The sequence below is a fragment of the Glandiceps talaboti genome, chromosome 22, assembly GCF_964340395.1.
Source record: "Glandiceps talaboti chromosome 22, keGlaTala1.1, whole genome shotgun sequence".
NCBI classification, from domain to species: Eukaryota; Metazoa; Hemichordata; class Enteropneusta; family Spengelidae; genus Glandiceps; species Glandiceps talaboti.
The window spans coordinates 16414019-16558197 of NC_135570.1; the positions used below are offsets into that span (position 1 = coordinate 16414019).

Genomic DNA, 144179 nt, shown 5'->3' on the forward strand with positions numbered 1-144179 from the left:
CATACATACATACATACATACATACAGACATACAGACAGACAGACAGACAGACAGACAGACAGACAGACAGACATACATACATACATACATACATACATACATACATACATACATACATACAGAAGTACACCAAGGCATACACCAGACGTACAAAACAAACGCCAACTGACAATTGTCAGTCACCTGAATGAAGTCTGCCAATAATTCACGTGTTGTAGACATGGGCCATACAACGTTTGACATCCTCAATGTAATACTAACAGTGCCAGCCACACTTGATTTAGTAATCATGACTTCAACTCGTTATTTACTTTTTAGTTGTCAAAAAGGGATTTAAACAATCGTACCTAACGAAGTGTATCTATCATTTTTTTACAGACGGCAAGACTTCTTGGTGTATCGGAAAATTACGATAAGGAGATACTTAATTATACATCTGTGTAATGACTTTAACGTCGTGCTAGTAGCGATAAAGAAAGTATAACCTGTAGCAAATTGAATGTTAATGTAGTAGCCTTTCCTACAAAGCAAAGGGATGGAGCAGGATTTATGACAGGGGGCCATAAGAGAAAATGGGGGGGGGACTCTCTCTCTCTCTCTCTCTCTCTCTCTCTCTCTCTCTCTCTCTCTCTCTCTCTCTCTCTCTCTCTCTCTCTTTCTCTCTCTCATAGCATGCAAAACAGAAATTATGAAATGACGTAATAGCATACAATTCAGAAATTATCGTTGTTATCAATCAATCAATCAATCAATCAATCAATCAATCAATCAATCAATCAATCAATCAATCAATCAATCAAATTTCTATAGCGTCGATTTCGAGAGCAATGTTCTGTTCAGTTCAGTAGCGCTGAATGGCTAAAGCACACCATACATGTAGGATTTGGTGAACAAATATGTCTTCAGTTTATTTTTCAAATAATCCAGGCTAGTGGCTTGGCGAATGTCAAGTGGCAAAGAGTTCCATAGTTTGGGGGTGACATAATGAGAATGAACGACCTCCATAGGTGACTTGTCTGTAAGTTGTTTGTAGAATGTAGAGTCCGACTCGGTATGGCTAGAGAAGATAACATACACTAGAGTTAAGCCATGAAGAGCTTTATGTGTCCACAGTAAAAATTTGTAATCAATCCTGAAACTAACTGGTAACCAATGCCGGCTGATGAGAAATTAAGCGGGGAAATGTTGTTCCGAGTTGACATGAGGTATACCGGTAATGGTATACAAATACAGTAATTACCAGACAGACAGACAGACAGACAGACACACGCACGCACGCACGCACGCACACACACACACACACACACACACATATATATTCATGTTTTGAAAACCCCAAATGCCCCCAAATTATCGTAAACCATTATATCTCAAAGTACGTACGTCGTTTTCTCTATTAGAGATACTGAATGTAGCTGAAACGTCGGAGAGGCTAGTATGTGTCAATTATCTTGACCCAGTAAAATATGTACAGTGTATGCAAATAAGATTAGTGACATGATGCAACTTATATACACGTATTTTAAGATAATAACAGTCTTTACACAAAATGATCATTACACCAATTCTAGAGAAGTGTTCAATCAAATGACTGCTCTATTCAAAGACAGATAACGATCTTACTAAGCCATCAAAAACCTATTGAATAAAATGCTCTCTTACATCTAATCAATTAGTCACACTTTACAAATACACTTGGCCTCTAATGACCCTTTATAACTTCCTTTTCAGTATATGATAAACTCCTGATGGACAATTGATAACTTAGCGTTAAGGTCAGATGCAAATTTCACGATATACTTTCTGTTGATTACTCAATACAAATACTGCACTTTGCAGGACGCCAGTTTCTGCGGCGCGGCAGGGGGTCGGTGGATTTTTTCATCGGGCCGACGAAAAGTCACTGACCCCCTATCTGTAAAACCGAAAACAGACTGACCCCCCGTAACTTAATTCTAAAACATAGTGACCCCTCCCCCTCCCCGATATATCATATTTACATGACAGGTATTTGGTAAATACATTGAAACCGAATTAATAGCATCTTGACTGTAAAAGGTAGGGGGAAAGTTTGAGATGAGAATATATAGACCTCTCATGGGGTCCCAAGGGGTCTCCCTCTAGAAGCCCTGGAGAATGTTTACTCTTAAAGCCAATTTTTAAGCTATTCACACCCTTTCAGACAATAATTTCCAAGCTTTACCAGACAGCACCAACTTGTAAAAAGCAACAATATTAACAAGTTTAATAGCATCTTGAAAGTTAGAGGTAGGGTTAAGAGCTTTAGACTATGATATATCCACCTGTAGGCTATTCAGAGCCTTGCAAGCAATAACTTCAAGAGAGCACCATCGAGTATCAGAAATTAAATTATTTCTTTACACATAGGATTGAAATATGATCTTAAAAAAGGTAAATAACGTCATTATAGTAAAGGCCAGCACATGTGATGGTTGTATCACTGGTAGGGTAGAGTTGGAGAGTTTCTTTACTTTAAGAGTCTTTAAGGCAAGTTTTAGACTATCCTGGCAATAATTTCACATCTCTAACAGTACATCTAAAATTAGCAATTAATGTTTAAGAAAAGTTTAATACCATTATGATACATGATTTTGATACATAAAATACATGAAGTACTAGTCTTTCCTTGCAGTTACCATATATAGTGCAGTCATTTGAATAGTATCGATCTCGTGTAATACTTAAGGGAACGTTTTGTTAAGGAAACGTACATAAACACTATTTGTGTGTTGTTCTATTCAAAATAGTATTTTATAGACGAAGAAGCAGAATTATTTGGGTTGTACATACATGTATATATACAATCATACAAAATGAAATATCATTATCCGAAGTGAGGGAGCTTTATTTTCGTGTGTGTGCCCCACAACTTATTCATGGGAGTAATAACACATGTTAGTTGTTATCTTTTATATTAAATGTAGGTGTAGCAAAAACTACCTCTAGTATTAGCTCTTACACTGAACTCCCTTGCTTTGCATGATATTGTGAGATTTAAAAATCTTGTTTGCCATTTTATAGTTGTCTAAAATTGTTGTTTCTTTTGACTTCAAACATAATCTAGTTTTATATATGAATAGTTTTGTCTTTATCATTATTATTTAGCCAAGAACCTTCAACAAGCATGCTCTAGAAGATGTGATCATTTGTGTTTCATCTCAGTATTGTTATTATTTGTTATCTTTGTGATGATCAATTTGTTTAGGTTGTCTAGTTGTAATTTAATTTCTTAGTAACTTGTAAGTCCAATAGGTTTGCTGATGTATAAGGTTTCTATTCTTTCTTGTTTGTAAATTGCATTTGGTATATCACATGTCACCATAATAAACGAACTCTGCGACTATTAAAGTTCAATTATTTCGTTCTGGGATTTTACTAATTTTACTGCATTAAAATTTGAACATTGTTGTGTTTGTAAAGCCTTATCATTTTATTGCATATATTTTATAACCTTGTTATCTTCATAAACGAATTCTCTTTCGAGTAATGCAACCTTTACCATTATAACATACAAACCATACATATAACCTTTTAACTATCTACACACTCTATCAGTTATGGAACATTTACTTGTATTATACGTCTCCCCAGTTTGTATTTCTAGCCACATTTTACCAACGGAGTTTTCCAAGCATTGCTTTTACTCCATGAACCGCCATTGAAGCTAGTTACTAAAAGAGCTTACCTTTACCATTTGTATGGTTTCCACGTACTCACTGGTACACATTTTGTTATAAATAAGCATAAAAGATTTACATATCAAATATTGCCAGTAATTTGGAGTTTGCAGCTACAAACCTTAAACTCTTGTCTCATGCATCGCCTGAGGGGATTAACAAGTAATAACTGTCCAACTCCAAGTGAAGTCTAACAATTATATTTCTGTGTGATTTGATTATTTCAGTATAATCCTCCATTTGTATAGTAAATTACAGCAGATTAACACGTATTTGTTTAGCATTAAATTATCCAGAGATTGCAAATAATTTAGCTTTTCGCTCGGGCAATAATACGAAAGAAATCAACAATAACCGTATATATTATATGTTCTCAGTGATTTGGATACAAAATAAAATTATCTTGAAATTATCTTGTTTTGAATGATTTTAAAAATTCATATTTGTGTTTTGATATGTGTAAGAACAATTTTGTGAACACAGTCTAGACTAGGTGACTATTAGTGATCTACATGTGTTTATGCTTTGTACAATTTGTTTCATTTGTCATAGTAAGATTGCAATGTTTCTTGTCTCGTTAACATTCATTGAAATATAGGAATTGACAGTACTATAGGCATACAAATATCACAGCATGCATACCTTTGCAGGTTTTACAAGCAAGGTATAAATGTGGTGATTTCTAACATGGTGTAATGCAACGTCTGGTAATATCACACTGATGATTGAATTGTGTTATAGTTATTCAGTAGGAAATTCCCTCGAGGAACTACTTTAAGATAGAATGAATGGCTTTGCCACGAGTGGGCTCAATAACATGAAATCAACTACTCAATATGCAAATGAGTTCCATAACGAAAGACGTCATCACAGCATACAAATGACGTACACTCAAAATTGAAACAAAGTTTTGAACATCGAAAAAACATTGATTGGAATTACCTTTCGTGAGATGAATATGTACCATTGTATGGCATGCAGAGTTGTAGGCACAAAGTGGCATTATCAACATTGATTTAATTGTCTTTGCTGAGATGGACATCCAAGACTGCATGGCACAGTATACAAAGTCGTACGCACAAAGTGGCATTATCAACATATAAAACAATTATATAGGTTCACCAGATGTAAATAATATCTCCAGTATGAGTATAAAAAACACCAATTCGTTTGACTATTGTTCCTTAGAGCTTTGTTTGTGGATGCAATTGTAAGTGCATCCAAGTATGAATGAATGAATGAATGAAGACGACGCTTCTCATTTAATAGAGTTACAATATAACCATATGTCATATTCATGGAATACAGTCACAATACATAAACATGCAATACCCAGGCTATTAAGTAGTTGATGAACAATCCAAATGACACATCACATACACAAATGGTTATACCATTAAGTATACACATTAGTACACAATATGTAATCTATACCAATCACATCTAAATGATGGATTACTAGTCATGATATGATCAAAATTTTCCACACGTTCCATGACATTCTTTAGGAACAAAGGAAGATATATCCTCAAATTTGGAATCTTATTAATTATGCAAATCATATTCATCATATGTAAAGGACATCGTTATCAAAAATCTACCATGTTAATTTAAATTATCGTATAAATTGACGGGATATCATCTAACAGGGACAGCAAATATGCTACAGGGAAGGCATATCATTCGTATCTATAAGACATATGCATTATAATATCATTAATATTAACGATATTCATCAAGTTTGTTGAACTTATAAGCTACCAATGACGATGCGTCTCATTAATTATGCATAATGGTGAAATATATGCACATCTGTAGGACAAATGTGTCATGATGTAATCACTACATATGTCATGGCGTAATCACTCACATGATGTGAAGTTTCTCCTCTACATATATTTTGATGTGTATAATTATACAGTACTCTCCCCCCCCCTCCTATGATCAATATATTCCGTTTACCCCCGGTAATTTGTACCAATTTTTATTTGTATATCTGTACTGTAGATCTTGTTGTTTTATTGAAATAAAATAAAACTAAACTAATCTAAACCCTCAAACTTCCCGCATTCTATAGATTTATTTGTACTGTACACTTCATTAAAATATCAGTTGACTTCAGCGTCCACACATGATAATAAGATATAACATTACAAACATGTGGGCATTGCAAAGAAAGGTTTCACATTGGGCTATAACCTGTACTTGGAGATACTTAGCCATCAGCAGTTCCTTTCAATATTGATTTTGGGCAGAGACGGCATCCTCCATGAGAGCTAGTGGGGAGGGTGTGGGAGGGTGAGTCCCCTCCCACGATTAGCACTTTTTGGAAAATGAGGACTTGCTAACATACTTGAAAACTGTCTCCAATAACCCAATTGTACGCTCAATACATAGTTATACAAGCGTATATAGAGACATTTTGGAAGATATGCACGTTCACCTGGCTATTGACTGTCCCATAATCAATTGTATGGTAGGTAAATGAAGTGAACAATTTTGCAAAATACAAGGTAAACGACTGTTCGTGAGGTTTGAATGTTCAACAAGTCAATTGTACGAGAGAGAGAGAGAGAGAGAGAGAGAGAGAGAGAGAGAGAGAGAGAGAGAGAGAGAGAGAGAGAGAGAGAGGGGGATAGAGACAGACAGACGGACGGACGGACGGACAGACAGACAGCCAGACAGACAGACAGACAGACAGACAGACAGAGACAAAGACATACATACATACATACATACATACATACATACATACATACATACATACATACATATTCGCATATCACGTAAATTCTGACAGCTTAAGAAAATCATCGTGTTTACCATTTCATTTCATGTTATTCAATTCACTAATGTAAGAACATACATTGATTTAAATACATTGACTTATAACATAAAATTTCCGACCTACCTACGAAGTGGGTGTCACATTCCATTGCTTTGTAGAGATTACAGTTATGTTATGGCAGTGTGCCTGTTACAGAAATCTTTGTGAACACTCCCAGGGTTTGTTTACCGTTCGCCATTATCATATAACTGGTAATTGCAACTGTTTCATTTGTACCCAGTGAACAAGACATTTCAAGTGCAATTTAAACTTAAACGAAGAGTGGCACACACAGACTGCTATCTTATCATTGAAGACATGAACATTAGAACATATCGAGAATGGAAATCATTACTATTACCTTGAGCACGTGGGAATAGCACTGACCCTCAAGGCATGAGATAAAGTAATGGAGTTCCTTATACATGTACACAGATTACCTCTAAGAATCTGGGAAACAAGTATAAGATCGATTTCCATACCCCAGGGACAAATGTATCCTCTAAGCAATGCATACATCAATTTATCATCTATAAATTGCCGTGGTGTACAAACAAACCAGACACGATATTGTAATCAGTCTAATTTCAATATGATACATTGACCTTACAACTCAAAGTATAATGCTGTTTTCTGTTGTTCGTCAGGCAATCTATTGGATTAAAAACAACTTATTTATATATAGATAGTCAATGCCTACTCAGTCATGACTTTTTCAGAAGCAATTGATGAACAACTTTCAACGGGAATATTGGCTAGCCAATATGAAGGAAATGTGGGTGTTGCCCAAGTAGATTTTTTTGTTAACTTGACTTCGTTAACATTTCATTGACATTGTACAGATTAAAGTGAGAACAAGTAGTTTTTAATTGATTCTAATATCTTGTTTTTAGATCTGTATTCATTAGCTTCTATAAATAACTATTTCATTTTGATATGAATGAGTTGCGTTTTACAGGGTCAATAAAGGAGCGTAATCACAAAATAGTTCCACACCAAGAATAATTCTATTCTTGTATTAGACGATCACTTATACAACGTTATCATCAAAAGAGATTCCGACACAAGGAATATCACATATCACAGTGACTCCTTATTCAATTATAACAAAGTATTGGTTACTTGCCAAAGATAGTCAGAATATAGTGTACGATTAATCACTGACTATGAGATGGATATAATGCAATCAAAATATGCCAACTTTTGTCATAATCAGCCCTGTGATGTAGTAGCTATGATGTATACTGACTGATGGACACTCACACAGACACATACATACACAGACAGAAAGACAGACAGACAGACAGACAGACAGACAGACAGACAGACATACACAGGCAGACAGACAGACAATATTGTCATCGACTACACACCATAAGTTGACATAATGTGGTATCTATTCCGATACTGTCATACAACACACACCATGAGATGATATTGTCATGAAATATCTATAATTTCCACTTCAACGGGTAAACGTATTCCGACAATGTGTCTATTTCAGTTTTAGTGACTGGCGTCTATTGTTATGGATAGACATAATATATAATATATGATATACGATATATGATATGATATGATATGACATATGGTATTGATATGATATGATATGATATGATATGATATGATATGATATGATATGATATATGATATGATATGATATATGATATGATATGATATGATATGATATGATATATGATATATGATATGACATACGATATTGATATGATATGATATGATATGATATGATATGATATGATATGATATGATATCATATCATATCATATCATATGATATGATATGATATGATATTTATTCGGTATTTTCATAGACCACTCACAATGATGTGATGTGATGTGATGTAATGTGATGTGATGTGATATGATGTGATGTGATATATGATATGATATGATATGATATGATATGATATGATATGATATATCTATTCCAGTATTTTCCACATCTCTTAATTAATTATAAATAATTTTTGAAATCTTATTCTACTTGTTAAAATTCAGCTATATACTAAAGAAATTGTGTTTTCTTTTATGTTTCTGTAAATTGAATGGCAATATTCTTCCCATAGATCCTTTACAGTGAATAAATCTAAATTAATGTCAAAAGAATTGTAAATTGCTATTTATAACCTCTGGCCGTTACTGTGGGCATTGCTTTATTTACCAAATTAAACGTATGTATTACACGTAACATAATTAAATTGTAAAGCCTGGAGGGCAATTTAAATGAGGATTTGTTTGCCAACACAGAGAGGTGATATTTCAGAAATTATGCTTGATCTCAGACGGTGAAATAGAACAGTATTTGGTAAACATCTAGCTCTCAATGTATGATAAAATGGAATATGATAATACACTCACGTAAAATGGTTGTGTTGTCACGAAAACAACGCAATAAACCACTGTTATAATCTAACGCAGTGCGTAAAGAATGAATATACGCATAGCTGGACGTTGGGGATATTTTAAACTCCTTTTTAAAATCGATTATAGTACATTGTGGTATTCTCTACAGAACATACTAACTAGCACAAAGACGTATTCGGTGGTGTGATTCTATAATTAATATCTAAATTCCTCTAATAATGTCCGGGAAGTCTAATTAGTATAGGTAACTTTAGTATAGCCATGAGTACGCACATTCTAAGTATCCACGACGAATTATCTTGATTACATTTGGAAGTAAAATCCTTAGTTTTGAAATGGCTCTATTATGATAACACCAATCTGTCAGCCGTAATTATATAAGGACTTAGTATAGATTTCCTTGATGTTATCTTATAATGTACCTGGCTAATAAACAACAAGGCCGATATATACATACCTCAGAGCCCAATACCAGATTGCAGCAATGCATACAGAATAGTGTTATTCGTTGTTACTGAACAAACCCGTTATGGATGCATTCGAGTAGTTTTAACTACATTATTTAGATTTCTCTTTTTAAGGTTAAAATGTAATAATGACATTATTCTGTATTAAGTGACAGATATAGGAGTACTTACATTATTCTGTATTAAGTGACAGATATAGGAGTACTTACATTATTCTGTATTAAGTGAATGATATAGGAGTACTTACATTATTCTGTATTAAGTGACAGATATAGCAGTACTTACATTATTCTGTATTAAGTGAATGATATAGGAGTACTTACATTATTCTGTATTAAGTGACAGATATAGGAGTACTTACGACAGATATAGGAGTACTTACATTATTCTGTATTAAGTGACAGATATAGGAGTACTTACATTATTCTGTATTAAGTGACAGATATAGGAGTACTTACATTATTCTGTATTAAGTGAATGATATAGGAGTACTTACATTATTCTGTATTAAGTGAATGATATAGGAGTACTTACATTATTCTGTATTAAGTGACAGATATAGGAGTACTTACATTATTCTGTATTAAGTGACAGATATAGGAGTACTTACATTATTCTGTATTAAGTGAATGATATAGGAGTACTTACATTATTATGTATTAAGTGACAGATATAGGAGTACTTACATTATTCTGTATTAAGTGACAGATATAGGAGTACTTACATTATTCTGTATTAAGTGACAGATATAGGAGTACTTACATTATTCTGTATTAAGTGACAGATATAGGAGTACTTACATTATTCTGTATTAAGTGACAGATATAGGAGTACTTACATTATTCTGTATTAAGTGAATGATATAGGAGTACTTACATTATTCTGTATTAAGTGACAGATATAGGAGTACTTACATTATTCTGTATTAAGTGACAGATATAGGAGTACTTACATTATTCTGTATTAAGTGAATGATATAGGAGTACTTACATTATTCTGTATTAAGTGAATGATATAGGAGTACTTACATTATTCTGTATTAAGTGACAGATATAGGAGTACTTACATTATTCTGTATTAGGTGACAGATATAGGAGTACTTATATTATTCTGTATTAAGTGACAGATATAGGAGTACTTATATTATTCTGTATTAAGTGACAGATATAGGAGTACTTACATTATTCTGTATTAAGTGAGTGATATAGGAGTACTTACATTATTCTGTATTAAGTGAATGATATAGGAGTACTTACATTATTCTGTATTAAGTGAATGATATAGGAGTACTTACATTATTCTGTATTAAGTGAATGATATAGGAGTACTTACATTATTCTGTATTAAGTGACAGATATAGGAGTACTTACATTATTCTGTATTAAGTGACAGATATAGGAGTACTTACATTATTCTGTATTAAGTGACAGATATAGGAGTACTTACATTATTCTGTATTAAGTGAATGATATAGGAGTACTTACATTATTCTGTATTAAGTGAATGATATAGGAGTACTTACATTATTCTGTATTAAGTGACAGATATAGGAGTACTTACATTATTCTGTATTAAGTGAATGATATAGGAGTACTTACATTATTCTGTATTAAGTGACAGATATAGGAGTACTTACATTATTCTGTATTAAGTGACAGATATAGGGGTACTTACATTATTTTGTATTAAGTGACAGATATAGGAGTACTTACATTATTCTGTATTAAGTGACAGATATAGGAGTACTTACATTATTCTGTATTAAGTGACAGATATAGGAGTACTTACATTATTCTGTATTAAGTGACAGATATAGGAGTACTTACATTATTCTGTATTAAGTGACAGATATAGGAGTACTTACATTATTCTGTATTAAGTGACAGATATAGGAGTACTTACATTATTCTGTATTAAGTGAATGATATAGGAGTACTTACATTATTCTGTATTAAGTGACAGATATAGGAGTACTTACATTATTCTGTATTAAGTGACAGATATAGGAGTACTTACATTATTCTGTATTAAGTGAATGATATAGGAGTACTTACATTATTCTGTATTAAGTGAATGATATAGGAGTACTTACATTATTCTGTATTAAGTGACAGATATAGGAGTACTTACATTATTCTGTATTAGGTGACAGATATAGGAGTACTTATATTATTCTGTATTAAGTGACAGATATAGGAGTACTTATATTATTCTGTATTAAGTGACAGATATAGGAGTACTTACATTATTCTGTATTAAGTGAATGATATAGGAGTACTTACATTATTCTGTATTAAGTGACAGATATAGGAGTACTTACATTATTCTATTAAGTGAATGATATAGGAGTACTTACATTATTCTGTATTAAGTGACAGATATAGGAGTACTTACATTATTCTGTATTAAGTGAATGATATAGGAGTACTTACATTATTCTGTATTAAGTGAATGATATAGGAGTACTTACATTATTCTGTATTAAGTGACAGATATAGGAGTACTTACATTATTCTGTATTAGGTGACAGATATAGGAGTACTTATATTATTCTGTATTAAGTGACAGATATAGGAGTACTTATATTATTCTGTATTAAGTGACAGATATAGGAGTACTTACATTATTCTGTATTAAGTGAATGATATAGGAGTACTTACATTATTCTGTATTAAGTGACAGATATAGGAGTACTTACATTATTCTATTAAGTGAATGATATAGGAGTACTTACATTATTCTGTATTAAGTGACAGATATAGGAGTACTTACATTATTCTGTATTAAGTGACAGATATAGGAGTACTTACATTATTCTGTATTAAGTGACAGATATAGGAGTACTTACATTATTCTGTATTAAGTGACAGATATAGGAGTACTTACATTATTCTGTATTAAGTGACAGATATAGGAGTACTTACATTATTCTGTATTAAGTGAATGATATAGGAGTACTTACATTATTCTGTATTAAGTGACAGATATAGGAGTACTTACATTATTCTGTATTAAGTGACAGATATAGGAGTACTTACATTATTCTGTATTAAGTGAATGATATAGGAGTACTTACATTATTCTGTATTAAGTGAATGATATAGGAGTACTTACATTATTCTGTATTAAGTGACAGATATAGGAGTACTTACATTATTCTGTATTAGGTGACAGATATAGGAGTACTTATATTATTCTGTATTAAGTGACAGATATAGGAGTACTTATATTATTCTGTATTAAGTGACAGATATAGGAGTACTTACATTATTCTGTATTAAGTGAATGATATAGGAGTACTTACATTATTCTGTATTAAGTGAATGATATAGGAGTACTTACATTATTCTGTATTAAGTGAATGATATAGGAGTACTTACATTATTGTGTATTAAGTGAATGATATAGGAGTACTTACATTATTCTGTATTAAGTGACAGATATAGGAGTACTTACATTATTCTGTATTAAGTGACATATATAGGAGTACTTACATTATTCTGTATTAAGTGACAGATATAGGAGTACTTACATTATTCTGTATTAAGTGAATGATATAGGAGTACTTACATTATTCTGTATTAAGTGAATGATATAGGAGTACTTACATTATTCTGTATTAAGTGACAGATATAGGAGTACTTACATTATTCTGTATTAAGTGAATGATATAGGAGTACTTACATTATTCTGTATTAAGTGACAGATATAGGAGTACTTACATTATTCTGTATTAAGTGACAGATATAGGAGTACTTACATTATTCTGTATTAAGTGACAGATATAGGAGTACTTACATTATTCTGTATTAAGTGACAGATATAGGAGTACTTACATTATTCTGTATTAAGTGAATGATATAGGAGTACTTACAATATTCTGTATTAAGTGACAGATATAGGAGTACTTACATTATTCTGTATTAAGTGACAGATATAGGAGTACTTACATTATTCTGCAAGATATGGAAAGATTATTTACCTTATTTGGTATGAGTTGAAAGTTGAAGAAAAATGTAAAATAATTTGGTAATAGTGATATAGAATGCATTATTAAATAAAAAAGTACTTAAATAATTTCGTATGAGCTTAAAATGTATTAATTTTATTTACACTGGGAAAGATGTGTTATTGCGTTTGATGTGCACGGGGAGGTGGTGTATGAGTGAAAATCAATGCATATCAAAAACAAGAAATGAAAATGTTCTTTTGAAATAATTATCAGTACTCAAAGCAACGTGATTGTTGGTTTTGCCATAACAACTTGTACATAGAAGTATCTAAATGATATTCCACCAATAGCTTTCTTCATTCAGCCAAGGAACCTACAAATGACCTAAGGGTCATCGTCAATATGAGTCACTAGACGAGTATTGACAAACCCCAATGGTCATCGTCAATATGAGTCACTAGACGAGTAGTGACAAGCCCTAAGGGTCATCGTCAATATGAGTCACTAGACGAGTATTGACAAACCCCAATGGTCATCGTCAATTTGAGTCACTAGACGAGTAGTGACAAGCCCTAAGGGTCATCGTCAATTTGAGTCACTAGACGAGTAGTGACAAACCCTAAGGATCATCGTCAATATGAGTCACTAGACGAGTATTGACAAACCCCAATGGTCATCGTCAATATGAGTCACTAGACGAGTAGTGACAAACCCCAATGGTCATCGTCAATATGAGTCACTAGACGAGTAGTGACAAACCCTAAGGATCATCGTCAATATGAGTCACTAGACGAGTAGTGACAAGCCCTAAGGGTCATCGTCAATATGAGTCACTAGACGAGTAGTGACAAGCCCTAAGGGTCATCGTCAATTTGAGTCACTAGTCGAGTAGTGACAAGCCCTAAGGGTCATCGTCAATATGAGTCACTAGACGAGTAGTGACAAGCCCTAAGGGTCATCGTCAATATGAGTCACTAGACGAGTATTGACAAACCCCAATGGTCATCGTCAATATGAGTCACTAGACAGGTAGTGACAAACCCCAAGGGTCATCGTCAATTTGAGTCACTAGTCGAGTAGTGACAAACCCTAAGGATCATCGTCAATATGAGTCACTAGACGAGTAGTGACAAACCCCAATGGTCATCGTCAATTTGAGTCACTAGACGAGTAGTGACAAATCCTAAGGATCATCGTCAATTTGAGTCACTAGACGAGTAGTGACAAATCCTAAGGATCATCGTCAATATGAGTCACTAGACAGGTAGTGACAAATCCTAAGGGTCATCGTCAATTTAAGTCACTAGACGAATAGTGACAAACCCTAAGGGCCATTGTCAATATGAGTCACTAGACGAGTAGTGACAAGGTCACAAGTAGCTGACATTGCAAAAAGTGCGCGTTACTGCTAATCTGCAGTAGGCACAAGTTTCGTCAACAAATTAAAAATACAATAACAGCACGATTTTAAATAATTGATATGTTGTATTTTAACCCAAAGCAAATGTTATGTCTTAATGCCCTATACATATTTATATAACCTTTTCATGGCATATATTAAATAATTATAAACCATCGTAATTTCTCGTGTTTGTATGCACCCACTACTACCCTAGGCTGTCTTATTAGCTGGTCACGATTACTCTCTTATACCTGCAGCCAACTATTAAATACTTATAAGCTAAGAGGAGCAACATCCTAGTGAAATATTACTAAATCGACAACAAATCATATGTGCATATATGTTATCATTGACTCATATGGTCCATCGACATTTTCAGAAATATATACGACCGGAGTATTTTTTAATGCACTGTGGTGACTGCTGAGCAGTTGCTCAGTCAGACAGTATGTATGTATGTATGTATGTATGTATGTATGTATGTATGTATGTACAGTATGTATGTATGTATGTATGTATGTATGTATGTATGTATGTATGCATGCATGCATGCATGCATGCATGCATGTATGCATGTATGTATGTATGTATGTATGTATGTATGTATGTATGTATGTACACATTGTCCTGCGTTACATTACATCCAGTTTGATGGATGTTCCGATATACGTCTGTGATATATACTGTACATATTGTCCTGGTGTACATAACATTGGTGAGGATTGGAACATTTGGATTATGTATATGTAACATATCCTGTTTTCCGTCACATTAATTGTATATTGGGATGTATGTGTGTGATAAATATGTGTAGATTTGGAGTACATAATTATAACGTCTTTAGTAAGTGACATGAATGAAATAAAATCGCATTGAAGTTTGTTTAATTTGTAAATAAGTGTAATCAGTGAAAAAAAATCTAATGAATTTTCTTTGCGAATGCCCATCCTACTCATGAAATGTGAAGTCCTTTCGGTGTTTCACTGTTTGCTTGCATATATGTAACGCTTTGTATACTGATATAGCTCGAACCCTTTTCCCTCTTATCCCGTGGCTACAATTAGTTACCATGTGTGCCCTGTACAGTATGGGTTGCATGCTCACCTATGGTAGTTACCATGTGTGCCCTACAGTATGGGTTGCATGCTCACCTATGGTTTCGTATTAGCATTCTGTATTGATTTGTTCCCTTTGTAGAATTCAGACATCTTTCTGCAAGGTTTAATTTTGGGTAATAAACGTTTTAATAAAAATTGAATTGTTTAAAACATTTAATTGTACGTGGTAATTTGTGACCTAATAACTAATGGCGATGTGATTTTCTAAAAGTCATTCACCATACAATTTGAGCTTATCTGTGTAAATATAACACTTGGGTCACGTTTTAATTAATTAACCAATAGGATGTATCGCCCCTAACAATCCTATTGCATAGAGACTGAGACAGACTCGTTTAAAGAGAAAAACAACCCGAGAAAATGTGAGAAATGGTTCATTCTGAATTTTGTTCTATGCAAGTATACTGAAAGTCTAAAAGATTGCAAGAAAATGCTACAAACTCATATAGTACACTGTCTTACAAGAAACAACATACAAACCCATATAGTACAGCGTCTTACAAGATACAAAATACAAACTCAACGAGTACACTGTCTTACAAGATACAACATACAAACTCAAATAGTACACTGTCTTACAAGATACAACATACAAACTCAACGAGTACACTGTCTTATAAGATACAGCATACAAACTCAAAGAGTACACTGTCTTACAAGATACAACATACAAACTCAAATAGTACACTGTCTTACAACATACAAGATACAAACTCAACGAGTACACTGTCTTACAAGATACAGCATACAAACTCAAAGAGTACACTGTCTTACAAGATACAACATACAAACTCAAATAGTACACTGTCTTACAAGATACAACATACAAACTCAAATAATACACTGTCTTACAAGATACAACATACAAACTCAAATAGTACACTGTCTTACAAGATACAACATACAAACTCAAAGAGTACACTGTCTTACAAGATACAACATACAAACTCAAATAGTACACTGTCTTACAAGATACAACATACAAACTCAAAGAGTACACTGTCTTATAAGATACAACATACAAACTCAAATAGTACACTGTCTTACAAGATACAAGATACAAACTCAAAGAGTACACTGTCTTACAAGATACAACATACAAACTCAAAGAGTACACTGTCTTATAAGATACAACATACAAACTCAAATAGTACACTGTCTTACAAGATACAAGATACAAACTCAAATAGTACAGCGTCTTACAAGATACAACATATAAACTCAAAGAGTACACTGTCTTATAAGATACAAGATACAAACTCAAATAATACACTGTCTTACAAGATACAACATACAAACTCAAATAGTACACTGTCTTACAAGATACAAGATACAAACTCAAATAGTACAGCGTCTTACAAGATACAAAATACAAACTCAAAGAGTACACTGTCTTACAAGATACAACATACAAACTCAACGAGTACACTGTCTTACAAGATACAACATACAAACTCAAAGAGTACACTGTCTTATAAGATACAACATACAAACTCAAATAGTACACTGTCTTACAAGATACAACATACAAACTCAAATAGTACAGCGTCTTACAAGATACAACATATAAACTCAAAGAGTACACTGTCTTATAAGATACAAGATACAAACTCAAATAGTACACTGTCTTACAAGATACAAGATACAAACTCAAATAGTACAGCGTCTTACAAGATACAACATACAAACTCAAAGAGTACACTGTCTTATAAGATACAACATACAAACTCAAATAGTACACTGTCTTACAAGATACAACATATAAACTCAAAGAGTACACTGTCTTATAAGATACAAGATACAAACTCAAATAATACACTGTCTTACAAGATACAAGATACAAACTCAAATAGTACACTGTCTTACAAGATACAACATACAAACTCAAATAGTACAGCGTCTTATATATATAATTACAAGATTCAAAAGCAAATAGCACAGACTTTAGTGTTATGAATATCTTGAATACTAAGTAGGCTAATTTGCATAATAATTGAAACTTTTTATGACAGAAAGCTTGAAATATGTGTGCTACATGAAGGAAGCTCTACGCAATAATCATTTAGCCCAATGAGGTTTTTTTATCAAATGATTATAATCAGCAATTTTCTCAATTCAGCAAAAGAAATCTGACATATTTGAGTACTTTCAGTTCACATCTGATTTTATTTCTGTAATTACATTTTAAAGTTATTTTCCACTCCTATCTCAACAGCACACAATGGTCTAAATCAATCCTTTGCTGCAAGATACATCACTTTGATATCAGAGATACAATCAGTTGAGTTGTGTTGAAGCCACAGTGAGTGTCGATACTAGAAAGTCAAATACTAGACAGTCATGGCTGAATTCAGCCATTCAACAGAGTCATTGTGATGCACTGATAGCAAAGTCTAACATAACCCGTGCATGTTCACTAAACTATTAGTGAACATGCATATCTGTACTCCTTAGAGTGGTCAATGTTCTTGATAAAAATGTATTTAGGCAAGTTTTCGAAACAAATTTATAAAATGTAACAAGAGACGTTCAACAAATGAACATATAAGTTAGGTTGCATATGCATGTGCATATTTGTATCAGTTAAGTTTATTTCAGTATTGGTCTCATCCTATCGTACAAATTCATACATCGTATATCGTACAAAAACGGGTGGAAAGGTCAGTGATTTGTGTTATATGCATGGATATACCAGAGATCACGATTTCATCTATATATCTCTACTATTACGATATACTGGTATTATATACATCTCTACTATTACGATATACTGGTATTATATACATCTCTACTATTACGATATACTGGTATTATATAAATCTCTACTATTACGATATACTGGTATTATATAAATCTCTACTATCACAATATACTGGTATTATATACATCTCTACTATTACGATATACTGGTATTATATACATCTCTACTATTACGATATACTGGTATTATATACATCTCTACTATTACGATATACTGGTATTATATAAATCTCTACTATCACAATATACTGGTATTATGCACCTCTACAATCACGATATACTGGTATTATATATATATATATATATATATATATATATATATATATATATATATATATATATATATATATATATATATATATAATGTCAGTATACTAGTATTATATACGATTTCATAGTACAAATATGTATCTGTCCAACTACAGTGATATGGTACGATAAACTTTTCAACACAGATGGACTTGAGTATGGCATAACTTGAATTTGAATAACACTTTTCAAGGGCTAAAATACAAAAAAAGTATGAAGCAAAGAATAAGAATACAAAAATAAACCTGTTTAAAAAAAATAAAAGAAGAACGCACAAAACCTAAAACGATACTTAGAGTAAAAATGGCCGACCTATGAAAAATAGGAAAGCAGGTGAAGTGAAGTCATATAAAGGTCTCCCTAAGTTAATAAACAAAGCAAGGTGAAGTGCACTAGCAAGGTGACTACCCAAATTTTTTGTTGATGCCTGGTGGGCTGAATGTATCAAATGCAATTATGTGCTTTATTTCAAGGCTTTTTCTGATGTGGTACGGTATCATGGGAAGAGATCTTGGAAATATCAATAAATCTAATATCTGTACTTTTGTTTGACCTAGTGTTATACTGATGCTCATACATACGTCTTCGTAAGTCTCGACCAGTTTCACCGATATATATATAGAGGAGAAAATTACATTGCTTGCATAGTATACCATATATGACATTCCGTGATTTGCAGTTGATGTCTCCTGTCATTTCTTTGTTTGTCTCAGATATGGTGTTGGTGATGGTGTCAGTGTCAATGATGTCTTGAAACTGATTGCAGTTGTTGCATGGGGGACTTCTGCCTTTTGGTCGATTACCACTTTGATATTGAGTGGATTTCACAGAGGACCAAACCAGTATCTTCTGAAGGTTTTGGGAGTGTCGATATGCAATAATGGGTTTCGATTCAAATGTGTCATGCGTGCGAAGATTAGTCTGAAGAATCAGTTTATTTATTATTTATTATATAACGAACGTTGGGTAGTGATGGATTGAATGTTATGACAAACGGTATTCTGTTTTCTTGTTTATTTTGAGCTGTAGACCTTTATTCGTGACTTCTGTGTAAGCATTTCTTGTCTGGGGATGGATGACTTTCTTGATTATTATATACATTTCTACAATCACGATATACTTGTATTATATACATCTATATTATGTCAATATACCAGTATTATAGACGTATTTACTATTACTATCATTCCGGTATTATATATGCATCTCTACTTTCACTACTCGGTGGTGACGTCATAAGCTATATCTAATTAATATGTATGTCCAATTGATCAAATCCTATTATCAACTGACATGTGAAATATTAAAGTCATCTCATTCTATTTGCACCTTTGCTTTGTGATTCTTTCCATAATTTGGCCATGATAACACATAAGTAACAACATCCTAGATATGTACAAGGTCTACAGATCGTCACTATGTTTATCGACATTTTCCCTGCATCACACGTTATTTCTACCTGATATGACTGACATTAGAAACTAAAGAGAAGTGCATATCAAAGGGTGACGAAAATTAGTAAAAATAAATAAAAATGCATAACAAGTAGGGATGGTAGAGAATTGCCCTGGGCACTATTCAATGGACCATGGGGGTCATGGACATATTAAAATAAATTAGTGGTGTCATTAACTGCAGCAAACATAACATTATGTATTAGATTACATTATAGATATATGTATCAGATTACAGGATAATGTGTATCAGATTACACGATCGATATGTTTATCAGAAACATTAGTTGTGAGTATCATATTAAATTATATATGTGTCTCAGATTACATTATAGATATTTAGATTAGAAATAGGTGTGTTTTCAGACTATATTATAGATGCGTGTATTAGATTACATGATAGATATGTGTATCAGATTACATGATAGATATGTGTATCAGATTACATGATAGATATGTGTATCATATTACATTATAGATATGTGTATCATATTACATTATAGATATGTGTATCATATTACATTATAGATACGTGTATCAGATTACATGATATATATGTGTATCAGATTACATAATAGATATGTGTATCAGATTACAAGATAGATACGTGTATCAGATTACATAATAGATATGTGTATCAGATTACATGATAGATATGTGTATCAGATTACATGATAGATATGTGTATCAGATTACATTATAGATATGTGTATCAGATTACATAATAGATATGTGTATCAGATTACATGATAGATATGTGTATCAGATTACATGATAGGTATGTGTATCAGATTACATTATAGATACGTGTATCAGATTACACGATAGATATGTGTATCAGATTACATGATAGGTATGTGTATCAGATTACATTATAGATACGTGTATCAGATTACACGATAGATATGTGTATCAGATTACATGATAGGTATGTGTATCAGATTACATTATAGATACGTGTATCAGATTACATGATAGATATGTGTATCAGATTACAGGTATGTGTGTCAGACGGTAATCACTATTTCAATATGTTACTGCACTATTTACGGATATGATCGACCACTGATTAGTTTGTACAATGTCTAGTTATTAATATTTTAACACGTTATAAATTGTGATTGTCTGATCTAAAACGACATTACAGTTATAAACTAACATAGCGACATACTCAAAATTAAACCTAGCTTTCACTCAAGATTAAACTTTGCAGTAAATTACCTTCAGATAATATTGACCATTGATTAACAGATACAATGTCTTTTTAAAAGTCACTAACCAATTTTTAGTTATCATTGGTTATTTGACGAAAAAATATATCCCAGTTGTTGCTATTGCAACAAACTTAAATATTATAGTTTATAGTTTAAATAATAGATATTTTATATTTGCAACTGACAAACTATGGCCATAACGGTTAGCTTAATATTGAATAATATATATATTACAACTGACGAGTTATGCCCATAACGGTTACCTTAATATTAAATAATATATATTTTACAACTCACGAACCATGTCCATAATGGTTAGCTTAATATTAAACTTTCACTTAAAAAACTAGGGTATAGTGATTTATTTATCGGGACAATTTACGATCGCGATTTGATGAAAACATGATAAATATTTTAACATTGTGTTACTTCTGTTAAGTTGTCCTAACTGTTACTCGCTCAAGGATATAGCAATAAAAGTAAATCTTCTGCAGAGAAATTTGACTGATGTTAGTGACTGTAAGGAATTGTGTATCTCTAACCGTACTGTAGAGGAAATGACAATTGACACTGACTATATTGGAAATCAATTTACTAAAGGTAAATAACCAGGTGTCTGTAAAGGTGTTTGTAACTTCATTCTGTAGGCATGAATACACAATATTGTAATTGGGTGTACACTTTGGATGTACAATCTATGAATACCTGAGATGTGGTTGTATGATTAATGTATACATGTGACGAACCCTTTTATTTCCATCTCTAACTTTCAAAGAGTAGGCTTACTTCAATTTCCGGAACTTTGTCATGAGCAGCATTATTAACATCGGAAAAGCATAAAAGAGTGTGTCTGGTTTACCAGTTATCCAGGGATAAGCCACGTAATTTCCTCTGTTCATAAGGATCACACAGCTTTTTCTATAACTCTAGTAACTATAGTAACTGTAGTGTGGTGTAATAGATGAATATACGGTTTTGTTTATAAGTGGTGTAACATGTTAATAGGCATGTTTGATTGGTTCACCACGATAACGACTAATAGGCGAATCTGATTGACACGTGACGTAATAACGACCAATAGGCATATTTGACTGACACGTGACGTAATAACGACCAATAAACGTATCTGATTGACAAGTGATGTAATAACAACCAATAGGCGTATCTGATTGACAATGACGACCAATAGGCGAATTTGATTGACACGTGACGCAACAACAACCAATAGGCGTATTTGATTGACACGTGACGTAATAACAACCAATAGATGTGTTTGATCTTTATCCTTCTGTGTTAATCAATACATTTATACACAATCACCATAGCTTATGCCCGTAATCAAGGCCAAATTTAATCATATAATTGTATTCTACTCGATGTCACATTTATCTATATGTCAAATCAGTATCATGAATTGTGATTTGGTTATTTGACTCAGAGTACAAAATTTATATTATCTTAGTGGTCATTTACGTTCGTTTTAATATTTGACATTTTTTAAGGCTTTTATAACAAGTCTCAGTCTATAATTTTAATGATCATTCACTATCCTTTTAACATTTGACATTTTAAGGGTGTTAACGGTATACTTGTTTTTGTAGCATTCACCTTATTTACGTTTTTGTATTTTATGTGCAGCGCTTTTGAATATTCTAAATAGAAAAGGCGCTTTAGAAAATAAATAAACTTAAACTTAAACTTATCTAGTCGAACGATATCATATTCTCCAAGTCTAAACCATATTTTGCTGGTTGATTTGTACATTCACCAACTCGATGCCATATGTTTCTGCATTATAGCCCATTTCGCTGCTGTAAGTCTTGTTCGTATACTCGAATGCACTTTGAATACTAGTACTCGAAAGGCACTGGAGATGATTATGAGCAAAATAAGTTACCTATATAATGTCCATGAGTTGTCGACGGAACGGGCTAAATACGTTGGCATGGCCGTCACCCACTTCATCACTTATTCGGTGAACGACTGCTCCTGATGTTTAATTTGGTCCAAATCAAGATCGAAATATTTCGGACCCCCTTCCAGCCCATCAGAATTTTCAAGGCCCCCTTTGAACCTTCAATTTTTTTCTTGCCCCCCCCCCTCCCCCGGTTCTCCCGAGGCGCCCCCTCCTGCCGTAACTTCTGACCCCAACCTAAGATAACAATAGGTCATGCATAATTATGAACGTCACGGAAATGAAACAAAGGATACTAAACTTTAACTTGAATGACATCTCCAGACATACGATATTAGTGTACCTATTGTCTTGACACCCATGTGAGCTACTGCAATAAAGGATATTCATTATCTAACTGGGTGTTTGGTGACATGTATAAGCAGTGTCATGTCTGAACCAACACACAGTGATTGCAAATTCACGAGATCTCTATAAAGGCTACGCAGAGGTACGCTACAACAGACATCACGATATGGTTTGAACAGTGCTAGGTGTTGTTGTTGACAGAATGGCTCGTCTTCTAGGCTTCCATTGTGTCAATTAATGGACGATAAGGGATTATTTTTTGTGGTCTGAGGTTCTGGTAAATTCTTAGAGTTTGAACCACGTTGACCTAGTTGCATTGATTGGTAGGTATTTTGTATTTTAATATGATCTATACAACCTTGATTTTTTGTATGGAAATTCATTGTCTACCAAAGCACGTTTCATGTGAAGATGTTGACAGAGATCAAACACTTCACTCTGTTACTTAACGGTTAAAATCGTAATCGTAAATTGCCTATCGCTTACAATAGGTTTTGGGTTGTTACAGCGTGTATTAGTTTACCAAAGATCATGACATACCATGATGGCATGTACCGCTTATCTACTTTAAATGCTTTTAAGAAATTGTGATTTAGGTCTGCAGCCTTGCTTAGAAATTAGACAATTGACAATGTATAACCACCGTGTATCAGTTATAGATTGAGTGGAAATTACAAAAACGATATTACATTACTAGTATTACGTACATTCTTCCTTAATGTACACTCTTCATCGTATCTCTGTCAATCAAAAGTTTGCATTTCACTGTAACATTCCGTTAATTGTAGTTGTCTTCTATGTAAGTTGACTGATGTGTGAGTTTAAAGTGCTCTACTTTCTTCCCTAAATCGTACAAAACGTATGTTAAAAACCATGACGATGTGTTTTCTTTTTAACAAAAACCTTCACAAATGAATATGAGTTTCTGTGATATTGAAATTGTTTTCTCGACTGTGCGTCTTGGACAGGTGCTGTAAAAGATACCGTGGTTTAAGACTAATACATGAATTTGAATACCAGTATTTATTCCTCTAGAAATGAGGAGATTGAAGGACGTTCCTTGTTTAAAGATACTGTCTGTGCATTTCATAGTATATTTAGTAACAATTTGGTGGACTGGCTTCACACTACGATTTTAACATATTGATTAGACACAAGATATACATATTGATTAGACACAAGATATACATATTGATTAGACACAATATATACATATTGATTAGACACAAAATATACATATTGATTAGCCACAAGATATACATATTGATTAGACACAATATATACATATTGATTAGACACAATATATACATATTGATTAGACACAAGATATACATATTGATTAGACACAATATATACATATTGATTAGACACAAAATATACATATTGATTAGACACAAGATATACATATTGATTAGACACAATATATACATATTGATTAGACACAAAATATACATATTGATTAGCCACAAGATATACATATTGATTAGACACAATATATACATATTGATTAGACACAATATATACATATTGATTAGACACAAGATATACATATTGATTAGACACAATATATACATATTGATTAGACACAATATATACATATTGATTAGACACAAGATATACATATTGATTAGACACAATATATACATATTGATTAGACACAATATATACATATTGATTAGACACAAGATATACATATTGATTAGACACAAAATATACATATTGATTAGACACAAGATATACATATTGATTAGACACAAAATATACATATTGATTAGACACAAGATATACATATTAATTAGACACAATATATACATATTGATTAGACACAAGATATGCATATTGATTAGACACAAGATATACATATTGAATAGACACAAGATATACATATTGAATAGACACAATATATACATATTGATTAGACACAATATATACATATTGATTAGACACAAGATATACATATTGATTAGACACAATATATACATATTGATTAGACACAAGATATACATATTAATTAGACACAAGATATACATATTGAATAGACACAATATATACATATTGATTAGACACAATATATACATATTGATTAGACACAAGATATACATATTGATTAGACACAATATACACATATTGATTAGACACAAGATATACATATTGATTAGACACAATATATACATATTGATTAGACACAAGATATACATATTGATTAGACACAAGATATACATATTGAATAGACACAAGATATACATATTGAATAGACACAAGATATACATATTGATTAGACACAATATATACATATTGATTAGACACAAGATGTACATATTGATTAGACACAAGATATACATATTGATTAGACACAAGATATACATATTGATTAGACACAAGATATACATATTGATTAGACACAATATATACATATTGATTAGACACAATATATACATATTGATTAGACACAAGATATACATATTGATTAGACACAAGATATACATATTGATTAGACACAATATATACATATTGATTAGACACAATATATACATATTGATTAGACACAATATACACATATTGATTAGACACAAGATATACATATTGATTAGACACAAGATATACATATTGATTAGACACAAGATATACATATTGATTAGACACAATATATACATATTGATTAGACACAAGATATACATATTGATTAGACACAAGATATACATATTGATTAGACACAAAATATACATATTGATTAGACACAAGATATACATATTGAATAGACACAAGATATACATATTGATTAGACACAATATATACATATTGATTAGACACAAGATGTACATATTGATTAGACACAAGATCTACATATTGATTAGACACAAGATATACATATTGATTAGACACAAGATATACATATTGATTAGACACAATATATACATATTGATTAGACACAAGATATACATATTGATTAGACACAAGATATACATATTGATTAGACACAAGATATACATATTGATTAGACACAAGATATACATATTGATTAGACACAAAATATACATATTGATTAGACACAAGATATACATATTGATTAGACACAATATATACATATTGAATAGACACAAGATATACATATTGATTAGACACAATATATACATATTGATTAGACACAATATATACATATTGATTAGACACAATATATACATATTGATTAGACACAAGATATACATATTAATTAGACACAAGATATACATATTGATTAGACACAATATATACATATTGATTAGACACAAGATATACATATTGATTAGACACAATATACACATATTGATTAGACACAAGATATACATATTGATTAGACACAATATATACATATTGATTAGACACAAGATATACATATTGATTAGACACAAGATATACATATTGAATAGACACAAGATATACATATTGAATAGACACAAGATATACATATTGATTAGACACAATATATACATATTGATTAGACACAAGATGTACATATTGATTAGACACAAGATATACATATTGATTAGACACAAGATATACATATTGATTAGACACAAGATATACATATTGATTAGACACAATATATACATATTGATTAGACACAAGATATACATATTGATTAGACACAATATATACATATTGATTAGACACAATATATACATATTGATTAGACACAATATACACATATTGATTAGACACAAGATATACATATTGATTAGACACAAGATACACATATTGATTAGACACAAGATACACATATTGATTAGACACAATATACACATATTGATTAGACACAAGATATACATATTGATTAGACACAAAATATACATATTGATTAGACACAAGATATGCATATTGATTGGACACAAGATATGCATATTGATTGGACACAAAATATGCATACTGATTAGACACAAAATATGCATTTGTCATCTCTGTTCTTGATATTTAGTGTGAAAAATACATTGAATCACCTCTGATTCGTTTTATGTTCACTGGATATATAAAAGGAAGACGGCTACACACCTCGAGAGTAATATTACGATTGCTTAAGTCACCAATGGGTTACTGAGAGACTTGTTGACATTTGCTTTTAATTTAACTACAAATTGTGTCATTCGTAACAAATTGTGTCATTCGTACTTCATTAACATAAGTCAATTCTCCATCTTGTACTCAGATGTAGTCTATTTGGTAGATTTGCATTTATAACATAACATAGTCGATTGGGGAGCTTCCTTACGGTTCTTAAATTGCATGGCAAAAATTGTCTGTGGCGACAACTAGATTCTACCACTTCAAATGAACTGCAAGTTACAACATATTGGTTGGCCTGATCATCTCCTATAAGGTCACCTCACCACTTTTTCAATTCAATTTTCAGTCAAATCCAGTAAAGCGAATTTTGTCTGTAATTTTGACACGCCACAAACCGGGCATAACATATTTATGATAACATATTTATAAATTATTATGACTGATAACATATTTATAAATTATCAATACATAAATGGTGAAAAACATAGCATGTATAAGTGTAAAACAGTAAAAACGTCTTTACATGGAAAATGTCTCATTTCCAGATATTCATGCTTGTATGAAAATTTGATTAACATATAGTAGGAGGAAGACATTGACATAATGTGTACTAATAAGATTGGTTTACATTTTGCAGAAGTGACTGTACGTAATTTTATCATTTATATTCACAAAGGTTTGTTATTCGTACTGTATCTTTGTAATTTCATGAATAGAGATTTGTTTTGTATGTCTTGAGTTACAAACATTTAGCATGTACATACGGGTAAGTATACATTATGCATAAATTTAATATTCATCACTTGAGATAAATGTTGACAATTGCGGAACATGTAATTGATACTACGAATGTGTTTGTCTGCCTTAATATATCTGATAGGTTACAATATAGACTATATCGCCATTAATATTGTCTACTGCGAGTAAAATTGGTGTATTGAAGACAACATTCAAGTACTCTATGGTTTTCAACAATTGTTTGAGATTTTATGTCAGAATCTCTAAATGATTCATACATGTCATTAAAGTGCTCACCGTGGGAGGGTACACCTCCTCCCAACTAGCAATAACTTACCTACACTGCTGTTCACGCTGAAATAACTTACCTACACTACTGTTCACGCTGAAATAACTTACCTACACTGCTGTTCACGCTGAAATAACTTACCTACACTACTGTTCACGTTGAAATAACTTACCTACACTACTGTTCACGTTGAAATAACTTACCTACACTACTGTTCACGTTGAAATAACTTACCTACACTGCTGTTCACGCTGAAATAACTTACCTACACTACTGTTCACGTTGAAATAACTTACCTACACTACTGTTCACGTTGAAATAACTTACCTACACTACTGTTCACGTTGAAATAACTTACCTTCACTACTGTTCACGTTGAAATAACTTACCTATACTACTGTTCACGTTGAAATAACTTATCTACACTGCTGGTCACGTTGAAATAACTTACCTACACTGCTGTTCACGTTGAAATAACTTACCTACACTACTGTTCACGTTGAAATAACTTACCTTCACTACTGGTCACGTTAAAATAACTTACCTACACTGCTGGTCACGTTGAAATAACTTACCTACACTACTGTTCACGCTGAAATAACTTACCTACACTGCTGGTCACGTTGAAATAACTTACCTACACTACTGTTCACGCTGAAATAACTTACCTACACTGCTGGTCACGTTGAAATAACTTACCTACACTACTGGTCACGTTGAAATAACTTACCTACACTGCTGGTCACGTTGAAATAACTTACCTACACTACTGGTCACGTTGAAATAACTTACCTACACTGCTGTTCACGTTGAAATAACTTACCTACACTACTGGTCACGTTGAAATAACTTACCTACACTGCTGTTCATGCTGAAATAACTTACCTACACTACTGTTCACGCTGAAATAACTTACCTACACTGCTGTTCACGCTGAAATAACTTACCTACACTACTGTTCACGTTGAAATAACTTACCTACACTACTGTTCACGTTGAAATAACTTACCTACACTACTGTTCACGTTGAAATAACTTACCTACACTGCTGTTCACGCTGAAATAACTTACCTACACTACTGTTCACGTTGAAATAACTTACCTACACTACTGTTCACGTTGAAATAACTTACCTACACTACTGTTCACGTTGAAATAACTTACCTTCACTACTGTTCACGTTGAAATAACTTACCTATACTACTGTTCACGTTGAAATAACTTACCTACACTGCTGGTCACGTTGAAATAACTTACCTACACTGCTGTTCACGTTGAAATAACTTACCTACACTACTGTTCACGTTGAAATAACTTACCTTCACTACTGGTCACGTTGAAATAACTTACCTACACTGCTGGTCACGTTGAAATAACTTACCTACACTACTGTTCACGCTGAAATAACTTACCTACACTGCTGGTCACGTTGAAATAACTTACCTACACTACTGTTCACGCTGAAATAACTTACCTACACTGCTGGTCACGTTGAAATAACTTACCTACACTACTGGTCACGTTGAAATAACTTACCTACACTGCTGGTCACGTTGAAATAACTTACCTACACTACTGGTCACGTTGAAATAACTTACCTACACTGCTGTTCACGTTGAAATAACTTACCTACACTACTGGTCACGTTGAAATAACTTACCTACACTGCTGTTCACGCTGAAATAACTTACCTACACTACTGTTCACGTTGAAATAACTTACCTACACTGCTGTTCACGTTGAAATAACTTACCTACACTACTGTTCACGTTGAAATAACTTACCTACACTGCTGTTCACGTTGAAATAACTTACCTACACTGCTGTTCACGCTGAAATAACTTACCTACACTGCTGTTCACGTTGAAATAACTTACCTACACTGCTGTTCACGTTGAAATAACTTACCTACACTACTGGTCACGTTGAAATAACTTACCTACACTGCTGTTCACGCTGAAATAACTTACCTACACTACTGGTCACGTTGAAATAACTTACCTACACTACTGGTCACGCTGAAATAACTTACCTACACTGCTGTTCACGTTGAAATAACTTACCTACACTGCTGTTCACGTTGAAATAACTTACCTACACTGCTGTTCACGTTGAAATAACTTACCTACACTACTGTTCACGTTGAAATAACTTACCTACACTGCTGTTCACGTTGAAATAACTTACCTACACTACTGTTCACGTTGAAATAACTTACCTACACTGCTGTTCACGTTGAAATAACTTACCTACACTACTGTTCATGTTGAAATAACTTACCTACACTACTGGTCACGTTGAAATAACTTACCTACACTGCTGTTCACGTTGAAATAACTTACCTACACTGCTGTTCACGTTGAAATAACTTACCTACACTACTGTTCATGTTGAAATAACTTACCTACACTGCTGGTCACGTTGAAATAACTTACCTACACTACTGTTCACGTTGAAATAACTTACCTACACTGCTGGTCACGTTGAAATAACTTACCTACACTACTGTTCACGTTGAAATAACTTACCTACACTGCTGTTCACGTTGAAATAACTTACCTACACTACTAAGTATATTGAATAATATATAAATAGACTTGTGTATATAACTGTACACATAAAACGATAAAATAAACGTAATACATTGGGATTTTACAGGACATACCTAAAAATCAGCGCCCCCTGTCGACCAAAGTATGTAGAACATATACACAACGTAATCATTCACGATACATCACATGAAATAAACAAGATGTGTGTTTTGTTTCCAACATATTGTGCGAGCTAGAGTTTATGACAGTGTTCCAAAATGAGTTGTCAATACTTCTTATCCATTTGCCATCATAATTGTATTCATACAGGTTAGAGGTTGATTAGAGAGATCATCATTAAATAAGTGTGTACAGAGCAAACTCTTAGCAAACTGTAACTGACAAATAACTGTAACTGACAAGGGTGAAAATAACCACCCTCGTTCCCATAGTTTGATATACAACAATGTTGCTAATTGCATTGATAGCACGTCCGTATGTTTTCAGGAGGCGAAACCTTCAACTGCTCTGAGTAACAAGTTATGAAATAGACAACTGTAGTAAGTGAGCTATGAATGTTTCTCTTGCTGAATATGTCGGGGTCAATCGAGGTTGACCTCTAAGTGCAATTTGTGACGTCATGATGATTTCTATTGATGCTATACTACTAAGAGTAAAACATATTAGTAAAATGCATCATCAGTTATATACATGACGAAGAATAGATGACAGACCAACTCATGGTTTCAATGTCTTACTAAAATAGACACTAGTATTTTACCGTGTTATGTCATGCCCCATAACTGAGAAACTATCCTGATGCATCTTAGTCTGTCTGTACACAAGCAATGATCTGTGAAACAGTTGTTTTGATCTTATATTTGAACTCAATATTCGAAATAACCAATTAGAAGTGTGTGATCGCAAATCTCCTTAGCAGTAGCTATGTACATCTATTAGCGGTCTACACGTTCAGGGTACTCTTCTCAGTGAAATTGTTTTGCAGTGAAAAATTTTCCGACCTAACAAACGTCAAAAAATCTGTTGAAAAAAGATATTCAAATGTATTGCTTTGGTTGCAGATTAAGTGTGGGGTCTAAATCGGCAAATTCGGTGTTAATAGTGTATGTACATGGAGGAAGTGGGAGCCTATTTCGACTTTTGAAAATTGGCATAAAAATTCCAATGTTGAATATTTAATGAGCTCTACCAAACATTGGTATCGAAGCACGTCGAAACTAAAAGGCGCCAGATCAAAATCAAATTTTCACTGAAAAATTGAAATCTGTCGCTACATTAAATACGAATAACATCGACCACTAATTGAAATGCAAAATATCTTTTAATACGTAACTGAATAAGTGTTATTAATATATCTTTGCTTGTTGTAGCCTAAGCCAAGGCAGATTCAATAAAAGGTAGCATTTGAATGACAGAAAATATATACCTTTCTAGGCAAGACGTGTTGCTTCGATAGTCTGCCTGTTTCACAGTACTCCGTACAGATGTATGTATGTATGTATGTATGTATGTATGTATGTATGTATGTATGTATGTATGTATGTAAGCGTGTGTTGTGTGGATATGTGTGTTCTGTGTCTGTGTCTGTGTCTGTGTCTGTGTCAACACTATCGATATCTACTCCTATATACAGCTCATGATACATAACGTAAAGCATCTGTACATAGATTTAAATAAATGTTACTAACTGTCCTAATCTTATAAAATGTAAGGACCGAAAAAATGCCCTAGTACTCAATGTGTATGTCTGAATGTATATCAAACAATTCGAAAGTAATGTCTTAACTATGTCGTTCGTTAGAACAGCCAAGCCTCGTCAATTTGTATCATAATCTTTAAATGTTTTGAATTCGTTATTCATTTCAAATTTTGGGAAACAACTGTGGTCAACCTTTTACGTACTAGTAGCCTCCCAAGGACTGCAGTCAGCAGCGCTTAGATTGTATCGACCTGAAATGTGGTTACAAAACAGTGAACACAGACAGCATGTGATAGACAGGTGTACAGATCACCCTGGCCAATTAGACGAGAGGGTACTAAGACTAATTTGCATATATATATTAACCATGTTGTCCCCATAGCAATTAATATAATACCCTCTAAAATACTAGTTGTTGATATTGTGATATCTGTAACTGTTCAATGAATGGTGCTGTAAACAGTAAACGTTCATTGAAAGAGTTTTGTCGAGAGTGTTCTGTGTATTAGTTGTAAAGATTTTTTTGAGATAGATTGTAGAGAGTGTTCTGTGTCTTAACTGTAACAGCTCAATGAGATAGGTTGTATAGAGTGTTCCGTGTCTTAACTGTAACAGCTCAATGAGATAGGTTGTAGAGAGTGTTCCGTGTCTTAACTGTAACAGCTCAATGAGATAGGTTGTAGAGAGTGTTCCGTGTCTTAACTGTAACAGCTCAATGAGATAGGTTGTAGAGAGTGTTCCGTGTCTTAACTGTAACAGCTCAGTGAGATAGGTTGTAGAGAATGTTCCTTGGCTTAGCTGTAACAGGTCAATGAGATAGGTTGTAGAGAGTGATCTTTGTATTAGTTGTAACTGTTCATTGATATAGGTTGTAGAATATTCTGTACAGCGAGAGATATTGCAGAGCGTGCCGTCATTAGGTAATATTATGACTATGCATGGCACATGATGGCCAAGAGATGGCCAACATTAATTGCCAACTGTAATAAGTACACTACCCATATCAAAGAGCGTCACAATCTTGAGCGTTGGCAATAAATGCAGCTCACGTGACTATGGATATGATGTAAATGAGCACAGCAAAGTCGTAACAAGTCGAGTTTTAATAGATAATGTATAAAATGGCTGAACTGGTTAGATTGACACACTCCTTACATTGTCCGGACCGAGCTCTGGTCATGATATCCACAACATTATCGATATTATCTTACCCAACTGTTTCCTGTTTTACACCTGTGAGACCCACTCTTCTCCATACACCACACCTCACTGACAATTAATTCATTACATGGTAGTCAGCAGCAATTTGACTTCCTTAGTTAGATGAGGGGGTTGAATGTATACGTAGTGGAATTTGATTTACGCAGGGCTGGGGTTGCTATTGGTTGGAGTGGGACAATATCTGGGGTTGGGTTGCTATTGGTTGGAGTGGGACAATATCTGGGGTAGGGTTGCTATTGGTTGGAATGGGACAATATCTGGGGTAGGGTTGCTATTGATTGGAGTGGGACAATATCTGGGGTAGGGTTGCTATTGGTTGGAATGAGACAATATCTGGGGTAGGGTTGCTATTGGTTGGAGTGGGACAATATCTGGGGGTAGGGTTGCTATTGGTTGGAGTGGGACAATATCTGGGGTAGGGTTGCTATTGGTTGGAGTGGGACAATATCTAGGGTAGGGTTGCTATTGGTTGGAGTGGGACAATATCTGGGGTAGGGTTGCTATTGGTTGGAATGGGACAATATGTGGGGGGAGAGATGCTATTGCCAAGACAAAATAACAATACACCACAATGATATCGTACTTTGCACATTTAAGGAAATTGTTTTTGTTAGTGTACTTTTGTTCCCAATACTGATGTCAATATTTGGATATCAATATTTCACGTCCCGTCTAATGTAACTGTTGTTGTTTTCGTCCAATAGAACAAAGTATTTGTAAAGATGGATTTTAAAACCATTTTCAATGTTTTACTGGTGACGTTGACGATAGAGTTACTGGCAGTTCCATTACATAGTAGTCCTACGGTTATCACAAAAACAAAACCAACAAAGGCTTGGTCTGTGCAGCTTCTTGGATATGATGCAGCGACGACAACGTCAAGTCGAACACTGATTACGATAATGGATGCTGACAGCCATCGACATAATGTCGTAACAATAATGTCAAAAATGTGTGGATATTGTAAACTTCCTGATTGTTCACTATCACTACCAGCGTGCCAACAATTCTGTGACAAACACTGTCGATGAATGTGACGTCATAGCACATTGATATCGATGAATGTGATGTCATAGTCTTGATATCGATGAATGTGATGTAATAGCACATTGATATCGATGAATGTGACGTCATAGCACATTGATATCGATGAATGTGATATCATAGTACATTGATATCGATGAATGTGACGTCAAAGCACATTGGTATCGATGAATGTGATGTCATAGTCTTGGTATCGATGAATGTGATGTAATAGCACATTGATATCGATGAATGTGATATCATAGTACATTGATATCGATGAATGTGACGTCAAAGCACATTGATATCGATGAATGTGACGTCAAAGCACATTGATATCGATGAATGTGACGTCATAGTACATTGATATCAATGACTGTGATGTCATAACAATGATTACAATGAATGTGACGTTTTAGCCCATTGATATCGATGAACGTGATGTCATAGCATATTGATATCGATGAATGTGACGTCATAGTACATTGATATCGATGAATGTGATATCATAGTACATTGATATCAATGAATGTGACGTCATAGCATATTGATATCGATGAATGTGACATCATAGCACATTGATATCGATGAATGTGATATCATAGCACATTGATATCGATGAATGTGATATCATAGCACATTGATATCAATGAATGTGATGTCATAGCACATTGATATCGATGAATGTGATATAGCACATTGATATCGATGAATGTGACATCATATTACATTGATATCGATGAATGTGATATCATAGTACATTGATATCGATGAATGTGACGTCATAGTACATTGATATCGATGAATGTGATATCATAGTACATTGATATTGATGAATGTGACGTCATAGTACATTGATATCGATGAATGTGATATCATAGTACATTGATATCAATGAATGTGACGTCATAGCACATTGATATCGATGAATGTGATATCATAGTACATTGATATCGATGAATGTGACATCATAGCACATTGATATCGATGAATGTGACGTCATAGTACATTGATATCGATGAATGTGATGTCATAGCACATTGATATCGACGAATGTGATGTCATAACATTGATTACAATGAATGTGACGTCATAGCCCATTGATATCGATGAATGTGACGTCATAGCACATTGGTATCGATGAATGTGAAGTCATAGCCCATTGATATCATTGTCAAGATCTCATACAAAGGAGTAAACCGCACATCATTACGTCATAAGTTACAAAATGATTACCACAGACGTAAAATGCAACAACTTTGCATTACTGACAAATACGTATACCGGTACATCCATGATGCATGCTTTATGGAGACATTATGTTTGCTTATACGCGTGGATCTATTTGGATTATAACGTATTTAATGTCAATGCCAAATGAAGGTAATCTCCCATCTTTATTGCAATCAAGTTGGAAGATAGCATGCAGTGACTTGCAATGTGACAATCAAGTACATAACAAGAGCTTTTCAACTAGATGTCCCAGCCGTACTGAGTGATATTAGAAATCGTTAAACGGGAAATTGGTTGTGTTGTACTGATGAAGATCAAACGTGGCAATTTGTGATACCAATCTATTTCATGTCATCATGTGACGAAGCGTGAAAATCAACTACGAACACGGTGAAATAGGACGGTGTAATGAACAAATTATATTCAATATATAGATGTCTTCATATATCTGACCTAACACTATATAGATGTCTTCATATATCTGACCTAACACTATATAGATGTCTTCATATATCTGACCTAACACTATATAGATGTCTTCATATATCTGACCTAACACTATATAGATGTCTTCATATATCTGACCTAACACTATATAGATGTCTTCATATATCTGACCTAAACACTATATAGATGTCTTCATATATCTGACCGAACACTATATAGATGTCTTCATATATCTGACCTAACACTATATAGATGTCTTCATATATCTGACCTAACACTATATAGATGTCTTCATATATCTGACCTAACACTATATATAGATGTCTTCATATATCTGACCTAACACACTATATAGATGTCTTCATATATCTGACCTAACACTATATAGATGTCTTCATATATCTGACCTAACACTATATATAGATGTCTTCATATATCTGACCTAAACACTATATAGATGTCTTCATATATCTGACCTAACACTATATAGATGTCTTCATATATCTGACCTAACACTATATATAGATGTCTTCATATATCTGACCTAAACACTATATAGATGTCTTCATATATCTGACCTAACACTATATAGATGTCTTCATATATCTGACCTAACACTATATAGATGTCTTCATATATCTGACCTAACACTATATAGATGTCTTCATATATCTGACCTAACACTATATAGATGTCTTCATATATCTGACCTAACACTATATAGATGTCTTCATATATCTGACCTAACACTATATAGATGTCTTCATATATCTGACCTAACACTATATAGATGTCTTCATATATCTGACCTAACACTATATATAGATGTCTTCATATATCTGACCTAACACTATATATAGATGTCTTCATATATCTGACCTAACACTATATAGATGTCTTCATATATCTGACCTAACACTATATAGATGTCTTCATATATCTGACCTAACACTATATAGATGTCTTCATATATCTGACCTAACACTATATAGATGTCTTCATATATCTGACCTAACACTATATATAGATGTCTTCATATATCTGACCTAACACTATATATAGATGTCTTCATATATCTGACCTAACACTATATAGATGTCTTCATATATCTGACCGAACACTATATAGATGTCTTCATATATCTGACCTAACACTATATAGATGTCTTCATATATCTGACCTAACACTATATAGATGTCTTCATATATCTGACCTAACACTATATATAGATGTCTTCATATATCTGACCTAACACACTATATAGATGTCTTCATATATCTGACCTAACACTATATAGATGTCTTCATATATCTGACCTAACACTATATATAGATGTCTTCATATATCTGACCTAAACACTATATAGATGTCTTCATATATCTGACCTAACACTATATAGATGTCTTCATATATCTGACCTAACACTATATATAGATGTCTTCATATATCTGACCTAAACACTATATAGATGTCTTCATATATCTGACCTAACACTATATAGATGTCTTCATATATCTGACCTAACACTATATAGATGTCTTCATATATCTGACCTAACACTATATAGATGTCTTCATATATCTGACCTAACACTATATAGATGTCTTCATATATCTGACCTAACACTATATATAGATGTCTTCATATATCTGACCTAACACTATATAGATGTCTTCATATATCTGACCTAACACTATATAGATGTCTTCATATATCTGACCTAACACTATATAGATGTCTTCATATATCTGACCTAACACTATATAGATGTCTTCATATATCTGACCTAACACTATATAGATGTCTTCATATATCTGATCTAACACTATATATAGATGTCTTCATATATCTGATCTAAACACTATATAGATGTCTTCATATATCTGACCTAACACTATATAGATGTCTTCATATATCTGACCTAACACTATATAGATGTCTTCATATATCTGACCTAACACTATATAGATGTCTTCATATATCTGACCTAACACTATATAGATGTCTTCATATATCTGACCGAACACTATATAGATGTCTTCATATATCTGACCTAACACTATATATAGATGTCTTCATATATCTGACCTAACACTATATAGATGTCTTCATATATCTGACCTAACACTATATATAGATGTCTTCATATATCTGACCTAACACTATATAGATGTCTTCATATATCTGACCTAACACTATATATAGATGTCTTCATATATCTGACCTAACACTATATAGATGTCTTCATATATCTGACCTAACACTATATATAGATGTCTTCATATATCTGACCTAACACTATATATAGATGTCTTCATATATCTGACCTAACACAGTATATAGATGTCTTCATATATCTGACCTAACACTATATAGATGTCTTCATATATCTGACCTAACACTATATATAGATGTCTTCATATATCTGACCTAACACTATATAGATGTCTTCATATATCTGACCTAACACTATATATATGTCTTCATATATCTGACCTAACACTATATATAGATGTCTTCATATATCTGACCTAACACTATATATAGATGTCTTCATATATCTGACCTAACACAGTATATAGATGTCTTCATATATCTGACCTAAACACACTATATATATGTCTTCATATATCTGACCTAAACACATTTTATAAGATATGTAGACTTATATTCTGCTCACACACAAAACTGACCTATCGAGGGCTTCTTTTTAATCCCGATGTCTAACATTTTGAAAGTATACACAATATTTGAGTATTAATAATTTAAGAGAGCTTCCATAAATCAAGTAGTTTGGTAGGTTAGCCTTCTAGCAAAAAAGTACAGTAAGCAAATAAGCAAATTGTTTTTAGAGAATAGACAAACTGACATTTCATGATAGTTCCATTCACCTTTGAGGCCACCCTCCTTGACATTATCATACAGCTCCAATATGGTACATTGAATTGAATTTTCCCATTCTATACCAAGAAAAGCCTTTTCAATTACCTGGATATTGCTCGCAGTAATGATGCAAATAGCTTTATGTGTTAGCCTTATAGGATGACGGTATTAGATTCACAACTTGTCGATAACAAGCAAGGTTTTTGCATTTTAATTGTCTCATTTTGTATCGATCACGAAGTATTTGATGTACCAAAGCAAGCGAAGCTGTAACCTCTCAACGCATTATCTGTTGATTAGGTTGGTTTACTATAAAGACCACTGTATATAGAGAGCTAGTGTCATATGACGAGATGTTCTCAACTGTTGTAAGACTCGTTTTACATTTACATAAAACTATACGTATTTGATAATGTAATGCCAGGTACACAATCCAAAACCAGTTTTATGGTGTAGATCTATTTCAATGCTTCCCCATTAAGTATGCTAAATCCATATTAGGTTCTGCCACATCGGTGGGTGTTATGAAAGTAGAAATTCCTTACCAATGCGATTTAAATGTCAAAGGTTGTGTAAGCGTTTAAAGCTTGTTGCAAGGAAAGGAAATTCTTCTCCAATAACAACGTATCCAATACTGATTAAAGTCTATATACGTCTATACAACTCATACAATTTATTGTATCTCAAACTTGTAAGGTACTCATATCAATTCCTAGATTGTAAAATACGTCTTGTTGTCCAGCTCTATCCGACTTCAAAACCAAAAAGGTTGTGTAAGCGTTTAAAGCTTGTTGCAAGGAAAGGAAATTCTTCTCCAATAACAACGTATCCAATACTGATTAAAGTCTATATACGTCTATACAACTCATACAATTTATTGTATCTCAAACTTGTAAGGTACTCATATCAATTCCTAGATTGTAAAATACGTCTTGTTGTCCAGCTCTATCCGACTTCAAAACCATGTGATAGCGTGACACGATTAGTCATATCTTACAGACTAGTCGATTCATTAATAGCGCCATTTTGAAACGATGATTTTGAGAATAAGCAGACAGGTGATGTTGGCAAGCAAAATAGCTAACAATTATAGCATTCTCAAATTTGATTTGGACCCTGCATGTTTTAAATTATAATGCTAAGACGGAGAACTAAAACAACTGCTTTGTGGGGCAGTAAATGCGGTAATGAAGTTGATGAATGATATTTATGTGGCAAGCTGCTAAATATGTCTCACAATTCAGTTTGAATTCCTTCTCGTTTTCCAATCTAAGTTTGTTATGATTCCCATGGACTTTAAAACCTAGCCATTCTGTGACTATTTTGTTGAAGTATTTCACCATTTCTGTACTTGCCAACATTTAAAACAACTTGGCGGGAAAGAGATTAAAACACAAGTTCGGTAAGGAACTGGTCATTTATTACAAGGGCAGGGCCACCATTTTTCTTGTGCGTGCGTGCGTGCGTGCGTGCGTGTGCGTGTGTGTGTGTGTGTGTGTGTGTGTGTCTGTGTGTCTGTGTGTCTGTGTGTGTGTGTGTGTGTGTGTGTGTGTGTGTGTGTGTGTGTGTGTGTGTGTGTGTGTGTGTGTGTGTGTGTATCTTTATACCTTTGTATTGTTACTATATGCATCTTTCCCAGTCATGATTACCCCGGCTAGATAAACTTAGAAATAGTTAGGGAGCATTGTGTTTTGCCGTACTCTATTATTATCAAATATGATATAGTTTTATAGTTCACTTCATCGACACTTCGTCGGGGCACAGGGGCTAAGATGATCGATCGAAGGGATACACCTTGGGAGGTTTTCAGGTAAATATACCACATTTCATTGTTTGATTCGTTGCCTGACAGTGAAGTAATCTAATATGCGGTGATGTGAATTATCACAGACTGACTGACTGCCAGGTATCGTGCTTAAGAACCAACAGAAAGTAGAAAGCTATCCATTTGATTTGGCACGGTTTGATTATATTTTAGTGAGGGGAATGATAGTAATTTTAAATTCTGTTTTGATGGGAAATGGTTGTACATCACGTACACTGAATGTAAATGTTTTCCTTTTATTTTCCACACGTATAGATACCTATAAATACGTTTTAGTCGCCGGAGGTGGGGGTGGGGGTGGGGGTAGAGGTGTGCGTTTCATACTAACCGTTTCTGTGTTGCGATCAGTTGCTGCTAAACAACTGAGTCTGTCAAACTAAGGTTAAGGCTTTTGAAATTCGATCAATTTAAGTAAAAATGAATTAAAACTAGTCGTATTCCTTGGACGGCTGGTCGAGTATCACGTGACTGTGTGTTTGTACTTTCTATGTGATCGCCTAAGAATGGCTACTATGACGACTGCTGCATGCTGGTCAAGCGTGACTGGATATTACCCAAAAAGGAATATTATCAGTGGCAACTGCCAACGTTTGAAAACCTATTATTGCTTCCATCTCATATTGAGTTTTCTATGCACTGCGAGACATTAACTCCTGTCAATACCGAATGCGATTCAATTTCTACGATACGGTGGATGAAGAGTGAGTATGTTTGATGTATTGCAATGTTTCTTGAAGGAACTACACACAATCAAAACTTTCAGCAATACTCTTCCGTTTCAGCACATAGTGTAAAGGCTAAGTGACTAGTGACCAGGGTTTGTACATAAGTTATTAAAAACGGCCAATTGCTAAATTCATATTAATCTTCAAAGTAATCTTAATTTGGGTTTGCAGTTCTTGTCTGGTTGATGCGACCCAGTCGTCTCCATGCATGGTAACACTAATCAAAGTTCACCGATATTGAGAGTTACTAATTGTAATCCACATGGTTACGAGGCTGCAACTTCCAATTGGATAATTAAATCACGTGGTTTGGAGGCTACAGCTTCTAATTGGATAATCAAATCACGTGGTTTGGAGGCTACAGCTTCTAATTGGATAATCGAATCACCAATTTGACGTTTACGAAAACATACCCGTGTTTTGTTAACTATATAATCTGAATATAGTCAGAGTTAATGCTATTTGTACTTATTGTGTTTATTCAATTTAATTCGTAATGTAAAAAAAAAAGCAGACCACTGTGTCTTTTTAGAATGGTCCAATTTATTTACGTGCCTCTGTTCCCTAAAGCTGTTTACCACTGTATGTATGTACTTCTATTAAATATACATGGCAATACTATTGTGGAAGAGTAACACATTTTCCACTTTGAATAGAACCCATTAAGAAATTCCATTAGGGATTAGTTGGGTTATAAGGCAGTCTTTCAACAGTTAATGGAGTTATTACGATGCTTATATTATCAAGATTCTAACTGATGGCAATACCGATATCAATACAACTATAGATAACTCAAATTACAATCACAATTCAAAATGTAATATTTACTTCATTTCATTAAGATTAAAATATTTCAAGGAGTAACAAAGGTACAAAATAAGCCCGACACAGAACAAATCATTTTAACATCAGAATCGTTCGCCATTAACAATTGAACATACTAAATAGGTACGAGGGTAAATAATATGATTTGGTTTCTGAAATTCACGTATTTGGTATTTACTTGTTCAGAGAAGAAATTATGGGATAGCTTTATATGTAAAGGATGATTGTCAGAAAAAAAAGATCTTCAATTGATGCAGGCAATAGACATAACTATAGATATACAATTGATACATGTAATAGACACAACTATAGATCTACAATTGATATAGGCAATAGACACAACTATAGATCTACAATTGATACAGGCAATAGACACAATTATAGATCTACAATTGATGCAGGCAATAGACACTAACTATAGATCTACAATTAATACAGGCAATATACACAACTACAGATGAAAAGTTGACACAGGCAATATACACATCTATAGATCTACAATTGATACAGACAATAGACACATCTACAAATCTACAATTGATACAGGCGATACAGGCGATTACGAATTACGCTTTGTCTTTGAAAGAATTAGCATATTTCAGTACCATACACACATATATATTTTGCACAACATAACAAGTCACCACTTAAAACGCCATCGGACATGATCTTTATTTCGTCCATAATTTTATTTTCGGTGTATCGATTCTAAATAACACCATTTACCCCGGCTGAAGCTGAACAGGAAGCTTTACAGTAATAATGGATAACCAATCTACAAATGTACAGTCAGAGTAGATTGGAAATCAAAAACAATGTTGAGCAAAGCCCCTTGGGTTTAACAAATAGCATAATGGTTTCTTCTAATGCCTCGTAAAAGCAGCCAAAGAGAGCAAATGAAATAAAGTCAGTTTTGAATGGGCTATTCAATATTCCCTGATATATTTTCAAAGGATGGGGTTTACTCGTCGTGCCGATATAATGCTACTACTCCGTAATTTGACAATTCCATGGGGAGTCGTCATATTTTGTAAAAGCCACAAGTGGCGTGTTGCTTTCCATGAGCTACGCGTTAGGGAATTCTATGAAATCAAACCTTTCACGATGTGTGTGCCTGATATAATTCTACACTCCGAATGAATTCTATGAAATCAAACCTTTCACAGACGTGTGTTTGATAAAATTATACACTCCGAATGATTTGTATAAAATGGGACCTTTCACAGTTTGTGTTTGATGAAAGTATACATTCAGAATTGCATGCATTTTCGAAAAACTGATTGCAAAATTTGATTCGAAATTTTAAAACTGATTAAAACACAAGTCGATTCCTGACTAACGTACACTACACTGCTATACAATAGATTACGTGTTGCGAATCACAAAAAATCCACATCGAAGGATTTTCCAAAGAGGTGGACATCACCATCAGACTTTGACATGCATGATTATTCATTGAATACTTCTTTTTGCAGTCTCTCCAGAGTCTTTCATTTTCTCTCATCGTCTCATTTTCGTAAATGTTTTCATTCAGACGGGAGGGGGGGGGGGTGTATATGTTGAACACCTAATCTGCATGCTATATTACAATAAACTGTATCATAAGGCGTAATAAAAATTATGTGGATCCGATTACATTCATTTTAAAATAGTTGGGTAGGTAGATTTGTAATTTTATGTGTGAGTGTCTAGTTCAGGTTTTCCATTGTTTTCCAAATGGTCTGTTGTTTATTTCTTCCTATCAGATGTACAGCCATTACAGATTGGAAGAACAGTTTTATATTGTCTCTTTGAGTAGATGTCAGTTTCCGATTTTATTATTATTTTCGAATACGTAAAAAAATCGAGGGTCGGCGTGAAAAACTAGGTGGGGTCGGGTAAACGGAACCAAACAACTTTTTTCAAATAACTATGCTGTTGTTCATCTTCTGTATCTGTTCAAGAACACTGGTTGTAATTTTTCCCTTTTATGGTGATCCTCCCTTCATATGAGTCAGAACGATATCTTTTTGAGATCCGTGGTATAACTTTCAACTAAATTTGTCCATTACTTGGCACAAGACTTTGTCATCAAAATTGTTGCTATAGCCATTATTACTTGGCACAAGACTATGCCATTGGAATTGATGCTGTAGCCATTATTACTTGGCACAAAGATTACGTTATCGGAATTGTTGCTGTTGTCGACGTCATCATCAGAACAATCGTAACCACTAACCAGAATTTACATAATTGTTTACAGTATCATCATAGACTATGATGTCTTATTCACTAACATGGTCAAGCATGTCATCTTTCAAGAAACATTGTGCAATATTGTGAATTAATTATATTAATTCACATCTATTGATGCATGCTAATAAGTACACCTCAACGACAAATAACTTTGCAAGGTAGTATCTCTGTCAATAACACACAAATAGAGCGAGTTTCCTCAACCAGTTATCTTGGTGTAAGTATTGATTCTTCACTTTCTTGGAATTGTCATATTAACAACATACTAAAAGTTGTAACCCCAAAGATCGGAATCATTAAAAAAATTAGACATTTTGTTCCCAATTCAATACTAATTACCATTTACAACACATTCATTTTACCGCACTTAACATATTGCATAGAAATCTGGGGCAACACTTACTTAACTATTCTAGATCCACTTTTCCGTCTTCAAAAGAAACTCGTTCGTCTTATAACTTTCTCTGACTTCCATGCTCACTCCGCACCACTATTCCGAAAACTTGACATTCTTAACATCTTTCAACTATGTGAATTCTACTCCTGTATATTTGCCTTTGACCTGATGAATAACCACTACCCCCACGATATAGAGACATACTTCCAGTATCCCGTAACAACATATTCAACACGTCAAGCATATCAGGGTAATTTCCGTATACCACTAACCCGTTTAAGAATTACTCAACACAACTTCCAATACGCCATAACTAAGCACTGGAACTCATTACCACCATCCCTCAAATGTATAAATTCAAGAAAATCATTGAAAGAGGAACTAAGAAATCACATCGTATCTAAGACCTAAGGGCTTGTTTGTTTTGTATGTAACTTAGTGTATATATTTCTTACAGAAATCTTGTTTTCAGATGTTTTTGTTTTATTTTATTTTCTGTTTTGTAGTTTATATGTTGTGTGTCTGGGCCACTGGATTAAGACTAGTTCCACTGAACTATTTACATGGCCCTCACCAGGGAGGTTGACCATGCAATACTAAATTATATTTTTGTCATGTACACTTTCCCAGTCTAAGTTCTGTCATTCTTTTTTGGTGAAAATAAAATGAGTTATCTTTTGTCATTCTTTACATATTTAGCTTCAATGGTTCAGTGACATGGTAAGAAATATATGGAAATTTAGAAAGAGTATCTGTTGGAGATTAAAAAGTGGAATCCATAATAACATCTTCATGTAATATAGAACATATGTAAAATAAATTAGATTTTTTTAAAATCCCAAAGTAACATACTCTGCTGGTGTGTATTGTGTACCAATTTTATGTATGAGCTAAATATATTTTGAAATTATATTATTTTCTATTTATGTATTTTTTTTTAGCGAAATGGTCTGTAAAATCATTGTTATACTATTTAAAATGTTACCTAGATTTACTGCCCAATGAAACAGATCTTGTCATCAACAATGACTGATATAACTCTTACATTACAACTAGCTATAATACCGTATTGCAAAATATTTTGTCATATGTCTTTTTATTGGGAGTACTTGATCCCAAGTTAAACGATACAAGGAACTGTCTAAGCGTTCTTTTGCATTACATACTACTACATTTGCATATGTTTCAAGTACACGTATGTATGTCATCGCCAAAGATTATTGCAGTGGACGTGTATACTCCTTGCGCTCTAACGTTGGCAGATAGTCAGGTATTCATTTGGACGACTTTGTGTCGTGTCGGGTCATTGGTCCAGTCCCAAGGTCAACCCAAACACTGTGTCGAGTTAGAATAATACTAGTTAGTTTAATGTAATGCGGTTTAGGGCATGTCTCCTTAATAACCAAAAACCAGATTAGTTTTTGAAGTATTTACTGTACACTCACCTACAGAGAAAATAATAAATTACAGCATATCTGAAACAATATAATATAAATTGTTTCACACACACACGCACGCACGCACGCACGCACACACACACACACACACGCACGCACACACACGCACACACACACACACACACACACACGCACGCACGCACGCACACACACACACGCACGCACTGACTGACTGACTGACTGACTGACTGACTGACTGATCGACTGACCAACCAACCAACTGGCCTACTAACTGTCCAATTGACTGCCGTTCTCACTGACTGACTGACTGACTGACTGACTGACTGACTTACTTACTTACTGTACTCACTCACTGGCTGGCTGGTTGGTTAGGTGACGAACTGACTGACTGACTGACTGACTGACGTACTGACTAAGTAAATGTCTGTCTGTCTGTCTGTCTGTCTGTCTGTCTGTCTGTCTGTCTGTCTGTCTGTCTGTCTGTCTGTCTGTCTGTCTGTATGTATGTATGTATGTATGTATGTATGTATGTATGTAAGCATGCATGCATGCATGCATGCCTGTCTGTCTGTCTGTCTGTCTGACTGACTGACTGACTGATTAACTAACCGACTGACTGACTGACTGACTGACTGACTGACTGACTGATGACTGACTAACTAACTGACTGTGACTGCGGACTTCTGTCTGACTGACTGACTGACTGACTGACTGACTGGCTGACTGGCTGACTGGCTGGCTGAGTGACTGAGTGCCTGAGTGACTTACTGACTTTCTGACTGACTGACTAACCGACTAACTGACTAACTAACTGACTGACTGACTAACTAACTAACTAACTGACTGACTGACTGACTGACTGACTGACTGACTGGTGAGTAACGTACTGACTAATTTCCTTGGTAATTTCACTTCCGTGGCTGTAAATTTGACAGTGAAATTGTCAATCTTGTATTAGTTACTACGAGACAAGGGTAAGTCACTGAACCGCTATGTAACTTTATGGCTGTCAGTTGCATCCCAGTTACGAGAAAAAAGGCGTGTGTCCGAAATTTTGAAATATTCTCCGTATTTTTATTTTAGATTTTCAGCAACACCTTCAATTACAATAATGACCATCGCTACGTTAAATTGTCGAATTTTCTGATATGTTTTATTTGTGAACATAGTTTCGAATTGTCAACTTATTTCAACATCGATTTGCAGCAGGTCTGTTCAAAAAGTGAAAATGTGACGGCAGAACTATCAGTACTACATCGGTAATATTGAGTAACTACTTAAAAGAGCCTTCGGTATTTATGTGCTGCGTGCTTGCAAAGATATTAATCCCATTTAGCGGCATTTTGTGTCTATACTTACTTCAAATTTGAACGTTTTGAAGACTTTGAAATATACCGCAAAGAGCACCAAGTCATTCATTGTAAATGGCTTTTAAGTTATTACTTTGATTGGAATGGACTCAGTCGGAGACTATAGAAAACAGTTATATGTGTCAAATTATCATTCAGTATTACTTTACCATATTCCTTTGTATAAAGAAGCTATTTCAACAATATCAAAGTGTGAACTACCACTTGCATTTGGTAAACATCAATACTTTTCAATTTTTATTGAATACCAGCAAACCATAGCAAACCATACAAAAATAAAACCATACAGAAATAAAAACATACAGAAATAAAACCATGCAGAAATAAGGTGATTACAATTCAGCAGACTGCTGGGGCACTGTTTACATCAATAAGAAATTTTCCGAGAGGAAGTTTATCGTTTGAGGTCAAAATCAGCAAATTTTTACTTTTGTAATTTAAGGAATAAAAATTTGAACTGAGAAAAAAGTTTCTATCTTTCATTCGTATAGTGAGAACAAAGAATCAAATGATGAAATTCATCTTCTACCATATTTTGACAAAAATTACAGACGCTTTCATCTACAGGAATCTTAGGAGTACACCATCTAATCCATTACCTTTCTCGTCCACTTGTTGTTTTTATTTTTAATTGCGCAACAATACAATATTTCATGTTTTACCTTTCATAAGGAATGTGATACTTTAGGGATGAAAAGTCTGGGTTTTTAAAATGTAATTTGTGTGTATGTATGTATGTATGTATGTATGTATGTATGTATGTATGTATGTATGTATGTATGTATGCGTGTGTGTGTGTGTGTGTGTGTGTGTGTGTGTGTGTGTGTGTGTGTGTGTGTGTAAACAACTTAAAGTAAAAAAACTGCTGGACCGATTGCCATGATATTTGGTGAGTATGTTACTTTGGGTATCTAGTTGGGAAATTGTTCAAATGAATATGATCGCATCACAGATGTGCCTTTTGAGTAAAAAAAGTTAAACTTCAAAACTACCAGGCAGATTGGCCTGAAATTTGGTGGGAACATTCTTATGGGTGAGTAAATTAAGATTTGTTCATGATATGGGCATCAGTAATATGCACATTAGGGCTAAAATGTGTCTTTTTGGTCAAAAACTTTAATTCCAAAACCACTTAGCAGATTTGGCTGAAATTTAATGGGAATGCATCTTGGGAGTGTATGGATGAAGAAATATTAAGCATATAATGATCTCATCAGTAATATGCAAATTTGGTGTAAAAATGTGAAATTTTGGTCTCAAAAAGTACTTGGTCAATGAGACAGAAACTTGGTGAGATGTTTCTAGAAGTGTTATTCTGCACATTTTCTTCATAACCACGCCCATAGCAACAGACAAACGGTGGTGTATTTCACAGAGATAACAGGATAAATAGACAAGTGAATAAACATTCAAAAAATCTATGTAAATTTGCCTAGCAACAAGACCACACCCATAGCAACATCCAAATGATCCCTTATATTACTAAGATAACAGCAGAAATGAATCAACATTTAAAAAAATGTATGTTAATGTGCCTAGCAACAAGACTACGCCCATAGCAACAACCAAATGATCACATATATTGCAAAGATAACAGGGATTAATATACAAATGAATAAACATTCAAAAGAATGTATGCAAATATACCTAGCAACAAGACCACGCCCATAGCAACAGCCAAATGATCACGTATATTGTAATGATAACATCAGGGATTCATAGACAAGTGAACAAAATGTATGCAATATGTCTAGCAACATGACCACACCCATATCAACAGCGAAATGATCGTGTATGATGCATAGATAACATGGTTGGATAGGCAACTGGATAGTCATTCATAAAATGAAAATTGTTAAAAACTGTACAGTTGTGCTACAACGCCATTGGCGCCATTTTTGGTAAAAGTGGGTCTAAAATGGGGCCTGGGGTTTCCAACACTGGCCACACACCCCTACCCCTGGTCACTGGTACCACCCCCGGGACCAGTCCAATGACCATCTTCAACCTCCTCTCCGCAAAACTGTCTCAAATGTGTCTAGAGCTTGGGGAAAGTTCCATTCGGATTTGAAATTGAAAGTACAGAGGGAAGAAGTACTCTAATAAGGTTGATGATAAACTGAGTGTTCATTTGATAACTAGGCAACTCATATTCACTGATAGTTTAATATAAAGATGTCGTCTGTCTCAGCTCCATGTTCAACCACTGCTAATACAAACATTGACAGTTCCATTAAAAAACGATGGTATTACAATATTTAAATAACCCTTTAACCCACATGTTTATCAAAATCTTTTCTGGGACGCAGTCTACTTTGATATCGTCCTGACCTCAAAAGTCGTTTAAAGGTCGATGTATTCTTGCGCGGCTTTTCAATGTTTACAATTTTAAAATGTAATTAATTAATATTTTATACATTTATGGAAGGTTGTTTGGCTTTGAACACGTGGTCAGTCTACATGCTTTGGCATGTGTAAAAGTAAAATTATATTCAAAATAAGAACAAAAATAGTCAAAAAAAAGTCCCCGTTGCAGTTAATATACCTTTAAAGAGTAAGACAGACAATCATCTGGCAGATTTATTAAATGAAATCCATCCGTTCAGTCTCTTAAATCATGGCGATACCTGCTTATAGCTGTTAATCCACGACTCCACCAATGTCATTGTCATATCCATCATCTATCTCTACTTCACCACCCCGACCGACCATCTCTCCCATAGCCTCGCTGTAACAAAGTTAATATGAAATACTTAATTCCATCAACATGACAAGTTAATGCATATGTTTCTGAATCACTGATATCCCGTTGCCCATGGTAACTACACTGTCCATGTAGGCAGAATTAACACTTTCATATATATCCTAAGGCTGCTTTCACAAAAAATTGTTGGGGGGGGGGGGGTCGGGAGATTTTAGGGGGGACTTGAAAATATATGGATAGTGTGTTATGGGTTGTAGGGGGGGGGGGGTACCTGAAAATAAATTGACATCATGACTTTTCAAACATGGGAAAATAAGCTTTTAAAATGTTGGTCTTACTTTTTCATCATCATCATCAACAACAACAACAACAACAACAACAACAACAACAACAACGACGACGACGACGACGACGACGACGACGACGACGACGACGACGACGACAACAACAACAACCAAAACAGCAGCTACAAACAACAGTTGCTCACAAGTTAATAAAATGAAAAAAAAAAACAGTCAAATTTTAATTTTCTTTTATTATAAACTGTTAATGTAGTGATAAATTGAAATGGGCGAAGGCGAATTGATTGGTACAGATTGTTTTTTGTCTGAAAATACCAGTGTCTTTCATGTACATGTACACTACTATCTACTGAAATTTGGTTCATTTAATGTGTGAAATTACCTTTACACTGTACTGCAAATATTCTTTGTTACACGACTGTGTTTTGGTTTGTGGTTATCACAATGATATGTAACTTTTTCATGTAAATTCTTACTAGTATATATTATGTGTGTGTGTGTGTGTGTGTGTGTGTGTGTGTGTGTGTGTGTGTGTGTGTGTGTGTGTGTGTGTGTGTTTGTTTGTTTCGTAAACATAACTAACTAAGCATGAGTGCCCTGTGCCTATCATTGGTAGAACAAAGTTCGACCAGATTTCACGTCCCATCGTAGTCCTGTTTGCATACGGATTAAGTCGTCCGAGGGTCATGTCAGTAATCTAGACCCGTACCCGTGCACTGTTTGCAAGCAGGATTATTCCCATCGCGGAGCTGATACAGATTTGCTCGGTTCCGCCAGATACTCAGTTAGAAACAAATGTGACACAATTGACAAATACAAATGTATCATGAAGTTCAAGGAAGAATATGTTTTACAGCAACGGAAACGAAGCGCGCCGTCTACGTTGCAAGTGAAAATATTGGTACATGTAAACAAAAGAAACGCACACGATAATGGTTGGGGTCTAGGTCGGGGGTCATTTCTGGGTCACCGTTACTGATCACCTGATTTCATTAATATTGTTAGGCAATGTTAGATCACAATACTCTACATGGGCATGCTACACGTTCGCTTTAGATTTTATATTCAGTTATGAATTCATCCCCGTCAAAGAGATCACTCATTATTTCAGCTCCAGGGAAGGTTATCTTACACGGAGAGCACGCTGTAGTGTACGGAAAGGTAAGATAATGTAATTTGTATGTCAAAGATCGGAGGAGTGTCGCTTATGATACGAGAGTGCATTACGTAAGAGAGATCGTCAAAATGAACACACTAAATGTATGTAAAGTAGCATGTATTAGCTGTATCTATAACTATAATCGTATGGCCGGAATAAATGTCATCTTTAGACCATATACATGTAGTATTAAGGTGGTCGTGAAACCAATATCTGAATCTATAATGTATTGATTTTATCATGATACTATTACTAGCCACTTGATTTTATTCACTGCATGTTCCACTTTTACTATTTTATTCAAAGGTATTCTCTGTTAAGGTAATTAATATTATTATTATTATTGTTGTTATTTCTTTAATTCAAGCCACCAAGATGTCCCATAAAAATATAAAAAACATACAAACACAAAGAAAAAGACAGATAAAATAATGTTAAACTAGCAACGATCTTGTACTATATTTATTTATGTATTTATTTATTTATTTATTTATTTATTAAGCCGTGTACACAAGAAGTGACATTGGCAAGAAAATATACCAAATATACATGACAATCCTATACTTTCTCCAAAAGTTTGAACGAAAGTATGGAGCAGAGTCTATGCAGATTGGAATTAAAGTATTGTGGCTCTCAACAATACGTCTGTTAAATGTATACAGCAACTTTCGGTGGAGCGATGACAAATTCAAAATATCACTGGATACACAGATATTACTAATGCTGACTGCATCTCTTAGGTCAAATACTAATCTCATTGTGTTATTATATGCCACTTTTAAAGTATACATCATCCTAGTACTATAGTTACACCAAACATTTAAACAATATACATATTATAAAAAACTTCTAAAAGTGTACATTTCACCTTCTTGGAGCAATGGCTAAATTTACGAACAATAAAATTTGCCCTAGCATAAAACGACTTGAGCTGCCTCCGCATATCTAATTCGTCATCCCCTGTCGAAGATATAATGTACCCAAGGTACTTTTTAGAAGTAACAAACTTCAATTGCTTTCCGTACAAATAAACATTGGGGATCCAAACCGGTTTCCAAAATCTAGGGTAAATATACATACATTCAGTTTTAGTTGTGTGAAAAAGAATGTCATGCTGCTTGCAATACTGTTCACAAATCTTAGTCAATTTCCTTAAAGAAATTATGAATTTTAAATGTCACTTTTCATGTATCTTATATTTAGGATGTCAGATATTTAATAGGGTCATATTATACCATACCATCATAGACTATTACTATTGTATTTCAGTCTATTGTTTCCCCAAAACAAAACAAAACAGAACAAAACAAAACAAAACAAAACAAAACACATTTATATTATAATTTAACTAATTACCATGACAATGCTACCATTTCTTCTAAAGAGTACTGTGCCAATAGGTCATATTGAGCAATGTATATATTGCATTATGAGCTACTATGATAATACAATTTATTTTAGACTGCTCTAGTTGCTACTACCACTACCACCACCACCACCACCACCACCACCACCACCACCACCACCACCACCACTACTACTACTACCGTACTAGTAGTACTAGCAACTGGTACAAATTGAAACAAGTTCAGGACATTTTCCTTAATAAAACTGTAAAAATGAATAACACAATTAAAATAGTTGAAGATTATCAGACTAAAACAAAGACATTCCCAAATGGACTGGTGCTATTCTAAATAAATGTAGTAAGTCTAATAGTATACTAGACTGTAAACTAGAAAGTAGACGGCCTAAGGGAAGATTCAATGTAGTAAGTCTAATAGTATACTAGACTGTAAACTAGAAAGTAGACGGCCTAAGGAAAGATTCAATGTAGTAAGTCTAATAGTATACTAGACTGTTAACTAGAAAGTAGATGGCCTAAGGGAAGATTGAATGTAGTAAGTCTAATAGTATACTAGACTGTAAACTAGAAAGTAGATGGCCTAAGGGAAGATTCAATGTAGTAAATCTAATAGTATACTGGACTGTAAACTAGAAAGTAGACGGCCTAAGGAAAGATTCAATGTAGTAAGTCTAATAGTATACTAGACTGTAAACTAGAAAGTAGATGGCCTAAGGGAAGATTCAATGTAGTAAGTCTAATAGTATACTAGACTGTAAACTAGAAAGTAGACGGCCTAAGGGAAGATTCAATGTAGTAAATCTAATAGTATACTAGACTGTAAACTAGAAAGTAGACGGCCTAAGGGAAGATTCAATGTAGTAAGTCTAATAGTATACTAGATTGTAAACTAGAAAGTAGATGGCGTAAGGGAAGATTCAATGTAGTAAATCTAATAGTATACTAGACTGTAAACTAGAAAGTAGACGGCCTAAGGGAAGATTGAATGTAGTAAGTCTAATAGTATACTAGACTGTAAACTAGAAAGTAGACGGCCTAAGGGAAGATTCAATGTAGTAAGTCTAATAGTATACTAGACTGTAAACTAGAAAGTAGACGGCCTAAGGGAAGATTCAATGTAGTAAGTCTAATAGTATACTAGACTGTAAACTAGAAAGTAGATGGCGTAAGGGAAGATTGAATGTAGTAAGTCTAATAGTATACTAGACTGTAAACTAGAAAGTAGACGGCCTAAGGGAAGATTGAATGTAGTAAGTCTAATAGTATACTAGACTGTAAACTAGAAAGTAGACGGCCTAAGGGAAGATTGAATGTAGTAAGTCTAATAGTATACTAGACTGTAAACTAGAAAGTAGACAGCCTAAGGAAAGATTCAATGTAGTAAGTCAAATAGTATACTAGACTGTAAACTAGAAAGTAGACGGCCTAAGGAAAGATTGAATGGAGTAAGTCTAATAGTATACTAGACTGTAAACTAGAAAGTAGACAGCCTAAGGAAAGATTCAATGTAGTAAGTCAAATAGTATACTAGACTGTAAACTAGAAAGTAGACGGCCTAAGGGAAGATTGAATGTAGTAAGTCTAATAGTATACTAGACTGTAAACTAGAAAGTAGACGGCCTAAGGAAAGATTCAATGTAGTAAGTCTAATAGTATACTAGACTGTAAACTAGAAAGTAGACGGCCTAAGGAAAGATTGAATGTAGTAAGTCTAATAGTATACTAGACTGTAAACTAGAAAGTAGACGGCCTAAGGAAAGATTCAATGTAGTAAGTCTAATAGTATACTAGACTGTAAACTAGAAAGTAGACGGCCTAAGGGAAGATTGAATGTAGTAAGTCTAATAGTATACTAGACTGTAAACTAGAAAGTAGACGGCCTAAGGGAAGATTCAATGTAGTAAGTCTAATAGTATACTAGACTGTAAACTAGAAAGTAGACGGCCTAAGGAAAGATTGAATGTAGTAAGTCTAATAGTATACTAGACTGTAAACTAGAAAGTAGACGGCCTAAGGGAAGATTCAATGTAGTAAGTCTAATACTATACTAGACTGTAAACTAGAAAGTAGACGGCCTAAGGGAAGATTCAATGTAGTAAGTCTAATAATATACTAGACTGTAAACTAGAAAGTAGACGGCCTAAGGGAAGATTGAATGTAGTAAGTCTAATAGTATACTAGACTGTAAACTAGAAAGTAGACGGCCTAAGGAAAGATTCAATGTAGTAAGTCTAATAGTATACTAGACTGTAAACTAGAAAGTAGACGGCCTAAGGGAAGATTCAATGTAGTAAGTCTAATAGTATACTAGACTGTAAACTAGAAAGTAGACGGCGTAAGGGAAGATTCAATGTAGTAAGTCTAATAGTATACTAGACTGTAAACTAGAAAGTAGATGGCCTAAGGGAAGATTGAATGTAGTAAGTCTAATAGTATACTAGACTGTAAACTATAAAGTAGATGGCCTAAGGGAAGATTCAGTGTAGTAAGTCTAATAGTATACTAGACTGTAAACTAGAAAGTAGACGGCCTAAGGGAAGATTGAATGTAGTAAATCTAATAGTATAGTGGACTGTAAACTAGAAAGTAGACGGCCTAAGGAAAGATTCAATGTAGTAAGTCTAAAAGTATACTAGACTGTTATCTAGAAAGTAGACGGCCTAAGGGAAGATTGAATGTAGTAAGTCTAATAGTATACTAGACTGTAAACTAGAAAGTAGACGGCCTAAGGGAAGATTCAATGTAGTAAGTCTAATAGTATACTAGACTGTAAACTAGAAAGTAGACGGCCTAAGGGAAGATTCAATGTAGTAAGTCTAATAGTATACTAGACTGTAAACTAGAAAGTAGACGGCCTAAGGGAAGATTGAATGTAGTAAATCTAATAGTATACTAGACTGTAAACTAGAAAGTAGACGGCCTAAGGAAAGATTCAATGTAGTAAGTCTAATAGTATACTAGACTGTAAACTAGAAAGTAGACGGCCTAAGGGAAGATTGAATGTAGTAAGTCTAATAGTATACTAGACTGTAAACTAGAAAGTAGACGGCCTAAGGGAAGATTGAATGTAGTAAATCTAATAGTATACTAGACTGTAAACTAGAAAGTAGACGTCCTAAGGAAAGATTCAATGTAGTAAGTCTAATAGTATACTAGACTGTAAACTAGAAAGTAGACGGCCTAAGGGAAGATTCAATGTAGTAAGTCTAATAGTATACTAGACTGTAAACTAGAAAGTAGACGGGCTAAGGAAAGATTCAATGTAGTAAGTCTAATAGTATACTAGACTGTAAACTAGAAAGTAGACAGCCTAAGGGAAGATTGAATGTAGTAAGTCTAATAGTATACTAGACTGTAAACTAGAAAGTAGATGGCCTAAGGGAAGATTCAATGTAGTAAGTGTAATAGTATACTAGACTGTAAACTAGAAAGTAGATGGCCTAAGGGAAGATTCAATGTAGTAAGTCTAATAGTATACTAGACTGTAAACTAGAAAGTAGACGGCCTAAGGGAAGATTCAATGTAGTAAGTCTAATAGTATACTAGACTGTAAACTAGAAAGTAGACGGCCTAAGGAAAGATTCAATGTAGTAAGTCTAAAAGTATACTAGACTGTTATCTAGAAAGTAGACGGCCTAAGGGAAGATTCAATGTAGTAAGTCTAATAGTATACTAGACTGTAAACTAGAAAGTAGACGGCCTAAGGGAAGATTCAATGTAGTAAGTCTAATAGTATACTAGACTGTAAACTAGAAAGTAGACGGCCTAAGGGAAGATTCAATGTAGTAAGTCTAATAGTATACTAGACTATAAACTAGAAAGTAGACGGCCTAAGGGAAGATTGAATGTAGTAAGTCTAATAGTATACTAGACTGTAAACTAGAAAGTAGACGGCCTAAGGAAAGATTCAATGTAGTAAGTCTAATAGTATACTAGACTGTAAACTAGAAAGTAGACGGCCTAAGGGAAGATTGAATGTAGTAAGTCTAATAGTATACTAGACTGTAAACTAGAAAGTAGACGGCCTAAGGGAAGATTGAATGTAGTAAGTCTAATAGTATACTAGACTGTAAACTAGAAAGTAGACGGCCTAAGGGAAGATTCAATGTAGTAAGTCTAATAGTATACTAGACTGTAAACTAGAAAGTAGACGGCCTAAGGGAAGATTGAATGTAGTAAGTCTAATAGTATACTAGACTGTAAACTAGAAAGTAGACGGCGTAAGGGAAGATTGAATGTAGTAAGTCTAATAGTATACTAGACTGTAAACTAGAAAGTAGACGGCCTAAGGGAAGATTGAATGTAGTAAGTCTAATAGTATACTAGACTGTAAACTAGAAAGTAGACGGCCTAAGGGAAGATTCAATGTAGTAAGTCTAATAGTATACTAGACTGTAAACTAGAAAGTAGACGGCCTAAGGGAAGATTGAATGTAGTAAGTCTAATAGTATACTAGACTGTAAACTAGAAAGTAGATGGCCTAAGGGAAGATTCAATGTAGTAAGTCTAATAGTATACTAGACTGTAAACTAGAAAGTAGATGGCCTAAGGGAAGTTTCAATGTAGTAAATCTAATAGTATACTAGACTGTAAACTAGAAAGTAGACGGCCTAAGGGAAGATTCAATGTAGTAAGTCTAATAGTATACTAGACTGTAAACTAGAAAGTAGACGGCCTAAGGAAAGATTGAATGTAGTAAGTCTAATAGTATACTAGACTGTAAACTAGAAAGTAGACGGCCTAAGGGAAGATTCAATGTAGTAAGTCTAATAGTATACTAGACTGTAAACTAGAAAGTAGACGGCCTAAGGAAAGATTGAATGTAGTAAGTCTAATAGTATACTAGACTGTAAACTAGAAAGTAGACGGCCTAAGGAAAGATTCAATGTAGTAAGTCTAATAGTATACTAGACTATAAACTAGAAAGTAGACGGCCTAAGGGAAGATTGAATGTAGTAAGTCTAATAGTATACTAGACTGTAAACTAGAAAGTAGACGGCGTAAGGGAAGATTGAATGTAGTAAGTCTAATAGTATACTAGACTGTAAACTAGAAAGTAGACGGCCTAAGGGAAGATTCAATGTAGTAAATCTAATAGTATACTAGACTGTAAACTAGAAAGTAGACGGCCTAAGGAAAGATTCAATGTAGTAAGTCTAATAGTATACTAGACTGTAAACTAGAAAGTAGACGGCCTAAGGAAAGATTGAATGTAGTAAGTCTAATAGTATACTAGACTGTAAACTAGAAAGTAGACGGCCTTAGGGAAGATTGAATGTAGTAAGTCTAATAGTATACTAGACTGTAAACTAGAAAGTAGACGGCCTAAGGGAAGATTGAATGTAGTAAGTCTAATAGTATACTAGACTGTAAACTAGAAAGTAGACAGCCTAAGGGAAGATTCAGTGTAGTAAGTCTAATAGTATACTAGACTGTAAACTAGAAAGTAGACGGCCTAAGGGAAGATTCAATGTAGTAAATCTAATAGTATACTAGACTGTAAACTAGAAAGTAGACGGCCTAAGGGAAGATTCAGTGTAGTAAGTCTAATAGTATACTAGACTGTAAACTTGAAAGTAGACGGCCTAAGGGAAGATTCATTGTAGTAAGTCTAATAGTATACTAGACTGTAAACTAGAAAGTAGACGGCCTAAGGGAAGATTCAGTGTAGTAAGTCTAATAGTATACTAGACTGTAAACTAGAAAGTAGACGGCCTAAGGGAAGATTCAATGTAGTAAATCTAATAGTATACTAGACTGTAAACTAGAAAGTAGACGGCCTAAGGGAAGATTGAATGTAGTAAGTCTAATAGTATACTAGACTGTAAACTAGAAAGTAGACGGCCTAAGGGAAGATTCAATGTAGTAAGTCTAATAGTATACTAGACTGTAAACTAGAAAGTAGATGGCCTAAGGGAAGATTCAATGTAGTAAATCTAATAGTATACTAGACTGTAAACTAGAAAGTAGACGGCCTAAGGGAAGATTCAATGTAGTAAGTCAAATAGTATACTAGACTGTAAACTAGAAAGTAGACGGCCTAAGGGAAGATTGAATGTAGTAAGTCTAATAGTATACTAGACTGTAAACTAGAAAGTAGACGGCGTAAGGGAAGATTGAATGTAGTAAGTCTAATAGTATACTAGACTGTAAACTAGAAAGTAGACGGCCTAAGGGAAGATTGAATGTAGTAAGTCTAATAGTATACTAGACTGTAAACTAGAAAGTAGACGGGCTAAGGAAAGATTCAATGTAGTAAGTCTAATAGTATACTAGACTGTAAACTAGAAAGTAGACGGCCTAAGGGAAGATTGAATGTAGTAAGTCTAATAGTATACTAGACTGTAAACTAGAAAGTAGATGGCCTAAGGGAAGATTCAATGTAGTAAGTCTAATAGTATACTAGACTGTAAACTAGAAAGTAGATGGCCTAAGGGAAGATTCAATGTAGTAAGTCTAATAGTATACTAGACTGTAAACTAGAAAGTAGACGGCCTAAGGGAAGATTGAATGTAGTAAATCTAATAGTATAGTGGACTGTAAACTAGAAAGTAGACGGCCTAAGGAAAGATTCAATGTAGTAAGTCTAAAAGTATACTAGACTGTTATCTAGAAAGTAGACGGCCTAAGGGAAGATTGAATGTAGTAAGTCTAATAGTATACTAGACTGTAAACTAGAAAGTAGATGGCCTAAGGGAAGATTCAATGTAGTAAGTCTAATAGTATACTAGACTGTAAACTAGAAAGTAGACGGCCTAAGGGAAGATTCAATGTAGTAAGTCTAATAGTATACTAGACTGTAAACTAGAAAGTAGACGGCCTAAGGAAAGATTCAATGTAGTAAGTCTAATAGTATACTGGACTGTTAACTAGAAAGTAGACGGCCTAAGGGAAGATTCATTGTAGTAAGTCTAATAGTATGCTAGACTGTAAACTAGAAAGTAGACGGCCTAAGGGAAGATTGAATGTAGTAAGTCTAATAGTATACTAGACTGTAAACTAGAAAGTAGACGGCCTAAGGAAAGATTCAATGTAGTAAGTCTAATAGTATACTAGACTGTAAACTAGAAAGTAGATGGCCTAAGGGAAGATTGAATGTAGTAAGTCTAATAGTATACTAGACTGTAAACTAGAAAGTAGACGGCCTAAGGGAAGATTGAATGTAGTAAGTCTAATAGTATACTAGACTGTAAACTAGAAAGTAGACGGCCTAAGGAAAGATTCCATGTAGTAAGTCTAATAGTATACTAGACTATAAACTAGAAAGTAGACGGCCTAAGGAAAGATTCAATGTAGTAAGTCTAATAGTATACTAGACTGTAAACTAGAAAGTAGACGGCCTAAGGAAAGATTCAATGTAGTAAGTCTAATAGTATACTAGACTGTAAACTAGAAAGTAGACGGCCTAAGGAAAGATTGAATGTAGTAAGTCTAATAGTATACTAGACTGTAAACTAGAAAGTAGACGGCCTAAGGGAAGATTCAATGTAGTAAGTCTAATAGTATACTAGACTGTAAACTAGAAAGTAGACGGCCTAAGGGAAGATTGAATGTAGTAAGTCTAATAGTATACTAGACTATAAACTAGAAAGTAGACGGCCTAAGGAAAGATTCAGTGTAGTAAGTCTAATAGTATACTAGACTGTAAACTAGAAAGTAGACGGCCTAAGGAAAGATTGAATGTAGTAAGTCTAATAGTATACTAGACTGTAAACTAGAAAGTAGACGGCCTAAGGGAAGATTCAATGTAGTAAGTCTAATAGTATACTAGACTGTAAACTAGAAAGTAGACGGCCTAAGGAAAGATTGAATGTAGTAAGTCTAATAGTATACTAGACTATAAACTAGAAAGTAGACGGCCTAAGGAAAGATTCAGTGTAGTAAGTCTAATAGTATACTAGACTGTAAACTAGAAAGTAGACGGCGTAAGGGAAGATTGAATGTAGTAAGTCTAATAGTATACTAGACTATAAACTAGAAAGTAGACGGCCTAAGGAAAGATTCAATGTAGTAAGTCTAATAGTATACTAGACTGTAAACTAGAAAGTAGACGGCCTAAGGAAAGATTGAATGTAGTAAGTCTAATAGTATACTAGACTGTAAACTAGAAAGTAGACGGCCTAAGGGAAGATTCAATGTAGTAAGTCTAATAGTATACTAGACTGTAAACTAGAAAGTAGACGGCCTAAGGGAAGATTGAATGTAGTAAGTCTAATAGTATACTAGACTGTAAACTAGAAAGTAGACGGCCTAAGGGAAGATTGAATGTAGTAAGTCTAATAGTATACTAGACTGTAAACTAGAAAGTAGACGGCCTAAGGGAAGATTCCATGTAGTAAGTCTAATAGTATACTAGACTGTAAACTAGAAAGTAGACGGCCTAAGGGAAGGTTCAATGTAGTAAGTCTAATAGTATACTAGACTGTAAACTAGAAAGTAGACGGCCTAAGGAAAGATTGAATGTAGTAAGTCTAATAGTATACTAGACTGTAAACTAGAAAGTAGACGGCCTAAGGGAAGATTGAATGTAGTAAGTCTAATAGTATACTAGACTGTAAACTAGAAAGTAGACGGCCTAAGGGAAGATTGAATGTAGTAAGTCTAATAGTATACTAGACTGTAAACTAGAAAGTAGACGGCCTAAGGAAAGATTGAATGTAGTAAGTCTAATAGTATACTAGACTGTAAACTAGAAAGTAGACGGCCTAAGGGAAGATTGAATGTAGTAAGTCTAATAGTATACTAGACTGTAAACTAGAAAGTAGACGGCCTAAGGAAAGATTCAATGTAGTAAGTCAAATAGTATACTAGACTGTAAACTAGAAAGTAGACGGCCTAAGGGAAGATTGAATGTAGTAAGTCTAATAGTATACTAGACTGTAAACTAGAAAGTAGACGGCCTAAGGGAAGTTTCAATGTAGTAAATCTAATAGTATACTAGACTGTAAACTAGAAAGTAGACGGCCTAAGGGAAGATTGAATGTAGTAAGTCTAATAGTATACTAGACTGTAAACTAGAAAGTAGACGGCCTAAGGAAAGATTCAATGTAGTAAGTCAAATAGTATACTAGACTGTAAACTAGAAAGTAGACGGCCTAAGGGAAGATTCAATGTAGTAAGTCTAATAGTATACTGGACTGTAAACTAGAAAGTAGACGGCCTAAGGGAAGATTGAATGTAGTAAGTCTAATAGTATACTAGACTGTAAACTAGAAAGTAGACGGCGTAAGGGAAGATTGAATGTAGTAAGTCTAATAGTATACTAGACTGTAAACTAGAAAGTAGACGGCCTAAGGGAAGATTCAATGTAGTAAATCTAATAGTATACTAGACTGTAAACTAGAAAGTAGACGGCCTAAGGAAAGATTCAATGTAGTAAGTCTAATAGTATACTAGACTGTAAACTAGAAAGTAGACGGCCTAAGGAAAGATTGAATGTAGTAAGTCTAATAGTATACTAGACTGTAAACTAGAAAGTAGACGGCCTTAGGGAAGATTGAATGTAGTAAGTCTAATAGTATACTAGACTGTAAACTAGAAAGTAGACGGCCTAAGGGAAGATTGAATGTAGTAAGTCTAATAGTATACTAGACTGTAAACTAGAAAGTAGACAGCCTAAGGGAAGATTCAGTGTAGTAAGTCTAATAGTATACTAGACTGTAAACTAGAAAGTAGACGGCCTAAGGGAAGATTCAATGTAGTAAATCTAATAGTATACTAGACTGTAAACTAGAAAGTAGACGGCCTAAGGGAAGATTCAGTGTAGTAAGTCTAATAGTATACTAGACTGTAAACTTGAAAGTAGACGGCCTAAGGGAAGATTCATTGTAGTAAGTCTAATAGTATACTAGACTGTAAACTAGAAAGTAGACGGCCTAAGGGAAGATTCAGTGTAGTAAGTCTAATAGTATACTAGACTGTAAACTAGAAAGTAGACGGCCTAAGGGAAGATTCAATGTAGTAAATCTAATAGTATACTAGACTGTAAACTAGAAAGTAGACGGCCTAAGGGAAGATTGAATGTAGTAAGTCTAATAGTATACTAGACTGTAAACTAGAAAGTAGACGGCCTAAGGGAAGATTCAATGTAGTAAGTCTAATAGTATACTAGACTGTAAACTAGAAAGTAGATGGCCTAAGGGAAGATTCAATGTAGTAAATCTAATAGTATACTAGACTGTAAACTAGAAAGTAGACGGCCTAAGGGAAGATTCAATGTAGTAAGTCAAATAGTATACTAGACTGTAAACTAGAAAGTAGACGGCCTAAGGGAAGATTGAATGTAGTAAGTCTAATAGTATACTAGACTGTAAACTAGAAAGTAGACGGCGTAAGGGAAGATTGAATGTAGTAAGTCTAATAGTATACTAGACTGTAAACTAGAAAGTAGACGGCCTAAGGGAAGATTGAATGTAGTAAGTCTAATAGTATACTAGACTGTAAACTAGAAAGTAGACGGGCTAAGGAAAGATTCAATGTAGTAAGTCTAATAGTATACTAGACTGTAAACTAGAAAGTAGACGGCCTAAGGGAAGATTGAATGTAGTAAGTCTAATAGTATACTAGACTGTAAACTAGAAAGTAGATGGCCTAAGGGAAGATTCAATGTAGTAAGTCTAATAGTATACTAGACTGTAAACTAGAAAGTAGATGGCCTAAGGGAAGATTCAATGTAGTAAGTCTAATAGTATACTAGACTGTAAACTAGAAAGTAGACGGCCTAAGGGAAGATTGAATGTAGTAAATCTAATAGTATAGTGGACTGTAAACTAGAAAGTAGACGGCCTAAGGAAAGATTCAATGTAGTAAGTCTAAAAGTATACTAGACTGTTATCTAGAAAGTAGACGGCCTAAGGGAAGATTGAATGTAGTAAGTCTAATAGTATACTAGACTGTAAACTAGAAAGTAGATGGCCTAAGGGAAGATTCAATGTAGTAAGTCTAATAGTATACTAGACTGTAAACTAGAAAGTAGACGGCCTAAGGGAAGATTCAATGTAGTAAGTCTAATAGTATACTAGACTGTAAACTAGAAAGTAGACGGCCTAAGGAAAGATTCAATGTAGTAAGTCTAATAGTATACTGGACTGTTAACTAGAAAGTAGACGGCCTAAGGGAAGATTCATTGTAGTAAGTCTAATAGTATGCTAGACTGTAAACTAGAAAGTAGACGGCCTAAGGGAAGATTGAATGTAGTAAGTCTAATAGTATACTAGACTGTAAACTAGAAAGTAGACGGCCTAAGGAAAGATTCAATGTAGTAAGTCTAATAGTATACTAGACTGTAAACTAGAAAGTAGACGGCCTAAGGGAAGATTGAATGTAGTAAGTCTAATAGTATACTAGACTGTAAACTAGAAAGTAGACGGCCTAAGGGAAGATTGAATGTAGTAAGTCTAATAGTATACTAGACTGTAAACTAGAAAGTAGACGGCCTAAGGAAAGATTCCATGTAGTAAGTCTAATAGTATACTAGACTATAAACTAGAAAGTAGACGGCCTAAGGAAAGATTCAATGTAGTAAGTCTAATAGTATACTAGACTGTAAACTAGAAAGTAGACGGCCTAAGGAAAGATTCAATGTAGTAAGTCTAATAGTATACTAGACTGTAAACTAGAAAGTAGACGGCCTAAGGAAAGATTGAATGTAGTAAGTCTAATAGTATACTAGACTGTAAACTAGAAAGTAGACGGCCTAAGGGAAGATTCAATGTAGTAAGTCTAATAGTATACTAGACTGTAAACTAGAAAGTAGACGGCCTAAGGGAAGATTGAATGTAGTAAGTCTAATAGTATACTAGACTATAAACTAGAAAGTAGACGGCCTAAGGAAAGATTCAGTGTAGTAAGTCTAATAGTATACTAGACTGTAAACTAGAAAGTAGACGGCCTAAGGAAAGATTGAATGTAGTAAGTCTAATAGTATACTAGACTGTAAACTAGAAAGTAGACGGCCTAAGGGAAGATTCAATGTAGTAAGTCTAATAGTATACTAGACTGTAAACTAGAAAGTAGACGGCCTAAGGAAAGATTGAATGTAGTAAGTCTAATAGTATACTAGACTATAAACTAGAAAGTAGACGGCCTAAGGAAAGATTCAGTGTAGTAAGTCTAATAGTATACTAGACTGTAAACTAGAAAGTAGACGGCGTAAGGGAAGATTGAATGTAGTAAGTCTAATAGTATACTAGACTATAAACTAGAAAGTAGACGGCCTAAGGAAAGATTCAATGTAGTAAGTCTAATAGTATACTAGACTGTAAACTAGAAAGTAGACGGCCTAAGGAAAGATTGAATGTAGTAAGTCTAATAGTATACTAGACTGTAAACTAGAAAGTAGACGGCCTAAGGGAAGATTCAATGTAGTAAGTCTAATAGTATACTAGACTGTAAACTAGAAAGTAGACGGCCTAAGGGAAGATTGAATGTAGTAAGTCTAATAGTATACTAGACTGTAAACTAGAAAGTAGACGGCCTAAGGGAAGATTGAATGTAGTAAGTCTAATAGTATACTAGACTGTAAACTAGAAAGTAGACGGCCTAAGGGAAGATTCCATGTAGTAAGTCTAATAGTATACTAGACTGTAAACTAGAAAGTAGACGGCCTAAGGGAAGGTTCAATGTAGTAAGTCTAATAGTATACTAGACTGTAAACTAGAAAGTAGACGGCCTAAGGAAAGATTGAATGTAGTAAGTCTAATAGTATACTAGACTGTAAACTAGAAAGTAGACGGCCTAAGGAAAGATTGAATGTAGTAAGTCTAATAGTATACTAGACTGTAAACTAGAAAGTAGACGGCCTAAGGAAAGATTCAATGTAGTAAGTCAAATAGTATACTAGACTGTAAACTAGAAAGTAGACGGCCTAAGGAAAGATTGAATGTAGTAAGTCTAATAGTATACTAGACTATAAACTAGAAAGTAGACGGCCTAAGGAAAGATTCAGTGTAGTAAGTCTAATAGTATACTAGACTGTAAACTAGAAAGTAGACGGCGTAAGGGAAGATTGAATGTAGTAAGTCTAATAGTATACTAGACTATAAACTAGAAAGTAGACGGCCTAAGGGAAGATTCAATGTAGTAAGTCTAATAGTATACTAGACTGTAAACTAGAAAGTAGACGGCCTAAGGGAAGATTGAATGTAGTAAGTCTAATAGTATACTAGACTGTAAACTAGAAAGTAGACGGCCTAAGGGAAGATTCAATGTAGTAAGTCTAATAGTATACTAGACTGTAAACTAGAAAGTAGACGGCCTAAGGGAAGATTCAATGTAGTAAGTCTAATAGTATACTAGACTGTAAACTAGAAAGTAGACGGCCTAAGGGAAGATTGAATGTAGTAAGTCTAATAGTATACTAGACTGTAAACTAGAAAGTAGACGGCCTAAGGGAAGATTGAATGTAGTAAGTCTAATAGTATACTAGACTGTAAACTAGAAAGTAGACGGCCTAAGGGAAGATTGAATGTAGTAAGTCTAATAGTATACTAGACTGTAAACTAGAAAGTAGACGGCCTAAGGGAAGATTGAATGTAGTAAGTCTAATAGTATACTAGACTGTAAACTAGAAAGTAGACGGCCTAAGGAAAGATTGAATGTAGTAAGTCTAATAGTATACTAGACTGTAAACTAGAAAGTAGACGGCCTAAGGGAAGATTGAATGTAGTAAGTCTAATAGTATACTAGACTGTAAACTAGAAAGTAGACGGCCTAAGGGAAGATTGAATGTAGTAAGTCTAATAGTATACTAGACTGTAAACTAGAAAGTAGACGGCCTAAGGGAAGATTGAATGTAGTAAGTCTAATAGTATACTAGACTGTAAACTAGAAAGTAGACGGCCTAAGGAAAGATTCAATGTAGTAAGTCTAATAGTATACTAGACTGTAAACTAGAAAGTAGACGGCCTAAGGAAAGATTGAATGTAGTAAGTCTAATAGTATACTAGACTGTAAACTAGAAAGTAGACGGCCTAAGGGAAGATTCAATGTAGTAAGTCAAATAGTATACTAGACTGTAAACTAGAAAGTAGATGGCCTAAGGAAAGATTCAATGTAGTAAATCTAATAGTATACTAGACTGTAAACTAGAAAGTCGATGGCCTAAGGGAAGATTCAATGTAGTATGTCTAATAGTATACTAGACTGTAAATTAGAAAGTAGACGGCCTAAGGAAAGATTCAATGTAGTAAGTCAAATAGTATACTAGACTGTAAACTAGAAAGTAGATGGCCTAAGGAAAGATTCAATGTAGTAAATCTAATAGTATACTAGACTGTAAACTAGAAAGTAGACGGCCTAAGGGAAGATTCAATGTAGTAAGTCTAATAGTATACTAGACTGTAAACTAGAAAGTAGACGGCCTAAGGAAAGATTCAATGTAGTAAGTCAAATAGTATACTAGACTGTAAACTAGAAAGTAGATGGCCTAAGGAAAGATTCAATGTAGTAAATCTAATAGTATACTAGACTGTAAACTAGAAAGTCGATGGCCTAAGGGAAGATTCAATGTAGTATGTCTAATAGTATACTAGACTGTAAATTAGAAAGTAGACGGCCTAAGGGAAGATTGAATGTAGTAAGTCTAATAGTATACTAGACTGTAAACTAGAAAGTAGACGGCCGAAGGGAAGATTCAATGTAGTAAGTCTAATAGTATACTAGACTGTAAACTAGAAAGTAGACAGCCTAAGGGAAGATTGAATGTAGTAAGTCTAATAGTATACTAGACTGTAAACTAGAAAGTAGACGGCCTAAGGGAAGATTGAATGTAGTATGTCTAATAGTATACTAGACTGTAAACTAGAAAGTAGACGGCCTAAGGGAAGATTGAATGTAGTAAGTCTAATAGTATACTAGACTGTAAACTAGAAAGTAGACGGCCTAAGGAAAGATTCAATGTAGTAAGTCAAATAGTATACTAGACTGTAAACTAGAAAGTAGACGGCCTAAGGGAAGATTGAATGTAGTAAGTCTAATAGTATACTAGACTGTAAACTAGAAAGTAGACGGCCTAAGGGAAGTTTCAATGTAGTAAATCTAATAGTATACTAGACTGTAAACTAGAAAGTAGACGGCCTAAGGGAAGATTGAATGTAGTAAGTCTAATAGTATACTAGACTGTAAACTAGAAAGTAGACGGCCTAAGGAAAGATTCAATGTAGTAAGTCAAATAGTATACTAGACTGTAAACTAGAAAGTAGACGGCCTAAGGGAAGATTCAATGTAGTAAGTCTAATAGTATACTAGACTGTAAACTAGAAAGTAGACGGCCTAAGGGAAGATTCAATGTAGTAAGTCTAATAGTATACTGGACTGTAAACTAGAAAGTAGACGGCCTAAGGGACGATTCAATGTAGTAAGTCTAATAGTATACTAGACTGTAAACTAGAAAGTAGACGGCCTAAGGAAAGATTCAATGTAGTAAGTCTAATAGTATACTGGACTGTAAACTAGAAAGTAGACGGCCTAAGGGAAGATTCAATGTAGTAAGTCTAATAGTATACTAGACTGTAAACTAGAAAGTAGACGGCCTAAGGGAAGTTTCTTGCCAATACTGCAACAGTTTCTATGATATGACCAACTTATGATACGGCTAGACCCACTTTCCCAATCAGAAGTCCAGATTTGCAGTGAGTTATCTGAGCACAAAATCACTCTTGGTCAACCATAAAAGTAACTTAAAGAGGTCTCATTTACATACAGCAATTTATATAGAACTTTGCAAGACTTTCAGCAAGTGTTATATTTATTCCATGTTTATTCCTGCCCAAGTACAGGTCTCGTTCATATTGTTTAGGGTCTGATGTCAGCAGATATACAGAGATATACTATGTGTGTGATTTTTATTAATATATATTCAATTTGTTGTTGACAGGTGGCATTGGCAGTTAGTCTGAATTTAAGAACATTTGTTGAATTAAATGCAACTGATGAGTGTATGATACACTTAGATTTACCAGACATACAACTATGTAAATCATGGAATCCAGATGACATCAACAAGACCTTTGGTAGTACAAGAGAAGGTACGGTCAAACACACCATGAATGTATCAGTAAAAAGAAATGCATTGGGAAAGAGTTATACAGTCCAAATCAATAAATACAATCCGACATTTTGAATCAAAATTCTTTATCAAGGATATGAATGTATCAATGATATACATTTTATTTTATTTTTAGCAGGCAAAATGTGATTTATACAATAATGAAAAAATATTAACAATGTAACTAGACAAGACAGAAAAACCATACATATTACAAAAAAGTGGCAACTAGCAAACAATGAAAATACAACTATAACAACAAAAGATAGCCTGTGAATGGAATGAACAAACAGGTGCCGAGCACCTCTACTTGTGTCCAACCAACATCAAAAAATTTAACTAAAAAAAATTAAAAGAGCAAATTTGCAAACACAGAAAATGATAACATAGACATTGACATCAACAAGTTTTGCAGTCACGACATTTACAAACAGACGACCATGTACAAAAAACAGATGGTCCTTATGTCTAATATCGTGACTGAGCAGATCCCAGAGGGGTACAATTCTATTAAAATATTAATTTTTAAATGACTCTGTCTGGCTAAATTGCCCTTTGAGTTTAAGTTTATCAGTCGAAAACTTAAACTGAATTAAAGTGGACAGAGTCATCTAGTTTGATGTCATTGTACCCAAATTTACATCTATGAATGTATCCATGCAGACATGTACAGATACATGTAATGGAAGTTATTGAGAACTTTTTATCTCTTAAGAAAAACTGAATAAAGACTTAATATATAGGGACTTGACAAAGTTTAATACAGAGGTAGGTACGGGAGGAGGGGCTCTACTCCCCTTATTTGAGTATACATATATGTGCCACCCTTTGGGGTGCATTTTCTAGCCCATTTGGTCTAACATGGGGTCTGGTTTTTTGTAGCTGAAAAGTCTAAAATGGGGCCCACTTTGCATTACTTTCGATTTCACTTGGTCGAAAATGTGGTCCATTGTCCTTTACCAAATCATAATTGCCATTAATTGTCCCAAAATGTTGCCTCCTAAGAAAAATGTATTTAGGTCTAAACTTTCATCTTTAAAACAACCTGTAATGGTCTAAGAATGGGGTATTGATTTTTGGTCAAAGTGGGTCTAAAATAGGGTCTGGGGTTTCCAGCACTGGCCACACACCACTTTTAGAGCTGGCCACTCGTACTGCCCCTGGGTGGATGGAAGATTGATGGATGACAAATATAGACCTTGTACAAACAATTCTGACCCACCCCCACCCCTCTACCATGCATGAAAAACCATGACTCCCTCCCCCTCTCGACAAGTACAATTCTGTACACTTTTTCCTTTAAACTGTAGGGTGGGGTGGGGGGAGGTAGGATTCTGCTAACAATATACAGCAAGGTTTTTGAGATACAAGTTAATAGATATGACAATACTATGTATCAATGGCACTGTTACGTCTTTGTGTGTATGTTATTACTGAAAACTATCATGATATGGCAGCTAGTCTATCATAGCTGGAATATTCACATTGCGTGATATCACCATTTCAAAACTACCATTGTGTCTCATCATCAGTCATGTATAAAGGTGGGGCTTAATTAAACTAGGGTTGGTCTGGTTACCAGAAACACACCTCTGTCTTTTCTGTTTGGCCTAAATGACAGTGATGACATTCATCGTTGATACATCACACAGAAATTGTACAAATTAGAAGAGCCTCAGAATGTGCATTTATTTAGTATTAACAGTAGATGGGTGGGTGCATCGATGGATGGATGGAGGGTTGGGTGGGTGGATGCATCGATGGATGGATGGATGGATGGATGGATGGATGGATGGAGGGTTGGGTGGGTGGATGCATCGATGGATGGATGGAGGGTTGGATGGATGGATGGAGGGTTGGATGGGTAGGTGGGTGCATCGATGGATGGATGGATGGATGGATGGATGGATGGATGGATGGATGGATGGATGGATGAATGGATGGGTGGATGGGTGGGTGCATCGATGGATGGATGGATGGAGGGTTGGATGGATGGATGGATGGAGGGTTGGATGGGTAGGTGGGTGCATCGATGGATGGATGGATGGATGGATGGATGGATGGATGGGTGGGTGCATCGATGGATGGATGGATGGATGGATGGATGGATGGATAGAGGGTTGGATGGGTGCATCGATGGATGGATGGATGGATGGATGGATGGATGGATGGGTAGGTGGGTGCATCGATGGATGGATGGGTGGAGGGTTGGATGGGTGCATCGATGGATGGATGGAGGGTTGGATGGGTGCATCGATGGATGGATGGAGGGTTGGATGGGTGCATCGATGGATGGATGGAGGGTTGGGTGGGTGGGTGCATCGATGGATGGATGGATGGATGGGTAGGTGGGTGCATCGATGGATGGGTGGGTGGGTGCATCGATGGATGGATGGAGGGTTGGGTGGGTGCATCGATGGATGGATGGATGGATGGATGGATGGGTAGGTGTGTACATCGATGGATGGGTGGGTGGGTGCATCGATGGATGGATGGATGGGTGGGTTGGTGGGTGCATGGATGGATGGATGGATGCATGGATGAATGGATGGACAGACAGACATGGACGGACAGACACAGATGGATGGCTTGGGAGAGAGATGGAGAGATTGATAGATTGGCTGATATGTATCATATGTAGGCAGCTACATTTTGTATAGAGAAAGATAGGTATAGATAGACAGACAAACAGGTAGCCAGGTATAGATAGACAGACAAACAGGTAGCCAGGTATAGATAGACAGACAAACAGGTAGCCAGGTATAGATAGACAGACATGTAGCCAGGTATAGACAGACAGACAAACAGGTAGCCAGGTATAGATAGACAGACAAACAGGTAGCCAGGTATAGATAGACAGACAAACAGGTAGCCAGGTATAGATAGACAGACAAACAGGTAGCCAGGTATAGATAGACAGACAGGTAGCCAGGTATAGACAGATAGACAAACAGGTAGCCAGGTATAGATAGACAGACAAACAGGTAGCCAGGTATAGATAGACAGACAAACAGGTAGCCAGGTATAGATAGACAGACAAACAGGTAGCCAGGTATAGATAGACAGACAAACAGGTAGCCAGGTATAGATAGACAGACAAACAGGTAGCCAGGTATAGACAGACAGACAAACAGGTAGCCAGGTATAGATAGACAAACAGGTAGCCAGGTATAGATAGACAGACAAACAGGTAGCCAGGTATAGATAGACAGACAAACAGGTAGCCAGGTATAGATAGACAGACAGGTAGCCAGGTATAGACAGACAGACATACAAGTAGCCAGGTATAGACAGACAGACAAACAGGTAGCCAGGTATAGATAGACAGACAGGTAGCCAGGTATAGATAGACAGACAAACAGGTAGCCAGGTATAGATAGACAGACAAACAGGTAGCCAGGTATAGATAGACAGACAGGTAGCCAGGTATAGATAGACAGACAAACAGGTAGCCAGGTATAGATAGACAAACAGGTAGCCAGGTATAGATAGACAGACAAACAGGTAGCCAGGTATAGATAGACAGACAGGTAGCCAGGTATAGATAGACAGACATGTAGCCAGGTATAGATAGACAGACAGGTAGCCAGGTATAGATAGACAGACATGTAGCCAGGTATAGATAGACAGACAGGTAGCCAGGTATAGATAGACAGACAGGTAGCCAGGTATAGATAGACAGACAAACAGGTAGCCAGGTATAGATAGACAGACAAACAGGTAGCCAGGTATAGATAGACAGACAAACAGGTAGCCAGGTATAGATAGACAGACAAACAGGTAGCCAGGTATAGATAGACAGACAAACAGGTAGCCAGGTATAGATAGACAGACAAACAGGTAGCCAGGTATAGATAGACAGACAGGTAGCCAGGTATAGATAGACAGACAAACAGGTAGCCAGGTATAGATAGACAGACAAACAGGTAGCCAGGTATAGATAGACAGACAAACAGGTAGCCAGGTATAGATAGACAAACAGGTAGCCAGGTATAGATAGACAGACAAATAGGTAGCCAGGTATAGATAGACAGACAAACAGGTAGCCAGGTATAGATAGACAGACAAACAGGTAGCCAGGTATAGAGAGACAAACAGGTAGCCAGGTATAGATAGACAGACAAACAGGTAGCCAGGTATAGATAGACAGACAGACAAACAGGTAGCCAGGTATAGATAGACAGACAGGTAGCCAGGTATAGATAGACAGACAAACAGGTAGCCAGGTATAGATAGACAGACAAACAGGTAGCCAGGTATAGATAGACAGACAAACAGGTAGCCAGGTATAGATAGACAGACAAACAGGTAGCCAGGTATAGATAGACAGACAAACAGGTAGCCAGGTATAGATAGACAGACAAACAGGTAGCCAGGTATAGATAGACAGACAAACAGGTAGCCAGGTATAGATAGACAGACAAACAGGTAGCCAGGTATAGATAGACAGACAAACAGGTAGCCAGGTATAGACAGACAGACAAACAGGTAGCCAGGTATAGATAGACAGACAGGTAGCCAGGTATAGATAGACAGACAAACAGGTAGCCAGGTATAGATAGACAAACAGGTAGCCAGGTATAGATAGACAGACAAACAGGTAGCCAGGTATAGATAGACAGACAAACAGGTAGCCAGGTATAGATAGACAGACAGGTAGCCAGGTATAGATAGACAGACAAACAGGTAGCCAGGTATAGATAGACAAACAGGTAGCCAGGTATAGATAGACAGACAGGTAGCCAGGTATAGATAGACAGACAGGTAGCCAGGTATAGATAGACAAACAGGTAGCCAGGTGTAGATAGACAAACAGGTAGCCAGGTATAGATAGACAGACAGGTAGCCAGACAGACATATCAAATAGATATAGACATTAATAAATACATGGATAGAGAAAGAATGGTTTTCTTTCTTTGATTGATTGATTGATTGATTGATTGATTGATTGATTGATTGATTGATTGATTAAAAGCTATTGACTACCAATGGTTCACTTTTTAAAATACATCATATGAGTTGTGTCAATTGACTAACATTGTATGTTTGTATCTATTCATTAGGTAATTTACTCCATCCAAGTCCCCCAACACCAGAAGAGTTAACTAGTCTGAAAGACTTTGGTGGAATATCTGAAGACTGTACTGTCAAAGACTTAGCAGTTATATCATTCCTTTATCTCTACACTGGTATTGTGCTTCATACTAGGTAGTCCTGTATAATGTTTTAAATATATACTAGGTAGTCTGGTCTAATGATTTCAATATATACTAGGTAGTCTGGTCTAATGATTTCAATATATACTAGGTAGTCTGGTCTAATGATTTCAATATATACTAGGTAGTCTGGTCTAATGATTTCAATATATACTAGTGGGTCAAACTGACAGATTTGACAGAAATAATTTTTTTTCTTGTTGCGTAGGGTACGTGACTAACGATGTCCAAGTGTAATCCAAATCTATCCAGAGATGATGTGATTAATTTTTTGACATAATTTCAAACCTTTAATAAGTGTTAAACACTGTTTATGAAATCAACCTTTAGAATTACACGTGGATTTGGAACTTAGTGTTTCAGGTGTTGATATCAAAATTCAAACATTCCTTTTCTGAAACTCAATCAAAATTAAACCACAAACAATATTTCACGTTTCAACATTTATTAGAAAGTTAGGGGGCACCATTTACTCATACTATCTGAAGTTTCTTTGAAGTTTGCAGTTTGGCCCAGTATTTATTTAATAATATCAAAGCGAAGGTCATAGGAAAGCGAAAACAACAACTGACAGATACCATCCAAATATGAACAGATCCTGTTGGACGTCCTAAATGTACAAAAAATTGTTAATTTGTAATCCATGGTTGAAGTGGGACCTTATTTCAGGTGCTTATTGACTGACTAACACCATTCATATCTATCCATCCATCCATAGAGTGAGAGTGTAGGTCTTTCAAAAATCTTCCAGCCTAGAATATTCTGAGCAAAATTGAGTAAAATCTGCCCGTGACCTTGTGCAGGTCTTTCAAAAATAGAATAGAATACATTTTCTCATATATAATGAGCACAAAAAAAACCCACCCCTTTCCGGCACATATTGGTTGAATCAACCAAATATTATGTTTGTGTAGCTGTTAACGAACACAATGTTACTGTGTCGCTGGACTTCCGTGTGCTGTCTTGTTAGTACGTCAAGCTTGTAACACACGGTAATAGACTAAACACAGTGTAGTGAAAGGAACACATGGTAATAGATTTGACACAGTGTAGTGAAAGGAACACATGGTAATAGACTTGACACAGTGTAGTGAAAGGAACACATGGTAATAGACTTAACACAGTGTAGTGAAAGGAACACATGGTAATAGACTTGACACAGTGTAGTGAAAGGAACACATGGTAATAGACTTGACACAGTGTAGTGAAAGGAACACATGGTAATAGACTTGACACAGTGTAGTGAAAGGAACACATGGTAATAGACTTGACACAGTGTAGTGAAAGGAACACATGGTAATAGACTTGACACAGTGTAGTGAAAGGAACACATGGTAATAGACTTGACACAGTGTAGTGAAAGGAACACATGGTAATAGACTTGACACAGTGTAGTGAAAGGAACACATGGTAATAGACTTAACACAGTGTAGTGAAAGGAACACATGTTAATAGACTTAACACAGTGTAGTGAAAGGAACACATGGTAATAGACTTGACACAGTGGGGTAGTGAAAGGAACACATGTTAATAGACTTAACACAGTGTAGTGAAAGGAACACATGGTAATAGACTTGACACAGTGTAGTGAAAGGAACACATATTGATAGACTTGACACAGTGTAGTGAAAGGAACACATGGTAATAGACTTAACACAGTGTAGTGAAAGGAACACATGGTAATAGACTTAACACAGTGTAGTGAAAGGAACACATGGTAATAGACTTGACACAGTGTAGTGAAAGGAACACATGGTAATAGACTTGACACAGTGTAGTGAAAGGAACACATGGTAATAGACTTGACACAGTGTAGTGAAAGGAACACATGGTAATAGACTTGACACAGTGTAGTGAAAGGAACACATGGTAATAGACTTGACACAGTGTAGTGAAAGGAACACATGGTAATAGACTTAACACAGTGTAGTGAAAGGAACACATGGTAATAGACTTGACACAGTGTAGTGAAAGGAACACATGGTAATAGACTTGACACAGTGTAGTGAAAGGAACACATGGTAATAGACTTGACACAGTGTAGTGAAAGGAACACATGGTAATAGACTTGACACAGTGTAGTGAAAGGAACACATGGTAATAGACTTGACACAGTGTAGTGAAAGGAACACATGGTAATAGACTTAACACAGTGTAGTGAAAGGAACACATGGTAATAGACTTGACACAGTGTAGTGAAAGGAACACATGGTAATAGACTTGACACAGTGTAGTGAAAGGAACACATGGTAATAGACTTAACACAGTGTAGTGAAAGGAACACATGGTAATAGACTTGACACAGTGTAGTGAAAGGAACACATGGTAATAGACTTGACACAGTGTAGTGAAAGGAACACATGGTAATAGACTTGACACAGTGTAGTGAAAGGAACACATGGTAATAGACTTGACACAGTGTAGTGAAAGGAACACATGGTAATAGACTTGACACAGTGTAGTGAAAGATCAAATTTGATAAGATAGCTTAATGTCATACATTCTTTCCCCATACACGCGTCTCAGTGTGACAGGTACAGCTTATTTTTCGCTAACATTTGAGGAGTGACTTTGATTTACCGATTCCAGATATCTATGTCAGTCAAACTAGTTACGCCTACCTTGAGTGCAAAGTCTATTATAATATGTTCAGCCATTGGTTGAAACTAAGTCATTCGCCATCTAATTAGTATTCCGTTGTATCCTGTTTGTAATGTCAGGCTTCATAAAGCTGAGCAGCAAGATATTAATAAAGACATTCTCAGGTTGTCTTCCCTGTGATCTTCCTTTGATTTTGAGCACAGTGCCAAACTGTTCAAAAATTGATATCAACATCAAGTTCAAAACTACATGTATTTCTAAATGCTTAATGATGTATTCATGGTTTGAAATTACATCAAAAAATGACTCATATCATCTCTGCATAGATTAGGGTTTCACTTGGATGTTGTGAGTCACGCACCTTAATAGTCCTATTAATATATTCAATATATTCTAGGGGGCCTAACTAACTTGTAATTTGACAAAAACAATTCATGTCTTTCCAAACTTATGAAAATATTAATCTTTTTAAATATGTTTTGATGTTATAACAAATACTTTTAACTATTTGATATTTTCAGGAAGTCTGACTTGCCATCATTGACATTGCGGGTTGTATCTAAACTACCAACAGGAGCTGGGCTTGGATCATCAGCAGCTTTCTCTGTTTGTTTGGCTGCTTCTTTACTCACATATACTGGCGTTGGTAAGGTATTAGTAATACATAATTATACACACATCAAATGGAAAGCTAACTACATGAACACTTGGTCATTTTTAGCACAACTCAGCTGAGAAGTTTAGTAGTGCTATAGGCATAGGAGAAGTGTCTGTCTGTCAGTCTCTGTCTGTGTGTGTGTGTGTGTGTGTGTGTGTGTGTGTGTGTGTGTGTGTGTGTGTGTGTGTGTGTGTGTGTGTGTGTGTGTGTGTGTGTGTGTGTGGAAACAACTTAAACTCAAAAACTAACAGGCAGAATGTTTTGATATTTGATGGGGATGTTCCCTTTGGTGTCTAGTTGGGAAATTGTTCAAATCAAAATGATTGCACCAGAGATCTTCCGGGTCAAAAAATGTGATTTTGGTAAAAATAATTACTCAAAACCCACTGGGCTGATTCGCCTGAAATTTGGTGAAGATATTGATAGGGGTATATACACAAAGTATTGTTCATGACATGATGATCCCATCAGAGATATGCAAGTGAGGGATAAAAATGTGACTTTTTGGTCAAAAATCTTTTATTCCAAAAGTGCTGAAATTTCATAGGGATGTTTCTAGGAATGTACAGATCAAGTGATATTACTTGCATGATGACCCCATGAGTGATATGCAAATTGTGAGTGTGTCATACCTACATCCGTTGCCCTAGCAACCATGGCCACACATTTAGCAACAGTCAGATAATAGGCTTTATTGCAAATATAACAGGGATGGGTAGCAAATTGAATAAACATTAAAAAGAAATATGCAAATGTCCTTAGCAACAAGACCATGCCCATAGCAACAATTAAATGATGGCATTTATTTCAGGTATAACACCAGGGAAGTGTAGGCTTGAGAATACATGTAAATCTTCAAAAATGTATGCAAAGATGCCTTACAACAAGACCGCATATTAATCATAGTAGAATATTAAAGTTTACTCTAAACAGTTATGCTACAACACCATTGATGCTTTTATTTGAGAATAATGATGAGACACTGTAACTTAATTTGGTTTGATGTGACTTGACTCCAGTGTAACAAACTTATGAACTGGTGAAAGTATCAACATGAAGTGATTTCACGTAAACTTTTTTATTGTTTCCAAATTTGACAGTGCAAACTGACAATGATGGATCAGGAGGGTACTATGAGAGTTGGAATCAAGAACAATTAAAATTGATAAATAAATGGGCATTTGAAGCAGAACGAATTATCCATGGGACTCCATCAGGCATTGATAATTCTATCAGTACATATGGTATGTATATGGCATGATAATTCTATTAGTACATATGGTATGTATATGGCATTGATAATTCTATTAGTACATATGGTATGTATATGGCATGATAATTCTATTAGTACATATGGTATGTATATGGCATTGATAATTCTATTAGTACATATGGTATGTATATGGCATTGATAATTCTATCAGTACATATGGTATGTATATGGCATGATAATTCTATCAGTACATATGGTATGTATATGGCATTGATAATTATATTAGTACATATGGTATGTATATGGCATGATAATTCTATTAGTACATATGGTATGTATATGGCATTGATAATTCTATCAGTACATATGGTATGTATATGGCATGATAATTCTATCAGTACATATGGTATGTATATGGCATTGATAATTCTATTAGTACATATGGTATGTATATGGCATTGATAATTCTATCACTACATATGGTATGTATATGGCATTGATAATTCTATCAGTACATATCGTATGTATGTGGCATTGATAATTCTATATTCAGTACATATGGTATGTATATGGCATTGATAATTCTATTAGTACATATGGTATGTATATGGCATTGATAATTCTCCCAGTACATATGGTATGTATATGGCATTGATAATTCTATCAGTACATATGGTATGTATATGGCATTGATAATTCTATCACTACATATGGTATGTATGTGGCATTGATAATTCCATCAGTACATATGGTATGTATGTGGCATTGATAATTCCATCAGTACATATGGTATGTATGTGGCATTGATAATTCTATTTGTACATATGGTATGTATATGGCATTGATAATTCTATTTGTACATATGGTATGTATATGGCATTGATAATTCCATCAATACATATGGTGTGTATATGGCATTGATAATTCTATCAGTACATATGGTATGTATATGGCATTGATAATTCTATCAGTACATATGGTATGTATGTGGCATTGATAATTCCATCAGTACATATGGTATGTATGTGGCATTGATAATTCTATTTGTACATATGGTATGTATATGGCATTGATAATTCTATTTGTACATATGGTATGTATATGGCATTGATAATTCCATCAATACATATGGTGTGTATATGGCATTGATAATTCTATTAGTACATATGGTATGTATATGGCATTGATAATTCTATCAGTACATATGGTATGTATGTGGCATTGATAATTCCATCAGTACATATGGTATGTATGTGGCATTGATAATTCTATTTGTACATATGGTATGTATATGGCATTGATAATTCTATTTGTACATATGGTATGTATATGGCATTGATAATTCCATCAATACATATGGTGTGTATATGGCATTGATAATTCTATCAGTACATATGGTATGTATATGGCATTGATAATTCTATCAGTACATATGGTATGTATGTGGCATTGATAATTCCATCAGTACATATGGTATGTATATGGCATTGATAATTCTATTTGTACATATGGTATGTATATGGCATTGATAATTCCATCAATACATATGGTGTGTATATGGCATTGATAATTCTATCACTACATATGGTATGTATGTGGCATTGATAATTCTATCAGTACATATGGTATGTATGTGGCATTGATAATTCCATCAGTACATATGGTATGTATGTGGCATTGATAATTCTATTTGTACATATGGTATGTATATGGCATTGATAATTCTATTTGTACATATGGTATGTATATGGCATTGATAATTCCATCAATACATATGGTGTGTATATGGCATTGATAATTCTATCAGTACATATGGTATGTATATGGCATTGATAATTCTATTAGTAGATATGGTATGTATATGGTATTGATAATTCCATCAGTACATATGGTATGTATGTGGCATTGATAATTCTATTTGTACATATGGTATGTATATGGCATTGATAATTCTATCAGTACATATGGTATGTATATGGCATTGATAATTCTATCAGTACATATGGTATGTATATGGCATTGATAATTATATCAGTACATATGGTATGTATATGGCATTGATAATTCCATCAGTACATATGGTATGTATGTGGCATTGATAATTCTATTTGTACATATGGTATGTATATGGCATTGATAATTCCATCAGTACATATGGTATGTATGTGGCATTGATAATTCTATTTGTACATATGGTATGTATATGGCATTGATAATTCTATTTGTACATATGGTATGTATATGGCATTGATAATTCCATCAGTACATATGGTATGTATGTGGCATTGATAATTCCATCAGTACATATGGTATGTATGTGGCATTGATAATTCTATTTGTACATATGGTATGTATATGGCATTGATAATTCTATTTGTACATATGGTATGTATATGGCATTGATAATTCCATCAATACATATGGTATGTATATGGCATTGATAATTCTATTTGTACATATGGTATGTATATGGCATTGATAATTCTATCAGTACATATGGTATGTATATGGCATTGATAATTCTATCAGTACATATGGTATGTATGTGGCATTGATAATTATATCAGTACATATGGTATGTATATGGCATTGATAATTCCATCAGTACATATGGTATGTATGTGGCATTGATAATTCTATTTGTACATATGGTATGTATATGGCATTGATAATTCCATCAGTACATATGGTATGTATGTGGCATTGATAATTCTATCAGTACATATGGTATGTATATGGCATTGATAATTCTATCAGTACATATGGTATGTATATGGCATTGATAATTCTATCAGTACATATGGTATGTATATGGCATTGATAATTCCATCAGTACATATGGTATGTATGTGGCATTGATAATTCTATTTGTACATATGGTATGTATATGGCATTGATAATTCCATCAGTACATATGGTATGTATGTGGCATTGATAATTCTATTTGTACATATGGTATGTATATGGCATTGATAATTCTATTTGTACATATGGTATGTATATGGCATTGATAATTCTATCAGTACATATGGTATGTATATGGCATTGATAATTCCATCAGTACATATGGTATGTATGTGGCATTGATAATTCCATCAGTACATATGGTATGTATATGGCATTGGTAATTCTATTTGTACATATGGTATGTATATGGCATTGATAATTCTATCAGTACATATGGTATGTATATGGCATTGATAATTCTATCAGTACATATGGTATGTATGTGGCATTGATAATTCTATTTGTACATATGGTATGTATATGGCATTGATAATTCTATTAGTACATATGGTATGTATATGGCATTGATAATTATATCAGTACATATGGTATGTATGTGGCATTGGTAATTCTATTAGTACATATGGTATGTATATGGCATTGATAATTCTATTAGTACATATGGTATGTATATGGCATTGATAATTATATCAGTACATATGGTATGTATATGGCATTGATAATTCCATCAGTACATATGGTATGTATGTGGCATTGATAATTCTATTTGTACATATGGTATGTATATGGCATTGATAATTCCATCAGTACATATGGTATGTATGTGGCATTGATAATTCTATTTGTACATATGGTATATATATGGCATTGATAATTCTATTTGTACATATGGTATGTATATGGCATTGATAATTCTATTTGTACATATGGTATGTATATGGCATTGATAATTCTATCAGTACATATGGTATGTATATGGCATTGATAATTCTATCAGTACATATGGTATGTATATGGCATTGATAATTCTATCAGTACATATGGTATGTATATGGCATTGATAATTCTATCAGTACATATGGTATGTATATGGCATTGATAATTCTATTAGTACATATGGTATGTATATGGCATTGATAATTCTATCAGTACATATGGTATGTATATGGCATTGATAATTCTATCAGTACATATGGTATGTATATGGCATTGATAATTCCATCAGTACATATGGTATGTATGTGGCATTGATAATTCTATCAGTACATATGGTATGTATATGGCATTGATAATTCCATCAGTACATATGGTATGTATGTGGCATTGATAATTCTATTTGTACATATGGTATGTATATGGCATTGATAATTCTATCAGTACATATGGTATGTATGTGGCATTGATAATTCCATCAGTACATATGGTATGTATATGGCATTGATAATTCTATCAGTACATATGGTATGTATATGGCATTGATAATTCTATCAGTACATATGGTATGTATATGGCATTGATAATTCTATCAGTACATATGGTATGTATATGGCATTGATAATTCTATTAGTACATATGGTATGTATATGGCATTGATAATTCTATTAGTACATATGGTATGTATATGGCATTGATAATTCTATCAGTACATATGGTATGTATATGGCATTGATAATTCTATCAGTACATATGGTATGTATATGGCATTGATAATTCCATCAGTACATATGGTATGTATGTGGCATTGATAATTCTATCAGTACATATGGTATGTATATGGCATTGATAATTCCATCAGTACATATGGTATGTATGTGGCATTGATAATTCTATTTGTACATATGGTATGTATATGGCATTGATAATTCTATCAGTACATATGGTATGTATGTGGCATTGATAATTCCATCAGTACATATGGTATGTATATGGCATTGATAATTCCATCAGTACATATGGTATGTATATGGCATTGATAATTCCATCAGTACATATGGTATGTATATGGCATTGATAATTCTATCAGTACATATGGTATGTATATGGCATTGATAATTCTATTAGTAGATATGGTATGTATATGGCATTGATAATTCCATCAGTACATATGGTATGTATATGGCATTGATAATTTTATCAGTACATATGGTATGTATATGGCATTGATAATTTTATTAGTACATATGGTATGTATATGGCATTGATAATTCTATCAGTACATATGGTATGTATATGGCATTGATAATTCCATCAGTACATATGGTATGTATATGGCATTGATAATTCTATCAGTACATATGGTATGTATATGGCATTGATAATTCTATCAGTACATATGGTATGTATATGGCATTGATAATTCCACCAGTACATATGGTATGTATATGTCTGTCTGTAAATTAGATCTAGACTGATTGTCATTGACTGTCTATAAATTAGATCTAGACTGATTGTCATTGACTGTCTATAAATTAGATCTAGACTGATTGTCATTGACTGTCTATAAATTAGATCTAGACTGATTGTCATTGACTGTCTATAAATTAGATCTAGACTGATTGTCATTGACTGTCTATAAATTAGATCTAGACTGATTATATGGCATTGATAATTCTATCAGTACATATGTATATGGCATTGATAATTCTATTAGTAGATATGGCATGTATGTGGCATTGATAATTCTATCAGTACATATGGTATGTATATGGCATTGATAATTCTATTAGTACATATGGTATGTATATGGCATTGATAATTCTATTAGTACATATGGTATGTATATGGCATTGATAATTCTATCAGTAAATATGTATATGGCATTGATAATTCTATTAGTATGGTATGTATGTGGCATTGATAATTCTATTAGTAGATATGGTATGTATGTGGCATTGATAATTCTATCAGTACATATGGTATGTATATGGCATTGATAATTATATTAGTACATATGGTATGTATGTGGCATTGATAATTCTATCAGTACATATGGTATGTATATGGCATTGATAATTATATTAGTACATATGGTATGTATATGGCATTGATAATTCCATCAGTACATATGGTATGTATATGGCATTGATAATTCTATCAGTACATATGGTATGTATATGGCATTGATAATTCTATTAGTACATATGGTATGTATATGGCATTGATAATTCTATCAGTACATATGGTATGTATATGGCATTGATAATTCCATCAGTACATATGGTATGTATATGGCATTGATAATTCCATCAGTACATATGGTATGTATATGGCATTGATAATTCCATCAGTACATATGGTATGTATATGGCATTGATAATTTTATTAGTACATATGGTATGTATATGGCATTGATAATTCCATCAGTACATATGGTATGTATATGGCATTGATAATTCTATCAGTACATATGGTATGTATATGGCATTGATAATTATATTAGTACATATGGTATGTATGTGGCATTGATAATTCTATCAATACATATGGTATGTATATGGCATTGATAATTCTATCAGTACATATGGTATGTATATGGCATTGATAATTCTATCAGTACATATGGTATGTATATGGCATTGATAATTCTATCAGTACATATGGTATGTATATGGCATTGATAATTCCATCAATACATATGGTATGTATATGGCATTGATAATTCTATCAGTACATATGGTATGTATATGGCATTGATAATTCTATCAGTACATATGGTATGTATATGGCATTGATAATTCTATCAGTACATATGGTATGTATATGGCATTGATAATTCTATCAGTACATATGGTATGTATATGGCATTGATAATTCCATCAGTACATATGGTATGTATGTGGCATTGATAATTCCATCAGTACATATGGTATGTATATGGCATTGATAATTCTATCAGTACATATGGTATGTATATGGTATTGATAATTCTATCAGTACATATGGTATGTATATGTCATTGATAATTCCATCAGTACATATGGTATGTATATGTCTGTCTGTAAATTAGATCTAGACTGATTGTCATTGACTGTCTATAAATTAGATCTAGACTGATTGTCATTGACTGTCTATAAATTAGATCTAGACTGATTGTCATTGACTGTCTATAAATTAGATCTAGACTGATTGTCATTGACTGTGTTTCATTAGTCATTTCTGATCACAATCAAATCTTGGACTGAAATTAATACCTAATGGGCCATGGATAAATTTATTGTTATAAGTTTGAGATGTATAAATGAAACAGCCAGGCTAGCAATATATCAATCCTAATTGTAAACTCTACTTCATGTACTTCACTTTTATGTCTTTTCTTTTCACAAGGAGGGGCAATACATTTTCAAAAAGTTACGGATCAAGATGGAAAAATTACACCCCATATAGTGCCATTGGAAAGGTAAGTCACATGTTAGTATATTCTAATATGAAAAACAGAGAGACCACACACCATATAGTGTAATTGGAAAGGTAACAGACAGACTACTACACACCATATAGTGTCATTGGAAAGGTAACAGACAGACTACACACCATATAGTGTCATTGGAAAGGTAACAGATGGACTACTACACACCAAATAGTGTCAATGGAAAGGTAACAGACAGACTACACACCATATAGTGTCATTGGAAAGGTAACAGAGAGACTACTACACACCAAATAGTGTCAATGGAAAGGTAACAGACAGACTACACACCATATAGTGTCATTGGAAAGGTAACAGACAGACTACTACACACCAAATAGTGTCAATGGAAAGGTAACAGACAGACTACACACCATATAGTGTCATTGGAAAGGTAACAGACAGACTACTACACACCAAATAGTGTCAATGGAAAGGTAACAGACAGACTACTACACACCATATAGTGTCATTGGAAAGGTAACAGACAGACTACTGCATACCAAATAGTGTCACTGGAAAGGTAACAGACAGACCACACACCATATAGTGTCATTGGAAAGGTAACAGACAGACCACACACCATATAGTGTAATTGGAAAGGTAACAGACAGACTACTACACACCATATAGTATAATTGGAAAGGTAACAGACAGACCACACACCAAATAGTGTCATTGGAAAGGTAACAGACAGACCACACACCATATAGTGTCATTGGAAAGGTAACAGACAGACCACACACCATATAGTGTCATTGGAAAGGTAACAGACAGACCACACACCATATAGTGTCATTGGATAGGTAACAGACAGACTACACACCAAATAGTGTCATTGGAAAGGTAACAGATGGACCACACACCATATAGTGTCATTGGAAAGGTAACAGACAGACTGCACACCATATAGTGTCATTGGAAAGGTAACAGACAGACCACACACCATATAGTGTAATTGGAAAGGTAACAGACAGACTACTACACACCATATAGTGTCATTGGAAAGGTAACAGACAGACTACTACACACCATATAGTGTCATTGGAAAGGTAAATTAACAGACAGACCACACACCAAATAGTGTCATTGGAAAGGTAACAGACAGACTACTATACACTATATAGTGTCATTGGAAAGGTAACAGACAGACTACACACCAAATAGTGTCATTGGGAAGGTAACAGACACACCACACACCAAATAGTGTCATTGGAAAGGTAACAGACAGACCACACACCAAATAGTGTCATTGGAAAGGTAACAGACAGACTACTATACACTATATAGTGTCATTTGAAAGGTAACAGACAGACTACACACCCGATAGTGTCATTGTAAAGGTAACAGACAGACTACACACCCAATAGTGTCATCCGAAAGGTAACAGACAGACTACACACCAAATAGTGTCATTGGAAAGGTAACAGACAGACCACTACACACCATATAGTGTCATTGGAAAGGTAGCAGACAGACTTCTATACACCCCATATAGTGCCATTTGAAAGGTAACAGACAGACATACTACACACCAAATAGTGTCAATGGAAAGGTAACAGACAGACTACTACACACCAAATAGTGTCATTGGAAAGGTAACAGACATACTACACACCAAATAGTGTCATTGGAAAGGTAACAGACAGACTACTACACACCATATAGTGTCATTGGAAAGGTAACAGACAGACTACTGCATACCAAATAGTGTCATTGGAAAGGTAACAGACAGACTACTATACACCATATAGTGTCATTGGAAAGGTAACAGACAGACTACTCCACACCAAATAGTGTCAATGGAAAGGTAACAGACAGACTACTCCACACCCAATAGTGTCATTGGAAAGGTAACAGACAGACTACGCCAGACTACTCCACACCAAATAGTGTCATTGGAAAGGTAACAGACAGACTACTACATGCCATATAGTGTCATTGGAAATGTAACAGACAGACTATTACACACCAAATAGTGTCAATGGAAAGGTAACAGACAGACTACTCCACACCCAATAGTGTCAATGGAAAGGTAACAGACAGACTACTCCACACCCAATAGTGCCAATGGAAAGGTAACAGACAGACTACTACACACCAAATAGTGTCAATGGAAAGGTAACAGACAGACTACTGCATACCAAATAGTGTCATTGGAAAGGTAACAGACAGACTACTATACACCATATAGTGTCATTGGAAAGGTAACAGACAGACTACTCCACACCAAATAGTGTCAATGGAAAGGTAACAGACAGACTACTCCACACCCAATAGTGTCATTGGAAAGGTAACAGACAGACTACTACACACCAAATAGTGTCAATGGAAAGGTAACAGACAGACTACTGCACACCAAATAGTGTCAATGGAAAGGTAACAGACTACTCCACACCCAATAGTGTCAATGGAAAGGTAACAGACAGACTACTCCACACCCAATAGTGTCAATGGAAAGGTAACAGACAGACTACTACACACTAAATAGTGTCAATGGAAAGGTAACAGACAGACTACTACACACCATATAGTGTCATTGGAAAGGTAACAGACAGACTACTCCACACCAAATAGTGTCAATGGAAAGGTAACAGACAGACTACTCCACACCCAATAGTGTCAATGGAAAGGTAACAGACAGACCACACACCCAATAGTGTCATTGGAAAGGTAACAGACAGACTACTACACACCATATAGTTTCATTGGAAAGTTAACAGACAGACTACTCCACACCAAATAGTGTCAATGGAAAGGTAACAGACAGACTACTCCACACCCAATAGTGTCATTGGAAAGGTAACAGACAGACTACTACACACCATATAGTGTCATTGGAAAGGTAACAGACAGACTACTCCACACCAAATAGTGTCAATGGAAAGGTAACAGACAGACTACTCCACACCCAATAGTGTCATTGGAAAGGTAACAGACAGACTACTACACACCATATAGTTTCATTGGAAAGTTAACAGACAGACTACTCCACACCAAATAGTGTCAATGGAAAGGTAACAGACTACTCCACACCCAATAGTGTCAATGGAAAGGTAACAGACAGACTACTACACACTAAATAGTGTCAATGGAAAGGTAACAGACAGACTACTACACACCATATAGTGTCATTGGAAAGGTAACAGACAGACTACTCCACACCATATAGTGTCATTGGAAAGGTAACAGACAGACTACTCCACACCAAATAGTGTCAATGGAAAGGTAACAGACAGACTACTCCACACCCAATAGTGTCATTGGAAAGGTAACAGACAGACTACTACACACCATATAGTTTCATTGGAAAGTTAACAGACAGACTACTCCACACCAAATAGTGTCAATGGAAAGGTAACAGACAGACTACTCCACACCCAATAGTGTCATTGGAAAGGTAACAGACAGACTACTACACACCATATAGTGTCATTGGAAAGGTAACAGACAGACTACTCCACACCAAATAGTGTCAATGGAAAGGTAACAGACAGACTACTCCACACCCAATAGTGTCAATGGAAAGGTAACAGACAGACTACTCCACACCAAATAGTGTCAATGGAAAGGTAACAGACATACTACACACCAAATAGTGTCATTGGAAAGGTAACAGACAGACTACTACACACTATATAGTGTCATTGGAAAGGTAACAGACAGACTACTCCACACCAAATAGTGTCAATGGAAAGGTAACAGATAGACTACTCCACACCCAATAGTGTCATTGGAAAGGTAACAGACAGACTACTACACACCAAATAGTGTCAATGGAAAGGTAACAGACAGACTACTGCACACCAAATAGTGTCATTGGAAAGGTAACAGACAGACTACTACACACCAAATAGTGTCATTGGAAAGGTAACAGACAGACTACTACACACCAAATAGTGTCAATGGAAAGGTAACAGACAGACCACACACCATATAGTGTCATTGGAAAGGTAACAGACAGACTACTTCACACCAAATAGTGTCAATGGAAAGGTAACAGACAGACTACTACACACCAAATAGTGTCATTAGAAAGGTAACAGACAGACTACTCCACACCCAATAGTGTCATTGGAAAGGTAACAGACACACTACTACACACCAAATAGTGTCAATGGAAAGGTAACAGACAGACTACTACCCACCAAATAGTGTCAATGGAAAGGTAACAGACAGAGTACACACCCAATAGTGTCATTAGAAAGGTAACAGACAGACTACTCCACACCCAATAGTGTCATTGTAAAGGTAACAGACAGACTACACACCCAATAGTGTCACTGGAAAGGTAACAGACAGACTATTACACACCAAATAGTGTCAATGGAAAGGTAACAGACAGACTGTACACCCAATAGTGTCACTGGAAAGGTAACAGACAGACTATTACACACCAAATAGTGTCAATGGAAAGGTAACAGACAGACTACTACACACCAAATAGTGTCAATGGAAAGGTAACAGACAGACTACACACCCAATAGTGTCACTGGAAAGGTAACAGACAGACTATTACACACCAAATAGTGTCAATGGAAAGGTAACAGACAGACTACTACACACCAAATAGTGTCAATGGAATGGTAACAGACAGACTGTACACCCAATAGTGTCACTGGAAATGTAACAGACAGACTATTACACACCAAATAGTGTCAATGGAAAGGTAACAGACAGACTACTACACACCAAATAGTGTCAATGGAAAGGTAACAGACAGACTACACACCCAATAGTGTCACTGGAAAGGTAACAGACAGACTATTACACACCAAATAGTGTCAATGGAAAGGTAACAGACAGACTACTACACACCAAATAGTGTCAATGGAATGGTAACAGACAGACTACACACCCAATAGTGTCACTGGAAAGGTAACAGACAGACTACTACACACCCAATAGTGTCATTGGAAAGGTAACAGACAGAGTACACACCCAATAGTGTCACTGGAAAGGTAACAGACAGACTACTACACACCAAATAGTGTCAATGGAAATGTAACAGACAGACTATTACACACCAAATAGTGTCATTAGAAAGGTAACAGACAGACTACTCCACACCCAATAGTGTCAATGGAAAGGTAACAGACAGACCACACACCATATAGTGTCATTGGAAAGGTAACAGACAGACTACTACACACCAAATAGTGTCAATGGAAAGGTAACAGACAGACTACACACCAAATAGTGTCATTGGAAAGGTAACAGACAGACTATTACACACCAAATAGTGTCATTAGAAAGGTAACAGACAGATTACTCCGCACCCAATAGTGTCATTGTAAAGGTAACAGACAGACTACACACCATATAGTGTCATTAGAAAGGTAACAGACAGACTACTCCACACCCAATAGTGTCATTGGAAAGGTAACAGACAGACTACTACACACCAAAATGGAATGGTAACAGACAGACTACACACCCAATAGTGTCACTGGAAAGGTAACAGACAGACTACTACACACCAAATAGTGTCAATGGAAATGTAACAGACAGACTATTACACACCAAAGCCTTATAATCAAGATTGTATTGTGTTATAACATATTTGTGTTTGCTTGTTTTCTAGAGTTCCGTTACTAAGGATACTGTTAGTAAACACTAAAGTTCCTAGAAGTACTAAAACTATGGTTGCAAATGTCAGAAGTAAATATGAACAGGTATGTAGGATGTTTAAAATTGATATATATTTAGAAATTGTGAATTCTAGTTTTAAATGAGATTATTTCAAAGGACAAGTCCAGTTAGGTTTATTTCTGTCTTTTAATACACTTGTATTGAATACTATAGTGTTAATTCAATATGATTTAAGGGGATAAAATAACTCCCCAGTAACTTATTTAACTTTGAAATCTTAAAACAGGAAGGATTTTATCACAAGAGTTCATTATGCATTATGCCCACATGACGTATTCCTAACTTAATCCTGAATAATTAGTAACCAAGCTGAGAATCACTATCTTTCTTGGTAAATTATAATATTGAACTATTCAATGCCAGGGCAAATGATAAGGTTGATTTTCATCAAATGAAGTGGCTACCCTTGCATCAATTGTTTCTATCAGTTTCTAAATTATGCTCAAAATTGTTAAAAAGCTGATTGCATTTCTCAAAAAACAACTGTTTTGACCAGTTTATAACTTTAAATCAGGCATATCATTGGGGAAATGTGTAAATTGCATAATGGTAAATGCGTTTTTCATGACCTATGACCTTGGAAGACCTTTGTTCATGGCACAAAGTTACAAAGTGAATGTAATAATTTTTATTATAATAATAGTTATTTATTGCACCTCCAGAAACATATAATGTTTGGGAACGTGGTTGAAAAATTGTTTTAAAAACACGAACACTAGCGATAAAAAACAAGCTGATATTCATTTGTTCAAAGGTGAAATTAACAAATCTATATCTCTCTAGTTTTTGAAACATGATTGCACTCAATTTGGCTATCATAGGTTTGGTTGGTAGGACCATGCTTACTTTAAAATGGCAAACTCAATATGAAGTGAATGACCACTGTGCCACACTGACATACTATAATAGCCAACTGTACATTGGGCAGGTAGAAAATGTGGTTGGGCATGTCATTTTCAAAGTTACCCGCCATTTCGCAGGTGGGCGAAAAAATTCATTTCGATGCCTGGGATACAAGTCATTTTTTGGACAGGTAACTGTGAACTTTGGGATGCAATGTCTGTCCAGTAGGTCTGCATACACACCACAGGTACCTGGAGCTTTTGGATACAATGTCTATCCAGTAGGTCTGCATACACACCACAGGTACCTGGAGCTTTTGGATACAATGTCTATCCAGTAGGTCTGCATACACACCACAGGTAACTGTGAACTTTGAGATACATCTGTACATGTACAGTACATTTATGTCTACATTGTCTACATACACACTGTATCTCTCCAGGGAATGTATTGTGGTTCATGTTAGAGTGTGTCTTCTAGGAAGAATTGTCACATGACTGTCACATGACTATCATCTCCTTATTCAGATGTTCATTAATTACCATCATGATTATATTTTCATTGTCAGTTTCCAGAAATAATTGCTCCAGTACTTGATTCCATTGAAGCAATAGCAACCAGGTGCCAAAGTTTATTTTCCAAGATGGCCAAGGATCAGTCACATGAAATTATTCAAGAACTTGAAGTAAGTAATCACATGACCTCATCAAATTCAGTTACACCAAGAGGCAACAAAACAAAGTAATATCTGATCTTGAGATGCTTTATACTCAACACTATTCACATGACAAGTTGCCAACTTCTCACATTCCAAAAGTAATGTAGAACACAGGGCAAAAGTATATCTCAGAAAAATATGGTTACTGTTCATTAACCATGAACATTTGTGAGAAATTTGGAATGTATGAAATGAATACCCAGGGAGATCACTGGCAGGTGTCTGTAGCCTAGCTACCCAGGGAGATCACTGGCAGGTGTCTGTAGCCTAGCTACCCAGGGAGATCACTGGCAGGTGTCTGTAGTCTAGCTACCCAGGGAGATCACTGGCAGGTGTCTGTAGTCTAGCTACCGAGGGAGATCATTGGCAGGTGTCTGTAGTCTAGCTACCCAGGGAGATCACTGGCAGGTGTCTGTAGTCTAGCTACCCAGGGAGATCACTGGCAGGTGTCTGTAGTCTAGCCACCCAGGGAGATCACTGGCAGGTGTCTGTAGCCTAGCTACCCAGGGAGATCACTGGCAGGTGTCTGTAGCCTAGCTACCCAGGGAGATCACTGGCAGGTGTCTGTAGTCTAGCTACCCAGGGAGATCACTGGCAGGTGTCTGTAGTCTAGCTACCCAGGGAGATCACTGGCAGGTGTCTGTAGTCTAGCCACCCAGGGAGATCACTGGCAGGTGTCTGTAGTCTAGCTACCCAGGGAGATCACTGGCAGGTGTCTGTAGTCTAGCTACCATGGGAGATCACTGGCAGGTGTCTGTAGTCTAGCTACCCAGGGAGATCACTGGCAGGTGTCTGTAGTCTAGCTACCATGGGAGATCACTGGCAGGTGTCTGTAGCCTAGCTACCGAGGGAGATCATTGGCAGGTGTCTGTAGTCTAGCTACCGAGGGAGATCACTGGCAGGTGTCTGTAGTCTAGCTACCCAGGGAGATCACTGGCAGGTGTCTGTAGTCTAGCTACCATGGGAGATCACTGGCAGGTTTCTGTAGCCTAGCTACCGAGGGAGATCATTGGCAGGTGTCTGTAGTCTAGCCACCCAGGGAGATCACTGGCAGGTGTCTGTAGTCTAGCTACCGAGGGAGATCACTGGCAGGTGTCTGTAGTCTAGCTACCCAGGGAGATCACTGGCAGGTGTCTGTAGTCTAGTCACCCATGGAGATCACTGGCAGGTGTCTGTAGCCTAGCTACCCAAGGAGATCACTGGCAGGTGTCTGTAGTCTAGCTACCCAGGGAGATCACTGGCAGGTGTCTGTAGCCTAGCTACCGAGGGAGATCACTGGCAGGTGTCTGTAGTCTAGCTACCCAGGGAGATCACTGGCAGGTGTCTGTAGTCTAGCTACCCAGGGAGATCACTGGCAGGTGTCTGTAGCCTAGCTACCCAGGGAGATCACTTGGAGGTGTCTGTAGTCTAGCTACCCAGGGAGATCACTGGCAGGTGTCTGTAGCCTAGCTACCGAGGGAGATCACTGGCAGGTGTCTGTAGTCTAGTCACCCAGGGAGATCATTGGCAGGTGTCTGTAGTCTAGCTACCCAGGGAGATCACTGGCAGGTGTCTGTAGTCTAGCTACCCAGGGAGATCACTGGCAGGTGTCTGTAGTCTAGTCACCCAGGGAGATCACTGGCAGGTGTCTGTAGTCTAGCTACCCAGGGAGATCACTGGCAGGTGTCTGTAGCCTAGCTACCCAGGGAGATCACTGGCAGGTGTCTGTAGTCTAGTCACCCAGGGAGATCACTGGCAGGTGTCTGTAGTCTAGCCACCCAGGGAGATCACTGGCAGGTGTCTGTAGTCTAGCTACCCAGGGAGATCACTGGCAGGTGTCTGTAGTCTAGCTACCCAGGGAGATCACTGGCAGGTGTCTGTAGTCTAGCTACCCAGGGAGATCATTGGCAGGTGTCTGTAGTCTAGCTACCCAGGGAGATCACTGGCAGGTGTCTGTAGTCTAGCCACCCAGGGAGATCACTGGCAGGTGTCTGTAGCCTAGCTACCCAGGGAGATCACTGGCAGGTGTCTGTAGTCTAGTCACCCAGGGAGATCATTGGCAGGTGTCTGTAGTCTAGCCACCCAGGGAGATCACTGGCAGGTGTCTGTAGCCTAGCTACCCAGGGAGATCATTGGCAGGTGTCTGTAGTCTAGCCACCCAGGGAGATCACTGGCAGGTGTCTGTAGTCTAGCTACCCAGGGAGATCACTGGCAGGTGTCTGTAGTCTAGCCACCCAGGGAGATCACTGGCAGGTGTCTGTAGCCTAGCTACCCAGGGAGATCATTGGCAGGTGTCTGTAGTCTAGCTACCCAGGGAGATCACTGGCAGGTGTCTGTAGCCTAGCTACCCAGGGAGATCACTGGCAGGTGTCTGTAGTCTAGTCAGCCAGGGAGATCACTGGCTGATGTCTGTAGTCTAGCTACCCAGGGAGATCACTGGCAGGTGTCTGTAGTCTAGCTACCCAGGGAGATCACTGGCAGGTGTCTGTAGTCTAGTCACCCAGGGAGATCACTGGCAGGTGTCTGTAGTCTAGCTACCCAGGGAGATCACTGGCAGGTGTCTGTAGTCTAGCTACCCAGGGAGATCACTGGCAGGTGTCTGTAGTCTAGCTACCGAGGGAGATCACTGGCAGGTGTCTGTAGTCTAGCTACCCAGGGAGATCATTGGCAGGTGTCTGTAGTCTAGCTACCGAGGGAGATCATTGGCAGGTGTCTGTAGTCTAGCCACCCAGGGAGATCATTGGCAGGTGTCTGTAGTCTAGTCACCCAGGGAGATCACTGGCAGGTGTCTGTAGCCTAGCTACCCAGGGAGATCACTGGCAGGTGTCTGTAGCCTAGCTACCGAGGGAGATCACTGGCAGGTGTCTGTAGTCTAGCTACCCAGGGAGATCACTGGCAGGTGTCTGTAGTCTAGCTACCCAGGGAGATCACTGGCAGGTGTCTGTAGCCTAGCTACCGAGGGAGATCACTGGCAGGTGTCTGTAGTCTAGCTACCCAGGGAGATCACTGGCAGGTGTCTGTAGTCTAGCTACCCAGGGAGATCATTGGCAGGTGTCTGTAGCCTAGCTACCGAGGGAGATCACTGGCAGGTGTCTGTAGTCTAGCTACCATGGGAGATCATTGGCAGGTGTCTGTAGTCTAGCTACCTAGGGAGATCACTGGCAGGTGTCTGTAGTCTAGCTACCCAGGGAGATCACTGGCAGGTGTCTGTAGCCTAGCTACCCAGGGAGATCACTGGCAGGTGTCTGTAGCCTAGCTACCCAGGGAGATCACTGGCAGGTGTCTGTAGTCTAGCTACCCAGGGAGATCACTGGCAGGTGTCTGTAGTCTAGCCACCCAGGGAGATCACTGGCAGGTGTCTGTAGTCTAGCTACCGAGGGAGATCATTGGCAGGTGTCTGTAGTCTAGCCACCCAGGGAGATCACTGGCAGGTGTCTGTAGTCTAGTCACCCAGGGAGATTACTGGCAGGTGTCTGTAGTCTAGTCACCCAGGGAGATCACTGGCAGGTGTCTGTAGTCTAGCTACCGAGGGAGATCATTGGCAGGTGTCTGTAGTCTAGCTACCGAGGGAGATCACTGGCAGGTGTCTGTAGTCTAGTCACCCAGGGAGATCACTGGCAGGTGTCTGTAGTCTAGTCACCCAGGGAGATCACTGGCAGGTGTCTGTAGTCTAGCTACCGAGGGAGATCATTGGCAGGTGTCTGTAGTCTAGCTACCGAGGGAGATCACTGGCAGGTGTCTGTAGTCTAGTCACCCAGGGAGATCACTGGCAGGTGTCTGTAGTCTAGCTACTGAGGGAGATCACTGGCAGGTGTCTGTAGTCTAGTCACCCAGGGAGATCACTGGCAGGTGTCTGTAGTCTAGCTACCGAGGGAGATCATTGGCAGGTGTCTGTAGTCTAGCTACAGAGGGAGATCACTGGCAGGTGTCTGTAGTCTAGTCACCCAGGGAGATCACTGGCAGGTGTCTGTAGTCTAGCCACCCAGGGAGATCACTGGCAGGTGTCTGTAGTCTAGCCACCCAGGGAGATCACTGGCAGGTAGTTAGGACATGAATTTGTGTTTTGAAGTACATGTATCCATGGTAAAGACCTGGCAGGTAAGTTAGGTTAAGAGTTGTTGAACATATATACAGTATCCAATTAAGTGTAAACTGGATTGGGGTAATTGATCATAAACCCAAGAAAACGGCCCAAAATAAGTGAAATGAAAGGGAAGTAAAAATTGAGACTAGAGGTCTCAGTGGCAGTTAGTACAAGCTATAGTTAAGATCATTTGAAGATGGAACGGAACCACCTAAGTGATAGGGAAATGATGAAATGCATGACTGTTAATTGTGTTAGCTCCAGTGTTTCATAGCACAAGATAACACATCACAAATCTTACAAACATCTGAAATAGAAATCAGAAATGCTATAATAGTGACAAATGTATCAAGACTCCACAGAAACTGGCTACTCCCTTTCCTTGTCAAAGACATGTATACACCAGGTATTCAAAAATTGCTCATCAAGATGTCTCCCAGTTGAACCTACTTACAAAGGACACATCAATACATGTAAGACAGTTACAACCACATAGAAATAAAGGTGCATTTATCACTTACTGCCCTGCTAATTTGGAATTCAGACTTATGATCTGCAAGTGTTACAAAGGATAATTAATGTATTATACAGGGAAATGCACCAGGGACCTCCTCGTCATTGAGTCATGCTCCGGATCCTTCACTACAAGCTGTCAGTGGTTATATCTAAATAGAACAAATAGTATCCCTAATAAAGTATCCAAAGGTACATTGATGTAAATAGTGTCACACCAAGATGCAGACGGTTTACATATGACCTGTACTTATATACAAAACCTGTTACCCTGCACCTCCTGAAAGTTGTCTACAGTTGTCTATTTACAGTCTACAGTTGTCTATTTACAGTTGTCTATTTACAGTTGTCTATTGACATGTCTACAGTTGTCTATTTAGTCTACAGTTGTCTATTTACAGTTATCTATTTACAGTTGTCTACAGTTGTCTATTTACAGTTGTCTACAGTTGTCTATTTACAGTCTACAGTTGTCTATTTACAGTTATCTATTTACAGTTGTCCATTTACAGTTGTCTATTTACAGTTGTCTACAATTGTCTATTTACAGTTGTCTATTTACAGTCTACAGTTGTCTATTTACAGTTGTCTATTGACAGATGTCTACAGTTGTCTATTTACAGTTGTCTACAGTTGTCTATTTACAGTTATCTATTTACAGTTGTCTATTTACAGTTGTCTACAGTTGTCTATTTACAGTTATCTTTTTACAGTTGTCTATTTACAGTTATCTATTTACAGTTGTCTATTTACAGTTGTCTACAGCTGTCTATTTACAGTTATCTATTTACAGTTGTCTATTTACAGTTGTCTATTTACAGTTGTCTACAGTTATCTATTTACAGTTGTCTATTTACAAATGTCTACAGTTGTCTATTGACAGATGTCTACAGTTGTCTACAGTTGTCTATTTACAGTTATCTATTTACAGTTGTCTATTTACAGTTGTCTACAGTTGTCTATTTACAGTTGTCTACAGTTGTCTACTTACAGTTGTCTACAGTTGTCTATTTACAGTTGTCTACAGTTGTCTATTTACAGTTGTCTATTTACAGTTGTCTATTGACAGATGTCTACAGTTGTCTATTTACAGTTGTCTACAGTTGTCTACTTACAGTTATCTATTTATAGTTGTCTACAGTTGTCTACAGTTGTCTATTTACAGTTGTCTACAGTTGCCTACTTACAGTTATCTATTTACAGTTGTCTACAGTTGCCTATTTACAGTTGTCTACAGTTGTCTATTTACAGTTATCTATTTACAGTTATCTATTTACAGTTGTCTACAGTTGTCTATTTACAGTTGTCTACAGTTGTCTACTTACAGTTATCTATTTACAGTTCTCTACAGTTGCCTATTTACAGTTGTATACAGTTGTCTATTTACAGTTGTCTATTTACAGTTATCTATTTACAGTTGTCTATTTACAGTTGTCTACAGTTGTCTATTTACTGTTGTGTATTTAGTTGTCTACAGTTGTCTATTTACAGTTGTCTACAGTTGTCTATTTACAGTTGTCTACAGTTGGCTATTTACAGTTGTCTACAGTTGTCTACTTACAGTTATCTATTTACAGTTGTCAACAGTTGTCTACAGTTGTCTATTTACAGTTGTCTATTTACAGTTGTCTATTTACAGTTGTCTACAGTTGTCTATTTACTGTTGTGTATTTAGTAGTCTACAGTTGTCTATTTACAGTTGTCTACAGTTGTCTATTTACAGTTGTCTACAGTTGCCTATTTACAGTTGTGTATTTAGTTGTCTACAGTTGTCTATTTACAGTTGTCTATTGACAGATGTCTACAGTTGTCTATTTACAGTTGTCTACAGTTGTCTATTTACAGTTGTCTACAGTTGTCTATTTACAGATGTCTACAGTTGTCTATTTACAGTTATCTATTTACAGTTGTCTATTTATAGTTGTCTACAGTTGTCTATTTACAGTTGTTTATTTATAGTTGTCTACAGTTGTCTATTTACAGTTGTCTACAGTTGTCTATTACAGTTATCTATTTACAAATGTCTACAGTTATCTATTTACAGTTGTCTACAGTTGTCTATTTACAGTTGTCTACAGTTGTCTATTTACAGTTGTCTAGTTACAGTTGTCTATAGTTGTCTATTTACAGTTGTCTACAGTTGTCTATTTACAGTTGTTTACAGTTGTCTATTTACAAATGTCTACAGTTGTCTATTTACAGTTGTCTAGTTACAGTTGTCTATAGTTGTCTATTTACAGTTGTCTACAGTTGTCTATTTACAGTTGTCTACAGTTGTCTATTTAGAGTTGTCTATTTACAAATGTCTACAGTTGTCTATTTACAGTTGTCTACAGTTGTCTATTTACAATTTGTGACAATTCTACGTAGTTACAGTTATATAACTATTTATAATTGTTGACAGCTGTGTACTTATAACACTTGTTATTTACAGTTGTCTATCTATTTATAGTTCTTGACAGCTGTGTACTTATAACACTTGTTATTTACAGTTGTCTATCTACATGTATTTACATTGCAGGAATTAATTGACATAAACCAACATCATTTAGCAGTTCTGGGTGTATCCCATGATGCTTTGGAACAAGTCTGTAGGATCAGCTCAAAGTATAAACTACATTCTAAGTTGACTGGAGCTGGTGGTGGAGGATGTGCTGTCACATTACTCAGACAAGGTAAGAGATCAGCTGACAAGGTCAAAGGTCAGTCACATGAGTGTTCATTTATCTTGGTGTTAACCATCAGACCATGCCTTTTAAGTCAAAGTATGACTCAATTTCTTGTTATCTGCAAAATAGAATTCTACCACCTAGGTGTGTCATAAAAATAACATACATTGGATTGATTGGTCAACACCATAACTTCTACTCTAAGTGCTACACATACATTGGATTGATTGGTCAACACCATAACTTCCACTCCTAGTGCTACACATACATTGGATTGATTGGTCAACACCATAACTTCCACTCCAAGTGCTACACATACATTGGATTGATTGGTCAACACCATAACTTCCACTCCAAGTGCTACACATACATTGGATTGATTGGTCAACACCATAACTTCTACTCCAAGTGCTACACATACATTCAATTGATTGGTCAACACCATAACTTCTACTCCAAGTGCTACACATACATTCAATTGATTGGTCAACACCATAACTTCCACTCCAAGTGCTACACATACATTCAATTGATTGGTCAACACCATAACTTCCACTCCTAGTGCTACACATACATTCAATTGATTGGTCAACACCATAACTTCTACTCCTAGTGCTACACATACATTGGATTGATTGGTCAACACCATAACTTCCACTCCTAGTGCTACACATACATTGGATTGATTGGTCAACACCATAACTTCCACTCCAAGTGCTACACATACATTGGATTGATTGGTCAACACCATAACTTCCACTCCAAGTGCTACACATACATTGGATTGATTGGTCAACACCATAACTTCCACTCCAAGTGCTACACATACATTGGATTGATTGGTCAACACCATAACTTCCACTCCTAGTGCTACACATACATTGGATTGATTGGTCAACACCATAACTTCCACTCCAAGTGCTACACATACATTGGATTGATTGGTCAACACCATAACTTCCACTCCTAGTGCTACACATACATTCAATTGATTGGTCAACACCATAACTTCTACTCCAAGTGCTACACATACATTGAATTGATTGGTCAACACCATAACTTCCACTCCAAGTGCTACACATACATTCAATTGATTGGTCAACACCATAACTTCTACTCTAAGTGCTACACATACATTCAATTGATTGGTCAACACCATAACTTCCACTCCAAGTGCTACACATACATTGGATTGATTGGTCAACACCATAACTTCCACTCCTAGTGCTACACATACATTGGATTGATTGGTCAACACCATAACTTCCACTCCAAGTGCTACACATACATTCAATTGATTGGTCAACACCATAACTTCCACTCCAAGTGCTACACATACATTGAATTGATTGGTCAACACCATAACTTCCACTCCAAGTGCTACACATACATTCAATTGATTGGTCAACACCATAACTTCTACTCTAAGTGCTACACATACATTCAATTGATTGGTCAACACCATAACTTCCACTCCAAGTGCTACACATACATTGGATTGATTGGTCAACACCATAACTTCCACTCCTAGTGCTACACATACATTGGATTGATTGGTCAACACCATAACTTCCACTCCAAGTGCTACACATACATTCAATTGATTGGTCAACACCATAACTTCCACTCCAAGTGCTACACATACATTGGATTGATTGGTCAACACCATAACTTCTACTCTAAGTGCTACACATACATTGGATTGATTGGTCAACACCATAACTTCCACTCCTAGTGCTACACATACATTGGATTGATTGGTCAACACCATAACTTCCACTCCAAGTGCTACACATACATTCAATTGATTGGTCAACACCATAACTTCCACTCCAAGTGCTACACATACATTCAATTGATTGGTCAACACCATAACTTCCACTCCTAGTGCTACACATACATTCAATTGATTGGTCAACACCATAACTTCCACTCCTAGTGCTACACATACATTGGATTGATTGGTCAACACCATAACTTCCACTCCTAGTGCTACACATACATTGGATTGATTGGTCAACACCATAACTTCCACTCCAAGTGCTACACATACATTGGATTGATTGGTCAACACCATAACTTCCACTCCTAGTGCTACACATACATTACTATACATGTAGGTGAACATGAGAGTACATCAACCATGTTCCAGTCATGTTTTACCACACTTCCAGCCATGATGTCTTGTCACACTTCCAGCCGTTAGGTCTTATCACACTTCCAACTATGTCTTTCCTAGGACTTTACTGTTGTGTAGCTACATGTAGATAAAATTATTAGTGTGTGAGTTTGCCACGTACAAAACAAGTTTCTTGAAAGATAGAAGTAAAAATGGTATATATTTACTTAGATACCATTACTGTCACTATTCAGTCAACAAACACATCTAAGTGCATCGTCAATATTTTAACTGGACTAATGGTAGATTCACTGAATGAAATCGTCAATATTTTAACTGGACTAATGGTAGATTCACTGAATGAAATCGTCAATATTTTAACTGGACTAATGGTAGATTCACTGAATGAAATTGTGGAGTTGCCGGTTCTGTATATACGATGGTCACACAGTGGAATTACAGCAATTCCGAATTCTCCCTTTCATACACAGAAAGAGAGAATTTTCTACAAACTCAATAAACATAGTTATTAAATTATGTGTAGCCCATATCAAAATGCTATGCAGCAACATGTCAGAGCCTAAGTTTTGACTACCAAATTCTCACATTGATGACTGCATTGCCCAACAAACATTCCCTCATCTTTAATCAATAATCTAACTTGTGTATTAGCTACACACATAACATATCAAACTATACATAAAATGTATGCACAGATAAAATACAACAGCTTAAGATATTAATTTCAGAGGTATGAGTGAATTGGTTTACATGTTTGTTTTTTTCAATCTTGCCTAAAGTTACAGACTTACATTGTGCAGTTTAACTGTGTAATACAATTGCCTTTTGTTACAGACACACAAGAATCAACAATTAATGCAATCCAACAAGAATTACAAGTCCTTGGCTTTGAGTGCTTACCAACCACTATAGGAGGACGAGGTGTTACAAGACACACAGACATACATCAGGAAATGTGTGATAATCCAAATAGTAGTGGCATACCAACAACTTTTCAAAGAGTTCTTTAATACAGGAAGCAGGAGTCAAATGTTTTAAGCTGTTTAATTACAAAATTTATGACATGTAATTATCTCATTCATACTTTCCATTTCCAATAAAATCAACTCATTCCTGCTGCATACCTTTTGTAAGCCTGGATTTCTTTTACTACATAACGAACAGTAAATGTTTATGGACAACTTTGTAAATAGGTTATGAGGCAAAGTATTGAGATCAACTTTGATGATTTGTTAGATTTTAATACATTTGTCATTTATTGGATTTCTTATTCATCTTCATTTCTCATCACTCTCTTCTTGTTTATTTCCCCATTTTGCCATTTTCTATTTCGCCAATTAGAACATTTAGGGAAGTTATGGCTAGTAATGCACAATGATGGGTAACAGAAAGCTATGGAAGTTGATGGACAGAGTATATTGACAGTAGATAGATTTATTTTCAGTAAAGGGCCACGGCCCATCATACAAAGAAAGTAATATTTCACATAAAAGGATCGGTCAAAATGAACAGAAACTAATAAATTCATAAATACATAAATACATAAATGACGCTATGGAGAGATAAGAAAAACATTTGTAGATGCCAGGTATAACTATAATTGAACAAAATTCTCTCTTGTCTTAAAAGACTTAAATACATAAATTGATAAACGGTGTATAAGGTGAGGGTTTGTACTAGAAAGAAGGGAAATAAACATTTCCTTGGACGGAAAAATATGAAATTGTGGTGGAATATATCTAACTCTGTCAAGAGCATATAGTGGACATATCAAAAGAAAGTGATATTCATCTTCTACAATAGTTACATTTTGTTGAGTACAGAAAGGACAGTTACGATCGTCTAGAAACACATTTTCATGTCTTCCCGTTTCAATTCTAAGTTTGTGACTTGAGCATCGAAATCGAGCCAGAGCCTGTTTAAAGGCAAAAACTGAAATACATGTCAGATACTTTTCAGGTTCAAGTTCTGATTTGAATTCACTGTATGTATGAAATCTGGCTGAATCATTGATTGCGGTAGACCATTCCTGTAAACAGCAGTCTCTTAATCTTTGAGAAAATAATTTTTTTTAAACTTCTTGGTCACCAACCTGCTGCTCAAACCAAACAATACCAAATCCATATTTCATCAACAAACGCTTAACATGTGTAGCCCAAGTTTTTCTACCTGCTTGATCAAGTCTTTTCAGCATTAAATAACCCACTTTGGGATACCTATCACTTTCCATACCAATCAGTTTTACCCAATACTTGATACAGCGTTTCAAATATTTTATAGTATATTGACAGTAATGTCTAGTAACACAATGATGAGTGGAAGAAAGCTATGGCAATTTGTGGAAAGAGTAATCTCTTTCTATACATACAAACTGATCAAATGGGAGGGGGGGGGGGTGTGCATACCCCTCTTAGATCACCATTCACCAGGAAGTAGAAGTACTACTTCACCAATGACCAGTATCTCCAGATATTAATTCACATTAATATGAATTAAAAGTACTACTTCACCAATGACCAGTATCTCCAGATATCAATTCACATTAATATGAATTAAAAGTACTACTTCACCAATGACCAGTATCTCCAGATATCAATTCACATTAATATGAATGAAATTCACCAGTAAATCTTGTGTAAATTCACTAATATCAAACATACAATTTTTCATAGTTTGACTAGCCTTAGAGTGTTAGCATTATGTAGAGTGGATGGGTTTGGAATATAGCATAGACATGTACAAAAATATATATATTAATTTGATGTGCTAGACACACCGAAACGTCGCTATCAAGATTTCAACTTGGGATTGGAAGTAAGGATGACTTCAAACTTTTGCTATCTATCCACTTATATTGTATATATATATGTGTGTGTGTGTGTGTGTGTGTGTGTGTGTGTGTGTGTATTGTACCATTAATGGTACAATAGGTGGAGTGTTCACCCTTACCTAAATACTTGTATATAATATGTATTAATGGTACAATAGGTGGAGTATTCACCCTTACCTAAATACTTGTATATAATATGTATTAATGGTACAATAGGTGGAGTATTCACCCTTACCTAAATACTTGTATATAATATGTATTGATGGTACAATTGGTGGAGTGTTCACCCTTACCTATATACTTGTATATAATATGTATTAATGGTACAATTGGTGGAGTGTTCACCCTTACCTAGATACTAAAGAATGAACAAATATTAAGTTATTACATAATCAATGAATCCCATTGCTACATGATTTTATAATTTTATTGTAGTGTTCAATTTGTTAATGTTATTTTATCCTGAAAGTGTTCAAATGGAGTACATGTATGTAGACTAATCTTGACAGTAAACACTACATCAAATGAGTAAGTTATGGTATTCGAACAAAACATTTTCAATAAATGTTCCCTTGCAGTTAGTGCATCTTTAATTGTATTTCAGTGGTTTGTCTAAATACCCTGCTGTTCCATTTCTTCAACAGCATTCCTAAATTGCTGTATTTGATTTGAGGGAAAGTCATAAAACACTCTATTCTTGTCAACTTGACTACGGAGTTGAAGAAGAGAGGGAATGTGGATTGGGTGATGGGGATGACTCCACAGTGTAAGTGAGAATGACTTACTCTCTCCCAGTAACCATAGAAACTTGTCAAGAGAAGTTTTCATGAAAACTGCACAAACAGGAAAGGTGATTGGTTGATGCATATTTTTGACATATTTTAACATACTATATATCATATCCCAGGTGTATCCATCAGTTTGTTTATTTTTTGTCCAATTACAAGTCCAACCAACTGAAAGAGTAGCAGTTGGTAAATGTTGACAGCATGTATCAATAAAGAGGCTGGCATTTATTGGTTCATCCCCATTTGGTCCCTGTATAATATCAGCATTCAACCACAGAGGGCGCTGTTTCAAATCATCAGCTCGAGAGATAAGAATGAGTAATGTCAGCTCTAATGCTGCTAATTCCTTTACATCAAGCTTGATACCATGCCTGCTCTGCAACACCATGTCAACCCATTTATGCAAAGTGATGTCACTATCATTATCTGGTGGATGTGCCATTATAGGAACACCAGATGTGTTCAGTAAGATATCAGCTTCCAACATGGTACAGTTTGCTGAAATAAAACAACACAATATTGACTTGCATACTATGTAAAGACAAAAACATAAGCATAAATCTATGTTATATGAAGAGCAATGTAAATGAATTATTACTCATTATTTGTGTCTGTGCAAGTTACTGCAAACATTCCTTTTGACTTTGAAGGCTTAGAGGTCAATTTCAAAGATCAAGGTCTCAATATTAGAAAACTTTGAAGGCTTAGAGGTCAATTTCAAAGATCAAGGTCTTAATATTAGAAAACTTTGAAGGCTGAGGTCAATTTCAAAGATCAAGGTCTTAATATTAGAAAACTTTGAAGGCTTAGAGGTCAATTTCAAAGATCAAGGTCTTAATATTAGAAAACTTTGAAGGCTTAGAGGTCAATTTCAAAGATCAAGGTCTTAATATTAGAAAACTTTGAAGGCTTAGAGGTCAATTTCAAAGATCAAGGTCTTAATATTAGAAAACTTTGAAGGCTTAGAGGTCAATTTCAAAGATCAAGGTCTTAATATTAGAAAACTTTGAAGGCTGAGGTCAATTTCAAAGATCAAGGTCTTAATATTAGAAAACTTTGAAGGCTTAGAGGTCAATTTCAAAGATCAAGGTCTCAATATTAGAAAACTTTGAAGGCTTAGAGGTCAATTTCAAAGATCAAGGTCTTAATATTAGAAAACTTTGAAGGCTTAGAGGTCAATTTCAAAGATCAAGGTCTTAATATTAGAAAACTTTGAAGGCTGAGGTCAATTTCAAAGATCAAGGTCTTAATATTAGAAAACTTTGAAGGCTTAGAGGTCAATTTCAAAGATCAAGGTCTTAATATTAGAAAACTTTGAAGGCTTAGAGGTCAATTTCAAAGATCAAGGTCTTAATATTAGAAAACTTTGAAGGCTTAGAGGTCAATTTCAAAGATCAAGGTCTTAATATTAGAAAACTTTGAAGGCTTAGAGGTCAATTTCAAAGATCAAGGTCTTAATATTAGAAAACTTTGAAGGCTTAGAGGTCAATTTCAAAGATCAAGGTCTTAATATTAGAAAACTTTGAAGGCTGAGGTCAATTTCAAAGATCAAGGTCTTAATATTAGAAAACTTTGAAGGCTTAGAGGTCAATTTCAAAGATCAAGGTCTTAATATTAGAAAACTTTGAAGGCTTAGAGGTCAATTTCAAAGATCAAGGTCTTAATATTAGAAAACTTTGAAGGCTTAGAGGTCAATTTCAAAGATCAAGGTCTTAATATTAGAAAACTTTATTGCTGATAAAACATGATTGAAGTCTCTCTGTATTCTGCTTTTTGAGTTATGATCCAAAATGTGAATTTTTTCTTGACAAATTTGGCCATAAAGTAAGTCATACAAGGTCTCAAAATAAATCAACATGCATATAACACTTGTGTCTGTCAGCTAAGATTTGGTTAATTGAAATTAAGTTGTGAGGTATGGCTGTCCAAGGACATGATGGTCACATAGATAACAATGGACCATTCTGTATCTGTATCTGTATAGTTACGGTGTAGGTCCTGGGTAAGGAATAACACACCGGGGGAGAGTATTTATAGTCAGAATGGTTTTTGACAGTGACTGCCATTTTAAAGGCGTCACAAGATTTAGCGCACACAGTACTATTGTCCAGATGGTTCCAGTCTACTAGTGTTTTTACAAAGAATGACTGTTTGTATTGAGCAGTTTTACAATTGTCAATTTCAAAGCACTTTGAGTTGTTAGTAACTCTTTGTTCAACAATGTTAGCTGAGATACAGTCGGCAAATTTCCTAGCTTTTATAGATCTTTTGGGTCTTATGGGTTTAAGATAGTCCGCTGGTTGAATTGCTGGTACTAGGCCCTCAACCACCCTGTATAGAAAAATTAGCCTGTTTGCTGTGCGTCTATCCTGGAGTGATGTAAGTTCGAGGCTTTTTACCATTTTGTTTAATAGCACTAGAGAACAATAGCACTAGAGAACAATAGGAGCTAATTGTTGGCAGCACATATTAATTTGTACAATTATTTTGAAATAGATACAGTATCATGGTTATTATAGTTCATTTTCGAGAAGCTTTCCAAAGATTAGTGAGCCTGATCACAAGTTTTCATGTTGAGATAGACACCATAAAGATAACACACACATCACTTACACAGTGTGGACTCTTTATTTTTATTTAGTTAATGCTATAAACAGTAATAACATGACAGAAACAGTTCAGTTGGCTACTGACCATGGATTTTGTTTGAACTTCAAGAAATTATACCTCATGTATGTTGTAATTGTAGTATGCTGTTACTGTTTATATTATTGACTAAATAAGGAGTTGACACTGTGTAAAGCTTAGATACACACTTGAGAAATCAGCTGAGCAAAATTTCACTCGTGGTAATTTCCTTGCACTGATTCCTTCCGTGTGCGGGCAAATTTTAATGAGAATTTGGTCATTTAGTTGTGCTAAAAATCCAAATACCAATCCTCATCCATATGGCCACTTTACTTTTGCCTAAGAGTAAGACTATGTTTCGATATTTATGAATCATTCTTACTTTGCAATGCCTTGACTAGTCGATCTTCACTGTTAACAGCATGAGCCCATGTTACATTTAGTCCATCTGTTATTTCAGAGATATTGCATATACTGTCCATCTTCCCTTCCTCTGTAGATAAAGTCCCCACTTTAAAAAGATCCCGTTGTTCGTTGTTGATGGTTTCCGCTTGTGCATGTAATAGCATATGGGTAGTGAGTGGTTATACTACTGTACCGAGGTATACTGTGTACATACATATATACATACATACATTTTATAAGCCGACCAATTCAATGACTGGACTTTTCAGACTACAGTTTAGTACTTCACAGATTGATATGCCTATATTCAGCCCTGGAAGTTGCCAGTAAATAGTTCACTGCTGATGAATTTCTGTACATATCAGCATTCATAAGACGTCATGTTTTCGACCGCTGTGCAGACAGTGTTTTCGATAGAGGCAGTACGCGCGTTGTCGAGTTTGCAGACATGAGAGTTGCCAGTAACGCATGTGACTGGTAAACAACGCCTGTGTCTGGTTTAATACATATTCGGGTTTACGCCTGCGCATTTTGCACACGTTACAATTTGTTTGTGTATATAGTTATTCACATCATGCACATGTGTCACTTGTACTTCACGTGCAGTGCTAGTGCTCCTTCAAGTCACAGAATTGTCTGTGTTCCAGTCTAGATGTATACATCGCGAGAGCGTAGTGCAAGTGCGAACCAGAGGTGCGAACTTTCACGGTAAGTTGACCCCTGTTCTTTCATCGACAAAAATGTACATGTGTCACTATTATTAGAAAAACTATGCGTGTGTCTGGATCACAACAACTTGTAATTGTGTGCTAATAAGTATACACTATTCCATGATGGCAATATTCTACTCTATTTCGACCGTAATACAAAACAATCAATATTGGCAGCTGAATATTCCGGAGCAATCGCCGGCAACGATAACTTTGAATATTGTATATACCCAAATAACGTCATTATTTTGTATGATCATCATAGATAGCATTCTTGAATAGAATCTTAGCTCACGTCACAAGGGACTGATTCTCCATTGTCAGAAACGTTTCCCGTAATATCAAGCAGGACATGCAGTTTAGAAAGTAGTGTGTTTGTCGCTAGTATAGACCCACCCCTATGCATTGTCTCACTCTGAGTTGTAACACATAAACACAGATAAAGATAAGATAACGAGGTGTAACATTTATTATGCGTACATGATTATGAATGCATCTTTATGCTCAAAATACAATGTACAAAGCAATTGACACAAGTACAATTAACATTCTGTGGGTTTAAAATGGGCCATATAATGAGTTTTGAATAAACACAGCTGTTGGAATGAACGATGTTTTGAAGAGAACCATGCAAGATTGTGTATACATAGACAGTTTTCTGAGCTTTCCTAGTGACTAGCATGAAGTTTAACAACAGACATTGATACTGGTAGTAGTACTGTATTCTCAGCTGTGTCTACAGTCAGTCAATCTTTACATGCATGGTAAAGCATACAAAAATAACATGCAGAAATAAAATGATTAAAATATATTCTTTTAACCAACTGATGGAGCACTGTTTACATCGACTAGAAAGTTTCCAAGAGGAAGTCTATCATCTGAGGTCAAAATATGCAGAAACTGAATGAAAATTTGAATTATCTCATGAAAAAGAAGAAGAATAAGTGCCTTTCTTTAATTTGTATAATGAGAATAAAGCATGAAATGATGAAATTCATCTTCTACCGCATAATTTGACAAAATTTAAAGATTCTTTCATCATGTACAGGAATCTTAGGAGTACACCATCTCCCCAACTCAATATAAATATTATAATCCAAAATTCTAAATTTAGTCACTAGTCTTCTACCAACTGGATTTTTAATTTGCAGAAGATGTTTCTCAAAACCAAAAGCTGTTTTAAATAATCTAAATGTTCTCATTTTGTTTTTATTAGTACTTTTTTCTTCTAATGTCATTATGTAATTCCCTGTACCATGATTACAAAATTCTAGACATAAGTCATAAAATTATGATGAACCTTCCTAGTATAATTAAACCTGCAAAGATTTGACCACACACTGTTCTCATTATATTTAACAAGTAAGTTTCTAATAATAAAATATAAATACCCCATGTTGAATAACACATAGAACAAATGTAGGCTGCTCACAATAAATTGTCCATCGACAATTAATCTATACCAATACTTTAACAGAAGTTTAATTACAGTGAAATTAGTGGGGAAATGACCTAATTCTCCAACAATACCACATCTTGATATCTTATAAGAAACCCAAAGTAGAAATCTATAAAAAGAAAAAAAAACATCAACAAGAATCTGAAAATTTCTCAATTTCATAACCCCAAACTTCACATCTGTAAGTCACAATAGCAACAATTAAATAATCAAAGAGATCTAAAGCCACATCAATAGAAATACTCTAGTTAGAAGAAATAGTTATACATGAACTTAAGAGAGCTCTCGTGGATTTAAACTTCAAGTTATTGAGGTTTTGTTTAAATTTACTGTTAGAAGAAATAATGATACCAAGAAAACAGTATTCTCTTAGGCTTACATTGTCGAGAGTAAAATTATAAAAAATAAAATTTGGATTTCCTGTATTTACATATGACCTTGATTTCTTAATGTTGATTATTATTTTCTACTTTGTACAAAATAATGTAATTTAAATAAACAACTTTGCAACTCAACTTTAATTTCTAGTGGTAGAGACTCATCAGCATATAAAAGACAATTCAGAGACACACTTGTAAGTTTCACAGGGCTATCCTTGTTTTTGACCTTCCTTTACCAATCTTAGACTAAAGTACTAAAATTTATTACAAAAATGTTCGCAATTTTCGTTTTAAACATGTACAAATGTAACTACATTTTTGCATGAGGCCAGACACCAGAGTTATACCTAGCCTTACAAACTATGCTCTATTCCAAATTCATTCATGCTACAACAACACTGTCACTGTTTCTCACCTACTTCTATCCATCTTAGTCTAAACTATTAAAATTTATTAGAAAAATGTCCGCCATTTTGATTTTTAGCATGTAACTAGGAGACCAGACACCAGAGTTACCTAGACTTACGAACTATGCTCTATTCCAAATTGATTCATGCTACAATAACACTGTCACTGTTTTTCACCTATTTCTATCCATCTTAGACTAAACTACTAAAATTTGTTAGAAAAATGTCAGCCATTTTGATTTTTAGCATGTAACTAGGAGACCAGACACCAGAGTTACCTAGCCTTACAAACTATACTCTTTTCCAAATTCATTCATGCTACAATAACACTGTCACTGTTTTTCACCTATTTCTATCCATCTTAGACTAAACTACTAAAATTTATTAGAAAAATGTCCGCCATTTTGATTTTTAGCATGTAACTGGGAGACCAGACACCAGAGTTACCTATCCTTACAAACTATACTCTTTTCCAAATTCATTCATGCTACAATAACACTGTCACTGTTTTTCACCTATTTCTATCCATCTTAGACTAAACTACTAAAATTTATTAGAAAAATGTCCGCCATTTTGATTTTTAGCATGTAACTAGGAGACCAGACACCAGAGTTACCTAACCTTACAAACTATACTCCTTTCCAAATTGAATCATGCTACAATAACACTGTCACTGTTTTTCATCTATTTCTATCCATCTTAGACTAAACTACTAAAATTTGTTAGAAAAATGTCCGCCATTTTGATTTTTAGCATGTAACTAGGAGACCAGACACCAGAGTTACCTAGCCTTACAAACTATACTCTTTTCCAAATTCATTCATCCTACAATAACACTGTCACTGTTTTTCATCTATTTCTATCCATCTTAGACTAAACTACTAAAATTTGATAGAAAAATGTCCGCCATTTTGATTTTTAGCATGTAACTAGGAGACCAGACACCAGAGTTACCTAGCCTTACAAACTATACTCTTTTCCAAATTCATTCATCCTACAATAACACTGTCACTGTTTTTCATCTATTTCTATCCATCTTAGACTAAACTACTAAAATTTGATAGAAAAATGTCAGCCATTTTGATTTTTAGCATGTAACTAGGAGACCAGACACCAGAGTTACCTAGCCTTACAAACTATACTCTTTTCCAAATTCATTCATCCTACAATAACAGTCACTGTTTTTCACCTATTTCTATCCATCTTAGACTAAACTACTAAAATTTGATAGAAAAATGTCAGCCATTTTGATTTTTAGCATGTAACTAGGAGACCAGACACCAGAGTTACCTAGCCTTACAAACTATACTCCTTTCCAAATTGAATCAATCTACAATAACACTGTCACTGTTTTTCACCTATTTCTATCCATCTTAGACTAAACTACTAAAATTTGTTAGAAAAATGTCAGCCATTTTGATTTTTAGCATGTAACTAGGAGACCAGACACCAGAGTTACCTAACCTTACAAACTATACTCCTTTCCAAATTCATTCATGCTACAATAACACTGTCACTGTTTTTCACCTATTTCTATCCATCTTAGACTAAACTACTAAAATTTGATAGAAAAATGTCAGCCATTTTGATTTTTAGCATGTAACTAGGAGACCCAGACACCAGAGTTACCTAACCTTACAAACTATACTCCTTTCCAAATTGAATCATGCTACAATAACACTGTCACTGTTTTTCACCTATTTCTATCCATCTTAGACTAAACTACTAAAATTTGTTAGAAAAATGTCAGCCATTTTGATTTTTAGCATGTAACTAGGAGACCAGACACCAGAGTTACCTAGCCTTACAAACTATACTCTTTTCCAAATTCATTCATGCTACAATAACACTGTCACTGTTTTTCACCTATTTCTATCCATCTTAGACTAAACTACTAAAATTTGTTAGAAAAATGTCAGCCATTTTGATATTTAGCATGTAACTAGGAGACCAGACACCAGAGTTACCTAGCCTTACAAACTATACTCTTTTCCAAATTGATTCATGCTACAACAACACTGTCACTTTTTTTCAACTATTTCTACCCATCTTAGATTAAACTACTAAAATTAATAAGAAAAATGTTAGCCATTTTGATTTTCAGCATGTACATGTAACTGAGACCGGACACCAGAGTTACATGTACCTAGCCTTGCAAACTTTGCTCTTTTCCAAATCTCATTTAACAGAAACATAACTAGCAAAAGAAATCATGATCAAATACTACACCAATACTTTGACCATAAATATTTGCAAGTTTTAGAGTTGAACAATAAATGTATTAATCCTTTGTTAACTTTCTTATCTCTTACAGGTTTGTTACACAGTACATAACAGATGTCCTATTCAAAGAAGCTGTTGTTTTGCTCGTCTCTATAGAAGCTGTTGTTTTGCTCGTCTCTAAGAGAACAAAAATAACTTCAGACTCTATGTGTAGTAAAACAGAAATTTAGATCTTAAATCAATTAGTTGTGCACAAGGACATGAGCTCTATTTTGAACATTTTTAATACAATTGAAATGAAGAGCGTGTGTGTGTGTGTGTGTGTGTGTGTGTGTGTGTGTGTAAACAACTTAGTCGAAAACTGCAGTCCGATTTCTTTGATACTTGGTGGTCATGTTATATTGGATGTCTAGTAGTGAAATTGTTCAAATGAAAATGATCACATCAGATATATGGGTTTTGGGTCAAAAATGTGATTTTTGTCAAAGAATTTAAACTACAAAACTACTGGGCAGATTGGCCTGAAATTTGGTGGGAACATTCTCAGGGGTGTGTAAATTAAGATTTGTTCATGACATGATGTTTCCATGTATAATATGCAAAGTAGGGCTTTTTGGTTAAAAACCTACAATTCCAAAACTACTCAGTAGATTGGGCTGAACTTTTAACAGGGATGTATCTGCCGGTGTATAGATGAAGAAATATTAAGCATATAATGATCTCATCAGTAACATCCAAATTAGGTGTAAACATGTAAATTGGTCAAAAATTTATATCTCAAAAAGTACTTGGTCAGGGAAACTGAAATTTGGTGAGATGGTTCTAGAAGTGTTGTTCTGCAGATTTCCTTTAGAATAGTTTGACACAATTGGCCCTAGCAACCATGACCATGGCCTTAGCAACAACCAAATGGCAGTATATTTTGGTTAAATAAGAACACCATCTGGTAGGCAGTTAGTAAACATTCAAAAAATGTATGCAAATATCCCTAGCAACAGTGGCCCCGCCCATGGCAACAGCCCAATAATCACATATGTGACAAACATAACATGGTTGGATAGGCAACTGGATAGTCATTCAACAAATGAACACCTATTTTTAGAATGGACTAGCATATGGATAAATATTTTAAAAAACTACAGTTGTGCTACATCGCCATTGGCAGTATTTTGGAAAACAATAGTTGTGCTACAATGCCATTTTATATTTCTTTTTTTCTAAATATTTTTTTTTCATATCTGAGGTAGTTATGTTTTTCATTGTTCTCCATATGCTCTCTGTTTTTGGTTTCTTCTCATCAGATGTACAGTCATTACATTTTGGAAGAAAAGTTTTATATTGTCTTTTTAAATTGATGTCAGTTTGTGCATCCACCAATTCTTGCGAGACTTCATAATTTTTGTGATGTTACAATTTTTTTCTTGAACTTGTTAATAAAAAGGTTAGGGTCGGCAGTGAAAAACTAGGCAGGGTCAGATAACCGGAATCAAACAATTTTTTTTTTTTATTACTTTAAGAATTATTCAGAACATGATGATTCCATTATTGATATGCAAATTATGGCTAAAATGTGTCTTTTTGGTAAAATAATCTTTAATTCCAAAAGTAATGAGCTGGAAATTAATTTGAATGGCTCTTGGGGTATATAGATGAAGAAGTGTTAAGCATATGATGATCTCATCAGTGAAATGAAAATTAGGTATAAAAATGTGAATTTTGTTTAATCTTGTCTCTTGGCTCTCTTCGTTGGTGTAAACACACATGTGTTTTTGTAATTTGTACTTCAAGCACTTGTTAAATGAGAATGTTAAAAGACACAATCTTTTGTCATTAGAAAAATTTTGGATATTGCAAAGAGATATAGTCATATAACTTAAATCATGGATAATATTAATAAGTAATAAAATGTAAAATGAACAGAAAACCAGTGTGGACTTCTATATATCTGACAATTTTACATGTTATACACAGAGTGAAGCTAGCATGTAAGTGGTGAATGATTTCATTTTATTTGATTCAGTTTTATTTTTTGTTGTTGAATGAGACTGATTTTAGGGAGCGATCAGATTTTACGCTGACTTTTTGTTCACCCCACCCCTGCTGACAAATAAAAAAACACTGCCCCCCCCCCCCCCCACATCTGTTGACAAGAAATATTCTTGTTCTTTCTTGCAATATATAAAGCTCTTTAGGCAGGAACCCTATGAGAAGTATGATTGTCTGTTCATAGCTGTGCAAAATATTCATGGTTTTAGTAACCAAAAGTTCTAGGATATCTCTTACATTGAGTGAACTATTATCATTATAGATTAATTCAGCTAATTATAAAGTACATTATTAGAAATGAAATTAACATAATTGTAAACCTAGGGGTTTCAGTAAGTTTCAAAGTAGGGAGAGAACTTGAAAAAGTGTCGGGAGAAGTGCATGCTATGCCCATGCGTGCATGCTATACAAGTGGGAGGGGGTGTCCCCCTCCCATGGTAAGATCTTTTGAAAAATGAACACCTTTTGGAGGCCATTTAGAGCACCATTCATAAGTAAAACACAACTTAGTTATATCAAAAGTATCACTAATTTTAGGGTTTCAAAAGTTTAAATCATTTCAAGTCATATTGACACAAATGATAATGAAAAAAAGATCAAGTACAAAGTATAGTATAGTTTGTTTTATTTATTTACTTGCCCTATGTGGGCTTACCAAGTGAACATTTTGTTCAATACAAATACATCCACTGGGCTTATAATAGTGTATGGTACTATACTATAAACTATACAAGACTATATACTATATACTATGCTATGCTATATACTATATACTATATTATACTATACTATATACTGTGCTATACAATATACTGTACAATACTATACTATAATATTCTATACCTATACTATATTATATAGTATATAGTCTAGTATGGTAGTCTAGTATAGTATAGTATAGTAGAGTATAGTAATGTATACTATATGGTATATAGTCGTGTAGTATAGTAGAGTATAGTATATGGTATATAGTATAGTGTAGTATAGTAGAGTATAGTATATGGTGTATAGTAGAGTATAGTATAGTATATGGTATATAGCATAGTATAGTATAGTATCGTATATAGTCAAGTATAGTATATAGTATAATATAGTATATTATATAATATAGTATAGTATATGGTGTATAGCATGATAGCATAGTATAATATAATATAGTATAGTGTGGTATAATATAGTAGAGTAGAGTATATGGAATATAGTATAGTGTAGTGTAGTGTAGTATAGTATAGTATTAAATCAAGTATAGTATAGTATATCATATAGTATGGTATATAGTAAATTATAGTGTATAGTATAGTATATGGTATATGGTATATAGTATAGTATACTCTACTATATAGTATAGTATACTATATACCAGACTATACTATATACTGTACTATATAGTATACTATACTATATTATACTATACTATATAGTATACTATACTATACTGCATGTATATACTAAACTATACTATACTAAACTATACTATACTATACTGTACTGTATACCAGACTATAATGCTATATTGCTATAATGCTATGTACTGTACTATATATTAAGCTATACTATATACTATGTATTTTATTATGCTATATACTATATACTATACTTTGCTATTCTGCACTATACTATACTGTACTATACTACACTATACTATACTATAATATACTACACTGTACTGTACAATGTACTATACTATATTATACTATACTATACTATGCTATGCTATATACCATAAACTATACTATTTTATACTATACTATATACTAGACTATGCTATATACTGTACTATATACTATACTATATTATACTGTATACTATACTATACCATACTATACTATACTATACTATACTATACTATTCTATACTACTAGTATACTATATACTATACTATATACCATACTACATAGTATAGTATACTATATACTGTACAATACTATACTATATTATTCGATACCTATACTATAATATATAGTACATATTATATATAGTCTAGTATAGTACATTATATAGTATAATATATAGTATAGTATACTGGTAGTATAGTATAGTACATAGTATAGTATAGTAGAGTATATGTTATTTTGTGTAGTATAGTATAGTACATAGTATAGTGTAGTATATATTATAATATAGTATATTATATAGTATAGAATAGTATAGTATAGTATAATATAGTAGAGTATATAGTATAGTGTAGTGTAGTATAGTATAGCATAGTATATCATATAGTATGGTATATAGTAAAGTATAGTATATGGTATATAGTATAGCATATCATAGTATAGTATTGTATATTATAGTATATAATAGTATAGTATAGTATATTATGGTATAATATACTAGAGTAAAGTAGAGTATGTGGAATATAGTATAGTGTAGTATAGTATAGCATAGTATATCATATAGTATGGTATATAGTAAAGTATAGTATATGGTATATAGTATAGCATAGTATAGTATTGTATATTATAGTATATAATAGTATAGTATAGTATAGTATAGTATATTATGGTATAATATACTAGAGTATAGTAGAGTATGTGGAATATAGTATAGTTTAGTGTATAGTATAGCATACTATACCATACTGTACTATACTATATACTGTACAATACAATACTATAATATTATTCTATACCTATACTATCATATATAGTCTAGCATAGTATAGTATAGTAGAGTATAGTAGAGCATATGGTATATAGTATAGCATAGCAAAGTATAGTATAGTCTAGTATAGTATAGTATAATATACTAGAGTATAGTAGAGTATATGGAATATAGTGTATAGTGTATATTATAGTGTAGTGTATAGTATAGCATACTATACCATACAGTACTATATAATATACTCTACTATATACAGTACAATAATATACTATAATATTATTCTATACCTACACTATTGTATACAGTATAGAGTCTAGTATAGCATAGTATAGTATAGTATAGTATAGTGTAGTAGATTATAGTATAGTAGAATATATGGAATATAGTGTATAGTGTATATTATAGTGTAGTGTATAGTATAGCATACTATACCATACAGTACTGTATAATATACTCTACTATATACTGTACAATAATATACTATAATATTATTCTATTCCTACACTATCGTATATAGTATAGAGTCTAGTATAATCTAGTATAGTCTAGTATAGTATAGTATAGTATAGTGTAGTAGATTATAGTATAGTAGAGTATGTGGTATATAGTATAGTATACAGTCCAGTATATTGATGGCGCAAATCGAGAGATCTGATTGATCTAGGCATCGAACTAGCGCGTCTAAACTGAGCGATAATGCACAGTTGGCACGTGTCCAAATTTTGATGTTCTCTCACTGTTCGTCTACGAACGTTATAGTCCGCGCAGGGATGGGGGCACAAATGAAACCAGAAAATGTTGCGTCATATCTTGTTTCCGACAGTTTCAATATACTGGTATAATATAATAGCGATAAACCACCCCTGGGAATGGTATACCACTCGGTTTTGACCAGTGAACGAAATATATTGAGTTCACTGCTCAAAACCGAGTGGTATACCATCCCCAGGGTGTGGTTTATTGCTTAAGTATACTATAGTATAATAGAGTATAGTAGAGTATATGGTATATGGTATAGTGTCGTGTAGTATAGTATAGTATAGTATAGTATAATATACTAGTATATGGAATATAGTATAGTATAGTGTAGGTTATAGTATAGCATACTATAGCATACCTTTACTATTGTATATAGTATATAGTCAAGCATAGTATCATATAAAATTAGTATAGTATAGTATAGTATAGTATAGTATAGTCAAGTATAGTATTGTATAAAATTAGTATAGTATAGTATAGTATAGTATAGTATAGTATAGTATAGTATAGTATAGTATAGTATAGTATAGTATAGGATAGTATATTCTAGTATAGTATAGTATGGTATAATATAGTAGTGTATAGTAGAGTATATTGAATATAGCATAGTGTAGTGTTGTATAGTATAGTATATAGGCAAGTGTAGTATATAGTATAATATAGTATATTATATAGTAGAGTATATAGTATAGTATAGTGTATCGTATATATTATAGCATAGGATAGTATTGTATAGTATATGGTATATTATACTATACTGTACTATATAGTAGACTATGATATATACTATACACTGTACTATATAGTATACTACACTATATTATACTATATTATATACTATACTATACTATATACTATAGTATACTATACTATACTATATATTATACTATGCTATATACTATATATTAAACTATACTGTACTGTACTATATACTACACTATGCTATTAACTATGTATTTAACTATGCTATATACTATATACTATAATATACTAAACTAGACTATGCTATACTATATACTATACTAGACTGTACTATATACTATACTAGACTATACTATACTAGACTATACTATGCTATGCTATACTATACTATATACTACACTACACTATACTATATACTCTACTCTAATATTCTATACTATACTATTCTATACTATACTATATACTAGACTATGCCATATACTGTACTATATACTACACTATACTATACTATTCTATACTATACTATACTATATACTACACTATGCTATATACTATACTATATACTGTACTATATACTTGTCTTTACTATAAAATATATACTATACTATACAATACTATACTATATACTAGACTATACTATGCTATACTGTACTATATACTAGACTATGCTATATACTGTATACTGTACTATATATTTTAATATACTATATATGATAAACTATATTATACTATACACTATACTATACAATATACACTGTACTATACTATACTATACTATGCTATATACTAGACTATACTATATACTATATTCTGTACTATATACTATACTATACTGTACTATGCTATACTATACTATGCTATACTACACTATATATTATACTATATTATACTATACACTATACTGTACAATATACACTGTACTATACTATACTATACTATGATATATACTAGACTACGCTATATACTATATACTGTACTATATACTAGACTATACTATCTAATGTACTATATACTATGCTATACTATACTATATACTACACTGCACTATACTATATACTCTACTCTAATATACTATGCTTTTCTATACTATACTATATACTAGACTATGCTATATACTGTACTATATACTACACTATACTTTACTATACTATACCATGCTATACTCTACTATATACTAAACTATGCTATATACTGTATACTGTACTATATATTATACTATACTATATACTATAAACTATATTATACTATACACTATACTATACAATGCTATATACTAGACTATGCTATATACTATATACTGTACTATATACTATACTATACTCTACTGTACTATACTATATACTATACTATACTATACTATATACTAGACTACACTATATACTATACTATGCTATATACTATATACTACACATTGTACTATACTATACTATACTGTACTCTACTCTACTGTACTATACTATACTGTACTATACTATACTATACTATACTATATAGTATAGTATACAATACTATACTGTATTATACTATACTATACTAGACTATACTATATTCTGTACTATATATTATATTATACTATATTATACTATACTATGCTATATTATATTATGCTATGCTATACTACTATATACTATACTATACTATACTAGACTACACTATATACTATATTATGCTATATACTATATACTATACATTGTACTATACTATACTATACTGTACTGTACTGTACTCTACTGTACTGTACTATACTATACTATACTATATAGTATAGTATACAATACTGTACTATACTATATACTAGACTATACTATATTCTGTACTATATATTATACTATACTATATTATACTATACTATGCTATACTATATTATGCTATACTATACTATACTAGACTATACTATACCATATACTATACTATACTATACTGTACTATATACTAGACTATGCTATATAATATATTATGTACTATATACTATACTATACTATACTATACTATACTGTACTATGCTATACTATACTATATACTAGACTATGCTATATAATATATTATGTACTATATACTATACTATTCTGTACTGTACTGTACTCTACTGTACTATACTATATTATACTGTACTATACTATACTATACTATACTATACTATACTATACTATACTATATAGTATAGTATACAATACTGTATTATACTATATACTAGACTATACTATATTCTGTACTATATATTATACTATTCTATATTATACTATACTATGCTATACTATATTATGCTATGCTATACTATACTAGACTATACTTTACTATATACTATACTATACTATACTGCACTATATACTAGACTATGATATATAATATATTCTGTACTATATACTATACTATACTATACTATAATATACTATACTATACTGCACTATATACTAGACTATGATATATACTGTACTATATACAACACTATACTATACTATTCTATACTATATTATACTATTTACTAGACTATGCTGTATACTGTACTATATACTATACTATGTACTGTACTATATACTTGTCTTTACTATATACTATATACTATACTACATACTATATACTAGACTATTCTATACGATACTGTACTATATACTATACTATACTATACTATACTATACTATACTATACTATACTATACTATACTATACTATACTATACTATACTATATACTAGACTACACTATACACTATACTATGCTCTATACTATGTGCCATACTATACTATACTATACTAAACTATATACTGTACTATATAGTATACTATACTATATCATACTATACTATACTATACTCTACTATACCATACTATACTATACTATACTATACTATACTATATACTATACTATACTATAATATACTATATACTAGACTGTGCTATATACTATATATTGTACTATATACTATACTATACTATACTATATTATAATATTATCTCGTTTTATTTCCGCTAGATTTTTAAATTCGGAATGCTGCAATTGAGTGTTGACCTATTTGTCTTTTAAGTTTATGTTTCGCTTCTGTGTTATGATTGGTCTTTTTGGATATAATTGATTTCATATCTCATTGTCTGCTATTACGTCCCAGTGTTTAGTTATTGCATCTCGTAGATGAGATCCGTTAATATAGAGACTGTATGTTGTGTTGAAGACCAATGGGATCTCATTTGTGGGTGTCCAGCGAGATATGTCTCACACTTGCACAAAGTGTATCATCACATGGCATCAGAAGCTACTGTATGTAGTTCCTGAAAATTGGATACTAGTCACTTTACATGTGGTAACACTGGTATGTACACACATACTTTGCAGTCTGGCGCAATGCAGTCAGTTGTCGAAGCACTTGACTCGCCAGTTACACAAACAATCGACTATAGCATTCCAAAACCACCACCTGTGCATCTCCTAAAACTATTATGTGATTCTCACGAAAAACACATTTAAATTTAAAGGAGAATTCTACACACAAACATGCATGTGCATTGGCTATTGGGCATCACCCGAAATAGCCGACATTCCATGAACTGGAAAGTCGCATTATTGAAATCTACACGGATAAAATATCACTCTGGACACATTTCAGGGGTGGCGTTTTCATGATATTTTGTGGCACCCAAGTTGAACTAAATAATCTGAGTGAAAAAATAAACCAAATACATCCAACTTTCAAATTTTCGTTGGAAAGCTCAGATACGGAAGTAACATATCACAATCCACAAATGTCAACGGCACCAATAACACAAAGTATTGGATATCAAAACTCATTCCAATATTTACACAGGTAATACTGCCGCCCGAACTCAGTCTTCAAAGGGTCCATTAAGGGTCAAACGATCAGATACATACGAACATGTAGTAACGAAAAAGAATTTCAAAAGAAAATTAAATTCTTCACCTGGAAACTGGCGAAAAGAGGCTATAATGAAACAGAAATAAATACTAGTAACCTGAGTCCACTATCATAATACTGGCATCTCTATTTGATGAACAATACAAGTAAACTCTGGGCAAACAAATACGGAAATACAACACTCCTCAATACTATACTACACTACACTACAATACACTACACTACACTATAATGTAGTATAGTATATAGTATAGTATAGTATAGTATAGTATAGTATAGTATAGTATAGTATAGTATAGTATAGTATACTAGTAGTATAGTATAGTATAGTATAGTATAGTATAGTATAGTATAGTATAGTATAGTATAGTATAGTATAGTATAGTATAGTATAGTATAGTATAGTATAGTATAGCAATGTATAGTATAGTATAGTATAGTATAGTATAGTATAGTATAGTATAGTATAGTATAGTATACTAGTAGTATAGTATAGTATAGTATAGTATAGTAAAGTATAGTATAGTATTGTATAGTATAGTATAGTATAGTATAGTATAGTATAGTATAGTATAGTATAGTATAGTATAGTATAGTATAGTATAGTATAGTATAGTATAGTATAGTATAGGAGACCGATTTTTGAATTAGAAGACCGACACTTGAATTAGAAGACCAACACTTGAATTAGAAGACCGACACTTGAACTAGAAGACCAATTTTTGAATTAGAAAAATACGATCGGGTCGACAAAAACTCACTGACCTCCCCCCTTTGACCTCTGGCGCTGAGGGAGTCCTTGGGGGTTGTCGTCCTGACAGATCTGGAGGTTTTTTGTTTCTATTAAGGCAACTTTTAGGTTATTCATAACCTTTGAGGTAATATTTCCCAGCTTTGAAAAGCTAACGTAAATGTAAGTTTTAAATGAGTTTCCCATGTCACATAAAAATGGGCCCGTAAAATTGGTACAGGGACATTATTAATATTGCATGTATAGTATAGTCACCGGTATGTCAGAGAACTTTAGGTGGTCATACCTAGGGTATAACAGAAACTGGAATCTGATGAGATGTGGTGATTTGTAGTGTCAATAACATGACGAGTAGAACAATTTAGATTAATTTCATTCATAAACTATCTATGAAAATTGCCATTACGAAACCTTCAAGTTTGCCCCAAACTGCAATATAAGTAAAGCATTGATTGTGAAACACCCCAAGCATTTACATAACATGTTCTGTAACTAGTGTGGTAGCTAGGTAATACATGTATATGTATATGTATAGTTATGTTTGAAGTTATAAGTAATATTAAAGAATTCATGTAAGAAACAGGGACAAGAACAAATATTGACATGTACCACATTTCAGACAAGGCTATATGCCATTGTAGAAAGGATTTTTTTCTTCAATCACAATTTAAAACACAATGACCACACAAAAACACAATAAAACACAATATCCACCTAAAGTTCTCTAACATACCGGTGACTTTATTATACATATATTAATGCCCCTATACTAATGTTACATGTCTATTTTATGTGATATAGGAAACTCATTTAAAACGTACATTTACGTTAGCTTTTCGAAGCTTGGAAATATTACCTCAAAGGTTATGAATAACCTAAACATTGCCTTAGTATCTCAAGCAAAAAACTCCATATCTGCCAGGGGAAAACCCCAAGGACTTCCTCACCCCCAGAGGTCACTCATGCATTCAACCAACAATCAGATGCACCAACAACCTTTTTACTGTCATAATGGTATTAAACTTTTCTTAAATATTTTCACCCTGTTCTAATTTGAGATGATATTGTCTTTTCAAGATGTGAAATGTTTGCCAAGATAGTCTAAAATTGCCTTAATCTCCAAATCTCCCCTACCAATGATACTACCATTAGATGTGCTGACCTTTACTACATGTATATAATGATGCCATTTAACTTTTTAAGAACATATTTCAACCCTTAGTGTAAGTTATAAAGAATAGTTTCTGATACTTGCTGTCTTGTAAAGCATGGATTAAGTTATTGCTTGAAGGGTCTAAATAGTGTAAATATTGGCTATAAGAGTAAAATTCCTCCAGGGCTTCTAGAGGGAGACCCCCTCAGACCCCCCCCCCCGCATGAGGTGGACATATCCCAGTCTCAAGCTCTTCCGCTCTTACTGTCAAGATGCTATCAAAGTATATTTCAAAAGTATTTCAACCCTATGTAGTTGTTTTTTACATGTTGGTGTTGTCTTGTAAGGCTTGGAAATTATTGTCTGAAAGGGTCTGAATAGTCTCAAAATTGAGGGAAAAAACCTCCAGGGGGTTCTAGGAGGAGACCCCCTTGGAACCTTCCTCCCCCCCCCCATGAGGTGTACACATCCCAGTCTCAAGATCTCCCCCTACCTCTTACTGTCAAGATCCTATCAAACTATATTTCAAAAATATTTCAACCTTACGTAGTTGCTTTTTACATGTTGGTGCTGTCTTGTAAAGCTTGGAAATGATTTTCTAGTTCTAAAAATGTCTGAATAGTCTCAATATTGACTTTTCAGAGTTAAAAACCTCCTGGGCTTCTAGGGGGAGACCCCCTAGGACCCCCCATGACAGCTGTACATATTCCCTTCTCAAAGCTTTCCCCCTACCTTTCACTGTCAAGATGCTATTAAACTCCTTTTCAAATATATTTACCCTGGGTAGTCAATAATTATAATTATGATAGTGCTATATAAAAACCCGGGATCTTATAAAGTAGATGCAAGACAGTCAAGCAGTCCACACTGAGTCACGATCAAAAAATACCTGTCACTCATGCGAATATCATATATGGGGGGGGGGGGGTCATCATGTTTTAGTATTAAGTGATAGGGGGGTCAGCCTGTTTTGGGTTTTACAGATAGGGGGGGGGGTCAGTGACTTTTTGTCGGCCCGATTTAAGAATCCACCGCCCCCCCCAGGCTGGAGAAACTGACCGGTCCCTAAGAAAAGCTGAGAAGGGCTTGTTTCTAGGAATCCAATGAAAAGATGATTGAAAGGAGGAAAAGGAGAGGCAAAGAAACATGAATTCAAAGATGATTTTTTATTTATATACTTTTTTAAATCGACCGACCGACCAAAATTTTCCATGGAAAAAAACAAAAACATTTTTAAACATTAGGATCACCCCTACACACCAACCTTGGTGACACCAGGTCGAATAAATAATAGTGGGTGTTTTTGCGATTTCTTAGCTTTATAATGTTATTCATGTTTTTATCAGATAACATCTCTAGTTGATAAAGTTTTAAATCAAAACTATCGTCTTCTCTGTCTCTTTGTAGCTTACCAACTTTGAATTAATTAGTGCACAGCTAATATCCTTGATCAAACTGGTAGGCTATTTGGCAAATTACTAGTAACATATTTCCATAACCAGTGTAAATATCTACTAACTGACAAATGGTAATACACCAACCGTTAGTCGGATTGGTAGATGTCAGTTAGTGAACTATAAGACTTTTTAAGTTAACGTGAATGTTGGTGGCGCTATACTACTGAGAACGCATGAACGTACGTATAAAACATCTTGGTAATATAATTTTGTGTACAATGTATCTGGATGCGTAATTACCAAGTTGCGGCAAACATTAAACGCAAGACGCACATAAAGACCACCATTCTGTAAACAATAAACAGAGGATACATTGTATTTATTAATCAAACGTTAATACATGTCAACACAAATATACTAGGAAATTCCCTTTCCCTGTCTATCTTTCTGTGTAAAGACTTTTTAAGTTTTACTGTTCGTCACCGTGGTCTCTGCATGGACGTACGAGTGGGGTGGGGTGCACGGGGGTGGGGTGGCACAAACAATAATTACGTAATCAAACGCTATATACATAATATATAACTGTCAGTCAGTCGACGTAGGAAGATTACGCAGTGGGGTTTGACCTTTACTTGCACACGACAGCGCATGACAGAACTGGTAACGCTCATGACTGTACCAGACACAGGAGTTGCCAATGATACTCGCAACGCATAGATCTGGTACTCGAGTAGTACATGTCTGGTGTTTTCAGCCATATTTGAAACCCTTCTATGGCCGACTGAGGGCGCACTGTATAGAAATACTGCTCGACACCGGCACTTTACCACTTTTTGTACCTTTAGATACCTGTCGACACCACCACGGCTCTGACTGGCTCAACACAACACAAATGGGTCTAGGTCTTAAACAACTGAACTGGTAAAAACAGGCGCGCACACAATAGAGCGATCAGTTGAGCAAAATTTCTAAGTCAAAAACTGCGTGTTTGATAATTTTGGCCACAAGTGAATAAGTGATCGAAGTTTTCAGCATCGACTGTCCGCCGATGTGGCACTATGTGGTATATGGCATCATCGCTTCACCCGCCCGTGGAGGGAAGATGCTTCGCCGCGCCATAAATGGCCGTGCTATCGATGGAAACACTTTCTAACAACGTCTGAAGTAACCAATCACGTGGATATAAAGTAATGACAATATCAGATACATGTAGTTTAAAAAATGCCCAAGATGCACATTAAACTTTTGAAATGTTTTGCATACGATGGGACATATTAAATATTCACTCTGGGTCACACTGCACATAGATTTAGAAAATAATATAGAACTCACAATATCCTAAATGTCTTGTTTTACAACTTTAAAGCAAAGATGATAACTGTACGTTTGCCAATAGTAAACCTACCTAATTGCCAATTGATTATGCAAATGAGCAATTAATTGACAGCACTAAATTTCATTAAAAATATCATATCTCTGATCAATATCTGTGGCAAATTTCATCAAATTTGATAAAGCCATTCTGGGATGCATAACCTGAGTTATAAACATTCATTCATACGCAAATTAGCCCTTAATTAAATTGACACAAATTAATGACTTTTTAATAGTGCTTTTAAATCTTTGTATGATCTGTAGATGTAGGAAGTTTTACTGAATTTGGTACAGCTCTTCTCAATGTTTGTAAATTGTTCATACTATACAGTTTTCTGTTATTTTTGAATTTGTAATACCATACCACACTCTCTGATAGTGTGAGTTGAGTAATAAAAGAATTGAATTGAATTGAATTGAATTATCATCTATAGCCCCATTTATTATATCATTAATTAGTCACTCCCACCAAAAACTAGTCAGCATTAAGTTACAGCCTGACAATACCACATAACGTAAATTGTAGAACATTTACTTCAGTACTTTTTGAGATATCAGTGGAACAAAATTTCTGCACAGAATTTTTTTTCAGACAGACAGACAGACAGACAGACACATAGACAGACACACACATACATACATACATACATACATACATACATACATACATACATACATACATACATACATACATACATACATACATACATACATACTTGTACTCCGGCTGGGCGTTAAATTTCGACTGACAGTTACAAATGAGGGCTATTGACCAATCAGGGAAAAGCGTGAAGACAGGTGTATGAGCAGAGTAGCAAATTTATCAAATGTTAGTGGCGGGAGTGTATTTTCTGTGTATGAGATCCAATTAATGGCATCCAGGGAAGAGTGATTAGACGCAGACAATCATAACAAAAACATGACCCCAGACTGTGACTATGGCGTTGAATGCCTGCCAATATTCGAAAATTCAATACTGCAATGACTATATGCAATACTGCAATGACTATATGCAATACTGCAATGACTATATGCAATACTGCAATGACTATATGCGATATGACTACATGAGATGATTACATGCGATATGACTACATGCGATGTGACTACATGAGATGACTACATGCGATATGACTACATGAGGTGACTACATGCGATGCGACTACATTAGATGACTACATGAGATGACTACATGCGATATGACTACATGGGATGACTACATGCGATATGACTACATGAGGTGACTACATGCGATGCGACTACATTAGATGACTACATGAGATGACTACATGCGATATGACTACATGGGATGACTACATGCGATATGACTACATGAGGTGACTACATGCGATGTGACTACATGAGATGACTACATGCGATATGACTACATGAGATGACTACATGCTATACTGCGATGCGAGATGATGACATGATATGCGGCGATTTTGTAATGACGTTATGCCATTCGTAGATTATTCAATATGCATAAGGGGTAGACAATTCGATATCCTGGGGGGCTTTGAAGATTGGTGGAGAGTCATTATTTTTTCCCACCTGCTTGCCTGAGAATTATTTTTTTCTCCTTCGCCTATGCTGGCAACTTTTTTTTTCTTTGCTTTTCTGAGATATCCGTATTTTTTTTACGTCAATGTTGAACACCTACATTTGTTGCCACAATTTTCTGTTTGGTTTTGGCACACGGTAATAGAGAGAGTAAAAAATGTTCTATGACACACATATTATATTTAGAAAACTACATATTTCATACATGTTTGATTTTCAATTAAATAAACATCGTTGACAGTTTTTATGCCATGGTATGGTGACACACTGAAAATACAAATCGGAAACTTGATTGGTGAGCTCAAACATTCAGATAGACCAGTCAGTTTCTCAAGCTTGGGGGATGGGGGGTGTCAGTGTTTTTTTTCCATTGGGCCGACAAAAAGTCACTGACCCCCCTGAATAAAGTTTCATAGCATCTGACAGTAAGTTGTAGAGGGAAGAGCTTTGAGACTGGGATCTGTCCACCTCTTGTGTGTTATTGTGTGTGTGAATGGGGGGGGGGGGGGGTCTAGGGTTCTACAAAACGGCCTGGAGGATTTTTACTTCTAAAGGCAATGTTTAGGCTATTCACAGACACTTTCAGACAATAATTTACAAATTTTACAAGACAGCTCTAACATGTAAAAAGCAACTCTGTGAGGTTGAAACATTTTTGAAATAAAGTTTCATAGCATCTTGACAGTAAGAGTTGGAAGAAAGAACATTGATTTGAGACTGGAACATGTCTACCTCTTACGGGGGGTTCTTGGGGGTCCCCCCTAGAAGCCCTGGAGGTTTTTTACTTCTAAAGGCAATGTTTAGGCTATTCACAGACACTTTCAGACAATAATTTACAAGCTTTAAAAGGCAGCTCTAACATGTAAAAAGCAACTACATAAGGTTGAAACATGTTTGAAATAAAGTTCCATAGCATCTTGACAGTAAGAGGTGGAGGGAAGAACTTTGATTTGAGGCTTGGACATGTCTACGGTTTTTTTTTTACCAATTTTGGTGAATCTTATTGTTGGTTGAGTGGCCTCTGGGGTGATGGAGTGCAAGGGGTCCCCCCCCCGCCAGATCTGCAGTTTTTTGTTTCTATTTAGGCAATTTTTAGGTTATGCATAGCCTCTGAGATATATATTGCCAAGCATCGAAAAGCTAAAGTAAATATAACTTTTTACCTAAGTTTTCCATGTTATAAAAGTGGGCCTGTAACATTGGTATAGGGGCATTGATATTGCATGTATAGTAAAGTTACTGATGTGTTAGAGCACTTTAGGAGGTCATACCTAGTGTACAATAGAAACTTGAATTTGAGTTGTGGTGTCGATACATGTAGTGTCTGAAATAGGAAGTATAGCATCCCTTTTGACAAATTCATACTGAAGAGACTAGAACAATTTAGATTAAGTTCTTTTATAAACTATCCAATAGTATGAAGGTTACCATTACAAAACCTTCAAGTTCACTTTTGCCCCAAAGTGTAAGATAAGTGAAGCACTGATTGTGAAACAGCCAAACACTTACATGGCATGTTCTGTAACTAGTGTGGTAGCTAGGTAATACATGTATTATATGTATAATGTTATGTATAGTTATTTATGAACCCTTACATGAAGTAATATTTAAACCATTTACGAAAGAAACAGAGAAAAGAACAAATATATATATATGTACCACATGCTAACGAAACTGACTGGTACCTGACATGTGTTTGAAACTGTTTGTCATGATTTGACAAGTGTCCTGGTTGGAGAGGTACGAGCAAGTTGAACAATATACTCGAACCTGTGCATCATTTCCCTGCCAAGACATTTTTTTTTCTAGCAGTAGTGGTCCGTCTTTTTTTCCATCACCCTCTCATATCCGGATTTTTTTTCAAGCAAATCCATTTGGCATCTTTTTTTCCCCGAAATCTTCCAAGCCCCCCCCCCCCCCGGATATCAAATGGTCCACCTCTTACCACGTGCAACGGTGCAATATGCTGAGGAGTACTCCCTAGCATGTTTCATATCAATACTCGTATTATGCGTATTGAATAATCTACGAATGGCATAACGTCATTACAAAATCGCCGCATATCATGTCATCATCTCGCATCGCATTATTGCATATAGCTACGCGGTCATCTCATGTAGTCATGTCGCATGTAGTCATCTCATGTAGTCATATCGCATGTAGTCATCTCATGTAGTCATATCGCATGTAGTCATCTCATGTAGTCACATCGCATGTAGTCATATCGCATGTAGTCACCTCATGTAGTCATATCGCATGTAGTCATCTCATGTAGTCATATCGCATGTAGTCATCTCATGTAGTCATATCGCATGTAGTCACCTCATGTAGTCATATCGCATGTAGTCATCTCATGTAGTCATATCGCATGTAGTCATCTCATGTAGTCACATCGCATGTAGTCATATCGCATGTAGTCATCTCATGTAGTCATATCGCATGTAGTCACCTCATGTAGTCATCTCATGTAGTCATCGCATGTAGTCATATCGCATGTAGTCACCTCATGTAGTCATCTCATGTAGTCATCGCATGTAGTCACCTCATGTAGTCACATCGCATGTAGTCATATCGCATGTAGTCACCTCATGTAGTCACATCGCATGTAGTCATATCGCATGTAGTCACCTCATGTAGTCATCTCATGTAGTCATATCGCATATAGTCATTGCAGTATTGTATTTTCGAATATTGGCAGGCATTCTACGCTATAGTACGTGTACGTTACAGAATGACTGGTACAGTGATGTCAATGAATGTCTTCAACATTTGTGCAGAAGTCACAAAAGTATTAATGTAAGAATCTCTAGTTAATCGATTCATTTGTTCTTGTTCAGCACATATTCAAGTCTTTATTCAGACGTGAGGTATATTTGTTTACTTGATAAATGTAGTAAGAACAGTTTGAATTCTAAAGGTACTAGCATTAATATTCCATTTTATGTTAGCTCAGAAGAAAAAACAATTATACATTTGCATGTACCAAAATAAAATGACACTGCCAAACATGGTTTGTACTTTTGACTTCCTTTATCAGGACGTATCTGGACTTTATATGCGTATAAAGATACTTCTGTGTTTCCCACTTGGATGTAGCACAGGGGCGGGTCAGTGTCTCAATGAAATTATATTTTCATTTACCAAAGCAATCAGTTCACGTGACACGTTTGATTGACAGTTGTCATTGGTAGATATTGTTGGATTGATATTTATATGTTTACTCGAGTGTGCTATCTTCATAAAAATCGTCTTAAACACTTCTAAATTAAATCCTCCTCACATAAAGAAAGAAGCGACCAAAAATTTGACTGCTCATATCGTAATTGAATCCCGAGAAATCAACTGTCTTATGAAGCTTTCCACAGTTAATAAACTAGTTGTCTTGCCATTTCTTGCCCTAATATGTGGATAATGTTGTTCCACCTATTTTAGACAGAGAGTATATCTGGTCTGAATTACATTTCCGCGCAAATGCAAACCGAGGGAACGAACAACACTTAGGGAAGGGGTGGGGGCTGATGAGAAAATATTTTGTACAAATTGTTTCCCAGTTCCCTCTTCCCATCAAGCTCACAAAAAAACGTTGTCGCTGATTTTCATTTGTGCAGTTATATGGCATACTTCCCGTATTCTGGAGATGTGCAAATGTATGATACACTAGTATAAAATAACAGTGGTAATCGACTTCAGTGTTCATACATAATAAGAGATTTCTTTATAAGTGTGGGATTTGCAAGGAGAGGTTGGATCGTAATCTATATTTGGAGATACTTAGCCAACCCCATTCAATTGTGGTTTGGCGCAGGAACAGCATACCTTGATCACCCATGGGGAGTATTCTGGAATAGGGCTCAATCATTTGGTAACCTTGCCAAAATAAACCACAGGCTAGCATTGAAAGGGTTCTGGAAAATTCATTAAACGGAATAATTTTTAACCGACACAATATGCACATTATGCAAGTTTTTCGATTTGCCAATCCCCTCTCAGCGCAACGGAGGATGTTTTTAGACATGGTATTTTTTACAAGTGTGTAAGTAATGTTTATGATAGTCCATATATGCTTTTCAAGTTACATTTTAAAGTTCAACATATGCCGGATCGGAGAACTAGAAAGTTTACAACCTGATGCCAGTAAATTTAATGTTTTTAAACACTGTGCCGTTCACAGATGTACATGTATAACAACGTATAGTGGTCTTTGTTGTAGTATTTTGAATATTGACTTTAATTTATCAAATTTAATTTTCCAGATTGTCCACCTGACAATATTGATTTTATATATTTGCCTCATAATGTATTTTAGATATAGTATTTTATTTGCCACAAACTCAAAATCATATCAACATAACAAGAGAGAAAGTACAAAAGACAGTGGAATAAATATTACAATTAAACTGATGGATGAATACAGAGTTTATGGCTGGACCACAGAAATAGTTTGAAACAAACTAGTCAAGTTTGTGGCCCATACTACAATTGATTAAACAAATAAAATAATCAAAGCAAAAACAAAAACAAATTTGAAATTAAAACAAAAACAAACAAAAAACAAACAAAACAAAACGCGTTCTCATCAAAAAAAAAATATAACAACTGGCATTAAATGCAATCATTGTAAGGTAGAAAAAGCTGAATTAATTTTGTAACAAATACTGTTTTAACTGAGATTTAAACGTAGTCCTGGATTGTATTTTTTTCAATTCTTCAGGTAAGGAGTTCCAATGTTTTGCAGCTGCATACTGAAAATTGTGTTGCGTCAAAGTAAGATTTACTTTTGGAATGTAAAAGTTATCTCTCGTTGTATTCCGAGTGTGATACGTATTTGGTGGTGTGTTGAAATAGTCGTTAACTGTTTGCGGGAAGTGACCGGCCCTCAAATCAAAAATAAATAAAGAAGTATTAAATTTGCATTGCTGGTGGACACTTAGAATTCCTAGTTGCTGAAAAAGAGGGGAGGAGGGAGCACCAATATTTGAAAAAGTTATAAAGCGAATAACTTTCTTTTGAAGGTTTAAGATAGGCTTGAGAAATGTATTGTATGTATTGCCCCATATCTCTATACAATATGAGATATGGGGCAAGATCATAGAGTTATACAGCAGAAGAAGAGTAGATTTAGGTACGTAATAGCGAATTTTGGAAATTATGCCATTAATTGGAGAAATTGCTTTCCTAACTTTTTCAATGTGTGATGTCCAAAGCATATTTTGATCTAAACACACGCCAAGATAATTGGTTGACGTTACTTGTGAAATTTGTGAGCGATTGATGCCCAGACTTCCCTCCGTTTTCACCAATCTTTGCGAAGTCTTAATAATCATGGAATTAGTTTTTTCTACATTGATAGTGAGCCTATTGGCGTCGCACCAGTCACAGACTTTCCTGAAGTCGAAATGGAGTTGATCAAGCTGAATTATATTTGAGGGATTGTTGATAAATTGAAACAAGTTTGTGTCGTCGGCAAATAATAGAAATTCAAATGCATCAGTAGCGTTCACAATATCATTGATGTAAATCAGAAAGAGAAGGGGGCCTAAAATTGAGCCTTGTGGTACTCCACATTGTATTTCGCTATATGGCGAGGTAACATTATTTATACAGACACACTGCTTACGCTGGGAGAGATAACTTTTAAACCAAAGTAAAGGCAAGCCTCTGACACCATAGTGACTCAGTTTCTGTAGAAGAATACTATGGTCTATTGTGTCAAAGGCTTTCCGCAAATCAATGAATATACCACATGTCAGATAACCATTGTCCAGCTTATTAGCAATACCAGTGATCAGGTCAACCAGGGCAAGCTTAGTGTGTTTTTTCCTGAAACCAAACTGAGTTTTGATGAGGATGTTGTATTTTTCAAAATATATAACAAGTTGATGATTGACAATAGATTCAAACACTTTACTGATTACGGGCAAAATTGAAATGGGGCGATAATTGCCAACATCGCATGGCGAACCTTTTTTATAAATAGGTATTACCTTGGCAATCTTAAGTAGACTTGGAAAAATACCATTGTTGAGAGTACAGTTAATTATATGTGTGAGAGGGCATGCAATAATGTGAGCAGCGTGTATAACTAAGAGGGGATTAATTGTGTCCTGACCGGTAGCTTTGCGGGGATCAAGCTTGAATATTTCTCCAAGGACGTCTTCTTCAGACACGGGGTGAAAGAAAAAGGAGTTGAGGTAGTTCCCATCCAGGTATTGTCTAAAGTCTTTGTTGCTTGTAATCTTTTGAGCAAGATTGGGCCCAATACCAGTGAAATAATTATTGAATTCTTGAGCAATATCTTTTGTATCTGTTAAGCATATGTTTCCAGGGTTGTTTGTAGTTAATTTATCGGGAGAACATTTGGTATGTGTTTTGTTCAAAATCTCTTTAATAATAAGCCAAGTTTTGTTGGTGTTGCCAGAGGCATTTGAAATTTTATTGGTGTAGTAGTTTTTCTTAGCCAACCTAAGGAGCTTCGTCAATGTATTCCTGTACCTAGTATACTTATTTTTAATTTGGTTATTCCTTGGGTGATTTTTCATTTTCGAGTTTATGTTTTGTATGTATGGATGTAAATAAGCCCTTTGTGATCCAGGGTCTTTTTAATTGACTTTTGTGTTCTTGTAAATGTTTTTATTCGAAGATGTCTTCTGATAACAGTATGAAATAAATCATTAAAAATATTGTATGCTTCAGACGGATCTTCGCACATGTGGACTGGTTGCCAGGATACATTGCTTAGGTCAGCTAAGAAGGCCTCTTTGTTGTAATTCCTGAAATCGTAGGTGTGTGTTTTGGTACTGTTTTCAAAAACGTGATGCAGACTTTTAATAATGCCGAAAATTGGATAGTGGTCTGAAATGTCTGTTTCAATTGTACCGGACTCAATAAAGTGGTCAGTAATATTTGTGAGGTGTTAGTAACTCTGGTAGGGGTGTTAATTAATTGTGTCATATTGTATGTATTCAGGAGAGTATTGTAATGAGTAACGGGTGGGCTATCTAAAGATGTGTCAATATTCATATCGCCAAGGAGAATACAATCACGCCCGTTCACTGACACCTGATCAAGGCATGCTTCTAAACTGTCAATGAATTCATTAAAAGGTGTGTTGGGTCTTCTGTAGATAACGCCTATAACAATCTTTTTGTTGTTGATCATAGTTTCCCCAAAGATGGATTCGCAGTGATTAATTTTACATGTGTTAATGCGAGAGAAGGACAACGAGTTGTGAAAATACAGAGCGACTCCACCACCTTGTGAGGCTTCACGATTACAAGTAACGAAAGTATAGGAAGGCAAATCATAAAGACAGCAATTTGAATCGGGATGTAACCAAGTTTCCGTTAGAGCTATAAAAAGAAAATTTTGATCTAACATGCTTAGAAAGTTAACAAAGCTATCAAAGTTTTTTGTAAGGGATCTGACATTGCAATGTAGGAAAGAACATGAACTGTTTAAAAGATTTCTATCAGAATTGAACTGGTTGACTGTGCAAGACTTACAGCTGTATTTGACTATGACTTCTTCGTTCATCATGAAATGACTGACATACTTAGAGAATAAGTAATCGAAAAATGTGTTTTTAATGTGCATTAAGTTAGTTTTGTTTGTTTGATATGCTTGTGTGTTTTGTATTCTTGAATTTTTCATTTTTAGGAGCCTGTAAATGGGACTTGCCGGCCTTCCGTGAAATAAATAAATAAACTGTATGCCAACGAGTTGAGTAATTGGTAACAAAATACAACACCTTATTATTCCAAGACAATAGCCCCCGTCACCACGTCCTGACATAATTTTATACATTACACTTTCATTCAAACGGGGGTCGACACATACATTCATAATTCATCAACAATACCGGTGCTTATCCGTCATTGCACGCATTTAGCGAGGAACGCTAGTCTATACCTTCATTACACAGTGTTCACCCCTGTGCACGTTACATAAGTTTGTATTCCTGTAAAATAAAAGAATGTGGAGAAATCAACTCCGGACTTTTGATTGGTTGTTTGTCAAATGTAACACGTGTACTCCCTGTCAAGTGATTGACCAATTTGAAACAAACAACACCTAACTAGTCTTACAAACACAATAGTTTTCCCTGCCACCACCTTTAAAGTGCACCTGGAGGGGTAGAGGAAAATTTTGATCCTCTAGGTCTGATTGGTTCATGGTTCTCGACAGGAATCTAACATCTTGGGTTGGGTATATAAATGACGCGTGATACATTTTCAAACTGTCTTTGCGACTCCAGCAAACGATAAACAAAGATGGATACTGGTATTGTGCTGCTCACCCTGGTCTATGTCGTCATAGTATATGTCCGAAGCCTTGTACTGCTGAGAGTGGATGATAGAAGAATATTCCGATGTTTGGTATGGGTCCTGGATGCTGTATGCTGTCTACTTCGCTCACTGGTCGAAAAGAGGAAGTTGGAAGGAAAAATTGCAATGTGTATCACCGTATGGATGCTGTGTTTGCTTCAGATGTTTGTTCGCCGTACAATAGAGACTGTTCGAGAATGGAAGTCAATGGTTTGCGTATTGGTTCGTCAATTTATCATGGTTTGGTCCCTGCGAGAACGTCGAAGGATGGTATATGAGATAAGTCGGTTTGCAATGTTTGTTCTTTCTGCTGCATTTGGGCCCGTTGTATGGGAATGGGGGCCATGGTGGCAATTTCGGCGCGGTACCTTTTTTGGCGGGAAGGTGGCGGCCCGGGTTGACAGGTTAGGATTTAGACGGTTTTGTCAGGAGGAAAGTTTGTCATTGGTTGTTCAAGTGGCACAGACTGTAATATTCCCCATTTTCGAAAACATTAAGAACGCAAAATACAAATACAAAATACATATCAAAATTTATCTACGAATAAAAAATACAAATCAAAATTTATCGACAAACAAATTTGAATAGATACGTCATACATAGTTGTTCTCGGGTACCCAGATTCCTATAAATTCAGCCACCTCCGGTATACACATTTCTTTCACAACCGAAACAATTGTATTTTGCCATGTTCAAATGAAAAATCATTGATGTTTATATTAGACTATTTACGAAACACAAACTTGAAAACCATAATTGCCTATAACCACAGAAAACCACTTCTATTTAGGGTCCCATACTAAAGTTACCCCAAAACTAGTAAACCAAATGTAAACTTAAAATAGGTTGTTCCTAGAAATACAGACTGTGCCACTTCTAATTAGGGTTCCCATTCTAAAATTAACAACTTTCGCAAAAACTAGTTAACTAAATGTAAACTTAAAATAGATTATTTCTAGAAATACTGACTGTGCCACTTCTAATTAGGGTTAAAGTTTTCGCAAAATCTAGTTAGTTAGTTTTTTTTCAAGAAATACAAAGTTGAATCGAAATATTTCTTTCATTAAAATGCTAATCATACAAAATTAAAACCCGTGTATTTTGCTCTGCAGCGCATATTTTTTTCATTCATGTTACAAATTTAAGAGTTATTTCCGTAAAGACATTCTTCTTTGAAGATGATGAAAAAGATAAGTTTGTTTACAATATTACAAATATAGCTAATAACCACATAACAACCAACAATGTGTACCAAATTTATTTTTCGTTTTGTGATGGTCAGAACATTCATAAATTACAATACAAAATAATGTCACCGCTTCAGTTATACCCATGATATAGTGATCAAATATATGTGTCTCAAAACCAAATTAAGGCTTATGATCTCATCTTTTTGGTCAAAGATCTATCATTAGATTAAGATGTATTCTGGATGTGTTTATCTCATCAGTGATATTCAAATTAGGGCTTAAAAGACTAAAAATAAAGGAAAGTCTATAACAAGATGATCCAATCAGTAATATGCAAATTTGTGCCTAATAATGTCTTTTTGGTCAAAAATCTATCATTAGATTAAGATGTACTCTTGATGTGTTTATCTCATCAGTGATATGCAAATTAGGGCTAAAAACACTAAAACTAAATGTCGATATTTATAAAAAGTCTATAACAAGATGATCCAATCAGTAATATGCAAATTAGTGCCTAATAATGTGTCGTTTTGGTCAAAAATCTATCATTAGATTAAGATGTATTCTTGATGTGTTTATCTCATCAGTAATATGCAAATTAGTGCCTAATAATGTGTCTTTTTGGTCAAAAATCTATCATTAGATTTAGATGTACTCTTGATGTGTTTATCTCATCAGTGATATGCAAATTAGAGCTAAAAAGACTAAGACTAAAAGTCTATATTTACAAAATGTCGAAGATAATCCAATCAGTAATATGCAAATTAGTGCCTAATAATGTGTCTTTTTGGTCAAAAATCTATCATTAGATTAAGATGTATTCTTGATGTGTTTATCTCATCAGTGATATTCAAATTAGGGCTTAAAAGACTAAAAATAAAGGAAAGTCTATAACAAGATGATCCAATCAGTAATATGCAAATTTGTGCCTAATAATGTCTTTTTGGTCAAAAATCTATCATTAGATTAAGATGTACTCTTGATGTGTTTATCTCATCAGTGATATGCAAATTAGGGCTAAAAACACTAAAACTAAATGTCGATATTTATAAAAAGTCTATAACAAGATGATCCAATCAGTAATATGCAAATTAGTGCCTAATAATGTGTCGTTTTGGTCAAAAATCTATCATTAGATTAAGATGTATTCTTGATGTGTTTATCTCATCAGTAATATGCAAATTAGTGCCTAATAATGTGTCTTTTTGGTCAAAAATCTATCATTAGATTTAGATGTACTCTTGATGTGTTTATCTCATCAGTGATATGCAAATTAGAGCTAAAAAGACTAAGACTAAAAGTCTATATTTACAAAATGTCGAAGATAATCCAATCAGTAATATGCAAATTAGTGCCTAATAATGTGTCTTTTTGGTCAAAAATCTATCATTAGATTAAGATGTATTCTTGATGTGTTTATCTCATCAGTGATATTCAAATTAGGGCTTAAAAGACTAAAAATAAAGGAAAGTCTATAACAAGATGATCCAATCAGTAATATGCAAATTATTGCCTAAAATGTGTCTTTTTGGTCAAAAATCTAACATTAGATTAATATGCATTCTTGATGTGTTTATCTCATCAGTGATATGCAAATTAAGGCTAAAAAGACTCAAACTAAGTCTATATTTACAAAAAGTCTATAACAAGATCTAATCAGTAATATGCAAATTAGTGCCTAATAATATGTCTTTTTGGTCAAAATTCTATCATTAGATTCAAATGTATTCTTGATGTGTTTATCTCATCACTTATACGCAAATTAGGGCTAAAAAGACTAAAACTAAAAGTCTATATTTACAAAAAGTCTATAACAAGATGATCCAATCAGTAATATGCAAATTAGTGCCTAATAATGTGTCTTTTTGGTCAAAAGTCTATCATTAGATTAAAATGTATTCTTGATGTGTTTATCTCATCACTGATATGCAAATTAGGGCTAAAAAGACTAAAAATAAAATAGTCTATAACAAGATGATCCAATCAGTAATATGCAAATTAGTGCCTAATAATGTGTCTTTTTGGTCAAAAGTCTATCATTAGATTAAGATGTACTCTTGATGTGTTTATCTCATCAGTGATATGCAAATTAGGGCTAAAAAGACTAAAACTAAAAGAAAGTCCATAACAAGATGATCCAATCAGTAATATGCAAATTAGTGCCTAATAATATGTCTTTTTGGTCAAAATTCTATCATTAGATTAAGATATAATTTTGATGTGTTTATCTCATTAGTGATATGCAAATTAGGGCTAAAAAGACGAAAACTAAAAGTCTATATTTATAAAGTCTATAACAAGATGATCCAATCAGTAATATGCAAATTAGTGCCTAATAACGTGTCTTTTTGGTCAAAAGTCTATCATTAGATTAAGATGTATTCTTGATGTGTTTATCTCATCACTGATATGCAAATTAGGGCTAAAAAGACTAAAAGTAAAAGAAAGTCTATAACAAGTTGATCCAATCAGTAATATGCAAATTAGTGCCTAATAATGTGTCTTTTTGGTCAAAAATCTATCAAGAGATTAAGATGTACTCTTGATGTGTTTATCTCATCAGTGATATGCAAATTAGGGCTAAAAAGATTAAAACAAAGTCTATACTTACAAAAATGCTATAAGAAGATGATCCAATCAGTAATATGCAAATTAGTGTCTGAAAATGTGTCTTTTTGGTCAAAAATCTATCATTAGATTTAGAAGTATTCTTAATACCATGATCTCATCGGTGATATGCAAATTAGGGCTAAAAAGCCTCAAACTAAAAGTCTATATTTACAAAACGTCTATAACAAGATGATCTCTTCAGTGATATGCAAATTAGGGGCTGATAATGTGGCT

At 34.7% G+C, this 144179-nt stretch overlaps 2 protein-coding genes across 2 annotated transcripts; one reads left to right on the top strand and one right to left on the bottom strand.

Moving 5' to 3' along the window:
• The first annotated feature begins 52781 nt into the window (after positions 1-52781).
• Positions 52782-104895, top strand: LOC144452278 (mevalonate kinase-like). Its single transcript, XM_078143345.1, has 10 exons — positions 52782-52934; positions 70173-70323; positions 75407-75551; positions 78682-78806; positions 79919-80062; positions 87103-87175; positions 92769-92859; positions 94248-94364; positions 101495-101648; positions 104617-104895. Exons 1-10 carry the CDS (start codon positions 52845-52847, stop codon positions 104790-104792), a joined length of 1266 nt encoding a protein of 421 aa, XP_077999471.1. The 5' UTR covers positions 52782-52844; the 3' UTR covers positions 104793-104895.
• Positions 104896-107224: 2329 nt separating this feature from the next.
• LOC144452093 (protein FAM151B-like) lies at positions 107225-110597 on the bottom strand. Its single transcript, XM_078143105.1, has 2 exons — positions 110411-110597; positions 107225-107898 (listed from the first exon to the last, which is right to left on the bottom strand). Exons 1-2 carry the CDS (start codon positions 110595-110597, stop codon positions 107225-107227), a joined length of 861 nt encoding a protein of 286 aa, XP_077999231.1.
• Between the last annotated feature and the right edge of the window lie 33582 nt (positions 110598-144179).

What these genes read in the sequence shown, in the direction of transcription:
- LOC144452278 (XM_078143345.1), top strand. Translation starts at nt 52,845, where the DNA reads ATGAATTCATCCCCGTCAAAGAGATCACTCATTATTTCAGCTCCAGGG. An exon ending in CATATAGTGCCATTGGAAAG is followed by an intron (nt 87,176 to 92,768) that starts GTAAGTCACATG and finishes CTTGTTTTCTAG; the next exon opens with AGTTCCGTTACTAAGGATAC. An exon ending in TGTCACATTACTCAGACAAG is followed by an intron (nt 101,649 to 104,616) that starts GTAAGAGATCAG and finishes CTTTTGTTACAG; the next exon opens with ACACACAAGAATCAACAATT.
- LOC144452093 (XM_078143105.1), bottom strand. Translation starts at nt 110,597, where the DNA reads ATGCTATTACATGCACAAGCGGAAACCATCAACAACGAACAACGGGAT. An exon ending in ACTAGTCAAGGCATTGCAAA is followed by an intron (nt 107,899 to 110,410) that starts GTAAGAATGATT and finishes GTTTTATTTCAG; the next exon opens with CAAACTGTACCATGTTGGAA.